A 144,179-nucleotide genomic window follows, 5' to 3' on the forward strand; every position below is an offset into this window, starting at 1 on the left:
TCAAGGCCAATACGGTTCAGTAGAAAACTCAAATATTTAGTAGGGAAAAAAAACTTTTTTGTGATTTATTATAACCTGGTGCTGTAAAAAGCCAGAATCCAAAAATCCATCTCAGACCTGTCGAGGTCCAGTATAAGTCAGTGGGAGAGGCACCTATACCAAATTGAAGTTATCGCGGTCTTCTTCGGTTTAGACCGAAAATCCAACCTTTTCAGGGTGTTCGGGCAAAAAGCCAGAAAAATTAGAGCAATTTGGATTTTCACTCGATTTTATTGAGTTTTTCCGCGATACGATTAATTCAGGTATTTTATTAATAAATAAGGTCAAATCAAACTCCCAAAGCATGGGAGTTTGGTTGTGTTTTTATTAATAAAAAATGAGAGAAATTTAGTTTTTTAGTAAATAACCCCCTTTGTGTGTTATAGAATAGGCAATTTCACACAGCCACCTTCTGGGTCTTCGGTAAACTGAGTGGGAGACCGGCGAAGCGGCGAATGTGCAGTTGGAGCTTGGAGTTTGCCGAATTGCGACAACTGCGCATGTGCCGAAACTCACAAAAATTACTGAATCACCGGAAGACACGAAGACCCAGAAGATGACTGCGTGGAACTCCAATGCCTGAATCTGCGCTGAGGGGTAAGTATAATATATGGGGCATTTCTCTGGGGGGCAGCTATGCTGGGGGAGGAGGCAGGGGGGTCTAAGTGGGGTGGGGGGTAGGGTTTTTTTTTTTTTAAAACTGTTGAATTCTCCTTTAAGTTGCACAACCAATAAACATAATGAATTAAACAAACTTCTGTCTCAAAACAGACAAGTGGTGAATAGTGATGGGCGAATCTTTCCGAAACGCATTGAAGTCATATGGAGTATATTCTTGCAGAACAATTATTATTTTGGAATGTTTGTAAGCACTGTCTACCTACAGTTATCTGCAAAGAGCACCTTGCCCTAGTTCCCCACTGACTTTAATATGACTTTGCAGGTCAGTTCTGCAGTCAGTTTCCAGTTCAAGGCTGATGGTTGCAGTTTAAATCAGTCCGATATTTGCATGATGTTATGGTGAAACGTTGAGTGAGAAGTGTAAAAACGAAGGCATTGCAAATATGTGTTTAAAAAGTAATTGAATGTATAATGCAAAAAGAATGTATTTGAGAAGCAACTGCATAACACAATAACTACAAGCAGAACAGTGTTTGGTGACATATCACAAGAACCATAAATCGAAGGATTTACCGCAAATACTTTGATCGAACAATAAAATCGTTCAAATTGAACGATTTTAAGTGATCGATCTAAGGATTTTTATTCGACCCCACAAAAAACTTTGAAAAGTGCTGGGGAAGGTCCCCATAGGCTAACATTGAACCTCGGTAGGTTTAAAGTGGTGAAGTATGTAGTCAACGTATTTTTTAAAGAGACAGTACTTCGACTATCGAATGGTCGAATAGTCGAACGATTTTTACTTCGAATCGTTCGAATCATTCAATTTGATCGAATTCGATCGAACATGACCCATTCGATGGTCGAAGTACCCAAAAAAATACTTCGAAATTCTAATTTTTTATCATTCTAATCCTTCACTCCAGCTTAGTAAATCTGCCCCTATATGTATTATTTAAAATTTGTTACCTTCGGTCTTGGAATTACACAATCACAGCAAACAGGCAGTTGCCATTTTGTGGAAGCTGTTATTAAGACAAGTTGTGTATCACCCCAAAATCGTGTGCATGTACCAGAATGAGGGACCTAATGCCCATGCTCAGTGCCCTACACAATTATAGAGCATTAGTAGGAAGGGGGAATGTGGGGAGTGCAGTGACATCTAGGAAGGGCTGAATGGAAAGTGAAAGTCATTGACTGCCCCACCTCTATGCCTCAGGCATAAAGGCTAGGCAGGCAATATACTGTATGATTGACAGCTCAGATATTTAAACACCTTTAAATTATTTAAACAGGTATAAAGAAAATGAAAAAATGAATGTGAACAAACTTCTTTTATTATACAGCTTTTTATGTGTAGGTGACAGGTCTGCTTTAAGGTATGAAGATCCAAATTACAGAAAGATCCCTTATCCGGAAAACCCCATGTCCAAAGCATTCTGGATAACTGGTCCCATACCTGTACAGACCACCCACAAAGCAACTTGGCTAAAGATTATGTACTCCTTTAAAGGAGAAGGAAAGCTCCAAAACAGTTTATTGCCAACAGATTAGCCACAATATTGCAAGCTAGAATGCTATATTTATTCTGCAAAATACTTTACCATACCTGAGTAAACAGCTCTACACACTGTCTCTGTTTGTTTAGGATAGAAGCGACCATATAAGCTTGGTGTGACATCACTTCTTGCCTGAGTCTCTCGCTGCTCACTTACAGCTCTGAGCTCAGGTTGCAGCAGGGATGGGAGGAGGGAGAGGAGCAAACTGAGCATGCTCAAGCCCTGCCCTGGAGATTTCTGCCGAAAACAGGAAGTCTGATACAGAAGCCCATGTGTACACAATAAAAGGAAAGAAATGCTCTGTTTCTTTTGACAGAAGACTCAGAGAAGCATTTCTTTGAGGGTTTACTTGTGTATTTATATAGACCTTTCTGATAATTTACCTTTCCTTATTAATTAATTAATTAGAATATAAGCACGGTCAATGTAGCAACTGGACTTAGCAAAGCTATTCTGGTTTTTAAAGGGAAACTGTCATGGGGAAAAAAAATTGTTTCAAAATGAATCAGTTAATAGTGCTGCTCCTGCAGAATTCTGCACTGAAATCCATTTGTCAAAAGAGCAAACAGATTTTTTATATTGAATTTTGAAATCTGACATGGGGCTAGACATTTTATCAGTTTCCCAGCTGCCCCAGTCATGTGACTTGTGCTCTGATAAACTTCAGTCACTCTTTACTGCTGTACTGCAAGTTGGAGTGATATCACCCCCCCCCCAGCAGCCAAACAAAAGTACAATGGGAAGGTAACCAGATAGCAGCTCCCTAACACAAGATAACAGCTGCCTGGTAGATCTAAGAACAGCACTCAATAGTAAAAACCCATGTCTCACTGAGACACAATCAGTTACATTGAGAACGAAAAACAGCAGCCTACCAGAAAGCATTTCTCTCCTAAAGTGCAGACACAAGTCACATGACCAGGGGCAGCTGGGAAATAGACAATATGTCTAGCCCCATGTCAGATTTCAAAATTGAATATAAAAAATCTGTTTGCTCTTTTGAGAAATGGATTTCAGTGCAGAATTCTGCTGGAGCAGCACTTTTAACTGATTCATTTTTGAAAAAAACATTTTTTTCCCATGACAGTATCCCTTTAAGCTAACATATTAAGCAAAACAGTACCCTGGCACAGAACTCTCATTAGACTGGATGTGATTTTCTAAAACTAATTATCAAATGAATCACACAGCATTGTGGAAAGTATTTTTAAAGAATTGGCCATGCTGTTACCTTTTAACTGTAAAAACAATGCAAAGGTACAAAGGTAAAAAACTGTGTGCTTTGTTTGGGAATAGAATCATATGTTCAGAATTCAAACAGAAGTTCTTTAGTCTGCTGAGATTCTCCTCTTCATCTAATTACATAGAGAGTAACACAAATAATTCATAATGCCTCTGGGCCTGATGAATGGCAAGAATAATACTTTGCTAAAGCGGCACCAGAGAGACTCAAGAACAAAAAGGTGAATATCCTAAAATGGACCAGACACAGCTCTGATCTCAATCTAACTGGGAATCTGTGGCACTAATGGAAAATTGAGATGCACAAGCGTCATCCAACCAACCTGAACAGCCTCTTGCAAATCTGCCTCGAAGAATGGGCCAAGATTGCTCCCGAACAATTTACAAAGCCAGTACATATTGTACTTACTCCAAAAGACTTAAAGCTGTTATTTCTGCAAAAGGTGGCACTATATAAACTTAAATTGTGTAAACTGAATACTATTACACACAGCATGAATCACTTGTTTTAACTTTACTAAAGGGATTCTATTATGGGACAACATGTTTTTTTTTCAAATAGTGCTACATTTTTCTAAAGAGCATTTTTTTTTATATTTTATTTTGAAATCTGACATGGGGCTAGACATGTTGTTAGTTTCCCAGTGCCCTCATGTCATGTGATTTAAAGGGCATGTAAGGTCTAAAATAGAATAAGGCTAGAAATGCTGTATTTTGTATAATAAATATACACATGAACTTACTGCACCACAAGCCTAATCAAACAAATCATTTATGCTTTCAAAGTAGGCTACAGGGGGTCACCATCTTGTAACTTTGTTAAACCTCTTTGCAAGACCAAGACTGTGCACATGCTCAGTGTGGTCTGGGCTGCTTAGAGATCGTCATAAACATAGCTGCTTGAGTTCTGCATGGCTGGTAAGTAAGGCGGGGGCTCCCCCTGCTGTTCATAAGTATGATTGTTTCCCTGCTCAGCAGTTAGGGACCATCTGACAATTCCTATCCACAGCTGTACATGAAGGGAGAATTTCACTGCATACAGTCAGGTTTCTTATAAAAACGGTACACATTTTTTAATTAAAGTATAATGGAGATAGGTTTCTTTTTCATTAAAGAAAGTAAAAATGGGATTTTATTTTTTTGCCTTTACATGCCTTTTAATAATATATGCTGCCTTAATATTATATGCTCTTTTACATTTAGAATTTATGACTTTAACTACAACCATCTGCTTACGTGTCCACAGTGACTTTTTAATTAATTGTAATATACATATTTTATTGGTGTGGTTATACAAGCTGTAGACCTGTAGGGGGAGCTTAGGCTTCTGATGTTATGTTCAGTCATGAAACGTGTAAAGCTGGTTCTCCTGCCCACTTGTACTTTTGTGTTTTAAACATGGATCAATAAAGATTTACCCATTTTATCCAAGCTCGGTTTCCCTCGAGCTTGGATATCACCCTCACTTTCCCCCCCAGAAGCTCATCAGCACAACAACGAGAAGGTAACTAAATAACAGCTCCCTGACACAAGATAACAACTTCCTGGTTGAAATGAGCATAGCACACAATAATAAAAATTCAAGTCTCCTTGTGACTCCTTCCGTTATGTTGACTAGGGGAAACAATAGCTTATCTGAAAGCAGTTCCATTATGAAGTGCTGTCTCTTTCTGAAAGCAGAGGTTCAGGCACGATGACATGAAGTGGCTGCCTACACACCAATATTCCATCTAAAGAAAATATTCCTTTGTTGGTTGAGGAATAAAATGTTAAATGCTAGCGTTAATCATTTGTAATGTAAACAGTGTAATTTACAAATAAAAACAACACCATAATCATGACAGAACCCCTTTACAATTTTCTTTATAACATTTAAAATAACATTTCAGTTCTTTGAAAACAGAGAAAACTATTTTGCTGTATAATTTCCTACTCAATAAAATGAGAGAATGGGTCAAGAATCTAAATGCAGGATGAGGATACCACACATTACAGCCAAGTGATACTACATGGCATATTTATCAAACAATAACATAAAGAGATTGCCACAGCCGGTTAGAGGGAAATTCTGCTGCTTTCTATTTAATTGCCTGGAGCTTTTATAATAGCAAATCCCAGTGCTCTTAGCTGCAAGAGAGCAACAAAAGTATATAGTGCAGTATTTAGGGGGTTATTTACTAAACTCTGGTCTGATTTTTTGGTGCAAAACTCAAATTTTTCAGGGGTTTTTAAAACTCAAAATTTTCAGGTTTTATTAAAGTCTGATGCTGCAAAAAGTCTGAATCCGAAAATTCTCCTTCTCAGACCTGCTGAGGTTGTATATAAGTCAATAGGAGAGGTCCCTATCCTCTTTGGAAGTTTCTGTAATCTGCACTGGAAATAGCCCAAAAAATCAAGAGATTCGGGAAAAAAAACAGAAAAAATTGTACCATTCGAGTTTTAATTCGATTGTATTGAGTTTTTCCCCCCGATCTGATTAAATCAAGCTTTTTAATTACCGTAATAAATAAGGTCAAATCGTGTATTCTAGTTTGGTCAGACTTTTTTTTTTATTAAATAATCTGAAAAATTTGGATTTTGATAAATAACCCCCTTAGTGTCACTTATACACCATATAAATACACCATAAATACTGCACTGTATACTTTTGTTGCTCTCTTGCAGCTAAGAGCACTGGGATTTTCTATCCTTGGTGTAACTTTGAGGATATTGGGAGATCCACATATTCCCAGAAAAGATACAAAAGGCATCATTTATTTTTTATTCTGAACTATATGCTTTTGGACTTTTTATGGAAATATTTATCATAAGGTGACCTCTTTCATGCTAAAATAACATATTCCACTAAAATTCCCATAGAAATGAGCAGAGGGTGGCAATATTTTCCTTCATATGATTAATATACCACCGTGCCTCCAAGGTTTCAAATGCCCTGCTGCTCATTTGGTGAAACAATTAGCAGTACAAGTAAATTCCCATCAAAAATACACATTTGTACCCTTCCCCCGTACCGTAGGCAGTTTTATCTGCAAATGCTATATTTTGCTAAAAAGGCCATTATTCTCGCGTGGAAAGATACTGCTCCCCCTACTTTAGCCAGATGGAAATCTTTGATTAATGATGTTCTGCCGCTGCAAAAAACAGTGTATCTAGCTAGGGGTTGCCCTGGTAAGTTTCGGGCAATATGGGGTGACTGGATTGACTTGCCGGATACTGTAGTTCCACGAGTGTAACTGTGGGTGATGCCTGATTCTCCCTCTCTGCAGCTATGAAATATTTGTAGTAACTATTTGTCTAGAATTGTGTGCTTACGGACCCAATGTGATTGTACTGATGTGAGACATTGCAAATGTTTGTCTTGTTAAACAGAAAATTGTTAAATAAAATCTTTTAAAAAAAAAAATACACATTTGTAACTTCTGATGGCATGGATGTTTGTGAAGCCCAGTAGCATTGCATACAAGTCAGCACAGCAGCTATATAAACTGTCAACAGGTGGAAAGACAGCTCAGTTCTGAACAAAGTCCATCAAGGCTTCAACTGTTTCCATATGCTAAATATGTAACTTGCAAGCTGTTTAAATCAAGTGTTGTCTATAGAGAAAATAATGCAGTAATGTAGCAAATTTGACCTGAATGCCATAACCAAAGGAACCAATGAATAGTTCGTTTTGGCCACTTAGAATAATGAGAGCTAATTGGATACTAATTGGTGACTTTTGTCAGAGGCTTCCTAGCCTCGCCTTCCTAACAATATTATAATACATTAAACATTGTTCTATAGTTTCAGGAATATCCAAGGGAACAAAAATGTCTTCTATACATTCCATGAAGTCGCAGGGTAGCACTAAATGACCTTCAGGCTGGACCAGGCAATTCAAGGCTATGGGACACCTTATGTGGGAAAGCCTGATAGAAAGTGAACTTTTATTTAAAGGGACATTATATGTTAATAGTTTGTTTCTGAATTGTTCATGCCACTGACATGCATGCCTCTTCCTTTATACAGTCGTATGAGTGTCACTTAAATCACACATGAACTACAGAGGAATGTGACAATAAATCACTGATAAGAATCCTGGTGACATTTGTAAAAGGGATGGGATGTTTTGCCTTTAATTATTGTTTGTTTAGTTGTTCAACCTACAACCTGCCTGCATTCCAGTGGCTACAGCCCCTGCAACCATTAACACATATATGACAATTATATAAACTTTTATTTAATTGATTTCCATATCAAGGGGAAAGACCAACATCAGCACAAATTGCTATTAGCTTGTTGTTGGTCATGTTTTTTGTTAGAATACTGATGTTGTGTTCCAATTGATTGGATGTAGTGTGGTGTAAGCAGATGGAAAAAGGACATGCCCTGTGCCCCCCTTCTCCTTTGCACCCTAGGCTCTTGCCTGTCCTGCCTACCCCTTGTTCCAGCCCTGATACAGAATAAGTGGGAATTAAACTAGTTTACCCAACTGGCTTCCTTCCAAACAGAATAGGATGTGTAAATATGTACCTTGGATTGTTCTTGCAATAAGTCCTATAATATTAAAAAAAAATATAAGTAATGTTGTTTGCTCTCTATGTACATAGAACAGCCCTTCTCTGTACAGATGTATTTATATAACATTGGGAGATGCTGCCAAAAGACATTTGAGGTGCCTGGGGATAACTGTAACAATGCTTTGCCTTTGACAATGTGTAACCCCTGATTATAGGTTCATCTCTTGGAGGAAAAAAAAACTTGTGAAAATTCAATTAAAGTAAGCTAAAAAAAAAGAAAAGACATTTAACAGTGCAGTTAAAGCAGTAAAAAAAAAGCTAAATTGTCACCCATATTGCATATAAAGTTTGGCGTTTCCTTATTGCACCACAATTGTTGCTCTCAGTAACATAACAAAACCAGCTGTAAGAAAGTTTAATTTTAGAAATCGCTCCCTGTCTGGTCCTGTCATTAGCAGAAGTGCAGCTGTCTTTGTGGCTGGGCCAGACGCTGAGACCCAGACAAGGCAGTCACTATCATTTCCACTGGTTTTAAACATCATGATACACATTGTTCAAAAGGTTTAGTGTAAATAACAATTGTGGCGCCTGTGTTCAGTTTCCCTCTTTGTCGAAGGAAATGTATACCCTTGTAATGTAATGTATCATTGCCCGGAGTTCTCCTCCTGCAATTTACATTATTTTGTTTCTATTTTCAAGATATTAGCATTTTAATGGCAACAAATCTGACGGAATGTTCGCTAAACCCATTTAGTCAACTACAAGTCTCCACTAGTTAATAATGACTAACTACTGCTGACTCATTAAGTGGAATGAATGTTACAATGTGTTATCAAAACATATGGCACTGCTAAACATTCACTATTGGGGATAATTCCCTGCTGTATATTTGTACTCGAGTAAGAATGCAACAACAATATGCTGATTATAATCAACATCATGAAATTTGCTGTGCTGAATGACATGGTATTGTAAACTCAAAACTTTACAAATAAAAATGTTTAAAAAAAAAAAAATTCTAACTACTAACTGTAGTCAGAACTGAACAGTAGGTGGCATCATTATTTCAAATTCATTATATTAGCATTGCACAAACTGCCGATATCTTGAAAAGTAGAAATAAATAATTGCAAAAGTGCAAAGAAAATCAGTCTGAACATTTTTACATTGATTTGTTTCAAAAGGTTTACATTCCTAAAAGTAAAAACAAGTATAACCTATTGCAGCTGCTTGCTGCACCAAAACATGCATTAATGGCAGATACAGGTTCTACCCAGGGTAGGACTGGGGCACCGGACACCAAAGAAAGTCGAGGTGGGCTCCAGCCCTTATGTGCCCCAATGACCCAGACCCCTGGGGGCGGATGATGGAAGGGGGGCCCCTGAGGCCACCAGGAGGGCCCTTACTATTGCACCCTGGTCCAATCCTGGTTCTGCCTGCAAAACACATCATTTTAGTATGTTAAGCCTTTAATCTATTGTTGATTAAGTAGAACTCCTAAAAACTAGAATGGAGTAAAATAGAGTTAAGGTAGAATAACAGCTGGACAATATTAATTTGGACGTCACACTTGACTGTGGAGCTGATTATACTATTGCTGCTATTTCCTGGCTTGTTTAATTAGTGCTGCAATACACATAGTAAAGTTGCGATGTACCGCTAAGCTCCAATGGGGATTCCTACAGATTCTACACTTTAATGTTAATACAGCTGAGCTGAGAGATTACAGAATCCCATTTACAAAGGGATCAGCAGGCCTTGCTCAGAAATGCTCAGACTCACGGTCTTGAAAAAGTGGGGCTGAGTGAGCTACAAAAGGTGTAATTGTCATATGATATAAGCTCAATGAGCCATAACACAGGTAGAACAAAGACTTTGCTGATGTCAGTGCTTGCTCAGTGCTGCAATGTGTTCCAGCCAAACATCATGTTGGTTGTCGAGTTGTGATGAGTGAATGAGATTCTGTGAGCTCCAACCCGTCAATAGGCCTCATTACCCATTAAATTTTGCATTGTGCTACTCTCTGTTAGTTGCTTCTGGGGCTTTATTCACCAGTCCTGGCATGAGACAAACCACTTACAGAACAATTGCTTTGCTGAGCAGTGTTGAAGATTTAATGGAATGTATATAGTATATGTCAAAGGCTGTTTTTGGATGTTTGGGGCCTGGGGGTTTCATAATTTGATCACTTTATCTTATATCTCCAACAGAACATATTAAAGGAGAAGGAAATGCAGAATTAAAGGGGATACCTATTCATTAAGCACCCCCCAATGATTATAATATTTTACCTATGACATGAGGGGGCACATTTACTTAGCTCTAGTGAAGGAATAGAATAAAAAATACTTCGAATTTCGAAGTATTTTTTTGGATACTTCAACCATCGAATTGGCTTCTCCGACCTTCGACTATGACTTTGACTTCGAATTGAACAATTCGAACTAAAAATCATTCGACTATTCGACCATTCGATAGGCAAAGTACTGTCTCTTTAAAAAAAACTTTGACCACCTACTTTGCCAACTAAAACCTACCGAGCATCAATGTTAGCCTATGGGGAAGGTCCCATAGGCTTTCTAGCCAAGTTCTGATCGAAGGAAAATCGCTCGATCGATGGATTAAAATCCTTCGAATCGTTCGATTTGAAGGACTTAATCGTTCGATCGAACTATTATTCCTTCAAACATTCGATCGAACGAATAGCGCTAAATCCTTCAACTTCGATATTCAAAGGATTTAACTTTGAGGGTCGAATATCAAGGGTTAATTAACCCTCGATATTCGACCATTAGTAAATGTGCCCCGAGGTGATGTAAAGAGCCCTTAAGTTAGTGAATAATAATGTATTAACAATAATACATGCAAATGATTTTGTATTAGAATTCTCTCCTGGAAGATATCGATTCGGCTTGTGTGTGGGGGCTTCCGATGGGTCTCCCCGATCGATATCAGGCCACAAATCGGTCAGATATCGACTGGGCAGGTTTGATTTTTCCTGCGATCGAGGACCACATTGGCTAATTGATGCGGTTCTATGACCCATCCCATTTCCTTTGTATAATCCAATTGTTTGGCCCTAGGGCCGAACGTTCAGATTAACCTAATATTGACCTGATTTTGGTGGGCATATCGGGGGAAAGATATGCTCGTTTGGCAACCTCAGAAGGTGAAAGGAGTGCTGGACATTGTTCAACAAAACACAGCATGCAAAGGACCACATCGCCATAGACTCACAGTACAATGGGTAAAATATGTGTATAAGCTTTGACAGGAGTCACTAGGGGTCATTTACTAGCACAAGTGAATTAGGTACATGCACACAATGCTTTCTCCTGTTCTGAATTAAGGCCAAGTGCATCTGTTGATATAGTTGAACCCTTAAAGTTACCTCAACCTCTGGACATTGCGGAAGTAGCACTAGGGTTTCCAGTGTGGGCTGCATCAATAGATGCCTAAAGAATCAACCAGACATGTAATTTTGATGACTGGAAGTGACACCAACTATTGTCAGTGCAATTGTGTCTATCCTCGGGCAAACCTCTGTCACTAGAAATATTGGGGAAAACCACTGCATTATGGGTAAAGAAACATGGCAATTGCATCTGATATTGCACTTTGCTCCCTGCACTTGTATTCGGACAACTTTCTTGATTTTCAGATCTGGTTCAGCCTGACTGTAGTTAGCTAATCCTTTGTCCCCACCTTCCACAGTAAGGATTACAGGGGCAGCACTGTAAAGTCTACAGGTAGGATCACAGACATGAGCTGAGGCTACTGAAAAGAACTGCTGTATGCCAGATCCAGTTAGCAATGACCTTGCCAGCGGGAGCGGATGCTTAGCTTTCTTAATGTGTTGGTGGTGTGGAACTGTGCCATTGGTAGGTTCGGTTTCTTTGCTGTGTAATGGTCACATCAGCTCCCGTATACATTATTCAGTTTACTCCAAGCTCAACTCCTATTAATTCCTGGCCATGTTCTGTCAGATCACAGTATTGGATTGATTAGTGTGGCAAGTCAGTTTACACTGTTTAACCCATTCTTGGGCACTGTCTGGAAAGCTCTCCGGCCTCCTGCCCCTATATACCTTGCAAATACACTCACACAACCAGAACATTTCATGTCAGTGAATTCTAATGAAGCAAATGCCTCATCAACTTGTACTTAAACCTGACTGCGCATATTTGCTGAATTCATTAGCAATTTCTCTTATACCATCAAGGTGCAAAAAACAATGGCACACAACCTAAACTGAGCAAAAGAAAAGCAACGACAAAAGTTAAAATTCATCCTAGATAAAATTAAATATTACTTATAATTAAATAAAAAAACATGAATCATATGCCCCCTTTTAAACTTTTTTATAACCTTTTTCTGTTTTCAGCTCCCAGAGTCAGTTATGGCACACATCTTCCTGGCCCCTGGCATTTGTCCCTCTCTCTCAGTATCTATTTGCTTTTCCCACTAGGAGATCAACTCACTGGGCCAAACCATCTTCAGACATATATATTTTAAGAATATGGATTTGAAGTCTTTGAGAGGGACAACAGATGAACAGGAAAGCAGACAAGCAGATCCCCCCAATGACATTGTGTCCCATAGGCATGTGAATAAACAGAACCACTCCCAACAGACCTGTTGTTCATAATTGTCCTGACGGGGCAGTAGGCAATGTAAGAGTAAACAGTTGGCAATGATCTTGACAACAGGAGACAATGCTCAACTTTCTTATTGTGCTGGTGTTGTGTGGAACTTTATATGTAGAGAAAAGCTGGCACAACAGGGTATCTGCAAACAGAGGCAAACCCCTGTGTGTTTAATAAATGTTCTGCAACAATTTTGGGGTGCCGACCCTCCAGACTGATCTCTGGGTCACTGGATAGAAGAGGCAAGGGTGTTCTGGTGATACTCTTGTGCCACAATTTGGTGAACTGTGCCACTTACAGGTTAAAACCACATACAAGCCTCCATATCCATTTTACTGACCAATGGGGCCACTAATAGGCATCTTTTAGTTATCAGACCTGGAGAAAAAAAACATCTTATAATATTACTTATTTAGGGATTTGTACATTCTCTTCTCTGAATGAAGACCAGCTTCTGTCAGCTTCTCGTAAAGGCATTATACCCCAATAGAAGCAGTAGTGGCACTTCTGGGGGGCTTAGGGGCCTACCCCACTTGGTACCTGGGGACTGCAGGTTGCTGCTGTGCATGGTCTTCATCATTATTGATAAAGAGGATGGATGGTGGTATTAGGGGTGGGGGCCTTTGTACCTAGGTCGTAAGGCTGCAGTTACATTACTGAATAGGAGGGATAAGGGAGGTGTTAAGGAAGGTAGGTATACTGGTCAGTAAATTGGAGATAATTAAATTGTAGGCATAGCTAAGGAATATACATACAAATTACTATTGCTGCTTTTGCTGGCCAAGTTCCATCTAAATGTTTTCTGAGACTAGAATAATCCTCATGCCAGATACAAGTAGTGGTTACGGATCACCTGTGACAAAAGCCTAAAGCAACAGAGGGTGAGTAACCTCACCTGTCTCCAATGTACATGGATGAATACATTTCAGTACTGAAGTAGAGACTGAAACTTTAGATACTGTAGGTTTTATGTGGAACATTGGGGCTGGTTTCCAGTCAGGCCTCAAGAAAGTGAGTGAGTGAGTTCCAGAGGCGAGACAAGATCTCAATCTGGCCACCCCCCCCAAGTGCTGGTGTGAATGTGCGTGTGCATGCGCAGTGATGTTGTCGGGTTGGGGGGTGCATGGTGAGAAGCAGGGACAAGCGGCAGTGGGGCAAGAGAGTCTGGAAAACTATTGAAGAGGTACCTGTCCAGGGTCCCCTGTTGTGCCCTATGCAGATGCCTATTCTGCCAAACCCTAGTTTTTGCCCTGGGCAACCTCTCAGAATTAAGGTGGCCAACCACAGGCCAACCTGTACAGTAGGTGGTCTAAACATGTATGGGCACTTTTCAATTGCTCTGATTGGAGCAGCAGTTTCCTCTACACTTTTCCTCTACATGAGTCAGCCAATGGCAATTTTCCATCAGTACAGATAATTTTTGATCCACCGACAATTCACCAAGTTGCTATACATACCTAATTGGTTAGACAGTGCGGGCAAAATCAGCCAAATGGTCCTACCAAACCTGGGCAGGTATTGCTTTAATGTATCGGGCAAATGCAAAGGAAAAGTTTTAAATATTAATTTAAAAATGACCCAGTAAATATGTTAAAGGGCTGTTAGACTGAAGAACAGGGCCACCATTGGGGGCTTGAGTTGTAGTGGGGGTTTTGACGAGAGAAGGAACTTTCTATGAAAAGGCAAGGGGTTTGGGTAGCCTGCAGGTGGAATTTTGTAGAAATTTGGACAGGGGTTAGGGTGGATCAGTGGTATGAGGGCACGAGAAGTTGCTCTATTTCTTATGAAAGCCCTCATTATGAACTTCTTTGTTAGGAAGCAATGATAATTGTTGCTGACCTCCATAACCAGGGAGTCCAATAAAGTTAGACTGAAAAAAAGACCAAAGTTCAACCCTTCCTTATGAAACTCAGCACCCATACATATACACACTCATACTAACCCCTCCATCCACTCACATAAACTATACATACCAATATCTATACTAATTGTAGATGTTAGTATCACAGCAGCCTTGGCAATTATGTCTGAAAACGAAAAAATAAGGAAAGCACACTCTGTAAATAAATAAAAACAAATTTTATTCCATGCTAGTTAACCCACATGGCAACAGCATGTCGCCCTACGTGTTTCGACCTACAGAGGTCTTCATCAGGGGCACAAAAATAAAAAAAAAGACCTCTGTAGGTCGAAACGCGTAGGGCGACATGCTGTTGCCATGTGGGTTAACTAGCATGGAATAAAATTCGTTTTTATTTATTTACAGAGTGTGCTTTCCTTATTTTTTCGTTTTCATGCATGATTTTTTGGAAACTACAGATGGGTAGCCTCCTATAGGATTAGCACCTCGCATATACTTACTTTTTGTAGTTTTGATTTTTTATTAGGGAGTGTGCGCCTTCTACTTTTGATGTTTGGCAATTATGTCTGTCCAAGAAATTATCCAAACCACTCTTAAAGGCATTAACAGAATCAGCCATCACTGGTGATTGGCGAAACTGTCCCGCTTCGCTTTGCCGAAAAATTAGCGAAACGGCGAAAGAATTTGCGAAATGTTGAAAAATTCTCTAAACGCATAGAAGTCAATGTGCGTCAAAATAGTTCTGACTCGCACCAATTTTGTCGCGAGCTACAATTTTTATACGTCTAACTATTTTGTCCAAATGCATTAAAGTCAATGGGTGTCTGAATAATTTTGACGTGCGACAATTTCTTTTTTCGTGGGGGATTTTCACTGCAGTTTTGCAAAAACATTTGCGGACGATGAAACGTGGAAATTCATCACAAATCAATGCCTGACCCGTCACTAGCCATCACAACAACAACGGCATCCACAACCTCACTGTCCTCACTGTGAAGAACCCCCTACGTTGCTTTAAATTAAAGTTCTTTTCTTCTAGTCTGAAGGGGAGGCTTCTGGTACGGTGATCTACTTTATGGGTAAAAAGGTCTCTTGCTATTTGTCTATAATGTCCTCTAATGTACTTGTAAAGTGTAATCATGTCTACTTGCAAGTGTCTTTTTTCCAGAGAAAACAACCTCAGCCTTCACAGTCTACCCATTCATTTAATCAGTTTAGTTGCACGTCTCTGCATTCTGTACTCTGCTGAATTGTCATCACTTGTATAATAACTGAGGCAGAGGAGGCTGGAGAGTATATATTGTAGCCCTGCAGGCAGATTAAGGGGCCCATAAAAAATAGATCTGTTATGCTCTGTCTGATTCATGTTATATTTAAATCACATTGTACACTGACTCACCAACAATGATTGAAGTCTCCACAGTTTGCCAAAATCTATGAGATATATATAATGAAAGCCTTGGGGATAGAAGCGCCTGATTCAAACAATAGTTGGAGTGCAGAATACTTTGTCTCCCTCTAGTGGAATCTACATTAGTACAAGATTTGTTTGTAAAATTTAACAGCTTATTGAACTGACATCGCCAAACGAGCGGATCTATCCGTGTATGGCCACCTTAAGGGCCGGTCTTTTGTGAAGGATAATCAACAACCCAAATATAAAACAAATAAATATAATGTGCCACAACCACATTTTTTATGAATCATAACTTGTGGAGCTGATGTGTCTGGTTGGCTTATAAGGAATGCCCTTGCTGGAGTTGCTGGGATAAAAGCATACATACAGAGGTATCTCTGTTATATATAAGTGGGCTTGTGTGGTTATTGTGCAATAGGATGAGGAGAATAATGCTTTAGAGAATCTCACTGCCTTCTACTTAACTATATAATAAAGGGAAAATGTCCTTTATACATCTTTGCTGTATTTCCAAATAGAACTTTGCTTTGCAGTCATATTTTCCAGTGGCAGATAAAGTCGGCATATTGCTTGCCTCCCATGAGTCATTATAGCATAGCTACTGTTGCTACCCTGTGTAACACTATTTAGCAGATAGGTGGTCACACTCTATATTACCTCCAGATGGATTACCTTAGAGTCCCTGGTGCCAGAAGATGCTCTCAGTGATGTTTTACTCCAGAAATCTTCTATTCCTGAGCATAACCAGTAGTGTCCCTATACTGGTGTTTGACACCACAGGGTACTAACCCTTCTGGTCTTGTTGTTGGAGCCTCTGGCTGCTCTAATAACTACCCAGATACTATCAGCGTTTGGATTTTTTTAAATCTAACATTCAGTCCAGAGCACAGCATGCAGAGCGGCTGCAATATTCTTCCCAAATAAGTACTAAGCGGTGTGCCCCTGGGATCATAAATTACCCCTTTTGACCTGTAAAGGATATATCTCCCCATCCCAATTGCAAAAAAGGACCAGCCCCTAGCTGTCTTACCCTTAAGGGGACTGCTTGAAGAAAATGTGTGCAAAAAATTTACCCTCCTTCAGCTTTATGGCATAATATTCCATTAAAGGACAACTAAAGTCCCACAATTATACTTCACATGACAGATCTTTTTCATAGTGCTATTTCACCAAGATAGGGCAATGATGAAAATCTAACTCTAACAGTGATGCACAAAACTACCTGATTAACATTCCCAGTATCTCATTAAGTCCTCTCTCATCCAATCACTGGCTTAATATGAATTTAATCTCTTTGGACCTTTTATTGGTAATCTGTGTTTTAACAGATTTTTTATATATATTAGTCTTTATATTTTAAAGGAGAAGGAAAGCTATTGAAGCAGTAGCTAAATTGCCAATAGATTAGCCACAATAATGCAAGCTATAAGACTATATTTATTCTGCAGAATGCTTTACCATACCTGAGTAAACAGCTCTAGAAACTCTCTCCGTTTATTTAGGATAGCAGCTGCCATATTGGCTTGATGTGACATCACTTCCTGCCTGAGTCTCTCCCTGCTCACTCATAGCTTTGGGCTCAGATTGCAGAAGCGGAGGGAGAGAGAGGAGCAAACTGAGCATGCTCAAACCCTAGCCCTGGAGGTTGAAGCTGAAAACAGGAAGTCTGATACAGAAGAACATTTGTACACAATAGAAGGAAAGAAAAGCAGTGTTTCTTTTAACAGAATTATCAGAGCAGAATTATTTTGAGTGTTTACTGTTGTATTTATATAGACCTTTCAGATAAAGCTTACTTAATTTTAACCTTTATTTCTCCTTTAAGCAAATGTAATACTGTAAAAAACCCACTGAATTTTACCAATAAAATGCAAAGTTTGCACATTCTGTCAGAAGCCAGTAGATTCACGTACTGTTACTGTACATGCAGGAGATGCTCAATTTCCCTTTAAATGTGTGCACTGCTGCTTGTATAAGAGTCTGCAATTGTGACATGATGGTGTGCTGCCATCTGATTTCACAGTGAGCTTGCCATGTCCTTCATTTATTCTATCATTAGGCGCCTACAACAGTGGCCTGTGCTGCATATGAATTAATTAGAATAAACAAGATATTGTGGTGCATCACTGTTGTGCAACTCTGGGGTCCTAAACTTGAATCTAGCCAGAGCACAGTGCCCAAATAATATTAGCCCCTGCCCTGACATATAACTAAATAGGAAGGCTAGGGAAGATGGTGCAGAATGCTGTGGCTAGCATAAGAAACAGTTAATTGTAGCTTTTAGTATCACAATAGCCTTGGATATTATGCTTGTCTGAGAAAACATCCAAGCCATTAACAGAATCAGCCATCACAACAACATCAGCCAGAGCATTTCCCAACTTCACTGTGAAGAACCACCTACACTGCTTTTAATTAAAGTTCTTTTCTTCTAGTCTAAAGGGGTGTCCTCGGGTGCGGTGATCCTCTTTATGTGTAAAAAGGTCCCCTGCGATTTGTCTATAATGTCCTCTAATGTACTTGTAGAGAGTAATCTCCAACCTTGAAAGTCTACCCTCATAATTTAAATCTTCCATCCCTCTAACCAGTTTAGTTGCACTTAGTCTCTGTACTCTCTTAAAGGGCATGTAAAGTCTAAAATAAAATAAGGCTAGAAATGCTGTATTTTGTATACTAAATATAAACATGATATTACTGCACCACAAGCCTAATCAAACAAATAATTTATGCTTTCAAAGTTGGCTACAGGGGGTCACCATCTTGTAACTTTGTAACATCTTTGCAAGACTAAGAGTTGTAAAAACAAAGGACCAAGTACAGAGCACTACGGTACTCCACTAACAACACTGCTCCAATTAGAAAATGTTCCATTTACCACCACAATTTGTAATCTATCTTTTAGCCAGTACTTACCCGTAGGGGCTTCAGAGGCAGGAGTTATTGTGGATGTTGCCTTCTCTATACAAATAATAGCGCCTGCAAAGCCCCTTTTGCCCCAGCACAAGAAAAGACGACTTTACTTTTGTGTCTGTGCAATGCCAATTTCCATAAGTTTCTAGCAAGAAAGAAAACGGAACTGAATGAAAAATCAAGTGTTCTTGCAGCAAATACAGGGACACAATTAGACACAGCAAGTGTATTTCTGTCTCCAGACATTGTTATCTATGCTTCTGAGCCAATGGGCTGATTGCCTAAGAAACATATCACCATCACTCTTATTATTTATTATTATACATCGAATGGAAGGAGATTGAATGTGATTATCTGTCAGGGTGCCATTCCCTGTCCGCAAGAATTGCAACTCTTTGAAACTCTGGAAATGGCAGATCAGCACCTTAATGACTTGTATGGGTCAAATAGTGAAATATGTTGAGGCTTTATATGTATTTTTTCATACAATATGTGTAGTACCATAGGTGTAACTAGGGCATCACAATACCTTATAATACCCAGAGGGCTATACTATTAAACTGTGAGGCTCATGACAGATATTGGTTGGGCAGGTTGTACATTTGATGCCATACATGAGCCAATAAAGGACTGAGTCAGCAGCTTATGTAGAGCCCTGTATATCCAGCTTTGGAAATGTCTGAGTATTAACTGCAGGAAGGATGGGGCCCCCAACTAAGTGGGCTATTGCAAAAATCCAGAATGTTGAAACTGTGACTACCAGCATCACACAGACAGCAGACTGATAATTAAAATATCTAAGAACCAGTGCTCAATATATTCTGCCCTTTGTTCTTTTGTCTACTTTTTCCATTACTAAAGGCCTGGGGCTGATAGAGCCCAGAGAAAAACTGCCTTAACATAAAACCCACCCTTAGTACAATGGCAGCTCTGCTGATGTTTAATTTTTAGTATAAGGCAGACAATGGAATTCTAAGATGATTTACAGTTGGTCTTCATGTGATTTTTGAAGCATTTAAGCTTTTCCTCTGGAGTGCTCCATTTTGGAATGATTTGATTCCTTGGCGGTTGCACATAGTAGGCAATTTTTTCAATTGGAAGATGTATAAGAGCATGTTACAGGTCTGTCATTTCCAATACCATAAGTTCTGGAAAAAATATTTTTGATTCAATCGTCTAATATTATGGTAATGGTAATGGGGTAATATATAATGAATTGGTATAAGTGCCAGCCCTATACAAACTCTATATATATATATATATATATATATATTACAATTATTTCGAACCTGCACCCGCAAACACACTGGAAATCCAGATCAGAGTGTGGCTGCCTGAGAGTTTCTATATATATATATATAAATATATATATATATATAAATATATATATATATATATACACATTAGGAATTGTGTGTTTTATAGATGAATTGGGAGACTTCAAGTTAATAAAAACGAACTGATTGGGAACAAGTCTACCGAGTGTGGTTTGTGAGATATTTCTATATCTTTAAAGGGCATGTAAAGGTAAAAAAATAAAATCACATTTTTACTTTCTTTAATGAAAAAGAAACCTTTAATTAAAAAATGTGTACCGTGTTTATAAGAAACCTGACTGTATGCAGTGAAAGTCTCCCTTCATTTACTGCTGTGGATAGGAATTGTCAGGTCCCTAACTGCTGAGCAGGGAAACAATCATACTTATGAACAGCAGGGGGAGCCCCCATCTTACTTCCCAGCCATGCAGAACTCAAGCAGCTTTGTTTATGACGATCCCTAAGCAGCCCAGACCACACTGAGCATGTGCACAGTCTTAGGCTTGCAAAGATGTTTAACAAAGTTACAAGATGGTGACCCCCTGTAGCCAACTTTGAAAGCATACATTTTTTTGTCTCACGCACCACTTTAAATTTAAAGTTGGATAGATCCCAATAAAAGCAAGTGAGTGCACTAGCCTTTGTATTAAAATAAGTATTTTCTCTTCCCACTGTACCTGAGTGTGGCAGGTGTCATAGTTGAAGGCTTTGGCTGCATTTCTTGCATAGAAGAATGGCTTTTGGGCTCCTTTTGCCCTGCCTTACTGTATGCTCCCTTACTGTAACTCTCTGTTTTTTTTTTAATTTCTTTCCATTTCCTGTACAGATAAAATCCAACAATATGCAAAGAGTGTCTGTAAATCTGCAATTTTGGCTGAATATTTTAAGGGATCATTTACAACTGCACGTGCAGTGAGCAAGTCTAGTTGGCATCATTTCCAGCATGATGCATGTGAGTGACGTGTGCCCCATTCTTTTGGAGAAAACTCGCTGCCACGATAGAGACAGGGCACTGTGGGTAATCTTAAACTGTAGGAAATCCTGAATTTACTGCCTGGTTTAGAGGTGGTACCTCCAGAGTTCCCCTATGTAAGTAGGTGCAACAGGAGGCAGGAAGAAATGAGCAGCACAAAGTACAACTACAGTAGAACCCCACTTTTATGTTTCCCAAGGAGCCGAGCAAAACAAAATTTGTGAAACAGTAAAATCTAGGAAATTCAAGCGATGAAAAATCTGTGTTAAACTGTATACAGAAATGCTACTACCACCCTTTGACACATGTACCCTTAACAAATGGGATTTTTTGCCAGCAATTTGCTCAACTACAATTACAGGGCATGTAAAGTCATATTTCCATATTTCCTATATATAACCAGTCCTCCTGCAAGTAAGTTCCGTGCATGTGCTACTCTTCCAGTATGAAATTTCCTTTATGTCTGACTTTAGGTATTATGACAGATACAGTACTTGCATTCAAAACTGCAGAGAGTCCGTTTGGGGCTTTATTGTAAATTGTTTTTCGTGTGTAAAAGCAAGTACAGGTCAATGGAAACTATTTATCTAATTAAAGCTGAGTAAATATCTGTAAGGGTCTAGATTATGATGAGACTCTGCTCTGAGTCACCAATAATCTCCCACTAAACCAAGTCCCTGTACTATTCTATTTTCACAAATGAGCTGCAACCTGCTATTTGTACACTAGATGGTGCTGATGGCATTAAATTTGAAAGCAAAGAAAAGAGGTTTGGATTTGTTCTGCAACAGGGAACTGTTACTTTTTTATCCATTGAAACAATGTAACCGGCACTTTCCCTTGAGCTCCATAATGTGCTTTATTGTACAGTAATGCTGTGCTGCCTGTGCTCTTTTTGCTGCTGAGCCAATACATGAGTACTAAGAAGTGAGCTAATGATAATGATAGGGACTCCAGTAAGGCAGGAGAGAGTAAGAGAGGAGGGTTCTACTGAAGATGAGGAGGATGATCACAATTGGGAGGGACTCAAGACAACTGGCTGTGGATTAGCAAATATTACATTGCTGCTGAGACTGAGCCTTTCCAGTTTTGCCGTGCCTCATCCAGGAGCACAAATCACATTCCAGGCAGCAGAAGCCACATTCCAGGACACAGGCAAGAAGCTCTGATAGAGCAGCCAGCCATGGATGGTCAGGAGATGCCTTCACCTTCCCGGACCGACTCCTCCGAGGAGATCAGCTCATCCCTGCACCTAACTAAGGGCATGTCCATCTTCCTGGATGTAAGTGGCTTCTCCTCATTGTTTCTCTTATTCTGCTGCTTCTGTTATTCTGTTACACCAGCCCCAGAGGGAGAGGCAGCCCACACCGATCCAGATAAATCAAACTTTATAAGCAAGGCAACGTAGCTACTGTAAGATTCCAGGCAACCTCTAGGAACTCAGCACATGCAATGGCTGATTCTTTATAAATGTAATATATGAGTGAATTTTCCCCAGGGGATGCAATTAGATGTATGCAGTAGTTTCCTGACACCAGCTTTCTATATACACAGTAGAACCCTGATTTTACATCCCCTGATTTTAGGTTTGTGCTATAGGGGAACAAGAAGGATAATCTGCATGCGTTTGTGCTATGTTATATAATACTGTATATCCATGAATGGGAGTTATACAACACTCTATTATAATAACCATCACACAATGAATTGGTGGGAAAAGTCTACTATTTACTTAGTTAATTGCCTATTGTGGCTTATTATAACCCTATTTGGACTGAATGGAACAATACAATCTAATATCTTTACCTTAACCTGTGCAGCTGGTGCTTCATGGAGTCTTTGACAGTTCTGCAATTCCTTTACATCCCCCCACACACAGACGCACATTTTGCTTGTTGGAATGAATTCGGCATTACAATAGTTATGTAACAGTTACATTTAAAGATGAACGATTCCCATCTTAAGAAAGATTCCAGGGTCAGCCCAGTGGAACTAATGAAAATGAATAATTGCTAAATCAACTATTAGAAGGACAGATTTTAGAATGCTCTATTTGCTATTAGCCTAGTATTTGCCAGACTTTAAAATGGAATTTGCATCACAATTAGTAATTTCATATAAACGGAACTGGGTAAAAAAAATAGTGATAATTAGAGTGACAAAAAGTGTAATCCCAGAAAATCATGAATTCCTGAGCTAAAAATGATGTTATATTATTGTATATTTTTTAAGTTGGTATATACATTTGACAGATTGCAGTTTTGCCTGAAGAGCTGACTGTTTTATGTCAGCAGGGCTGGTTTTATGGTGGGGGCAGAGATGGGGCAAACTCATTACCAAAGAGCGGTAAAGCGGTGCCTCATTTGAAGGATACCACCCTATAAAATATATGTCACCTAAAGTAAGGAAGAAGTACAATGACAAGTTATTGGTAGTGATGGGCGATCTGTTTCAATTCGCCGAAAAATTCATGATACAGCGAAAAAAATTGCAAAACTGCGAAAAATTTGTGAAACGCATTGAAGTCAATGGGCGTCAAAATAATTTTGACGAGCAACATCTTGAATAAGTATCATGTAGAATAAGTAGAATAAGTAGCATGGCAATAGAGCTTCTTGTCTACAGTGAAGGAGTAAAGGCACAAAAATGCAAAACATTCTGTAATGCAATGTACTTTAGTTCTGTTCAGAAAGAGTAGGATGCAATTTAGTGGACAGTAGCATCAACTCCAACTAATCTTATTATACAATATGTGGGGAACCGTCAGAGAATGTAGAGATGTCATGGATTCTTGTAGCATTGGAAAATGTAATCATCTTTTCCCCATCCAAAATAGTTTCAAGGGAGAAAATAATGTTTCCCACATCACTCTCATGCCCACAAGACTTTGTCAGTAAGAACACTGCCATGGGCAAAATCCAGGTTTCTCTGCAAATATATTTACAAGAAAATAAACAGGCCCTGTATTCTATAATGTATTGGTGTATTTATGGTTATCATTGTTTATATCATTTTATGCGTCACTTCAGCTGTTAAACTCCAGTTGCCTTGTTCTGTTGGAAGGATGCTGGCAGTTGTGGGCTAAGATTGCTGGCTATAAACGGGCAGAATGCCATTCCAGATATCACATGCATGTTGCTATTTGCAGCCCATTCACCCATGTAACTGTTCTTCTGTCCATAAATGATAAAGTAGTAATGCATATAGGTACGGTATGTTTCTATTTCTGGTGTTAGTGGAAGGCTAATAGAGATGGGCGAATTTGACCCATTTTGTTTTGCCAAAAATTCGCCGCTGGTGAAATGTTGTCGACGGCCATTAAAGTCTTTTTTTTTTGATGCACAACACCATACAAGTCTATGAGCGTCATTTTCGCGGCGAAACAAGGCGAAAAAATTCGCCCATCCCTAAAGGCTACACATTTCTAAGTTATAAGCTGTATCAGCAAGTGTTCACCTGCCCATAATTGGGCTGATTCTAATTGCAATTAAAGGGCATGTAAAGTCTATAATAGAATAAGGCTAGACATGCTGTATTTTGTGTCCCCCTGCTGTTCATAAGAATGATTGTTTCCCTGCTCAGCAGTTAGGGACCATCTGACAATTCCTATCCACAGCAGTAAATCAAGGGAGAATTTCACTGCATACAGTCAGGTTTCTTATAAAAACGATACACATTTTTTACTTAAAGTATATTGGAGATATATTTTGATTAAAGAAAGTATTTTTTTGCCTTTACATGCCCTTTAAGTAGAATCAGATCATAATTCTAAGGGAAAGTAATAATCAAACTCATGGGTAGATGCCACCAAGCTTAGATGAAAACTGGACAACTCAATCTGCTGGTGATGATCCAGTCACTAGTTTAGTCCGGAAAACCTTTTCCATGGACCTTGATCTCATTCATGAATTTGCATTATTACTAATGGGTTAATGCTGGTGCCAGACCTACAAGGAGATGGGTAGAGAACACTCTGTGAATTATACATAGTAGCTCATTATTATTGTACTCCACGTTCCATAATCATATACAGTACAAAAAGCACAGATTAAGGTATGAATCAGTAATATCACTCACCATAAATAATCCTTTCCCCTCCTCTGCTAAATGCATCATGGTGTCTTTTCCCTTTACCTATTCCATACCATCTCGTCAGCCATCATTCTATTACATACATTAATACGTAAGACTGAGCAGCTGCAGGCTTTACAGATGATATCCTGGTACATGGCAGTGTTCTCTCCAATCAGTGGTTTATGTACTGTATCTAATTGATTATGACAAAATAGGCAATGAGAGGTTGTTCAGTTATTCACTCATGTTCCTGTGCCGTGGAGCTTACAATCTAAACACTCTATCGCACATATACACAATAGTATCAATTTAGTAAGAAGCCAGTGAACCTATGAATATGTTTTTTTGACGGTGGGTGGCACAAATTCTTAGCTTTTGAATGTGCAGTTTATTTATGCATTGATATTAATGAGTGTTCATATTTCTCCCTACAGATTCTGAGAAGAGCCGATAAAAATGGTGAGTCTCCTGTTTTACTGTAGATGAAGTAGAACCGGTAACCTCTGCATCCTCATATTTTCTTCTTTTCGCTCGCCCGTAGTGTTGTCACTTTTGACATAATCTTACAGGTTGCCACGGCAATGCTGCATGGTGTGCACCGATCTTTGCAGAATTTTTTAAAGGTTCTGACACCAGAAGACCTGCAGTAATATGATATAAAGAGAGAGAATCGGTGAATAATCAGAATCTTGCATTGCTGTCACACTATTTCAGGATCCCAACGTATTGCCTAGTATTCAGCAAGGGAAAATATTTGTTTCTATATGTTTAAAATTGAGGTTCTAAAAGGTAATGCGCACTTTGTGCTAAGCCCTACTAATGTGGTAGGACATTACAAATTAAATATTTTACCAAAATATTAACACAAATGATTCCCTAACCTAACCTCAGGTTGATTGCTAATACTTACATAATTACATCGCTAAGTTGGTTTGAAAAAAGTCCACCAAGTTCAATCCAGTGCACACAGCTCTGAATGACAGCAAGTTTGTCTCCCAAAAACTTCATTTAATCAAATGATTCAAATTTCTTAAAGTTATTTCTCTTTTCTCTGTAATAAAAATACAGTGCCTTGTACTTGATTCCAACTAAGATATAATCAATCTTTATTGGTGACAAAACAATCCTATTGGGTTTATATAATATTTAAATGATCTTTTAGTAAACTTAAAGTAGGGTGATATAAATAACAGAAAGATCCCTTATCTATCTATCTATCTATTATCTATCTATCTATTATCTATCTATCTATCTATCTATCTATCTACGGTATCTATCTATTGTCTATCTACAGTATCTATCTATCAATCATCTATCTATCATCTATCTATCCATCTATCTATCTATCAATCATCTATCTATCTATCATCCATCCATCTATCTATCTATCTATCTATCTATCTATCTATCTATCTATCTATCTATCTATCTATCTATCTATCTATCTATCTATCTATCTATCTATCTATCTATCTATGGTATCTATCTATTGTCTAGCTACAGTATCTATCTATCATCTATCTATCTATCTATCTATCTATCTATCTATCTATCTATCTATCTATTGTCTGTCTGTCTGTCTGTCTATCTTGTATCTATCTAAATATATATATTAACTGTAGATCTTGAGACCACAATAGCCTTGTTCAAGAAATTATTCCTGCCCCATTTAATGTCATTAATAGAATCTGTCATCACAGCATCACTTATCAGGGAAATCCCCAACCTCACTGAGTTCACCATGAAAAATCACCTACGCGGGGCACTTGGTTCTCCACTTTAACACTGGGGGGTTATTTACTAAACTCCAAATGCAAAAATCATGAAAAATCCATGATTTTTTTAAATAAAATCGGAATTTTAAGAAATCATGAATTTTTTGGAACTTATTAAACCCCGAGGATGGAAAAGTCAAAATAAGAAAATCTGGCATCTCAGACCTGTCGAGGTTGCATACAAGTCAATGGAAGAAATCGCAATGATTTTTTGATGTGCGCTGGGTTTCGTGCAATACCCCAAAGTTTTTCGTTGTTTTCGGGTGAAAAATCTAAAAAAAATGGTGAAAATAAGATGAAAATTTGAAAAAAATCATTAGAATCGGATGAAAAATACGAAAAAAAAAATCTTGAATATATGATTTTTTCCACAAAGAAAATTTTTGGGAAAATGTAATATTAAATAAGCGTAAAAAAACCTGAGCGGATTTGATCGGAGTTTGTAGCAGAAAATATTGAGATAAATTAGGACTTTGATAATTAACCCCCTGTGTGTCTCTTCCTTTGACAATCTCTGCATAGTCGCTTAACCAGTGGATCCTTTAAGCCCATAGTTTTCTTATTAATATCAATTAAAGTAACAATCTGTGTTCATATTTTATACAAGGGAAATGTTTATTTTGCAAACTCCATATTGGTAGGACCTTGTATTATTTATTATTAACATGTATTTATATAGTGCCAACATATTGCGTAGCACTGTATTAAAAATGGATACTCCTTGAGGGATTTTTGGTTTGGATTATTTTGTTTGGGAAAAGTTTGAGAGTATAGGAAATCACTGTGACATTCCTCCCAAACCTCACGCTTACTATCCAATCCACTGCATTGGGTGCCCCTGTTGTATGACTGTGAAGACAGTATATATTGGGTGCTTATAGTGATTTCTTTGTCAGTCAATAACCTCCAGGTTAAACCTCAGAACAACAGTTTTATTTGGTTTGCAATTCAGCTTGTTCAAGCCAATGGCATGACATGGAAGTGACAAATCAGAATTGATTGGTTTTATGGTTCTATTTTCAATGAATTTTCAGTGAATCTGGGTGGTTTGTACAGAATGAGAATGATATTTTCTATGTTTCCATCATCTCTTATCAGATAATTATGGATCCTGAGTGACTAGAAAATACTACCAGAACTGGTTTTAGGGATAGGGTAAGAAACAGAGGCAGAGGAGAAATACAAGGAGGAAGTGTTAGAAGAGTTACTAGCTCCAATATAGGAAAACAAATGCTTTTATAGGCTACACATTTATTGTTATTGCTACTTTTTATTACCCAACTTTCTATTCAGGCCTCCCCTATTCATATTCCAGTCTCTTGTTCAAATGCCTGGTTGCTAGGGTAATTTGGACCCTAGAAATCAGATAACAGAAACTGCAAACTGGAGAGCTGCTGAATAAAAAGCTAAATAACTCAAAAACCGCAAATAATAAAAAAAGAAAACCAATTGCAAAATGTCTCAGAATATCACTCTATATCCTACTATATCATACTAAAAGTTAACTCAAAGGTGAGTTGCTCCTTTAAGTCTAGTAAGGATTCTAAAGATCTAGGCAGGTGAAGCAGTCATTTGCACGGATGTACTTGCAAACTATGGAAAAACACACACTACCAAAGATTAATTTAGGACACAATGGAAATACAAGTGCTTTGTAAAGATTTTGTTTTAATTCATTTTCCAAAGAAAACTTCAGAAAACGAATCACGCCCAGCACGATTTCCATTTTAGCTGGCGGGAAGGCAGGGGAGGCAGTTCGGGGAGATTAGTCGTCCGAAGAAGAGGAGATTTGTCGCCGGGCGACTAATCTCCCTGAATCTGCCTTAACCTGTTGCCGATTAAATAGAGTGGGAAACACAAGGCTCTTTTTGCTCTTTCCTCCCTCTGCTAGAAAATATTTTTATGGGCTGCAATTGAAAATAAAGGGATACATTTATGGGCACACTCGAACAACTCATAAGAAGTTCCTCACATGTTTCTTGGTGGGAGCTTATTCTTTTTTTTGTCTCTTTAAATGTTTTTATTGTTTTCATATTAAACAAGCAGGATTTCAAACAAAGATCAAAAGCTATCCAATGAGGCACACCTATACGACTTGTTGTGGCCAAATGCACAGAAAGAAAAATAAAATATAGTTTTTAATTGGTGATGCTAAACACTTTACTAGATTACAAACAAGTAAATTACACCAAAACCAACAACCTAATTACGCTCAGTGAATTTATGTAAGATTCTTAACTGTTACAATCATACAAGGAATGAAATGAACACATCAGATTAACCACTATAAAAAAATGATAACTGTAACAAGTCCAGAATACGTGGTTTAAAGCTAGAATCAATTTGGTCCCAGAATATTGACCAAGTTTCAGTAAATCTTTTTAGATGGGGTTCTGCTGATTTAATCCTTATCGCTTCTTGCCAGCAGAGTTGATTTAAAAGGGACTGTATGTCTGGTAAAGAAGGAGTGGATTCAGACAGCCAATTTAAGAACAACAATAATATCTTAGTAGCGGCTGTAAACAACAATATTTGGTTGAGCAATGAATCACTTAGGGGTTTGGGTCGCTCCTTCGGAAGGAGTCCTGGAGAATCCAGATGTAGTAGTGCAAATTTTGGGTTTAATTTAATATGGAGCTTCAATTTGAGATTCAAAAACTTCTCCAAGGTTAACCATACCCTGTTTACATTAGGACAACTCCAAAAGTAGTGAAATGAGTCTACTTTTTGTTGTTTACATTTCAGACAGCAGGGCTGGGAGCGGAGCTTATTCTTGTGATATCCTCATTAAATTAGTCATATTGTCCTCTACTACTACTTATTGCTTCATGGGCTGCATTGGTTAATCAATATCCAGTTTTTGTTGGGCTGAATTCATTAGTGGCTTTTAGGTCCCTATTGATTGATGGCACTAAGCCACAGTTCTTAAAGTTTTTGATCCTGAGTTTTTCTGGATACAATACTTAGGCTAAGGCCACACTAGGCGATAGCGCCGCGATTTGACTCGCGGCGACTTTTCGCCGCGACTTTTAATCCGCAATCGCTGGGGAAACTATTGCGCTGGCGTCTATGGGGAATCGCGACAAATCGCCAGCGTAAAAACACACGCGGCGATCTTTTTTCTATTGTCGCTCGAAAGATCATGCTCATTTACAGAGAAAAGAGCAGTGCTGTTTACTTGCTTTGACTTCGAGAGATTAACACTTTCCTGTAGGATTTGATATTTCATGAATCAGACTAAACATAACGTTCAAACCTCCTCAAATCTTGGTGATTATCAGAAGGATTTGTCTGTATACAATTTGCTCATATGGCCCTTTGGATGCCTCCATACTATAAATACATTTTGTGTGTTTGGATTATGGAATATATGAAGACCTGGAAATACAAACCTGGTGAGAGCAAAGAAGTTACAGCCCCCAATATCAGAGGGTTCCCTTGGGGGTAAAAAGATAAATAACATTTCTAAACATAGAAATAGTTTTGTGTATATACTGTGTATATATATATATATATATATATATCTCTATCTATCTATCTATCTATCTATCTATCTATCTATCTATCTATCTATCTATCTATCTATCTATCTATCTATATATATATTAGGGAAAAGCCTATCCAATTGTTCTAGCTATAAATTTCCCACAGGCTAAAGGTCAAGAAGAGAATACCAAATTCACTGTTTTTTAATTCTCATTAAAAAGGACCACTGTCAATGAAAATAAATCAATTATATATGCTTTTGGTTGGCCTAGTTTTCCATTTTCTTGTATGTGATCACTTTATCTTGCATAGTGAAAACATTTTCATGACTTTCCTCCTACAGTAGGTCAGTAGAATTAAGAGCAGCTTTTGGCCCTCCTTTCTCCCTCTTCTAAATTTACCTGTGCAGTACTCTGGCAAGGTCCTAGTGCTGCTGTGACAAACAGAACTTAAAATACATTATCAGCCAATGTCAAATGTGCCTCAAGAGGTAACTAATTCCTTCCTGACCCCAGTGTCGGACTGGCCTGGAAAAAACCCGGTGGGCCCCGACCCTCGTGGGCCCCCGCCAGGCCAGACCCCTCTACCAATATAAAAATTTTGAAAAAAAAAGTTTTCGGCGATGCGTATTGCCCCTCGTGCAAGCGCACCGAGAAGCGCCGCTCGCGCATTTGCATGGGAGCGTTCGAGCGGCGCATATGCACAGTCATGCCGAGTTCTGCGCATCGCTGTAGGGGGGCGGGGGCCCTGGACCAGCAGTCCCGGTGGGCTCCGGGCCCCCCAGTCCGACCCTGCCTGACCCCCAACATTTCCTGGATTAAGCATTCGGAATTAACATGAATTAATACAATATTTACTCTCATGTTTATACTGTATAACCGTACCAAAACCACAATATAACAGTTCATACAGGAAAACATCCACATTCAGATATTAATAGATAATATTTGAACATAAAGAAGAAAAAACTCCTGATATTTCACAAAATATGCTAAAGGAAGGGGGTATGTTTCTACCTACTCAGAATAAAAGGAAGTGAACTTCCCCTGACATCACATCACTTCCCTCTATCTGCCCCCAGTGCAGATTTCCCCTGCCTTAACACATTCCTTCTCGCCAAATCACAGCTGCATCTGATTCTAACAGTCTTTAAAGGGGAACTATTGCATAAATGAAAATGTAATAGTGTATAAGCTTCAGCATACTGAAATAAGAAACTTTCTAGTTCCCCTTGAAACATAAACCAGTGTAATGTGGCTGCTGAATATCTGGATCCTTTGTCATGTAGCCCCTGCGCCTATAGTTCCAGGGCTTTCCTTATATAGTTACCAGTATGATTTGGTTTCCGAGGGAGGAGTAAATAGTCTTTTAATAGCATAGGCAGAGAAATTAGTTTATTAGGATGATAGTAAGCTCCACTGGGGCAGTGAATGATGTAGAATCTCTACAAAGTGTGTCTGCTCTATATACATATTGATCATTACATCTTTCAATGCATTTTAAAATCATGACTTTAGCTTTACTATACATGAACAGACATGTGGAACTTTCTATAGTGAATTCCAAGCCCCAATCTGTTTTTGTCCTTAATTTCCCTTGGCCCAGTGTATAGGAGAATATCACTTATTAGCATGACTTTATGTTGGTGTGTCTAGTCAAGCATATGTGGGAGAAAACTGCCGAGGATATCTGATGAACATCTACAGAGAGACAGATGGAAATTAGGTTCCCAGGAGTTCTTACATAGGCCTACATACTTCACCAAAGGTTTATTTTAGATTATTACATTAAATAAAAACCATCTGTCACCCAGGAAATATACAGAATGTCAAGGGAAACATGAAACACAATATCGTTTAGCAAGGATGGTTGTTTTATACCATATTATACCCTCAATGCGTCTGATCTTTGCACTTTGCCCACCTTGTCATATCCATGCTGTATGGAGTGCGGTTCTAATGCCTAACGCATAGCCTTTTAGTAGAAAGGGAATATTTTTAGTAGTGTCTTCCATGGGCAAGCATATGAAAAATCCTGAATATCTAATTAATATTATGGTCCTGCAAAATAATAGGCTGTTTTTGCTTCCAATAAGGAATGATTATATCTTAGTTTGGATCCAGTACAAGGTTCTGTTTTATTATTAAAGAGAAAAGGGAAATATTTTTTTCATATTTATAAAAATGATTGTTTGGATAGAATGGAGTTTACGGGAGGCAACCTTTCCATAAGCTTTCTGGATAATGGGTTTCCAAATAACAGATCCCATACCTGTATAAATCTATTGATCCTGCAAACCCTTAAATTAACCCTGATACTATATCAATACCCTAATTTGAACCAATGCAATGGAAAAACGAATTGTTTGGCCTCAATTCTATTACAAGCCTATATTATTTATTCATCAAACATTCAAGCCTTTTGTGGTTTCAATCTACCCAATATGTGTTCCATCACCAGGCCTCTCTTACGTCTTGAAAGATATAAAAAAACATTGGCATAATACTCAACCTGCTGTGGTCCTCAAATCTCGACCCTATGCTCAACCTCGTTTCACTTCTTGATTGACTATGGGGGGCGGCTATATGTTGTAGAATCACTGGCTCACCCTTCCTTCCTACCGTATATTTATGAGCCTCACATAGGGGCAAATTTACTTATGGTCGAATATTGAGGGTTAATTAACCCTCGATATTCGACTGCCGAATGGAAATCCTTCGTCTTCGAATATCGAAGTCGAAGGATTTACCGCAATTCGTTCGTTCGAACGATTAAATCCTTCGAATCGTTCGATTCGAAGGATTTTAATCCATCGATGGAACGATTTTTCTTCGACCCAAAAAAGCTTAAAAAGCCTATGGGGACCTTCCCATAGGCTAACATTGACTTCGGTAGGTTTTAGGTTGCGATCTAGGGGGTCAAAGTTTTTTTTAAAGAGACAGTACTTAGACTATCGAATGGTCGAATTGTCTAACAATTTTTAGTTTGAATCGTTCTATTTGAAGTCGAAGTCGTAGTCGAAGGTCGAAGAAGCCCATTCAATGGTCGAAGTAGCCAAAAAAAACATTCGAAATTCGAAGTTTTTTTTATTCTATTCCTTCACTCGAACTAAGTAAATGGGCCCCATAGTGTCTGAATGCTACCTCGAAGGTAATAAAGTCTCTTATTTTATCTCATAATTCAGATATATTTTATTATTTGTATGAGGAATCCCCAATTCCTCGTATATTTCCTAAATGAATCATATTCCTGTTCATGCTTTCTCACCCTTAATAACTGAAGCAAAGCACTCAAGGTGCTGCTAATGGGATTTGCTGGTTGCGGCAATGCATCAGTAAGTAGAAGGGGTTGCAGAATACGCTGCTCTTTATGTAATTTACTCAGGCAAACCTAATTGAGAGAACATTCCTCCTACAAATAATTAGAGCAGTGCCTTTGGGGATAAGCCCTACAGTGTATCAACGCATCAAGTTAAAGTGATGTTTTTGCTGTTGAACATTTATGTTGTGACTGGCTTCTGTTTTTGTTCCCTGGGATCAAATAAGAACTGAATATATAATATGTTATCTGTGTGGAGAATTAACACATGAGGCATTTTATAAATTAAAAGACAATATTTACATTTGCCAGTGTCATTTTGCTTGCTAGACAATTTTATATTGAAAACTCCAATTTGTTTTGTTTGTGTGTTACATCATTTAGTGATATAATATGGAACATTTATAGGTAATTAATCAGCCAATAAAAATTATATTATAAAGTAAGTCACATCGTCTTGAGCCAGCTCATCCTATTGACTGTATATAAAATATATATATTTGTGTGAGAGATGTTTCCTGTTCATGTTTGGCTTTGAAGCAGAGCAGGTGGCGACAGAAGCTAAACCATCTTATCAGCCTTCATTAAAGAAGAATGACAAGGAGACAAGCTTCCTCAACTTTTAGGACAGACACACACGCCTAGATTTGGGTAGATTTGGTCGCCCGGCGATAAATCACCTCTTCTTCGGGATGACTAATTTCTCTGAACTGCCTCCCGCCAGCTAGAATCCGAATCACCTGCGGGATGGCACTCGGATTGCTTCATTTTTCAAAGTCGCCCGAAGCTTCCTCGTGAGGCAACTCCAGGCGACTCTGGAAAATGAAGCACACCAATTGCCATCCTGCCAGCATTTTAGATTCTACCCGGCAGGAGGCAGTTCGGGGACTTTAGTCGACCCGAAGAAGAGGAGATTTGTCGCTGGGCAACTAATCTCCCCGAATCTGAGCGTGTGTCTCTGCTCCTAGGAAAATTGTAGTAATCTGGGGTTCTGTCAAGATATGGAACCCCTTAGACATGCCCTTTGTATACTCAAGAAATTATGTTTCAGTAATACAGTTTCTTTAGCTCTCATCTCCCTTTGCACTTTCATCTTCAAATTCCTACCTTGCCTATTACAGGCAGTGATGTAACTAGAGTGAGCCAGGCCCCCCTGCAAAAAAATCCTCAGAGGGCCCAGTGCACTCCAATCCCCATCCTCCCATCCACTTTCCATCCCGCCTCTGCCCCACCCACACCCCACCTCTGTCCTACTCATGTCCCACCTCCACCCTGCCCACATCCCACCCCAACTCCTCCCACTCCTGCACGACTTGCTTCCCCCTTCCTCTCTGGTAAGAGAGAGTGGCTGGGGAGGAGGGTTTTTTTTATTAGCTATAGAGGGAGCAGACCCCACAGCCCCCCACCCTGCGACCCCTGCAAGGTCTGTGTCCTCTATAGATATGCGCTGATTACAGGGTGTATAAAAGATGCAGTAGTGAACATTGATATTGAGTTTAAATGTGTCTACATTTATGCAGAGCTTTCTATACCTCTGAAACCAACAAAAAGTTTGATGAAGGGAATGAAAAATTAAATACAGAACCACAATATAGTTGCATTTAACTGCAGACTGATTATATTTAGGATAGGGATTTTACATATTCGCATTGTTTTATGTTATTTTTCTTTAAAGCCTAATACAAAGTAGCCCTGTATGGCCAGCCATGTTCCCAGTGATCCCTGACCATTTCCATTCAGTCACTCACACACCCCTAGGTATATTTTAAGCTAAATATGATTGAAGATATTAATATGGGTTTATTTGTGACAACACACATGCAATCAATATCTGTCAACTAGTCAATACTTGTGTATTATTCCTACGCTTGACTTTTTCGCTTAATGAAAATATATCAAATACAGGTCAGTAGATATTGACTCAATAAAAAAAAATGTCATCTAGCAATCTAGGCTGTCATCGCACAACAATAGTTAATGAAACGCAAGCTTATTGGAAGAAAATCAGATGGCAGGGATTTCGATTTTATTTGTATTTTTTTAAACATTCTGGAGAATACAGCCATTATAAATGTCAAGTATAGGCATTTAAGGTCCTAATCTTGCCCTGATTATGATTCATGACTGCAGTTGTGTATCCCTACCACAACAACAACTTGCTTTGTTTGGTTTCCAGTTGAGTGACACTCAATAATCCCATTTCACTGTAGCACAAATGTTTCGGTGAGATAATCAGTTTTGCTATAATAGAGATATTTCCTAGAAGACAGGTTGAATTATTGAAAAACTCACACGTTTTGTTCTGTGAAAAAAAAATATTTTTCCCACTTATTACTTATAGGTCAGCCACCATTTGGGAAATGCCACATGAAAAACTGCAGATCAGGAAGATCTGCCAATTATATTTCGTAGAAAATAGATGGGAATTGATGGGAAGGCAGAATAAACACAACCATCTTAATGTCTCCATTGATTTTGTTGCGCTTTCATGTCCATATTGCCTTTATTAAGGCATTTGATAAGACTACATTCAATTCAATGACATTTTAGAATTTAAAGAGATAATACTGTATGTGTGTAAGAAAATGACCATGCTCCCTGTGGGGACGCCCCAGCAGCCTCCACTTCCTGTTCTAAATCTGTTTCTTGTCAGATGTTCGGTTTAGATCCTTACCTGTCCCTGACCTTGTCTAGTTTGCTGCCTGTCCTGACTCTTGCCTGGTTTTTGATGTCTCTCTTGGATCACAATTCTGTACTTCGCTTCTGGTGTGTTGACCCCGCCTGTGACCCCGCCTACTCTCTTGCTTCCTGTTTTCGTACTGCTCTGCCTGACTGGTGTTCCACGACCACATTCCCAGTTCCCCGTTCTTGTAAACGTTTGGTTTCCTTGCCTGCCCAGAACTTTCCCCTGATCCTTTCACTTGAAGTTCATTCGAGTAGTGGAGGGTAGGGATGTAGCGAACAGTTCGCCTGCGAACTTGTTCGCGCGAACTTCGACCGTTCGCGTCCGCCTAATGTTCGCGAACGTTTGGGAACGCAATTTGAGTTCGCGACCATTCGACCGCTAAAATCGAACGATTTCCATTCGTTCGAACGATTAAAATCCCTCGACCGTTCGATTCGAATGAAAATCCTTCGATCGAACGATGAAAATCCTTCAAACGTTCGAATGGAACGAAAAATCCTTCGAACGTTCGAATCGAATGATTTTGCGGGTGTTCGAAGCTCGCGAACGGTTCGCTAACATAAAAAACCCTTTGCACCTTACTCGACAGTTGGATAGCGATTGTGAATTGTATCATTCACGCAGTGTTTGTAATAAAACTTCTTAATAAGAAAAAAATCTCCAAAATTTGACACCACCTTCAAGCAGGTGTTAAAGGCTCGCAATGAGCAATTCAGATTCACAATGCAATAAAAGCTTAATGAAGAATATTACATTGTGACATGCAAATTTTTATTCCAAAATTGGTTCTCTTTGTGAATGTTATTACATTTCACCCATTGTGTCTTAAAGGAAATAAAACTAAAATATTGGGCTAATATTGCTGTATTTTATATACAGGTATGGGATCTGTTATCCAGAATGCTCGGACCTAGGGGTTTCTGGAAAATGGATCTTTCCTTATTTGGATCTTCATACAAAGTCTACTAGAAAATCATGTAAACATTAAATAAACCCCATCGGCTGGTTTTGCTTCCAAAAAGGATTAATTATATCTTAGTTTGGATCAAGTACAAGGTACTGTTTTATTATTACAGAGAAAAAGGAAATCATTTTTAAAAATTTTAATTATTTGGATAAAATGGAGTCTATGGGAGACGGCCATTCAACAATTCTGAACGTTCTGGATAACGGGTTTCCAGATAAAGGATCCCTTAGTAAACTTGCTGTATGAGCCTAGAGGCTTATAACAGTAATGCTTTTAATTTTGTCTACAGGAGCTCCCCATCTTTGATCTTGTTAGGCCATTTTGGTTTGTCAGTGACAGTATTACAGTATATTGTGAGTCAAGGAACTTGGGGAGCTACTGGGTGGCATCTTCTGAAGCACAGATACTCTAAAAGGTCTGCTAGTGACCTTGGGCTACTACAGAAGCCTATATGAGGGGTTAATTACTATGTGAAAGACAGGGTGCAAAGTGCAATAATGGGCTATGTTTTAACACTTTGCACCCTGCCTTCTACCTTCCTGGAGATCTCTGTGCCATCTATGTGCCACCAATAGTGATGGGCGAATTTGCGCCGTTTCGCTTCGCCGGAAAATTCGCAAATTTTGCGAGAAATTCGCGAAACAGCGAAAATTTCACAAAACGGCGCCGGCATCTCGTTTTTGACGCCGGTGTCCGTTTTTTGACGCCGGCGGCTGTTTTTGACGCCGGTGTCCGTTTTTTGACGCCGGCGGCCGTTTTTGATGCCGGTGAATTGTATCGGGCAAATTTTCACGGGCGTTTAGCGAATTTATTCGCGCCTGGCTAATAAATTCGCCATCACTAGCCACCAACATAAATACAGCAGAGCCAGATTTCAGCAGCATGGTATTCATGGTGAGGGGCAGGTAGATGTAATCCTTTTTTTGCCCCTACCTGTGCACTAACTTGTGCTTCTGTTGCACTTTCATTCATTTCTGTCACTCTGAGGTCTCTCCAAATGACCCCTATGGATTAAAATGTCCAGAATTCTTTGTTTAGCTATAGTTCTTCTGGCATGTAAAGTCTAAAATAGAATAAGGCTAGAAATGCTGTATTTTGTATACTAAATATAAACATGAACTTACTGCACCACAAGCCTAATCAAACAAATAATTTATGCTTTCAAAGTTGGCTACAGGGGGTCACCATCTTGTACCTTTGTTAAACATCTTTGCAAGACTAAGACTGTGCACATGCTCAGTGTGGTCTGGGCTGCTTAGGGATCGTCATAAACAAAGCTGCTTGAGTTCTGCATGGCTGGGAAGTAAGGCGGGGGCTCCCCCTGCTGTTCATAAGTATGATTGTTTCCCTGCTCAGCAGTTAGGGACCGTCTGACAATTCCTATCCACAGCAGTAAATGAAGGGAGAATTTCTTCATACAGTCAGATTTCTTATAAAAACAGTACACATTTTTTAATTAAAGTATATTGGAGATAGGTTTTATTTTTTTGCATTTACATGCCCTTTAATAACTCTCTTATAATTTAGCCATTGGCCTTGTCCAGCTGTCAGTGTTCTTCTTAACAGAATGGAAACATCTACAAATGTTTGCAGTTAATTTGTACATAGCTCTGCTTGGTGTGACTGTGCTGCATATACCGTTATTCCAAAATGGCAATTTCCTTTTGCATTTATAAAACCATAACAGCTTTACATGCAGAGGAGGTGATCAGTGTTCATACCCTGGCCATGTAATCCTGAGATTACTACTCTCCAGGAACAACCCTTCATCAAAAGGGAGATTTATTTCCACTAAGGATGTGGGAAACATTTCTGATTTATTTGTAATCTATACAAATCATAGTGATTCACAAAACTATCAGAAGGATAACCAGAACCCTTTGAACAACACCTTGGAATTTACCACTTATTCATTCACTTATTCATTAAAGAGATGTATTCGAGATCAGAAAATATTTAGTATGTACGAAAGTATTGTGATAAATGTATGGGATCCATTATCTGGAAACCCTTTATCCAAAAAGCTCTAAATTGTGTAAAGGCCATCTCCCACAGACTACATTTTATCCAAACTCAGATATAATTAATCCTTATTGGAAGCAGAATCAGCCTAGTGGGTTTGTTTGTTTATATGATTTTCTAGTAGACTTAAGGTATGAATATTCAAATTATGGAAATATCTGTTATCCATAAAATCCCTGGTCCTGAGCATTCTAGATAACAGGTCCCACACATGTACAGTAAAGATGCTCAATGCACAGGAATCTTTGCTCTAACTTGATAGGTAGCTTTAGCTGTTTATACAGTAGTTTCTGACCAATGTGCATTTTGGGAGGCTAATTAAAGGGAAAGCTCTCCAGTAGCATTTCATTATAAGTCAATAGATGATAGATGAGATGGCATTCCACAGCCTACATAATAGCTTACCTATGACTAATACTTATGCCATAGGTTATGAAGAGCTTATTAGTGTGTTACAAGCTGATTTTATTAGACAAACCATCAGACAATCAGCTGTAGAGCCAACAGGTTGCCATTCATAAACTCTCAATTACCAGATGTTCCACACCTAGGCTTGACCGTGTAAATCTTTGTTGAAAGTTCAGAATGCTACCATATAACACAAGATCATTGATTTAATTACTACCGAGCCACAATTTTAAATCATAATTTTAAATCTCAGACCTGCTGAGGTTGTGTAGAAGTCAATGGGAGAAGTCAAAAAGATATCCTCATCTGCACTAGGTTTTGTGCAATAATACAAAGAATTTGTGGCTTCTAGGGCAGAAAATCCCAAAAATTTTAGCTTTTTCATGTATTGAGAAATAAGGGGAAATAACCCGTGCGGATTTGGTCAGAGTATATTTCAGAAAATAATGAGATACATTCGTATTTTGATAAATAAACACCTAAATGTATGCATTGTTAGTTATGTTTTAGCAGCTAAAACTGTGGATCTCTGATTAGCACAGTCCTCCAAATAAATGAGGATGTTCAAAATATTTCCTCTGTTCTGATTGCCTGGCCTAGTTTCCTAAAAAGATGATCTAATTGCTGGCTACTTACTGGTTTAAGCCTTTAATTAGTTTCGAAGCAAACACAAAACATTTAAATTTGGCATTTATGTGGAAAACATTTGTATGAGCATTGGAAACGAATAAATAACCTGTACAGGTATATGAATTTTGATATTACGTCTGAAAAATAAATTATTGGGTAGCATGGAGGAGAATAATAGCTGTGATGGCCAGTTTGATATAATGCTAGTGATGGGCGAATTTGCGCCGTTTTTCGCGAAACGGCGCCGGCGTCTAGCTTCTGATGCCGGCGCCCGTTTTTGACGCCGGCGGCAAAATTTTTTGACGCTGGCGAATTTTTGCAGGCGTTTTGCGAATTTATTTGCAGGCGGCGAATTGCGCGAATTCGCCGCAAATTCGTGCCTGGCGAATAAATTCGCCCATCACTATATATTGCCTATATTTTTAAAATGATATCAGTTTAAAAATTTTATGGAAAAATATAGCAAGAATCCTTTCTGACTATTTCTAAGTCTCTAGAAATCCTAGAAAAATTCTCAAGCAGCCCAGGTTGACAGGAACAATGAAAACACTTTGATTGCTTCATTGATTGCCTTACTCTCTTTTGAATGGATCAGGTGAAGATAATCTCACAATTGAGCAGGAACGTGTCTATTTGATGAGTGTTTTCACACTTTATTCATCCACTGTGCAAGGTATTGAGGTTGCATAGAAAGAATAGATGATAGATAGATAGATGATAGATAGATAGATGATAGATAGAGGATAGATAGATAGCTAGATAGCTAGATAGCTAGATAGATAGATAGATAGATAGATGATAGATGATAGATAGATAGCTAGATAGCTAGATAGCTAGATAGATAGATAGATAGATAGATAGATGATAGATGATAGATAGATAGATAGATAGATAGAGCTCCCTGCCTCCCTTCCTTTTTAACCTCCAAATACTTCTGATTAGTTTAAATTTTATGTTTCTAAATACTAGATGAATGTTTTTTATTTGTGCTCACACAATTACCACTTTCTGTTCTCATTTAATCTCCACCACCACCACGGGGCCCCTGAATCATTATTTTTAACGACTGTTTGCAAAAACACTATTTACCCAAAAAGGCTAATATTTATTAATGGTTGTAGTAGGGGATTTGTAATTAGTGCTGCTAATTGAATCTTCCAGTGATTGATGAAGTTGTGTTGTCAATCAATGTCTTGTGATTCAAGTGTCTTTTGTCGCAATTGGATTATATTTTGGGTTTTCACAAATAACTTTCCAGAATATTTTGAATAAATTTGATAAGACATCAATGTTATCATATATTGAACTAGAGGTTCTGTTATCTCTTTAGTTCAGATCTACTGAGATACCCTAAAAATAGAAGCAGAATTGCATTTGCTTCCTGACTTCTCAAATGGATGGAGACTCCATGGAATGCAGGGAAATATCACACAATGGACAAACCTAAAATACTCACAATCGGTCAATGCAGCATTCATATACTGTATAGTTGCTTTGATTACCTAACCAAGGAAATTCTAGATTAGTATTTTGATAGACCTCTGAGACATTATTGGAGGAAATTGCAACACATTTTTTCAAATAAACGTGCCCCTTATTGGGTTGGGGGTTATCATCTGACTTAGATGTACATAAGGCTGCACTAGTTTGTTTAGTTCAGAACTTACTTACAAGATCATTGCAAAGAACTGAGCCTTCAGCCAATAAAATCTCTTGAGGTCTGTACCTAACTTGGTCTCCTGGCTCCACTATATGTATACATTTATATTTTTGCCCTTACAAACAGCATGCTGTTAGTTTTAGTAGTGCAGATAGTGCTGAATTTTATACTGCCTCTATTTTCCTTGATTTTGGTGGTGTTTACATGGATCATTGCACTTCCCAGCAGGCAAGCTAATGTCAAACCTACAATAGAAATCTGCCAGTTCTTTATTCTGTTTCAGTTTTGCAATAGACTTAAGTGATATCTTCTTTCACTGAACACACTGTATGGATAATGATGAGCGAATCTGCCCCGTTTCACGTTGTCAAACATTTGCGAAACTGCTAAAAACTTTGAGAAATAGCAAAAAATTTGGAAAACAAATTAAAGTCAAGGCAACAATTTTTTACGTGCTTAACTTTTTTTTCTCACTCAAAATGCATGGGTGTTTTTTCTTATGCTGACTTCTTTATCCCAGTGAAATTCTCGTCTTCGCAACTTTTTTGTCGCAGCAAATTTCTTGCCGCAGTTTCGCTGAAAAATTTGCAGATGGCAGAAAACGGAATTTCACAGGGACTCACATGGCGAATTACTTCGCAGCAAATTTTTCCTGCAGCTTCGTGAAAAAATGTGCACATGGCAAAATATAGAATTTTACAGCCAATCCAAACCTGGCGAAAAAATGTGGTCATCATTAAATATGGATGAATATCCTGCACCTGCACTGACAATTGATTATACAAATGGAACTGGCATATTACTGCATCTATGTACAGCAGTGGTCCCCAACCAGTAGCTCGTGAGCAACATGTTGCTCTCCAACCCCTTGGATCTTGCTCCCAGTGGCCTTAAAGCAGGTTTTTTCATATTCCAGGCTTGGTGACCTGGAGGAGAAGTTTTGGCTGCATAAATACCAGGTGCACTGCCAAACAGAGCCTCAATGTAGGTTGACAATCCACATAGGGGCTACCAAATGGCCAATCACAGCCCTTATTTGGCACCCCAAGAACATTTTTCATGCTAGTGTTGCTCCCCAACTCACGGGTTCAAAAGGTTGTGGATCCCTGATGTACAGTATTTAAAAAAAACATGAATTCTAAAGGGTCTTTCTGCAAACAGTATAAATCTCACTGTATTATATTGTATGGCTTTAAGTTCCTGACTCCAGCCAAGGACATTGTGTGAGTTACTACATTGAAGAAGAAAAAAATACATACAGCTTTTCCTAATTACATGTCTTTTTGTTCTGATTACAGATGATGGGAAGCTATCCTTTGAAGAATTCAAGGCTTACTTTTCTGATGGTATTCTCAGTGCTGATGAATTAAGTGAGCTTTTTCACAAGATTGATACCCACAAAACTGAGTAAGAAATACCTTGATCTTTAAAGTATTGTGTTATTTTATTCTCATTAGAAAGAACAAAGAACACTTTGTGTGCAGCCATTTTCCTTTCCTTTGATATACACATGAATAAATAATATAAACCTTAATATAAAACAGGTATTATCTGGAATGCTTCCAATCTGTGTTTTCCTAAATACGGGAGCTGATTTACTGTATGACTGTAAGTACAGTTACCGGTAACAACCAATTATTAAAGTGCTTATAAAGTGAAGACATAGCTGTACAACAATTGGTTCACACATGAGGAAATTCAAAAGATAAGCAAAGGTCCGGGGCCAGATGGTATTCATCCCAGGGTACTTAGCGAGCCTAGCTCTGTGATTGCCAAATGTCTGTACTTAATTTTTCAGGATTTATTGAGGTCTGGCATGGTGCAGATAGACTGGCAAATTGCTAATGTGGTGCCACTTTTCAAACAGGGATCCCATTCTCAGCCTCAAAACTATAGGCCAGTTTGTCTGATGTCAGTGGTAGGAAAGCTTTTACAAAAGGGTTGATAAAGGATAAGATACTGGACATAATAGCAAATCACAATACTATGAGTTTGGGCCAGCATGGTTTAATGCATAATAGATCCGGACTAACTTAATTTCTTTTTATGAGAAGGTAAGTAGAGACCTCGATTATGGGATGGCAGTGGATGTGATTTACTTAGACTTTGCTAAAGCAGGACATTATAGACAAATAGCAAGGGATCTTTTTACCCATAAAGGTAAAAGAAGAAAATAATTTTCATTTGAAGCAAAGTAGGTGGTTCTTCACAGTCAGGACAGTGAGGTTGTGGAATGCACTGCCGGGTGATGTTGTGATGCTGATTCAGTTAATGACTATAAGAATGGCTTGGATGGTTTCTAGGACAGACATATTATCAAAGGCTATTGTGATACTAAACTCTATAGTTAGTATAGATATGGGTGTGTATAATTTATGTGAAAGTATGGAGGGGTGGATGCTGGGTTTTATTTGGAGGGGCTGAACTTGATGGACTTTGTCTTTTTTCAATTTAACTATGTAACTATGTAAGTGAGAAAGTTAAAACAAAGAACATATGGTTGCTATTGCATATTAAGGTGGCCATACACGGAGAGATCCGCTCATTTGGCGATGTCACCAAACGAGCGGATCTCTCCCCGATATGCCCACCTTGAGGTGGCCAATATCGGGCTGATCCGATTGTGGGCCCTAGGGCCCAATGATCGGATCCTAACGGTGGCTTTACGGGCTTTACGAGTGGTCGGATTGAGGGACCGCAACAACGAACATATGTGGCCGTGATCCGACGGGATTTTTAGTCCCATCCGATCGAGATCTGGCTGACGTTCAGGCAGATCTCGATCGGGGGGGCCCCATACACGGCCAACTCGGTCTGTCGGCAGCTTTTACCGGCCCGTGTTGTGTATGGCCACCTTTAGAGTTTGTGTTATTTGGGGCACCATCACTAAAACTATTCCCTCAAATTTGTTTGTATTGTATTTTCAGTAGTATCATCTATTATATACATAGCGTGTGTAAAACAAAATTCACTGGAAAAAGTGTGAGAATGCCATATTTTCTGCCGTTATTTTAAACTGCTGCAAACTTTTGTAAGTAAGTTTCAGTGGAAGTTGCTCAAAGAAAAAGCAGGTAAGAAAAAACTACGCCGTTTTTTGTGCGGCAAATTTTTCTGCCATTTTTTACACCACATAAAGAATCTGGCCCTTACTTTTCATCATTCCCATCAGTCCCTATCCAAGTGGAGCTTACAATCCAGAAGCCATTTATACTGAGGTCAATTGTATCAGAAGCCATTTAAACTGCCTGTTTGTTTTTTGATTATTCAGAAGCCAATCCACACAGACATGGGGATAAAAAACACCTAGGCTAGCAGATAGTGCCAAGGCCAGAATCAAACTCAGGAGCTAATGCTGCAGGGCAGAAGTACTACCCACTGAGCCACTGTTCCACAGTGTATGGGTGGATGTTGTTCAGGCAAGGCTTTAGGAAGAGGGAACTGTTCCCATGCATAAAATAATCACATAAGATGCACTCACCTTTGTGTAGGAGCAGATGGAAGAAAAGATGTGAGATCTCATGCTAAACCCCATTCTTGCTTGTGCAGTTACTGTGTATTTGCTTTATAAAGAAAAGTAAACACATTCTGTACATCATTTACTGTAGATCAGGGGATACAGAAGAAGGCAACACTTGATATGGGCAGAAGATACTATAGTTTTTTAAATTTCCCATGAGCCAATCCCCAGTTCTCCGGACTTGATGACAATTTGAGCATGTGCACAAATGAAAGCGTGGGGACGAGGGCGACAAATGGCAATGGGCATAAGGGGGCCCGACATGTAAATCCGGCCCTGATTGTACTTCCTAAATAAACCACTTTTTAAACTCAAGTAAGATGTCATTTAATTTTACTTTATTGTCATGTTGGAGGGGGGGTAGGTTGCATTTGAAACATTTACCATCTTACATACTTCACTTATTGTAGGGATAATTGTAGGCTGTGCATAGTTTTATATGGGCTTTGTGGCATTGTAATGTAATGCAGGTGCAGAGTGCGGAATAAACTGTTATCTAGCTGGTTGTGGGGATTTGGGAGTGCATGATGTTTGGGGGACCCATGGTCAAATGCTTCACAAGATTCCACAGAATTGCTAATTCTTTTTTTCACTATGAATATGTGAAGCATGGATGTACAATTTAGTATTCCAAAGCAATCTGGAGATTTTAAAGAAGTCGGAAGTGCTCATGAACACAAATTTGAACCAGTGCAGGAAACCATTGCAGTCAATAAGCAATTAGCTTGAGTTACTGAAGGACAAATAAATGAACGCAAGTATAAGGGCTCTTACTCACTGGCGTTCTGACCTGCGCTCCCCTGCGTTCCGTTTTTTGGCGTTCAGCCGCAGGGGAGCGCAGGAATAGACGCATGTCATTATTTCAAATGGGGCTGTACTCACTCAGGCGCGTGTAGGCGCCGAACGCAGGAAAAATGCAGCATGTTGCGTCTCAACCTGCGTTCGGCGCCTACACGCGCCTGAGTGAGTACAGCCCCATTTGAAATAATGACATGCGTCTATTCCTGCGCACCCCTGCGGCTGAACGCCAAAAAATGGAACGCAGGGGAGCGCAGGTCAGAACGCCAGTGAGTAAGAGCCCTAAAGGATACTGCCCCAGACCAAGATAATCCCTGCTGTGAATATTTTGTATTAAAATGTGATTATACACTATGCGGGTTATTTATTTAAGTCCGAATTTATCTCAATATTTTCTGAAAAAAACTCAGACCAAATCTGCACAGGTTTTTTAGGCTTATTTATTAATACACTTTCCCGAAGAAATCGTGAAAAATTTGATTTTCATGATTCTTTTCATATTTTTTATCTGATTTTAACAATTTCTTCGGATTTTTCACGAAAAAATTCAGAATTTTGCCAGAAAACTCTGAAAACCTTAGGGTATTGCTAAAAACCCAGTACACATCAAAAAATCATTGGGACTTCTCCCATTGCTTGTATACAACCTCAACAGGTCTGAGATGCCAGATTTTCAGAGTTGGACTTTCCCCATCCTCGGGGTTTAATAAATTCAGAAAAATTAGTGATTAGTGAATATATTTTGCATTCGGAGTTTAGTAAATCTTCTTCCTGCATTGACCGGCGCATGCGCAGTAGGAGCATTTCGCTGGTACGATCTACTGCGCATGCGCCAAAAGTCACGAAGTGAAATTGGAAAACTTCTTGACTTTTGGCGCATGCGCAGTAGATCCATACCGGCGAAATTCTCCTACTGCGCATGCGCCAAAACACTGGTCAAAGCAGGAAGAAGATCGCGTGGAAGAAGATGGTGCCTGTGAACTCCGTGGACTGGACCTGCACAGAAGGGTAAGTAACAAGTTAGGGGCATTTGCCCAGCGGGACAGGTAGGCCAGGGGGGAGGAGGGAGGGTGGGCAACACACGGGAGGGGGGGAGGGTTTTTGCGCCAACTGGGTTTCCTTCTCCTTTAAGAAAGAGGAAAATAAAAGTCCAGTCTTAATATAGCAGATTGCCAACCTTGTAACAGTGGGGCGCTGTAAAAGAAAGTAAACAAAAAACTGCTCAAACCATCAGGATTGCTTAGAAATTGTAACAGAACTGCCCAGTTGTAGGTCCTTGGCATGCACTAGACTTGCTGGGCAGTGAATTAGCTGAATTTCACCTTTCAGACTTTAAACAGACAAAATCACAATTTTATCCTTCACACATAGCAGCCCCTGTTATTTGTAGCATAATTACCATCCTGATGTATTATGTTTACTTGCTACAGAACAACCTAGACAAGAAGAAGATGATATCACCCCAGGCAGTGATGTGCATACTGTGTGGCTGGTGGATTTAGGAGACCAGATTGAGGAAAATACTAGTTTTCAGATTGAATGGCAGCTAGGATTAGATTTGCTGTCCCAGTTTTCTTATAACTATGGCTTTGTATCTGTAAGTAACATTTTTGAAATCTAAGGGAAGCTCTGACAACATGCTGGACCTCAGAAAAGTATTACTTCTAGGGTACACTTAACATTAGCAGGTATTTCTATTATTTATATTAGCGATAAGTGAATCTGTCCCATTTCTCTTTGCCAAAAAAATTGCAAAACTGAAAGATGCATTGAAGTCAATAGGCGTTCCAATTGTTTTACGAACGACAATTACTTCTCACTCCACATGCACTAAAGTCAGTGGGTGTTTTTCTTTGGCGACTTTTTAGTCTCAGAGAGTTTTTTGTCCAGATGCATGAAAGTTAGTAATAGGCGTTTTTCTTATGGTGACTTTTTTTAGTCTTGGCAGCTTTTTTTGCTGCTGCAAAATTTTTCGTGGACAATTCTTGTTGCAGTTTAGCGAATTCATGTCTGCCAAAAAAATGTGCTCGTTACTAAATCGTATTGTTTATTTAACTTTACCTTTGATTGGATTTAAGTTCATTTTGATCATGGATTGATAAGCATCTAGAGTGCTATCCCTTGTGCAAAAATCTTTGTTGTGCCCACCAAGATGTTCCTGCTAAAACTTTTGTGTTGTGTGTACTCCTAGCATGTATCTAAAAAGATACTTAAAATATCACCAGGTCAGGTTATGATAACCATTTCACCAGCATTTTAAAGTCTTTAGTAAGATCTTATCATTGCCCTGGGAATCAAATAACGAGATCAGTCTGATTTGGCCCTACAGTCTGATTTGGCCATAATGGGGAAAAATAACCTGATTTGGTGACCTCACCTAACAATTGGATTTTAACCCCCTTTACAAAATCCACTTGAAGGGATAAAATAGTTCATCCTGTGTTCTGAAAGGATTAGAAGAATACGCTATTTTCTCTAATGCTCCTTTTAATCATTACAGGCATCTCTATGGTTCCAATCAACTAGATAACTGCATTTTTGTCCTTCCGTTCCCTATCCCAAGTCTTGGTCTTCCATAGAGATTGAATATGCCTGTGTAGTCACAACATAGAATTGACAATCTGTAGAGAGTTGTACAACTTTGAAAGGGGTAGAACTGTGAGCTGTACAATGAAAGGCCACACCAAATTCTGGAGCAAATAAAGCCAACAGATTTAGCAATTCCACTTGCACTCACACACAGTATAATTTGCCATGGTCAATCTTGTTTCCAATATCATTTACTTAACCTTGAGGTGCTTCTGCAATGCCCTTTGTATTTTCTCTTCTTCTCAGAATTAGCACATTTATTTATGCTGATCATTTCCATCTCCATGCATAGGCTTATTTTGCATTATCTAACTGCATTTCTATTCTTATTTCTATTTGATACTATGTGATTAGGGTTCATTAGGCTAACAAAAAGTTAAGTGTGAAATGTATTGCTTTTTCATTGACTATTCATCTCATCCTAAAGGCAGTATCTGAGCATCTAGCAACAAGGAGTGTCCCCACCTAGTTCTCTTTTGTCATATAACAATCTTTAATAATAATTACATTACACTGTTTGCACATGATAGCCCTATTAATGCCATAGCCTCTTTCACATTCTGTTCCAGGGTCTCTAAATTTCAAAAGGTATTCTAATACCAGAGTCAAGCAATATATATGTTAATGGAAATGACACTGCTAATGCCATACAAATACAGCCCAATTAGTAATAAAATGAATTGGTAAATGTATTAGAGGTACTGCAGATGATTCTGCAGTGTCTCCTGAAATGAGCAGAAGGGGGGTAGAGATAAGGAGGGGGTGAGATTGAAGAAGGCCAGGAGAGGATGAAAGGTAGAAGAGGCTGAAGATAAGAAGAATAATGTTAATGAAGAAAAAAAAGAAAAAGTAAATGTACTTGGAACAGCTAATTAGACATATAAATATGTCTTATTAGCTGTTCCTATGATCTTCCTTGATTTTTCTCAAGGGGTAAATTTACGAAAGGGTGAAGTGACTAACGCTGGCAACAGTTCGCCAGCGTTACCGCTTTCAGTCACTCAGCCGATTTACTAACAGGTGCAGGCATAACTTTGCTAAAGAGACAGACCCTAGCGCTCATTCACACTCTAAAGCAAGGCAAATTTTCGCTGTGGCGAATGGATGTTACTCTGCAAATTCACTAAGGATTTTACTGAACGTTACCTCTTTCGCCAGACTTGACTTCACCAGCACATAGTGCATAGATCTTTGATTCTGTTCTGAAATGGAACCCTAAACCTGATGGATGTTAAGCACAGGGTAACTACAAAAATTATGACCATGGCAAGTGCAAGATGCCCCCCCCCATATGAGTAAATCCCACAACCAATAAAAAAATCAATGGAAATGACTGGACCCAGTACTCGTGCTTTTGATCTAATCCATGGATGTTTCAAACCTTTTACCATAATCTTATTCCTTTCATTAAATAAAATGAACAGTCTAGTCTTATATCCAGTAGTGTAATCCCATGCAGAAGCTAATTACATGGCTGTAATTTAGTATGAGGCAATTAGATTAATAAAAAACCAGGCAAATTCTGTAAACAGCTACAGTATATCATTTCCATTCTTCAAATGTTTCTTTTAATATGCAAAATAAGATTATTTATTGCGTCGGATCTTAAACAACAAACCAAATTAAATGAATGCCATTCTTGGGGCACTGACAACGGTGGAGAATGCACATTAAGTTGAAATCTTACCATTTTCTATTTATGATCTATTTATATAGAATATGGAACTGCTTACCACTGCTATGTTTTAAATGATGCCTACTGAGATATTTCTATGCTGTTGCTGTTATAGTCATAGGCGAGATAATGTGATGTTGTTTGCCTAGTGCATAGTCATCCAGCTGTAATACTGGTGTTTTATAACAGTTTTATCTTCATGCAAAATGGCTATAAGCAGGGGGCACATTACATTACACAGCAGAGTCTAATGATGGTTTTGTTAAAATAGTATGGCATATGCATTTAGTCACATCTAGCATGAAATAGGAAAACTATGCATTCATATATTTTCCTAACTGGCATAGCTGTTTGTCACAGTTTCCCCCACTGCCAAAAATGTTATTTAGGAAAAGATTTTGAAAAATAACATCGAAATACAAACACAAGGGCACACAAGTCTGTGGCAAGGTGAATGGCATTTTTAAAAATTAATATTAAATAGGTATTGAAAAAGGAACTTACTATTAAACATTACCAGTTAAAAGCTTTTGAAGAAAGTGTTTTTTTTAGTCATTTTTGGTAGAATTTACTGACAGTACAGGTATGGGACCTGTTATCCAGAATGCTCGGGACCTGGGGTTTTCCGGATAATGGATCTTTCCGTAATTTGGGTCTTCATGCCTTAAGTCTACTAGAAATTCATTTAAACATTAAATAAACCCAATAGGCTGGTTTTGCTTCCAATAAGGATTTATTATATCTTAATTGGGATCAAGTACAAGGTACTGTTTTATTATTACAGAGAAAAAGGAAATCATTTTTAAAAATTTGGATTATTTGGATAAAATGGAGTCTATGGGAGACAGCCATACCGTAATTCGGAGCTTTCTGGATATCGGGTTTCCGGATAAGGGATCCTATACCTGTACCAGATATCAAGGCATAGCAGAATGAGTGCAAACATAGGAAAGTGTCCAGTTCAACAGGGCAGAGAAGACTTTGGGAATCAGGGCTGAAGGGTCACGTAGCAGCTCAGATATATTGGTTAAAGCAACAGAAGACGGTAAAGAGACTTTCTTGGGCTTAGACACACAAGAAATGGATTCTAGCTAAAAGGAAAAAGGGTTTGTAGAATGATGAATCTAAGTTTGAGATTTTTGGGTCATCATCATCAAGATGAATTCCCAGAGGCAACAGTGTGTTATGGTTTGGGGTGTTTTGATGATTCTATAATTGGGGACCTGGATAGATTGAATGGAATTCTGAATTGAATTCATTGGTAACATGTCCTACCCTTGTACGGTATGAGACTTATATAAAAAGCCCTTTGTGATGCAACAGGGTAATGCCCTAAGCATACTTTCAAGCTGTCACAAGCTGGCCCTACTTAGTGCTGAGCAATCTTTTTTTTGCCAAATTGCCAGACATGGATTTTGCAATGAAAGAATTTGCCATGACAAAAAAAATCGCCAAGAAAAAAAATGTCGCAGAGACAAAAAAGTTACCATGAAAAATTGACTTTAATACATTTGGACAAAAAGTCGCTGAGACAAAAAATTTGCCACAAGAAAAGATGGCCATTGACTTTAATGCATTTGGAGTGAGAAAAATAAGTTGGACAATAAGAAGGTCAGGTTACTTTGCCCACTCAACTGAAACAGGGCAAACGAAGCACCACATCTGGTCCACCTCACATTCACTCTGTTCAGTTAGTTATGCCACGTGGCAAAGTGCCACCTTCAGTGTAAATAAAAAGAAATCTAATTTCTGAGGTTACTCACTTTCCAACTCATCATTGCTGTAATACAACTTGGCAAAACAGTAACACAAGAATGGGGATAGATGGGCAGTGTGAAAATTCAGCCTCAAAAGGCTTCTTATATTATAACTCTTTTAAAGGAGAAGGAAAGGCTAAAATTATAGAGGTCTATAATAAACTGGTCTATATAAATACACCAGTAAACCCTGCAAATTAATGTTGCCTTCTGTCAAAAGAAACACAGCATTTCTTTCCTCCTATTGTGTATACATGGGCTTCTGTATCAGGCTTCCTGTTTTCAGTTTAAACCTCCAGGGCAGGGCTTGAGCATGCTCAGTTTGCTCCTCTCCCCTTCCCTCCTCCCCTCCCGGCTGTAATCTAAGCCCAGAGCTATGAGTGAGCAGGGAGAGACTCAAGCAGGAAGTGATGTCACAGCATGCTAATATGGCACCTGCTATCCTAAACAAACAGAGAGAGCTTCTAGTGCTGTTTACTCATATATGGTAAATAGTTCTACAGAAAAAATATAGTGTTATGTCTTGCACTATTGGCAATGTACTGCTTCATTAGCTTTCCTTCCCCTTTAACATAACAATTAACTATCTTTTAACTTTAACATAAACATGTATAACATGTTGCCAACATGAGCACTGGGCCAAAAATTATTTGCACATAAAAAGTTGTTCTAATAAGACTCCTGATTGAATTGATAGAAAGCTCAAGGCTAAACAGCCAACTAGTGCAAATCCTTTGTGGGCACTTCTGTGGGGGCAAATTCACTAAGATCCGAAGTTGCGCCAGCGGCAGCTTCGCCGCACTTTGCCAGGCATGGTTTCGCCAGCACTACGCTAACTAAAATGCGAAATTGCGCTCAGGGAGGCGAACGGTAGCGAAGTTGCACTACCGTTACTTTGTCAGGCAAAGCGAAGTTACTCTAGCGTTGCCTAATTTGCGCAAAGTTAAAATATAATGGACGTATATCCTGCAGCAAATACAATACACTACAGAAGCCCAGGAATCCTTTAAAAAATAAAATAAAGGTGTTCTATTGCCCTTCACATGTGCCCACTGTATCGTTGAGTTGCCATATGTTAGGAAATGTAGGGGGAAAGGAGGGTACCCCCCAAAAAAATTTTGATCTTTTTCAGCCCATCACCCTTAAAAAAGGAAAAGACGCCGGTTAGTGAATTAGTGTAGTTACGTCCCTTCGCCATATCGCAACTTCGCCTGGCGTAAGGCTACGAGTAGCGCTAGAGTAGGTCCACTTCGCTAGCGAATTTACGTCAGCGCCCGTTAGTAAATCGACGAAGTAACGATAGCATTAGGCGCTTCGCGCTTTAGTGAATTTGCCCCTTGGATTGTACTTTTAGTCAAATACCTTGAGCCTTTACTCGATAGAATGTTTTCTCTGCTGTGATTACTGCAAACAAACAATATTTATATGTTTACTTTCTGTATGTTGCACTGATAAGTACTTAATAAAAACTGTAATAAAACATATGAAACTACAAGGGCTGAAAAACATTTCACTGGCAGTTTATATCCAGCTGGGTTTGATAAGCACCCTGATGCTTTAATTGGTGCCCAGTCAAAACCCACTGCCAGGAGTAAAACACTATTAAAAATAGGATAATGTAATGTAATGTTTCACAATGTAATACAATGTTTACCTTTCACAAACATAACAAAATTGTAGAGAGAGATACTGTATATATATATGTAGGGACCCCTACTGGGTAATCTGCCCTGCAGCTTTAAGGCCCCCACCTTTTTTCTTAGAGTGATCTGCCAGGAGAGAATGACACTCCCCTGCTACACTGCTATATAGTGTGTGTAGGGAGTGGCCACTTCCTCTTTGGCCTGTGGATGGTGATCCAGCTGGGTGTGCTCAGGAGAGCCTGGGCACAGCTAGGCCCAGAAAGGCCCATGTGCTTTGGAGAAGAAGTCGGGGACCAGGTAACCCCGTGAATGAGGAATAGTTACACTAGGGCAGACTTGTCATAGTCTCTCTAGGAGAGAAAGGCCGAGAGGTGAGAGAGAAAGAGCAGCTGAAGCTCCAACAAGGATTTGCAGTAAGGGAGTAGCTTCCCAGAGGCTCTGTGTGTTGCCTCCAGTCAGGGACCTCAGTGAAGAGGGACTGTAGGGTAGAAGCTGCTTTCCTGACAACTTCCAGGAGGGAATGTGTGTGAATACTGCAAATGCCTAATGGAGACCTTTCCTCTGTGAGAAATGCCTAATGCCTGCAGCTCTGTGTGAGAAATGTGCTATTGCCTCAGCTCCTGTGTGACTACTAAACCTGTGGCCACTTGCCTCGTGCATAGTTAAATAAACCGTTTTCTGTTTTACTGCAAGAACCTCCTGGCGCCCATCTTTTGTTGTATGCACAGTAGCCTGGGGGATGTAGTTGCACTACACCATAGAGGGAACACTTCCACATGGCGAAGGCCCTGACCCTGTTGTGTGAAGTCGCGTGTAACCCATGCTTCTACTGCTAGCTGGACAGTTTAACTATTTGTGTGCTATGCAGCCCAAATAGGTGTTACATTTGGCGCCCAACGTGGGGCTCGATTCCCTAAAACCAGGCTGTGCATTGTTTTGTTCGAATCGTACGAATGGATGTACGAATTTGTCGGAGTGTACGAATGGATCGTACGAATTTTTCGAAGTGGATAAACGGAACGTACGAATTCTTCGAATCGTATGGATTTCCTTCGAAGTATTTGGCCGTGGGTTCGGGCTTGGAGGTTCGCCCCGAATTTCACGAAGGCCTGCGGATGTCAGTTGGATGGGAGGAAGATGGATGTCCCGGATGGAGCCATTTCCTGCTCATGTGTGAGCCCGGATCATGGATCTGGAAGAGGAGAACCTGGAGGATGGATTCTTCTGTGTTTGCTACAGCTCTTCTATGGACTCCTGCAGAGTGAGATGCCTAGAGTGCTGCTTGCTTGTTTTTTGTGGCTGGAAGGACTGCTGGACTAAGTGGGTTCTAATTCAGGACTATTGATCCCCACCACCATTTCTTCTGCCTTCACCTACTCGCTGAGTAGTGTTTCTGCACCCAAGGACTGGCCTGTGTGGACCCTTGGGAGGGGGAGAAGTATTTTTGCTGATGTGTAATAAAGTTGACCAACTGCAATGTTTATTATGCAATTGAAAATGTTTGATACAGTATTGTGCATGCTGTGTTTCCTTTACAGTGACCATTGTTACCAGGTATGCCTTAGGAGAGGATACCAGAAGTGGATGTGATGGTACTATAAGTTGATATATGTTGGGGATGTTTAAACCATTGTCGGGACGAAATGGGTTTTTCCCCCGGGTGTATGTAGGGACCCCTACTGGGTAATCTGCCCTGCAGCTTTAAGGCCCCCACCTTTTTTCTTAGAGTGATCTGCCAGGAGAGAATGACACTCCCCTGCTACACTGCTATATAGTGTGTGTAGGGAGTGGCCACTTCCTCTTTGGCCTGTGGATGGTGATCCAGCTGGGTGTGCTCAGGAGAGCCTGGGCACAGCTAGGCCCAGAAAGGCCCATGTGCTTTGGAGAAGAAGTCGGGGACCAGGTAACCCCGTGAATGAGGAATAGTTACACTAGGGCAGACTTGTCATAGTCTCTCTAGGAGAGAAAGGCCGAGAGGTGAGAGAGAAAGAGCAGCTGAAGCTCCAACAAGGATTTGCAGTAAGGGAGTAGCTTCCCAGAGGCTCTGTGTGTTGCCTCCAGTCAGGGACCTCAGTGAAGAGGGACTGTAGGGTAGAAGCTGCTTTCCTGACAACTTCCAGGAGGGAATGTGTGTGAATACTGCAAATGCCTAATGGAGACCTTTCCTCTGTGAGAAATGCCTAATGCCTGCAGCTCTGTGTGAGAAATGTGCTATTGCCTCAGCTCCTGTGTGACTACTAAACCTGTGGCCACTTGCCTCGTGCATAGTTAAATAAACCGTTTTCTGTTTTACTGCAAGAACCTCCTGGCGCCCATCTTTTGTTGTATGCACAGTAGCCTGGGGGATGTAGTTGCACTACACCATAGAGGGAACACTTCCACATGGCGAAGGCCCTGACCCTGTTGTGTGAAGTCGCGTGTAACCCATGCTTCTACTGCTAGCTGGACAGTTTAACTATTTGTGTGCTATGCAGCCCAAATAGGTGTTACATATATATATATATATATATATATATATATATATATATATATATATATATATATATATATATATATATATATATATATATATATATATATATATATATATATATAGAGCAGCATTTGGTGGAATGCACAACCATAGGTCCAGGGAAGCTTTTTGTGTGTGTGTGTGTATGTTGTATGATCTACTGTATAAACACAAATATATAACAGATTATAATTGGAATCAATGAATAAAGTTCTAAGTATATAAACTTCATGAATACTTGCCGGGAGATACCTACCGCTCAGAATAGCACAGTTGTAGTTTGAAAATATTTAGCCTTCTCTTGTTAGACCTACAATTTTAAAATTGCCACATTCTCTCCATAAAAAGACTGTAGATTTTCTGTTGCTTGTATCATATTTATTTTTACATTTCTAGCGGCACAGACTATCCTCCAGTGTACTGAAAAAACCGAGACTCCCCCAGACTTTCTTTTTAACCTATTTTAAATTCACTAATGGGAAGCAAGGAATATGGCACACCATGGCTTACATCATATAACTATTAAGTTATGGAAAAAAATCTGACAGCATTAATATATTTATCCTGTGAATGAGACACACAAAAATATCTGGCTTTTACAAAAGCCAGATGCTCAAAGGTCTTTTAAGTACATAACATTTTGAATTATGGAATGTGCTGATATCTCAAGTCTCAGATGACCACATGCACTCAAGAAAAACTAGCACTTTAGGGAACGAGTGCTGGTATGTGAGCATTAGTGGGTCTGTGCTAGAAAAAAATGCAGGCTGCAAATTCCATATAAACTGTATATTGAATCATTTATACTTTCAGTCCATTGCTGTTGGTCAGCAACTATAATTATGTTCTTCTATTCTGTATTCTTTGGGAAGTGACAAGGATCGACCCAGACAAACCGAAGATAACTTTCTTTTTTTTTAAGTAAAACCGAAACAAATGTATAAAAACACCCTTTAAATGTTGCATTTTTTGCAGTTATTATTTGTTTTCCCTCTATTGTCTCTACTGTACCTATTTAATGTTGGCTTTCTTGATTTAATGCTTTTTGTTCTGTAAGAGGTCATTAGATACAACATTTGCTTAGAGCCCTTTAGTCACTGCTGGGTGAACATTACAAAACAGGCTTTTTGTTAGGAATTCAGGCACAGGAGTCTATAAACCATCTGAAATGAATAAGACCTAGATCTGTAGGTCTACACAAACACAAAAATGCCCCCAATTCAGTATCTCAACGTTAAATGAGGCTTGAGTTTAAGCAATCACAATAGACCAGTAAGATAATGTATTTACTACATGATCAAAGTATAAATTGTTAGGCCAGATGGGAATCATTTATACCACGATAGACCATATTTATTTGTGGTTAGTGTCAGGGCCGGAACTAGGGGTAGGCAGGTACGCTAAAATTAAGTAAGTTTTATCAGAAAGGTCTATATAAATACACCAGTAAACCCTCAAAGTAATGCTGCTCTGAGCCCTCTGTCAAAAGAAACACAGCATTTCTTTCCTTCTATTGTGTACACATGGGCTTCTGTATCAGACTTCCTGTTTTCAGCTTAAACCTCCAGGGCTAGGGCTTGAGCATGCTCAGTTTGCTTCTCTCAACCCTCCTTCCTCCCCTCCCTGCTGTAATCTTAGCCCAGAGCTATGAGTGAGCAGAGAGAGATTCAAGCAGGAAGTGATGTCACAGCATGCTAATATGGCACCTGCTATCCTAAACAAACAGAGAGAGCTTCTAGTGCTGTTTGCTCATATATGGTAAAGCATTCTGCACAAAAAATATTAGGGATGCACCGAATCCACTTTTTTGGATTCGGCCGAACCCCCGAATCCTTCATGAAGGATTCGGCCGAATACCAAACCGAATACGAACCCTAATTTGCATATGCAAATTAGGGGTGGGAAGGGGAAAACATTTTTCACTTCCTTGTTTTCTGACAAAAAGTCACGCAATTTCCCTCCCTGCCCCTAATTTGCATATGCAAATTAGGATTCGGATTCGGTTCGGCCGGGCAGAAGGATTCGGCCGAATCCGAATCCTGCTGAAAAAGGCCGAATCCTGGCCGAATCCCGAACCGAATCCTGGATTCGGTGCATCCCTAAAAAATATAGAGTTATGTCTTGCACTATTGTGGCTAATCTATTGGCAATGTACTGCTTCAGTAGCTTTCCTTCCCCTTTAACATAACAATTTACTATCTTTTAACTTTAACATAAATGTTGCCTAATAGGCCAACATGTGCAATGGGCCAAAAATTATTTGCACATAAAAAGTTGTTCTAATAAGACTCCTGATTTCTCCTACTTTCTCAATACCATTCTATTCTTTCTTTCTGGGTGCCCATTCATCATCTGAAACGTAACCTCTCTTGAACACCCTTTGTTTACAGCCCATTGCAAGTCACACTCTTCAGTTGCTTATATCTATACATGTATGTGATTGTATTGCCTAACGTTTATACACTTTAGTATTGGTCTTCATAGGAAAGGAGCTATGAACTCAATATCCTTCAATTCAGCTCCTTACATGTATAATCCCAGGCGCTCAGCCTCCAGAGTCCCACCTGTACCAATACACCTTTCAAACACGAAATAAGCAGCACTCTGGATAAATAAATAATTTATTGCAGCGGCCTGCTAACTAGACATGCCTGACGCATTTCGGAAATAACTCCCATGTCATAGCCTATGACTAAGGGAGTTATTCCTGAAATCTGTCAGGCGTGTCTAGTTAGCAGGCCGCTGCAATAAATTATTTATTTATCCAGAGTGCTGCCTATTTTGTGTTTGAAAGGTGTATGAACCAAAAAGTTATGAAATGTAATTTTGTTTCGCAAATGGTTATATTGCCCATGTTTTTTCCTGATTGCTAATATATTGCACTGCTCTGCACGTCTTTCCAGTTTTTGCGAATTCGCATTGTGAATAAATTTTTCGCAAATGAGTGCGCCCACTGTGCGAGGTTGTTGTGCATGAAAATAGCGTTGACAGAGTAACTTAAATTTGCGAAACTGTTTTGCGAATATTTTTTCCGCCACCAAAGTTGTAGTGTAATTCAAATGCAGAGTGTGCAGATAAATATTCGCAATTTGCGATTTTAGACATATTTAAAAAGCTCTTATAGACATTTGCATTGTGAAAAAAGATTCTGTTTGCACACTCTTATTCAGCTTTATAAATGTAACCATGCGCAGGGCAAATATATTCACTGCATGAACCAATCTGCCCTGTGCGAAGTTTATAAACGAGCCCCAGTATATGCTCATTTTAATCTTAATTTAATGCTGGTAACACATTTACCAAAAAACTGGAGGGGGGCAAAAAAGACTGTAAAAGTTGTCCAATACTTAAAGGGCATGTAAAGGCAAAAAAATAAAATCCCATTTTTACTTTCTTTAATGAAAAAGAAACCTATCTCCAATATACTTTAATTAAAAAATGTGTACCTTTTTAATAAGAAACCTGACAGTATGCAGTGAAATTCCCACTTCATTTACTGCTGTGGATAGGAATTGTCAGATGGTCCCTAACTGCTGAGCAGGGAAACAATCATACTTATGAACAGCAGGGGGAGCCTTACTTCCCAGTAGGGATGTAGCGAACTGTTCGCCGGCGAACTAGTTCGCGCGAACTTCGACTGTTCGCGTCCGCCGCAAGTTCGCGAACGTCGCGCGACGTTCGCCAATAGGCGTTCGCGTCAAAATCGTTCGACCATTCGACCATTCGATCGCTAAAATCGAACTCGATTCGAACGAAAATCGTTCGACCGAACGATTAAAATCCTTCGATCGTTCGAATCGAACGATTTTCGGATGTTCGAAGTTCGCGAACAGTTCGCGAACTGTTCGCATTTTTTGCCGGTGTTCGCGAACGGCGTTCGCGAACACATACTCGGCGGTTCGCTACATCCCTACTTCCCAGCCATGCAGAACTTAAGCAGCTTTGTTTATGACGATCCCTAAGCAGCCCAGACCACACTGAGCATGTGCACAGTCTTGGTCTTGCAAAGATGTTTAACAAAGTTACAAGATGGTGACCCCCTGTAGCCAACTTTGAAAGCATAAATTATTTGTTTGATTAGGCTTGTGGTGCAGTAAATTCATGTTTATATTTAGTATAGAAAATACAGCATTTCTAGCCTTATTCTATTTTATACTTTACATGCCCTTTAAAGATTTGGACTTGGATAAAATGAAGTTTATGGGAGATGACCTTTCCGTAATTTTGAGCTTTCTGGATAACAGGTTTCCAGATAACAGATCCCATACCGGTACAAGTCATAATAGTAACAAAACATAATAACAACAATTTATTGTTCTCACAGACCATAGTAAAATTAGGGATGCACCGAATCCACTTTTTTGGATTCGGCCGAACCCCCGAATCCTTCACGAAGGATTCGGCCGAATACCGAACCGAATCCGAACCCTAATTTGCATATGCAAATTAGGGATGGGAAGGGGAAAACATTTTTACTTCCTTGTTTTCTGACAAAAAGTCACGCAATTTCCCTCCCTGCCCCTAATTTGCATATGCAAATTAGGATTCGGATTCGGTTCGGCCAGGCAGAAGGATTCGGCCGAATCCGAATCCTGCTGAAAAAGGCCGAATCCTGGCCGAATCCCGAACCGAATCCTGGATTCGGTGCATCCCTAAGTAAAATCCTAAATGGCAAACCTCCTTCTGACTAATACATTGTGCACTGTGATTGGCAGACCACCATTTATATGACAAATTATATGATAACTTTTTCTATATAGTCTGCTGGGTTTTAAAATAGAGGTTGATTGAGTTTCTTTGTTTCCTTTCTAGCAACCTGGACACAGAAGAACTATATGGTAAGGTTTTTCCTTTAATACTGAAAACTCCAAAGCTTGTATAACTCACTTGCATAATTTGCCCTTCGAGAAAAGCTCAACTTGATAAAAAAAAGGAGGAAGCTGGAAATGTGGCTTTTGGATATTTATTGTCATATTTATATGAGCTATAAATGATGATACTCGGTATATATATAATACAGGATTTGATTACTACTTAATATTCTATAAGGCTGGTGACATGTGGATGTTTTCTGGGGACATGTTGCCCTTTGGCTTTGTTTTAATTGAGTAATGCTTGGTAACACATAAGCCAGAGAATTCTGTATGTCAGTGTGCTGTTTGGTTGTGTCATGTGATGATTTATAAATATTTTGTGTCTGTGAATGATAGAGAAAATGCAGAAAATATTCACAATATCAAGTATCATTAGGACCCAGGAAGAAGGCATCCAGCTGTGTTTATTAAAGTGATTAAAGTGGCGGTTCACCTTTAAGTTAACATTTAGGGGTATAATTCTCAAAATCCGAAAATCTGAGTATTTTAATGAAAAAGTCAGATCAAACTAGAATCCATGATTGGAGCTTATTTATTATTAAAAAAAAATCACGATTTAATTGAATTGAGGACAAACCTGGAAAAATCGAGCAAAAATCGAAATCATACAATTTTTTTCCCAAATCGCTAAATTTTTTCGGACTTTTTCCCAAAAAAATTGTTAATTATTCATATTCCACCATAGGTCCATATGGTACCCTTTACTATCTACTATAGTTGCACAGGACAACCTCAAACTCATGTGACCAAACGTTTTACCCCGGGTCTGGGGTCAGAGGGTCAAAGCCTAGTAGCGAGCCTTATCCTCCCATCTGTCTACTGCATAAAAAAAGAAATCAATAGCAGGTGCTAATATGCTTCACCTAAATATAGTAGCACCTTTGCCCTTAAAGTGGACCTGTCACCCAGACACAAAAAGCTGTATAATAAAAGTCCTTTTCAAATTAAACATGAAATCCAATTTCTATTTTTTTAGTAAAGCATTCATAGCTGTAGTAAGCTCATTGAAAAATCTCAACTGTCAATCAAACATTGTCTGCCCCTCCTCTATGCCTTAGGCATAGAGGCAGGGCAGACAATTACTTTCACTTTCCATTCAGCACTTCCTAGATGTCACTGCTCTCCCCACATTCCCCTGTTCTCTTAACCGTTTAATTGTGTAGCCAGGGCATGGGGATGGACATTGGGTCACCCACTCTGGTGCACAAACAAGATTCTGAGATGATACAAGACTTGTCTTAATAACAGTGTCGACAAAATGGTTCCTGCCTGCTTGCTATAATTATGAATTCCCAGACTGAAGGAAACAAGATTAAAATAATTTATATTGTGTAATTAAAGTTCATTTTGCTTGACTAATGTGATAAAATGGGATTTTGAATAATTTTTTTGGGTGACAGGTCCCCTTTAATCCATCAATTTGTTTACTAGCTGTTGCTAAACAGTGCCCGTACTGTCCAATAGTTTCATTCTATTCTCATTCCTACAGGACTTTATTTAGTTTCACTCTCCATTGCAGTTCATTTGTCTGTATAATGATGGCTTCCGTTATTAATCATTCTTGTTCACAACTGAAATTCTAGCTAAAAATCTACTTGTGCATTTTGTCCTAATGAGATATCGCTTGCTAAGAAGTGGATATATATTCACGGAACCTAACCAAAGCATTTTGTTCCTGCAGATTATTTTTCACAGCACCTGGGAGAATATGAAAGTGTCCTTGCAGCCCTGGAAGACCTAAATCTCTCAATCCTGAAGGCAATGGATAAAACAAAAAATGTATGAAAAATATATATATTTTTTATAAAAAACCTTTCATTGTGTTACATTATATTGGTTTAAGTGGATTATGAATACAGATTTGTATTTCATTTGCTGAGAAATCCATTTTAACCATAGAGGTATGGGACTTGTTATCCAGAATGCTCAGGACCTGGGGTTTTCCAGATAAGAGATCTTTCTGTAATTTGGATCTACATTCAAGTCTGCCAAACCAAACCAGATTTTTTTTCTCTAAAAAAAGTTTTAATAACATGTTAATTACATACAGTACAAAGTACTGTTTTATTATTACGAAAAATGTTTTCAAAATTTGAATTATTTGATTAAAATGGAATCTATGGGAGATGGCCTTACTGTAATGCAGAGCATTCTGGATACTGGGTTTCTGTATAATGGATCCAACAAGGGATTAGGTGGTGCCTCTAACGATATAATTCAGTTATCTGAGGACCTGTGATGCTAGTACTGCCAGGGCGGGATTTTAATCCGAAGCGCCCCTAGGATTCTTGCACCCAGGCCCGGATTTGTGGCGAGGCCACAAGGGCGGCAAAACTTTAGAGGCGGCATGCCACCCAGCCTCTTCTCTAAGGAGCACTGGGGACTCAAAACTCACCAGTGCTCAGATGCTTGAGAGCGCGCTAAGATGGGCGATGCTGGCGCTTGGACGATGCGGTGCCTGAGCTAGGAGCTTGCAGGCCGGCCCTAGGACCATGTGGCAGAAGCGGGCGGGTGCACAAGAAGCGGCCGGCACTGTGGCCTTGGGGCGCCACCTCCCAAAATACTACCCTGCTTGCACCCCCCGCTACTTGCACCCACTGCACGCACAATAACCCTTAAACCCCAAAACCCATTTCCCCCTGCAACTATATTGCTTCACCTGTTCTCAGCTGTGCTGATTGCTGGGACAGCTGCTTCTGGTTCCAATTGCCGCCACTAGGGACCCAGTTCACATGTAACCAGTGGGCAACATGCCACCCCCCAGATTTTGAGTGCCCTAGGCCCAGGCCTATGTGTCCTGCCAACAAATCCAGGCCTGTCTACTACATGGAGTATTTGGTCAGCCTGACAGCAGCAGTAGTAGTAGTAAGTGCCCACCTCCTATTTGCCTCAATTTGAGTCTGGTTATGCCGGCTGAATTACTAAATCAAAAATCTGGATATTTATACCTTTCCCAGATTGCATATATTGTATAATATATTGATATTATGTTACCCTTTAAACGAACAGTTCAGTGTAAAAATAAAAAACTGGGTAAATAGATAGGCTGTGCAAAATAAAAAATGTTAAAAAAAAAAATGTTACAAAAATGTAATGTATAAAGGCTGGAGTGACTGGATGTGTAACATAATAGCCAGAACACTACTTCCTGCTTTTCAGCTCTCTAACTCTGAGTTAGTCAGCTGAAGAACCCATGTTGTGCTCAGCTCAATGGTACACTTGAAATGTGTTCTGTCTAGGTTTCCTAGACAGAACAGGTAACAAATGCAAAAATTCGCCAGCGTTATGTCATTTCGGAACTTTGCTGATTTACTAACGGTCACCTAGCGAAGCAGATAGACTCTAGCAATACTTGGCTCCCTAACGCCAGGCGAAAATTCCGCTCTGGCAAATGGACGTAACTACGCAAATTCACAAAGATGCGGATTTTAATTAACGTTACCTCAGACTTGAAGTTGCGCCAGACTTGCCTTCGCCACCACAGACCAGGTGAAGTGCATTAGAGTAGATAGGACTTCCTAAAAAAATAGTTGAACATTTTTCTAAGTCCCAAAAAACAATAGCGTCTTTTCCTTTTTTCAGGGTGCTAGGCTGAAAAAAAGCGTAAATTTACTTTGGGGTAACCGGCTTCCCCCCTACATTTCCTAACAAATGGCACATAAACATACACTGGGCTCATGTGTAGGGCAATATAACAATTTTATTTTATTTTATTAAGGTTTCCCGGGCTTATGTAGTACAATGTATTTCCTGCAACATATACGTCCATTCAACTTTAACTTCCCACTGTATGCAAATTAGGCAATGCTAGCGCAACTTTGCTTCACTTAGCGCAGTAACACTAGCGCAACTTCACTAGTGTTCGGCACCCTCGATGTAACTTCGGCTTTTAGTGAATTATCGTTGTCCTGGCGAATCTACACCTGGCGAAGTGTTGCGATGTGAGCGAATTTTCGGAGGTTAGTGAATTCCCCCCATAGTATCTAACCCAGTGCACCAAAAGGCACCATGTGTAGTATGCAGCTATTATATGACCACCTTCTGTAGTCCAATTTCTGCACTTACAGTATCTGGAGTAGATGCATACTGCACAAAATCAACACAAATTAAAACGTGGTATATCCCATTAAAGACAAAGGAAAGGTATAATCATGGGGGAGGGGCCTGACAAAATGTTAGGTACCCCCCCCCAGTGGTTATAGTCACTTACCTGAGTCCCCGGACCAATGGTACTGTTTCCTTGGGCCAAGTTACTTCTGTACTTCTTTTGTATTTCTGTAGTTTTGTTTCTTCTTCTCTTCGATCCTGGTCAGATGATTATGCCCAGTAGACTTAAAAAAAGTGTTTCTCACTCTATGGTGCACTGGCTCAGGGCTGCAGAGAAGAAAGAAGAAGCATAAGAAGATGTGGTGCTCCTACAGATGTACCCCGGGCCAATAAAGTTTTCATGCAAACAGGAGCACCGGCCTGTGATATTTGGTAAATGATTATAATCACTGGGAGGTGCCATACATTTGTCTCCCCTGGTGATTATCCCTTGTCTTCTTCTCCTTTAATGTTCAAGAATAGCATACGCTGCTAGCATATCCTGATACGTGTTCTATTATTCTCAGGTTTATAGAACAATGGTTACCTGTGCTGCCTAGTGTGGGTGTCCTAGATTTGATTCCAGGTTCTATCAAAAGTTGTCCTCTGTAATGCTTCAAGTATGTGTAGTTCAGCTCCTCAAAAAGTGCAGTAGGTTTGCCACTTCTACAAAAGGTTATCATATAATAATGAAAGGTTCACTTGAAAGCAAAGTAGTGAAATTCGTTTTTTTTTTGTTTATTAGCGATGCATGGCACTACATGTTTCGGACCACATTGGTCCTTCCTCTGGTGTAATGTCAGATTTCACCAGAGGAAGGACCCATGTGGTCCAAAACATGTAGTGCCTTGCATCTCTAATAAATAAAAAATTTAATTTAACTACTTTGCTCTCCGGTAAACCTTTCATGTTCCATGTACCATCTCCATGTTCTCCTGTACCCCAAAACATACAGAATAAGTTATTTGATTCCTGTTTATACTAACTTCAATGCATGAACGTGATAAGCTCCACTGAATTGGGGGGTGGACAGCAAAATATCGTAGGCTGGTTCATTTTTTACAAAAGAGGCACACAGGACAAGTTCTTTTGGTCACTAACAAACTGCCCCTGCCAGTATTTTTAACAAATATTAATATTTTTTACGATATACAGTATTTCGGCTGGGATATGTAGGTAGATGCCTTTACACTTCTGAGTTACAATTCCAAACATGGAACAGATCTCTTGGAATGGTAGTTATTAGGATTGATATTGTGGTTTAACAACAGTTTGGGCACTTTAAATGAAAGTTCAATGACTTGTATGTCATATGTTATATATATATGGTCGCATCTTTCCAGGTCGCACCTTTCCAGGGCACCTGTAGCTATTGCTGCAGCTTTTGATTTCTATTTAGTTTGTATTTATCTGTACAATGCATCCTGACAGGCATTTGGATGCTTTCAATTTCAGGCACAAGCTTAAAATAAATCAAACAATGGGCTTTGTGTTTGGAAAAGTCGCAGACGAGTTGCCATCTTATAATTACTTGCACTCAGTGGAATACAGATCTACAGAGAAGTTAATTACAGAGAAGGAATCTCTACAGAGCACTGCTAAACTGATTGAGTGTATCACGCTATCTCAAAGTGAGATGACAAGAATACTGGCAAATTAAAAAAAAAAATGTTTCTTCTTATTGAAAAAGATCTGGATATTCAACTCATATACATACGGTTTGAAAGACTAACTAACTATAATGTTTATGAATTTGTTTTTTTCTGACTAAAGAGATCTGAAACTGAATGTCCTTATTACATGAACACAGTCAGATCAAATCAGCAGTGTATTGAGATAATGTCTAATGTTCCTTATCTGAAAGCCTAACAAAGGCTGCAGCTAGGGGAAGTGAGGTGTTTGTTTAAACAGAGGGCTTCTCTGCTGAATGATAATTTGCTATAATTATGTCTGGATCAACAGGTATGTGATTTTAATATTTTGTGCGTTGCTGTGCAGTTAATAATTAAAAACATTGATATTTCAGAATTAAAACAAAAGGCAATTTAGCAGGATGACAATACTACTTGGTCTGGCTCTTGTGTCCTTTTACTGTAAGCGTCCACTACTGAACCGCACTAAAAACACTTATTTTTTCAGGCCCTACTTCAATAAGCCCCTAATTCTTCTAAAATGTTAAACACGCTATAACAACAGACCTTAGACTGACCGATAAACACGCTGAAATATATTTTTTTTGGGTTAGTAACAAAAACGTACCAATTCCTTGATTCTTATAAAGTGGATTCAGTGAATATAACTGTTACAAAAGATAATATCACAGTTTAAAACGAATGTCTTTATCATACTTCATTCTTTTCAAGAAGGGGCTCCAAACATTAGAATGGATACAGTTTGTCCTGAGAAGAAAATCAATTCCCCGTCTCTGATAAAGTATTCTCAGGAATAAAAGAATCTTCCCGCTGACGTTTACAAAGAGGAGATAGAAAAAAGAGATCATAGAAACGACGAGCCAGGAATTATTAGAACCAAGACAATGTTTAAGAGCCCGATCAATTCTTAATAGGAGCGTGTCTTTTGTTTGAAGGGAAGGAAGTAGCAATACTTTAGAAAGTTTTTCTTCTACATTGGAACAATGGCCCCTCTTTGGAGACCAGCATTTAGTAGTTAGTTTGAGTTGACATTACTTATGAGAGACATATCAACATATCCAAATATGTATCAGATTTTAACAGTTCACGACTTGACTGCTAATGAGAAACTTGGGAGTGGTTCAAAAAAATTGTTGTAAAACTTAACTTTATGCCATTTTTATTTGAGTGTCTTTGGGTCTACAGTTTGCTTTTGAAGGGTGCAGCAATATTTTGAAGGACACCATAAAAAAGCAACACTGGAAATTAAGGCTGCTGAACAACGTAGACCCCAAAAATTGTCTTATACCAAATAAAACAACATTTTATGAGTTTCCTTCATATTTTTATCTTTTTGCACTTACGTTTTAAAATACAATCTTCACGTGGGCTGATTTGCACAAATATGCACTAAATCACCCTATAAAACTAATTAGATCTCTATTTTTATTTTCAAACCTGCTGTAGACTGTCCAAAGATAATTCCTGATTGGTTGCTATTAGTGATGAGCGAATTTTTTCGCCTTGTTTCGCCGAAAAAATGACGGCCATAGACTTGTATGGCGGCATGCGTCAAAAAAAAAAAAGACGCGCGTCAAAATGAATTTGCTGCGCAGCAATTTTTTTGACGCCCATACACTTTAATGGCCGTCTGCGACATTTCGCCGGCTGCAATTTTTTTGCGAAACTAAACGGGTCAAATTCGCCCATCTCTAGTTGCTATTGGCTTCTGCACTTGTTCAGTTGTAATTCTTGTACTGGCCCATAAAAACTGTTAGGTTTCTCAGTTGGCTCTTAGAAATAGCATCCAGTTGAATTACTGGCACAAACCAATCTGCCTGATGGACTTAATTGGTAGTTATGTTGGACATAGGCTGGGGAAGTCTCCATTGCGTTATTATTGAACACTAATATGAACAGGTATGGGATCCGTTATCTGGAAACCCGTTATCCAGAAAGCTCTGGATTACTGGAAAGCCATCTCACATTTTATCCAAATAAGCCAAATTTAAAGAAAAAAAATCCTACTTCTCTGTATTAATAAAACAGCATCTTGTACTTGGTTCGTCCTTATTGGGGGCAAAACAAGTCTATTGGCTATTTATTTAATGTTAGACTTAAAGGAGAACTATATCTTAACTAAAGAAGTAGTAGGCTAGATATTATGTATTGGGCTTCTGTGCCAGCCCAAGGCAACCACAGCCATTTATCAGTAAAGATCTGTGACTCCAAAGATGCCCCAGTAGCTCCCCATCTTCTTTTCTGCTGATTCACTGCACATGCTCTGTGCTGCTGTCACTTACTGAGCTTAACTCAACAGCTGCTCAGAGCCCACTGAGCATGTGAGTGTCACAGAAACTTTTGGTGGCCCCCTGTGACATGTTTGAAGTCCTGGATCATTGCTGCTGGATCACTGGTGCAAGAAGTTCAGTATATAAAATATTGCATTTTAAGCCATATTCATTTTTCGCGTTTAGTTCTACTTTAAGGTATGAAGATCTAAATGACAGAATGATCTGTTATTCAGAAAACCCAGGTCCCAAGCATTCTGGATAACTGGATAACAGGTCCCATATCTGTACATTTAGTTCTCACACTAGCAGAGATGTCCCACTGGTAAAGTTCAAACTTTTCCTTTACTTGCATGGCTTCCCTCACGGAAATGTTGCGACCGCTTCCAGTGAAACGAGATAAAACACAAAAAAGTGTCATCCAACACTGTGGGGCATATTTATCAAGGGTTGAATTTTGAATTGAACTTTGAAATTTGAATTCAAAAAGACCAACCGAAATTAAGTTGAATTTTTTTTTGGTCGAATAGGTCTGTTTTTGATCAAGTATTCGGGCAAATTCGAATTGTACAAATCAAAGGAATAGCGCTTTCGATTGAATTCAATTCGAAGTTTTACCCAAAAAAAAAACTTAGATTTTTCAAGGTCCACCAATTGACTCCAAATAGGTCATAGGAGGTCCCCCATACGCTAAAACAGCAATTCGGTTTTAGATGGCGAATGGTCGAAGTAGAATTTTTAAAATACATGATAAAATTAGATATTCTAATTTTTTTCAAATTCAAATCAAATTTGGACTATTCCCTAGTTGAAGTACACAAAAAATAGCTCGAAATTAGATTTTTTTTTCATTCGAAAATTTGCCTCGACCTTTGATAAACCTGCCCCTGTGTGTTGTTCAGAAACATACCATATCATAGCATGTAATTTCTAGGAAATCAATCACTTTGGATTAATGTCTCTTGCGCTAGAGGCAGAAAATTGGGTTTGCAGTTGCCATGGCGACTAAGGATGTCAACTAAAATATTTTTTTCGAATCAACACTGTCAAGCAAATGTGAACAAATCAGAGCTATTACTTAATGCAACCCTTGCCAGACACTCATAAATGCTATTTATTAATACGCAAGTGCCATAAAAGATTTGCTTCAAGCATCAGAAAATGTGTTCCTCTGTATGATGCAGTATACGTTTGCTTCAAGGAGCTGAGCTGGGAGAGATAAATGTAATATGAGCAACTGAAGCATAGAAATAAAACTAGCCAAACATGCAGCACCAGTTGGGCTACTCTATTACTGGTGAGCCATGTGTCATATTTAGCTTATTAAATGCAGTGTGCACCAGAAACTAGGCATGCTACTACACTGGGATCAAGGTAAATTGTGGAAATGGAGTGGAATATGGGGGGCACTTTGGTTTTCCAGTGGATCAAGGCACCATGTGGTTAGCTTTTATCGCAAGAACAAATGCGGGAATATGAGGGAGCCAGAAATGATATATATGAGCCATGGGTGTTGTTAGATGTTGCAAGGCACATTGGTAGGCGCATGGTGCCATTGTATTCTCTTGGTGCTTAGCTAGGGAAGCTCCTGCAATGTGCCTGAGCTCTGCATACTGGAAACTACACTCTGTGCAAATAAAATCGGAAGAATTCCTAAACACAAAAGAGGACAAAAGATTGGCATAAAACAGTAAAAGCTCCTCAAGTGTAACGTGGGGATCATCAAGGTGCTGGTGTCTCATAACCCAGACTATGAGCATGCACTAAAAGAAACCCATGAGCAGGTATCCATTATCTGGAAATCATTATCCAGAAAGCTCAGAATTACAGAAAGGCTGTCTCCCATAGGGACAAATTTACTTACCTCCGAAATTGCGCCAGCGACGGCTTCGCTGATATCGCAACACTTCGCCAGCCGTAGATTCGCCAGGACAGCACTAATTCGCTAAAATCTGAAGTTGCGTCCAGGGCAACGAACTATGGCGAAGTTGCAAAAGAGTTACTGCGGCAAGCAAGGCGAAGTTGTGCTAGCGTTGCCTAATTTGCATACGACGGGAAGTTAAAGTTGAATGGACGAATATGTTGCAGCAAATACATTACACTACACAAGCCCAGGGAACCTTAATAAAATAGACTAGAGTTGTAATATTGCCCAGTGTATAGTTTATGTGCCATATGTTAGGAAATGTAGTGAGGAAGCAGGGTAACCCCAGAACAAAATTACGCTCTTTTGCAGCCTATCGCCTTGAAAAAAGGAAAAGATGCCAGCTTTTTTTTAAAATTTTCAACTATTTTTTGACCAAGTCCTATCTACTCTATTGCACTTTGCCTGGTCTGGTGCAAGAGGTAACGTTCAGTTAAATCTCAATCTTAGTGAATTTGCATAGTTACATTTGTTCGCCAGACCGCAACTTTGCCTGGCGTTAGGGTGCGAAGTACCGTTAGAGTCTACCTCCTTCGCTAGCAAAGTTACACCAGTGCCCGTTAGTAAATCAGCGAAGTCCCGAAATGATGTCACACTGGCGAATTTTCGACAGCGTTAGTCACTTCGTCCTTTAGTAAATTTGCCCCATAGACTCCATGAAAATAAAATAATCCAAATTTCAAAAAATTATTTTCCTTTTCTCTGTAATTATAAAACAGTACCTTGTACTTGATTCAAACTAATATAGAATTAATAAGCAAAACCAGATTATTGGGTTCATTCAATGTGTAGCGCTACAGTAATTTGAGTGCACCTTACTCTACTATAAGCTTCACTCCCAGTACATATGCTCCGGATGAGACCTTAAAACCTTAGGGAGTGAGCCTTCGCAGCGAGGTGGAAGCAGGGTGTAGTGCAACTGTAACTGTATTCGAGGTGCAAAGAATTGGGCGCCAGTGGTTCTTATAACTTAACCATAGAACAGATTTATTAAGCACAATATTCAATCCTCAGTGGAGTGTACATAAATCAGAATATTGCAGGTTCATACAGTACATTGAATAAGCAGTACTCACAACACCTTTGGTCAGTATGATTCTCCTCAGAGATAGGAACAATACATGCAGCTTTGAGGAGGTACACCCAGCTTTCAGCCTTTTCCCTAAGAGGAACCTGAGGGGAATCTATCTACCCTAGGTCTGTACACTTAGTCCCTACTTCTGGGCAATGAGTACCCTGGGATCTTACTCCCACTACAATCCTCGTAGGAGCCTCAAGCTGCTCAGCTAAATAATCTGACTGTCTGTCACTCCTAGAGCGACCTATTAAAGGTGAGTAGCCTATTCTTACTAGACCTGACCTGTCTAGGTTCCACTCGAGCTCTGCCTCCTGCACAGGCTAGAGCCAGCACAAGATGGACCCTGAAAGCATGGCTTCAGAGCCTTTTATACTGTAGCACAATGCCATCTGCTGGTCACTGTGAGAAACAGCAAGGGGTATAGCTTAAAGCAGGAAGAGCAAACAGTACCCCTCCTAACTGTATTTTTAGGACCCAGTTAGGTGTCTATAACATGGAGGGACTGCCTGCACATAATACTAGGGGTGACTATTTTACACATCCCTACAAATGTTTAAATGATTTTCTAGTAGACTTGAGGTATGAAGATCCAAATTATGGTAAGATCCATTATCCAGAAGACACCAGGTCCCAAACATTCTGTAGAACAGGTCCCATACATGTAAATGAAAAGGAGACTTTATTACAGGAAGATATAAGGACACAGACCTACTGCAGCTTGTGGGTCTCTGTAAATGCCTGCTCATACTGTGGGTTACTGTGGGTTAGGGAAGAATTCCTGCCATCTTCACAGCTGGCATATATGTCAATATAAACGCATGACAAAATCTATTGGTTATGATGCATCTAGTAGCCCATTGCATCAGGTCACATCACAGTGTTTTAGGAACATTATCCAAAGCGACTATTGTTCCTTTGTATAACAGGATTGTGTCTGAAGGGTTATTTACTAAAGTCTGAATGCTAAAAACTAAAAAAAAATCCAAATTTATAGTGGAAAACAAAAATGATTTTTTTGTGATTTATTATACCCTGAGGCTACAAAAAGTCATAATCCGAAAATCCGCCATCTAAGACCTTCTGAGGTTGTATATAAGTCAATGGGAGAGAACCCTATCTTATTTGGAAGTTTCTGTGGTCTGTTCTGGAATTTGCCCGAAAATCTGACCAAATCGGGCTTTTCGGGCAAAAATTCTAAAAATTCTGGCTTTTTGGGAAAAAGCCCAAGAACATTGAGCAATTCAGGAAAATAATTTGAAAAAAAATAGTACTATTTGGGTTTTGCTTGATTTTGAGTTTTCCCCCCGATCCGATTAAATCAAGCTTTTTAAAAAAAATAAATAAGGTCAAATCGTGGATTCTAGTTTGGTCAGACTTTTTTAAATTAAATAATCAGAAAAATTCGGTTTTTGATAAATAACCCCCTTAATATGTTATTATAGAATGGCTTATTCTAAGTAACTTTTCAATAGGTCTTCCTAATTTTTTTTATATTCAATTAAAATAATAATTACAGTGCTTAATCAAAAAATTTGTGAAATGTCGTTTGGATTGGATTCAATGCATCTGTGAAAGTGTGTGATACATTGCCTTGCCCTCCTCTTATTTTATTGTAAGCTTTGAATGTCAAAAAATCATCTTTTGAGCCCAATTCCCCAAAGTGTATGCACTTTGGGGAATGTAATATCAATATGTAATATAGTACATACTTATTCTGAATGGGTACAAAGTGAAGAGAGAGTTATTTACTTATTTGGCACTGCTCCATTGCATTGTCTGACAGCAGAAGAAAACTTGAATCTTCCCAGTGGAGTTCAGCTGACAAGCTGCAAGAAAACCAATGAACTGGAGCAGAAACAGGAACTTTCTTAATAAGGGGGCAAAAGGAAAAATAATCGCAATTCGAAAAGTTTTTCCTTTGCGCATATTTAATATAGCATTTGCGAACCTGGAAACTGTTTAGCGACTTCTTGCCGAAAGTTTGCAAATTTTATAGTTTGCCTCAGTGGGCAGTGTAATGTAATTAAAAAGATTATCACACCTTCAAGCACTTCTTAAAAGTGCACAATTATAATTCACATTGCAATAACAGTTTAAGCAAGAATATTACATTTTGAAATGCAAATTTTTATTCTTATTTGGGCAAATTGTTTTTCTCGTGAATTTTATTACCTTTCCCCCTATTGATATGTTAAATCATAAACAGAAAAGGATCCGCACTGCACATCAGTAAACCCTCCATATATCCAGGGTTGGACTGGGCCAGCCCAGACCTGCTCCCTGCACTTGCTGCTGTGATCTCTGTCTCCGGTTGCGGCCAAACGAGGAATGTGTGCACACGCATACACATACGCACGCAGGAGTGGGCATGCCGAAGGTGGCGGCAGCCGGGGCCCAGAAGGGGATTTGTGGCAGGGTCAGGGCTTGGGGGGCCCTGAGACATCAGCCCCGGTTGGCCCTGGGCCCCCCAGTCTGACCCTGCATATATCTATCCAATAATATAAATTATATGGCCAAAAGTATCTGGACGCAATGCCAAGAGTATCAGCTGGAGTGGAGTAAAGGTCACCGGCACTGAACAATACCTGCCTGAAGGCCTGAAGGCAAAATGCTGACAACAAAGATTGGTTACGGAAATATAGAGAGACATTGGAGAAAAATGTGTTCTACCCCTTTATTTTGGCTGCAAAGTGCCAAAGCAGGATTAATTTGGTGAAGGAGGAGTAATAGTCTGGGGCTGTTTCCCATGGTTTGGGCTAGGGTCCCAGGTTCCATTAAAAGCAAACATTAAGGCTAAACTGTATAATTCAATGATTTCTGATGGCAGCCCTGGTGCTGTTTTTCCTTCCCAGAATTCTTTGTTTAATTTCCTCTTATCTTGTTCAGCTAGATTTGTACATCCCATACATCAACTAGGCAGCATAACTAATGAATTGTGATTGCAAGAGACCTGCCTGGCATTTACGCTGGGTTTTTATTGTTTCAGACTGTGTTGAAACAGAAAATGGAGATGGGGAAAATGTAAAGATGCACCTGGTGTTCATGGCGCTTCCCAATCTCTATGGGAAAACACTATGCTCAGAATACCAGAATGAACCAATTCATTACTTTAGGAAAAATCTAATTTAACTGGTCCTGAAAAATAAATGGCATCAGCAGTGTGGTGATATCATTTGGGGATCAACTTTACTCGGAACAATTACCAATTCAAACTTGCAATGTTACAAACAGGGAGTGAGTGAATAGAAGTGAGCTCCAATTAAGACTCAGGAATGTCTGTTATAAACATTGGAGCAAACTTAACTTTTTCATTAAGAAAATTTACAATCGCTGTGTGAGGGGCAAAATGTTTGCAAAAGCAAATTCGTTTGCAATTTTGTTTATTCGCATTTCCAATGAATTTCAGATGATTTTTAGCAATAAAAAAAATTAATAGTTAAAAAAAGGTCCAATAGGATCAGACCTTGACTACTTTTACTTGGAGACTTTTTATAGTAGGGGGTTATTTACTAAACTCCGAATGCAAAAATCACAATTTTTTTCATAAAATCGGACTTTTAAAAAAATCAGAAATTTTTTGGAATCTATGAAACCCTGAGGATGGAAAAGTCAGAATCAGAAAATCCTGCATCTCAGACCTGTTGAGGTTCCATATAAGTCAACGAAAGAAGTCCGAATGATTTTTTGATGTGGGCTGGGTTTCGTGCAATAATCAAGCAAAATCAAAAATTTGCTTTGCAGGGCAAAATCTGATTTTCACGTTGTTTTCAGATTTTTCATCCGATTTTCAAGATTTTTCCGGATTTTTTTCACCCAAAAACTCAGATTTTTGCCCGAAGCACAGTGCACATCAAAAAAATCATTGGGACTTCTCCCATTGACTGATATGCAACTTCGACAGGTCTGAGATGCCAGATTTTGTGATTTTTATAAAAAATCACAATTTTTTTGTGATTTTTGCATCCAGAGTTTAGTAAATAACCCTCTTAATACATCTAGATTTTTTAGTATTTTAGAGAAATAAAAAACACAAAGTGGGGTATTTACTAAAACTACTTTTTCTCACTATAATTGGTGCAGGGAAAAGTTGTGCCAAAATCATGCATCAATGTGAATTGTGCAGCTTTTTTGAATTGTCGCCCCGAAACTTGATTTTATCAAATTGCTGCCTCGACAACTCAAATTTATAAGATTATTTAATAAAAAACAGCGCAATCAGCCCAAAACTATAGAGAATCCTGATGGTAAAAAACATGTTCCAGTTGTTAAGGGGACCATCTGCCATTGACTTCTACATGATTTTTGCATGTTTTTAGCTTGAGTATTTTTGGATTTGGATTTTAAACAGCTTCATAGCATAATACATCTTGAAAAATTTGAGGGCTTTTTCCCCTTTAAAAATTTGACCAGAAAAATTTAGATTTAATAAATAGGCCCCACATTTTTATAGAAAAAAATACATAAAAATTTGTAAAAAAAAAAATGGAAATCCAAATTTTAGTAAATTTGCCCCTAAGGGGCTGGATTTTGCTCCCATAAGTGTCTAGGACATATGAGGCTCTGTGGATCTGAATTTATTTCTATTCTGCATATATGGGGAAACAAGTTTACTAACATTTGAATTCTTGAAATTATATCTATGGAAGCTCCCCCGCTTTTAGCTGCTGTTTTTTAAATTTGGGGTTTCAATGATTTTTTAATTGATTAGACTTGAAAATTCTGAGTTCACATGGAGGCCCTGTGAATCTGTGTAGCCATGGGGGCAGCCATTTAAAGCTGATAAAGGAGAAAAGGCACAGGATACACAGCAGATAACAGACACGCTCTGTAGTATACAATGGGATTCTCCAGAATCTGTTATCTACTGTGTATCCTGTGCTTGAATGGCTGCCCCCATGTCTACGCAGCAGCTTATTTATATAAACTATAGTAGTGTTCCTGAAGTACACACACCGGTTTTGTATGTTATACAAAAATTATTCCTTTAAAACACTTTTATTTTTTGGTGTTACTGTTCCCTTGAAGGGCAGTGGTTTTGTTTGCTTAAAACCCTCTATATCACTGACTCGTTTACATTTCCAGCTCTCTTATCATTTTAAAATCATTTTTGATTCATGGAACGGCTCATTTGTTCACAATGGCGTCAGTTAGATAATATCAGCATTGCTGCTCTCAATCAGCAGGTTCTAATTCTAATTTCCGAAAGCTGGCTCTTAGTACTCTGCAGAATTTCCAGCAGGGAATATGAAGGGATTCGGCTTGTGTAGGAATTACTTTGATAGCTTTCAGCAGCACAAGTGGCAATGAATTTATCAACAGAGCAGAATAATCTCCCAAATAATATTGTGCCATGTTATTACATCGCTTCAGATACCAATTACAGTATCAGGCATACGGGTAATATGAAGAAACAATATAATGAAGATTGTCGTAAAGTGCTTGTCTTTAATGGCTTGTGTTGCAATTGAATGATATGGAGTCAAGTGATAGGACATTCTACAATCTGTTCTTTACATTATTACCATCAAGTTGTATGGTCTGGGACAAGCTGATCAGTTTGATTATTCAATAATGTCAACATTTTGATTTTGTATGGCTCAAGGATTATACATTTGTAATCATTCAAGTGTTTAATTTAAATTTTGCATAGAATTGAAATTCACCGCGTGAAATGAGAGTTGCAGGGGTTATTTAATAAAGGTAAGTTAAGCTCAATAACTCATAAAAAATATCATTTATTAAAGGAACTTGTGTCAGCATGGGCTCCTTAGTAGTGATGGGCGAATTTCTCCCGAAACGGCGAAAAATTTGTGAAAAAAACGTGAATCTCGAAAATTGACTCCCGCGCCTCAAAATTGGACGCGGTGTCAATTTTTGAGTTTCATGAGTTTTTCGCATCTGAAAAGTCGCTCGCATCAATTTTGACGCTGGCGTTAAAGTCAATGGGCGTCGGAGTAGTGTTGACGCGCATCGATTTTGACGCAAGCGACTTTCGGATGTGCATCCAACATTTTTTGAAGCCGGCTAATTTTCGTCTGCGAATTTTTGAGGGAGATTCTCGAATTTATTCGCTGGCGGCGAAATGCAGAAGTTTGCGCTAGCCGAATCTATTCATCCATCACTACTCCTTAGACTTCCTAAATTTTGGTTTGTTGCTGCTGCCTTACTCCTGACCTCTGCTCTCAGTTGAACGTTCTTGTGTCAGTTGACGCAGAAGATTTAGGCACACCAGGGATTATGCCACCTGATGGTAACCATAATTATGCTGAAAACATGGGTAAAAAAATCTGCATTGTGGGAGAATTAGAGCAGTTGTTATGATACTGCACGTTGCCAACCTAAGCTGCTTTGACAGATGTAACTTAACTTTCTGCTAATGTTTTTGATGATCTAAGATTAGCATCTCTTAGCCCAGAGCAAACGGAGCATGTACAGTGCCACTGGCACACTAAAGATGGCCTAACAAGTGCAAAGACCTATACTGAGGGTATTAACCCTTCCCAAAATACTTTACCTCTTACCTGTTGTGGAACTACTGTATAATACACAAAAGCCATGAATATCTTGTAAATGATATCCTTATAAACGGTGAGTTCTGATGTCATCAGTTATAAACGGTGAGTTCTGATGTCATTTCTGTCACATGACTCACTGAAATTTGTGTATTATAATAAATAAAGTACCCCCAGTTGTAAAATATGAGGATATTAGAAGTTACCTCGGAGTTCCATGACCTGTATAAAAACACTCGGCCTTCGGCCTCGTGTTTTTATATGGTCATGAAACTCTCGGTAACTTATAATATCCTTATATTTTACAAGAGGGGGTACTTTATTCACTATATATAGGCCCTAGACCCGAACGTTGAGTGGGGTCTACTTCCCCTATAGCTTTAAAGAATGCCCCCTCCCTGGCCATTCTCCAACCTCAGGGCAAGTGTTGGGGAGCGGGGGGAAGGGAGCAGGTTAGTGGTGGGGCAGGCTGGTAGGGGTTGCAGTGCACGGCAAGATTTTTATGCAGAGGAAGCCTGTAGTTACGCCAATGCTGTTCCATTGGACTTAAGATAGCAAATTAGTTAAAACCCCAATATTACCAGAACAAATTTACCCTATCTCCTCCTGTTCTAGATCATTTATATCTCTAAACAAACATAAAGATTACAACATGTGTCCTTTATGGATGTTCATTATGAGTTATAACAGTATTTCCCAAACCCTAAAAACAAAAAAGTAGCAGGTAAGAGGGACTCTTCCACAAAGTTCAATATTAGCCATTCCCAGAGGGGAATTTTGTGTAGCCACACAGTTGAGCAATAATTTCATTTAAATTTTTATGTTGATTTAAAATACATTATCATGTGGTTATATCCTTTATCTGAAGGTAGCGTAGTTAGGCACTTCAGCTCCAGGGGTCAGTCCAATTCAATCAGAAAGCAGCTTTGGTTAATTGATTGAACTGGACTTACCCCATGCGCTACAATAACAGCCCAGTCAAGCTACACTCATAGCTACCTTCATATAGGGGATATAAAGTGTCTTAAGGGTACATCACAATTTAAATACAATTATTTGTAACTACATGAGATCCCATTTGCCTCTACTACTTTTTTTTTTCTAGGGTTTGGGAACTACTTTTGTAACTTATTGTTTTCCCATCTAGAGTGCAGGCGTCGTTAGTTCACACATCCAGGGGCACAGTTACTAAGCTTGAGTGAAGGATGAAAAAAACTTCTAATTTCAAAGGTTTTTTTGGGGCACTTCGACCATCGAATAGGCTTCTTCAACCTTCGACTACGACTTTGACTTCGAATAGAACGATTCGAACTAAAAATCGTTCGACTATTCGATAGTCGAAGTACTGTCTCTTCAAAAAAAACTTTGACTACCTACTTCGCCACTTAAAACCTACCGAGCACCAATGTTAGCCTATGGGGACCTTCCCTATAAGCTTTCTAAGCAATTTCTGATCGAAGGAAAATCGTTCGATCGATGGATTAAAATCCTTTGAATCGTTCGCATTCGATTGAATTAAATGCGGTAAATTCGAAGTTGAAGGATTTAACTTCGATGGCCTTGATGGAATGTTTTTTCCAGGGTTTTGAATCCATGCATACAATTGACATGGCCCCAATAAATTGGATCTCAGCACACATCCCCATACTGAAAATAACACAATTCACATCCACAACGATTCAGAGGAGACACAAATTTTGCTCAATGCCCTTCCGGTTGGCCATCCTGCGTCATCACTAGATATCAATTTGCTCTGAAGTTGGGGACACAAAATAGTCATTAAAGCAAAATAGAAATAATGATCTGCAGACTGAAACTGGTTGTGCATAACTTACCTGTTCCCGAGGGAAAAAGAAAAGGTTAGATGAGCAGCACATAAGACGCACTCAGAATGAATTCATAGGGAAAACGTAGCACTTGATATTTGATTACATCTCATTGGGGATTAGTAACGGTGACTCATTACAACAGCTTCAGCAAAGATCTGAGAAGGATTATCCAAGTAACAGCTCTCAGAAGACACAATTATTTCACCTGCAGAAAATACCATTTTCTTTTTCTTCTTAAACTTAGTAAGTGATGGAATTATTTATAACTCAATGGCCATTTCAGGCTCACGTTGTTCTCCTGTGTACCTAGGGATTTCTTTCTGTCCGAAAATGTTGCAAATTCTGTATTTGTTATAGACAGGGTGCCAGATAGATGAGTAGGTGGGTATGACCAGGATTGGACCTACAGTATCACTCTCTGCCGTAGGAAGACATTTCACTTTCACCATAAATATTATTGGGGGGGGGGGGTCTTAAATGGGTTGTTCACCATCCAAAACTTTTTACAGTTCCGTTGGTTTCAGATTGTTCACTAGAAATAAAGACTATTTTCAATTACTTTCCATTGTTTATTTTTTTTACTGTTTTTCCAAAATCTAAGTTTAAAGTTGAATATTCCTGTCTCTGGTGTTTGAGTCTGTCGGCTCAGTAATTCAAGTGCAGACTCTAAACTGTTACAATTTTGCAACAATTAGAGGCAAATTTATCAAGGGTCGAATTTCGAATTTGAAAAATGTTGAAATTCGAATTCAAAAAGACCAACCCAAATTTATTTAAAAAAAATAATTTGCCTCTACTACTTTTTGTTTCTAGGGTTTGGGAACTACTTTTGTAACTTATTGTTTCCCCATCTAGAGTGCAGGCATCGTTAGTTCACACATCCAGGGGCACATTTACTAAGCTCGAGTGAAGGATTAGAATGAAAAAAAAATTAGAATTTCGTTCAACTATTCTACCATTCGATAGTCGAAGTACTGTCTCTTTAAAAAAAAAACTTAGATTACCTACTTCGCCATTTAAAACCTACCGAGCACCAACATTAGCCTATCGGGACCTTCCCCATAAGCTTTCTAAGCAATTTCTGATCGAAGGAAAATCGTTCAATCGATGGATTAAAATCCTTTGAATTGTTCGCATTCGATCGAAGTAAATGCGGTAAATTCGAAGTCGAAGGATTTTACTTCGATGGTCGAATATCGAGGGTTAAAAATAGAAAGTCATTGTAAAAAGTCGTTATGTCTGGTGATCTATCAGAAAACAACTAGTTGTTTGAAGGTGAACAACCTCTTAAACTGGGGATGCAACAAATCCACTATTTAGGGATTCGTCCAAATCCTGAATTTTTCAATTTGCAAATTAGCGTAAGGAAGGGGGAAAAAAAGAACCACAAGCTGCATGTGCAGGAATAAAAATCACTATTTCCCGGTTTGCTTGACTAAAAGTTTTCTTGATTAAGGATTTGGTTCCAAATCTAATTCCTGCTGAATAATACGGAATCCCAGCCAAATACTAAACCAAATACTTGGGGTCAACCTTCACCCTGATACAGGCACCTGTTCTTCTTCTCCATCTCTTTATGGTATGTGTGAGCCACTTAGTAGCACATAGCTCCTGTTTCCCACAGCTGTTACCCTATATGGCAGCATGTCCACTTGGGTCACTACCCTGCTACACTCATTGCACTGCCAACTGTGCCAACAGTCTACACCCAATGGAAATTGGCATTTTGGCCTACTGGTGTCTCCAATCTGAGTTGCAATGCTAAAAGTTGGAAACTATTTCACTTAGATTAATAAAGCCCCAAGTCAAAAATTTCAATCCAGTATGCTGCCTTTACAGCGCCACTTAGTACTATAGGTTTGCACTTTAATAGTAAACACTGTTTTTATAAAGCTGATCCCCTTCAGGTTTCACAGGACATAAGGACCCTCTGGGTGCTCTATAGAATATTCCATATTTAATTAATTGATTCAAGAGAGTGTTATTTCAGGCCTTAGAGGCGCATTTATCAAGGGTCGAATTTCTAATTCATGTTAGTTATTTTAAAACTCGCTTAAATTCGAATATACTCGAAATTCGACTGGGGGTTATTTAAGAAAAAAAATGAATATATATAAATTTCGGACTACTTTTACCGACTCGAAAACTCGAATCGAAATTAGAATCAAATTCGACCAAACCGGATTCAAGTTTATTCTCAGAAAAAAACTCGAATGTCAGGAAGGCTACAAACCACTCCAAACTGGTCGCTGCACCTCTCCCATTGACTTATACAGTAATTCAGCAGGTTTTATGTGGTGAATAGTCAAATCCAATTTTTAAAGGGCCAGAGTATGAAAAATCTAGAAAATCTAATTCGAATGTTTTAAAAAACTCGAATCCAGTTTGGATAATTCCCTAGTCAAATTTACAGTTTTGACCATAAAAATTTGCATTCGAATTTTCAGTTCAACCCCCTAAACATGGCATCATCTTCAGCATGAAGAAACCTCTGTCCATTCTTTATATACGTTTATCAGTTTGGTCTATAATGGTCCACACTCAGGTTATTAATAATGTTTAGGCAAAATAAGAAACCTTAACTATGCTGTTTACACTAGTATTCCATCCCCCCACTTGATTACATTGTAGAGCCAATTGCAGGAATAACAGCCTTTAGATTTTCCATTCAGTATGTAGCTGTATTGCACATTGCTCTGGAGAGATTTTGGCCCAGATTAGCTTCAGGCTTTTCAGGGTAGTTGGATAAATCTTGTCCACCTCAGTGTTCAAATATTGCAAGAGATTTGCATGCTCTGATTGGGCCATTGTAGGACATAACTTCAACATTAACTTTTACCCAAGCTTCAGTTCTTAGTAGGGATCCACTATTTTGGATTCAGCCGAACCCCTGAATCCTTCGCGAAAGATTTTGCCAAATACCGAATCCAAATCCTAATTTTCATATGCAAATTAGCCACAGATTTGGTTCGGGATTCGGCCTTTTTCAGCAGGATTCGGATTCGGCCAAATCCTTCTGCCCGGCCGAACCGTATCCGAATCCTGCTGAAAAAGGCAGAATCCTGGCCGAATCCCGAACCGAGTCCTGGATTTGGTGCATCTCTGGTTCTTAGCATAATAGAAGAGGTTATTTTGCAGTATTACCCTGTATTTTGTACCTAGTCTATCTGCAGTTTTCTATCCCACTTTCAAAGAAAATTAGAACATGTTGAACAGATGCTTTGGCAATGCATTTATATATAATTCACATCTATCTATTTCACATACACTATTAACAGTATAACTGATGAACTGGCTTCACGTGTTGCCATCGTAATGTCCTCAGTGGTGGCCGAGCCAAGGAAAAATAGTCTCCATGGGGCCAAATTACTTATAATATATTCTGCAGCACTCCAGCTGTTATTGAAGTCCAAACTCTTGGCAAAGGCTGTCGGAGGACACTGGAGGCTGCATGATGGACGTTCCTGATAAATTGTTACTGACACCATTTTGATTTACTATACAGATTATCCCACAGCGGGGCACCCCTTCCCCAACACGGGATACATCTCTACAGACAATAACATTCTAATAATTTGTCGCTGAATGCAGTTTCCGCTCCTCTGGTGCCACAAATAATGGTGCGTGGGGTTGTTGCACCATTAGCTATTAGCCCACTAAAGACAAGTCTGTTTTTCATAGAGCAAATCTGATTTTTAATAACAAGCCAAAAACGAATGCTAAAGTTCGTTCCGGCTAACATGCCGTGCGATTCTGTTTTAGTTTTACATCCCATCAAGTTGTTTTTAGTTCTGCTAGATGATCATTTCTAGTTGTTAATCGGTAGGATGAGATCCTTGCAGAACACAGTTTAGGCTTAAATCCTCCTGACATTTAGGGGCCGATTCACTAACTTCGAGTGAAGGATTCGAAGTAAAAAAACGTTGAATTTCAAAGTTTTTTTTTTGGCTACTTCGACCATCGAATGGGCTACTTCGACCTTCGACTACGACTACGACTTCGAATCAAAGAATTCGAAGTAAAAATCATTCGACTATTCCACGATTCGATAGTCGAAGTACTGTCTCTTTAAGAAAAACTTCGACCCCCTAGTTCGGCATCTAAAAGCTACCGAAGTCAATGTTAGCCTATGGGGAAGGTCCCCATAGGCTTGCCTTTTTTTGATCGAAGGATATTCCTTCGATCGTTGGATTTAAATCCTTCGAATCGTTCGATTCGAAGGATTTAATAGTTCGATCGAAGGAATAATCCTTCGATCCTTCGATCGTACTACTGTATCTGCGCTAAATCCTTCGACTTCGATATTCGATTCGGATTTTAGTTTCTAGTCGAATATCGAGGGTTAATTAACCCTCGATATTCGACCCTTAGTGAATCGGCCCCTTACTGTTCAAAGAATTACAACATATTAACATTATGCAGAAGTCTTGCATGTCATGTCTACATCTAGTAATAACCAGCTGTACCAGTGCAGGGCAACATTTACATTATATTGTCATTCCTTTCAAACACTTTCATTTTTGCTATTACTGTTCCTTTAATTACATACTGAGCTTTATAATCAAACATTTATGTTTTGATTTAACTACATGCGCTAGAATGTAATAATGGCTTGTGCTTGCTGGTGGCAAATATCTGTACTTAAAATTTTCCCCATGAGAAAAGCAAAGGAGCCCACCATGGAGCAGGGCTGGATAGTTAGAGCACAGATGCGAAAACATAAAACGATGCTTTAAATATTCATGTAGCCACTTTGTGCCAGTGCCTTATTGCTCTCACACAATAAATATCATAGAGAGAATCATTCCCAGGCAGCGTATGTTTAAATGTTAAAGCCGGTTATGTTTTAGAGCTTGTTGTATTATTTATGAAAGTTAACAGAACATTTTGTTTTTATTACTGAGAATATGACGTTTTCTTTGTGCCCACAATGGTTACTAAAACCCCCACAGAGCACTTAAAATGTTAATGCCAGAAAGAGAGCATCAGGATGGAAACTGCACAATATTTCTTAAGCTTGGAAAACATCTGCATACCTCCAACATTTTGGAAAGAGGGACAAAAAGATGAGCGTGGCGAAACCTTTTGACCACACCTATTTTTGTGGCCACACCCCATAATTACCATGTCCATTTTACAAAATTTAGCAGGTTATGAAAGTTTTTAACACATTTCTGTTATATTGTTACAATTGCTTCTTTACTTATCTTAAACTGTTACAAAAGTATCTAAGTATCTATTCTGGGCTCTCTGCCAAAAGACAATTAAGTTAGAAACGTTGTATCTTTTTTCTGGCTGTTCAGTGCAGGTGAACAAAGAGAAAGTTGGGACATTTAGTAACGAATCCGGGACTGCGGGCTGAGCTATCAAAATCGGAATTGTCCCGGGGAATCGGAATTGTCCCGCGTAATTGTCCCGCGGGAGGTATGCATCTGAGGAAATAATAATATTTAGTAAACGGCTTAAAATCATTTTGTGTGATTTTTCAACAAATTCAGCATGAGCTGTCCTCATAAAACGACTGTTTTTCACTCTCTCGTTACAGTGCTTATGTACTTACTCTCACAGCAGTGATGGCGGAATTTATTCGCCAGGCATGAATTTGTGCCAAATTTCTGTATTTCGCGACAGCGAATGTTTTCGTTAAACTGCAGTGAAAATTTGCTGTAATAAAAATTGCTGCGACAAAAAAAAATGTTGCTCGTCAATAATAATAATAATTTTGACGCCAATTGACTTGAATGTGCTTTGCGGATTTTTCGCAGTTTCACAAATTTTTTCAGATTTTCTCGAATTTCTCTGCAAAGCGAAACGGGACAGATTCGCCCATCACTATCTCACAGATGCTCTCTCATTATATTTAACCCTTTCCAACCTCTTCTGTCCTGGGTCCTGTTCCAAGTTATCCCCGGGTATTACAGGAAAAAAGCAAAATAACAAAAACAGCTAGACCTAAATTGAAATGTTGTCTCGTGCAAATGGTAAAAACATTAGTTCTGCCCCTTAGGAATCTACTTCCATGGCCCAAAACAAGCTATTGGAAAAATTTGTTATATTTGAGTGACATTTTCTATAAGTTCCAGTAAGTATGGTGTCCGTATCTAAGGTTTCTCTGTCTTACCGATCACTAATGGGATATGTATAAAAACCAAATGAAAAGGCAGTTAAACCCAGTGGCGTAACTACTCGCCGGCAGGCCCTGGTACAGGATGGGCACCGGGGCCCTCCTGTCTGGCTGTCCTCTAAAAATTATTACGGCTCTGTGGACCCCAACAGGGTGTGGACCCGGGTGCAATCGCACCTCCTGCACCCATGGTAGTTACACCACTAGTTAAACCTTTTATTTTTGACCCTCTTCGTATTGGCGTAATATACATATTTATTACTTTCAACTTGCTTTGTTTTCTCATGTTTATTATGAAGTAGGTCCTCTAAAAATTTACGCAATAGAAGCATTTTGGTTCTAATTAATCCAAACGCTTACATATGCAATGCATACATGATAAATGATGCACAAGTGCACTAACTGATGGTGGAAATCTTGGACCTACCACCATCCTGGACCTGATGGCAGCTCTAGGTTCCCACAGCAGGTTGCCTCAATGGGCACATCAGACTTGAGCCAAGAGAATGACATACAAATCCTGTTTTGAAAATGCAATGCACTCTGGAAGTCACACAATCCCCATTCTGAAAATGCTAGGAGCAACTGGAATCTGATTTGAATCAAAACAAAAGCAAATTTGGGGGAAGAAGCAATGCAACATGGCTATAATTACACTGGAATTGGGTGGAAATGCTGTTTTATGGATCAACACCATTGTGCCTAGAAGTAGGAACCCTACAAGAATAATGGTTATCATTGGTTCTTTACCTCTTGGTTCATGGGATTATTTCTGATCACTGCTCTATCTTTATGTAGTGTATTTTCTTCCCATGTTTCCTCGGGTTTTGCTAGATGCTTTGGGTTTCTTCCACACACTAAAACATAATTATCAGACTGAACTTAATATATATTTGTATGTGTGTTTGATAAGGAAATTACATTTTATATTTTACTATATCAAGGCTGATGTGAGTGATTAAGCTGTGTTGCAAGACAGGCATATTATACTGTATATTTAAATAAATATATAACGGCCCACAAGGGGAGGCACATTAATAAAGGTTGAATTTCAAATTCATGTGAGTTTTTTAAAACTTTATTGTCCAAATTGGTCCCTGGAAGTCTCCCATTGACTTATACGTGAACTCAGCAGGTTTTAGGTGGCGAATAGTCAAATTCAAATTCTTAAAGGCCCAGAGTATGATAAATCTCGAAATTTAAAACTTGAATCAAGTTTGGATAATTCACAATTTGATTTTGAGAGTTTTGACCATAAAATCTGCCCCAGACTCATGTTATACTAAGGGGCACATTTACTATGGGTCGAATATCAAGGGTTAATTAACCCTTAATATTCGACCATCGAAGTTAAATATTGCGACTTCGAATATCGAAGTCGGAGGATTTACTGCAATTCGATCAAAAATTGCTAGGAAAGCCTATGGGGACCTTCCCGATAGGCTAACATTGTTGCTCGGTAGGTTTTAGGTGGCGAAGTAGGTGGTCGAAGTTTTTTTTAAAGAGACAGTACTTCGACTATCGAATGGTCGAATAGTCGAACGATTTTTAGTTCGAATCGTTCGATTCTAAGGTCGAAGTAGCCAATTCGATGGTCGAAGTAGCCAAAAAAATACTGCGAAATTCGAAGTATTTTTCATTCTAATCCTTCACTCGAGCTAAGTAAATGTGCCCCTTAGTGTGTTCAGAATTTTACTAAATCAGGATATTTCCATTCTTGTCATGTCATTTCAGCTCACTACAATTTCTAAATAAAATCTTAATAGTGTACATGCATGGCAAATGCTAAATAATGTACCATATCTAAACAGTGTTTGCAGTGAGTTACAATAAATAACAAAATAAACGAGTGTTGTACAGGCAATACAAGCTACAAGGTAACCTTAATAGCAGATGGTTTTCACTAAGAATTTGACCTTTTCAAAATGCCTTACTCTTTCTGCGTGTTGTGGCTGAAGCTATTGTATTCTTTAATTCACAGACATAGTACAAAGCCAAGAGCACCGTGCCTGGGCAATAAAGCAATGAAAACAGGAAATAGAAACAAGATATAAAGGCAATGCTGAAGTACATATTAAATAAAGACTCTTGTTTACAGTTGTCCCTTATAGGAACAGTAACACAATTATTTGGCATTAAAATATATCTTCTCAACACTGTCCTTAACATATATAGAAATGTCAATATGGTAAGTGATTTCTGAATAAATAATATTACTATGGTTGGTTATGGTCAGGTTTCTACTGTTGTCCTGGTCTGTGTATCTGTTTGGCTAAACGGTGCACTGTGCAAAATAGTGCAGGTAATGCAAAATGACAGTGGCAAAGAACAGCTGTCTTGGAGGTTACATTTGTAAGGGATTGTCTCACAGGTTATGTCATTATGGGTGTGAGTGCCACCATTTGTCTTTGTACATGCAAAGTAACAAGTGCCTTTATTATCCCCATCAGTGCTTGGCAGTTGTGAAATAGTGTGCATATAAATTGGAGGGCACACCCCTGGATTTATAAAAATGCTTGGTTCTAGGCCTAGTTATCCTGCCTGGTGCTTCTCATTTATGTTGGTGCTGAGGTACTTTCGATTGACCTGTCCCTTGAATTCATCTTGCCTGCTTCCATTGTTTGGATAATAACCAAGCTATAGGGAATCTAAAGGAAGAGTAATTTTCTTGGGAAATGTCATGTTCTTGCACTATGCACCCTGCCTTTCAGTCTAGATGATGTTTATGCACCTCTTGCACTCTAGCGCTTCTGTCTGGGGACATAGTATATAACCCCTACTTGCCTTCCTACAGGTGGCCTTGTGCCCAGCAGCACTGCTTGAATGGTGTTCTGTAAATAGGCCATAAGGGGCACAATTTATTTTTCTCATTATAATCCTGAATGCAGAGCCAAATGGTGTAGTTCATATATAAGCAAACATAACATTACTTCATAACTGTGAAGATTCAGCTCCGACTGCTTCGGTCCTTATACATATGCTCTTACCCGACAAGGTTCAGGATGGGTCACCTTTCAGTTACCTTCTGGTATGTTATAGAAAGGTCATTTTCTAAGCAACTCTTTTTTTTTTTAATAGTTCTATAATAATTTGCCTTTTTCTTCTGACTCTTTCCATCAAATAACAGGTAAAGGCACAAAGTCTGCTCTATCAGTTCATTCAGTTTTGCTACTACTTCGTATTGTCCCATTAACAGACGTAACATATCTGGCCAGTACAGTACCACACGTACATTCAATGCTCTAACTAAATGTAATGCTACATTAGTACAGTAGGCCGTGATATTGTGTTCAGTTTCACAGTAAGTTATCCCAGACAGCCCTTATATCCCAATAATAAGCTTACTTCTAAAGTGCAGTGAGCAACTTCTTTCTTGACCGAGGGCTGCAAACTCCTATGTTAATTACTGCTGAGCGAGGTTCAATAATATCCCCTCTCAAATCGATACACTTTACCAAGCAAGATTTGTTGAAATCTCTGCAGGCCAATATCACTTGTATTCCCTCCAACATTGCAGTTTAATAAGGGAGTCTGATGTAGCACAGCAAAAGTAGGGCTACAGAGATACTAAATCCCCTCCCTTGCAAAGCATTTTGCACAAGGAAACAGATTTAAAGGGGAAATGTGTATAGAAGCAGTGCATAGAATGACAGCAAGCTCCTAGAAACTGAAACTGGGTAGAATGTCAATGGTATGCTTCATCCACGCCCAGACCATGTCCATTACATCTTATGACTTTTGGGTTTTAGGTTTGATTATCTGAATACCAAATTGTAGATTTAATTTATCCCTAATAGTTTTACAGCAGAGAGCTTGTTGAAAATGTAAGTCTTTGCTCAAAGCTCCATTAAGTCATTAATTCTATGTACCAATGTTTTTTTATAATCCAAAACAACTGTGTCCTTCCATTACAGAGGCTCAGTGCCACCTGTATCAGTTCTATTTTTTTCTTATTTGCAACTAAATATCTTTATTTCCTTTAAACCATCCAGTTGAGTTACCATGGATATTCTCTATAGGATGGGGCTGGAAACTCTGCACATGTGGTGGTCCTGGTTAGCAGTAAAGTCACATAAAAGTGCCCTGTTGGGGCTTTCTGAGGCTCCATAATGAGGATTATAAATTATTTATCTAAGCAGGGGACAAAAGCATTTGTACCTGAGTGAAAATAATTTGAATCAAGCCCATTCCAAACAGAAAATTGGTAAAAATGGTCCTAGGTTCTATCTCAGGCCCATTTTGTATAATATTAAGCTTAGTAAGCAATTCTATATACACCTACCCTGGTCCATTTGATTGGTAAAATCTTCCCTACAATTAACAGCCTGCCTGCCTCTGTTAAAGGGATCCTGTCATCAGAAAACATGTTTTTTTTTAAAAAAAAATGCATCAGTTAATAGTGCTGCTCCAGCAGAATTCTGCACTGAAATCCATTTCTCAAAAGAGCAAACAGATTTTTTTTATATTCATTTTTGAAATCTGACATGGGGCTAGACATTTTGTCAATTTCCCAGCTGCCCCTGTTCATGTGACTTGTGCCTGCACTTTAGGAGAGAAATGCTTTCTGGCAGGCTGCTGTTTTTCCTTCTCAATGTAACTGAATGTGTCTCAGTGGGTCATGGGTTTTTACTATTGAGTGATCTTCTTAGATCTACCAGGCAGCTGTTATCTTGTGTTAGGGAGCTGCTATCTGGTTACCTTCCCATTGTTCTGTTGTTTGGCTGCTGGGGGGGGAAGGGAGGGTGGTGATATCACTCCAACTTGCTGTACAGCAGTAAAGAGTGATTGAAGTTTATCAGAGCACAAGTCACATGACTTGGGGCAGCTGGGAAATTGACAAAATGTCTAGCCCCATGTCAGATTTCAAAATTGAATATAAAAAAATGTTTGCTCTTTTGAGAAATGGATTTCAGTGCAGAATTCTGCTGAAGCAGCACTATTAACTGATTCATTTTGAAAAATGTTTTTTCCCATGAAATTCTCCATTTAAAGAGGTTCCCAGAGTTTCTGATAAAACCCCATTGTGGTATGTTATATTATCTTGAATCTATCATATTTGCTTGTTGTTTAATATTTTCAGTATAAATTTCCATCAACCCATTGTCCCCCGGGTTATCCGTACAAGATTTCTACTTTATACAACCAGAAGGTTGATCATTTTTCTTGTATTGGAGAATGGAAAGGGTTACTTTTGCTGGACTAGTTTATGTTTATTTTTATTATGCAGCCTAATATTTCTTCCAGAATAGATTTTTCTTTTTCTCAATGACAAGTGCACTCTTAGACAAGACATTTCTGGCAAACATTAAGAAATTGCCTTTTTTTCTACAAACCTAGAATTCAGGTGAAAAATCCAATGCATTTAAAAACAAAAATCACATGGCATTTGAGTGTGTCATAGGGAAACAGCAGTGTCAGCCATTAAATTAGAGGCGACATATGTGCCAGCAGTTCACTACTCACTCTAAGGGGGGTCACGTCTTCTCTTCAAGTCGGAACGTAACATGCAGTGACATTAGCTCAGTTCTCTCTGCTTTTGATAGAGGTAATGTTATTAAATGATAAACAATGAACGCCTGTGGATAGCATTAGTAAAATAATATACAATCATTTAATATTACTTAATATCACTTTATTTTATATTTTAGTTAAAGCCGAGGACAACCAGCTTGTGATGGGCTTGTAGCTGCAATTGCTGCTTTGTGCAAAAAGGCCAAGTTAAGGTGGTGACATATTTTTATAAAGAAATCCGAAAGGTGTATCAAATAGTCCCAAATGTGTAGTATTAGGGATGCAATGAATCTCAGCACTTGCACGCTATTCAACTGGATCACCTCCCACTGATGTGTTTGGTGGCACAGGAGGGAGCATTGGATGCAAACACACATATAACTGCCTCTTATGAAAAATGGACCAGGTCACACTCATTTAGGCAATGGATTCATATGAATATTTATGGATCTGGCTGATACAAACTAAGCAGCCCCGTGGTGTAAATGAAGATTTTAGCTTGTCATTTTATTTATAGTTTGAAATCTTTGATTGCTGCAGAGAAAACAGAGATAAAAATAGGTTTTCAGAGAGACCTGATAATTGTAAAAAATATAATTTTATCATTCAAGTAAGTAGGACAGATCTTCAACTATGTTGAAACACACCATAATCCTATGACATTTCAAAATAGAAGTTATTGAGTCCCTCAGTGGACTAAGATGCATACAGAATAACGACAAAAGTATGTGGACACCTGCTTGTCCAACATATCATTCCAAAACCAAGAGTATGAATATATTGTGCCTCTACCCTTTACTCTCTATATAAGGATTTCCACTAGATGTTGGAACATTGGTGGTGGGATTTGCTTCCATTTGTACATAAGAGATTGGGCACTGATGATGGGGATCATGCCTGACTTGCACTCCAATTCATCCCATGGGTGTTCAGTTGGATTGAGCGCAGGGCTTCATGCAGGCCAGTCGATTTCTTCGACTCCCATCTCAGCAAACTCCTTCTGCATGGACCTTACATGATCCTGCTGATACACGAAAGGACCTTCCACAACTTACAAGAATCTAATTGTATCATGTGGTTGCACCTGTGCTGACAATGATGGATGTGGCTCAAATAGCCACTTACAGTATTTATAAGAGTTATCTACATACATTTGCCTATATAATGTAGACATATCATGACAAAAATATATCTTTGCCTATAGAATGCTAGCAATGTGTCTGCATGCAGTTTTATTTCTAGGACATGCATTTCTGTAGTCCCAATTTCTTTCAAAGGCTACAGCACATGTACAATGCAGGAATACACACTGTTAATTTATGTTACCTTACTCAACATTATGGTGCAGATTTATTAAGGGTCGAATTGAAAATTTAAATTCGAATTTTAGAATTTTTTTTATTCTCAAAACTCTCAAATTTGAATTGTGAATTATCCTCGATTTGAAATTGAATTCAAATTCGAATTTTGAGATTTATTATACTCTGCCCCTTTAAGAAATCAAATTTGACTATTTACCACCTTAAACCTGCCAAGTTCATGTATAAGCCAATGGGAGAGGTCGCAAGACCAATTTGGACATGTTAGTAGCCTTCCCGACATTCAAGTTTTTTTCCCGAGAAAAATCTGAATCGAGTATAGTCGAATTTCAATTAGTTGGTAAATTAGTCTTAGATATGCAATTATTTTTTTTTATAAATAACCTCCCAGTCGAATTTTAAGTATATCTGAATTTAATAGAGTTTAAATAAACTCCCATGAATTTAAAATTCGACCTTTAATAAATGTGCCTCTAAGGGGCAGATTTATTAAGAGTCGAATTTCGAAGTTAAAAATACTTTGAAATTCGACCATCGAATTGAAATTCTTCGACTTCGAATTTTGAAGTCAGAGTTTTTTTCATCGATTTTGAGGTTCCTGCGGTCGAAGTAAAATCATTCCATCAAACGATTGAATCCTTTGAATCGAACAATTCGAAGGATTTCAGCGATCGATCTAATGATTTTACTTTGACTTCCAAAAACTTAGAAGAAAGTCCCCATAGGCTAACATAGCACTTCGGCAGCTATAATTTGGCGAAGTATTGAAACCGAAGTTTTTTTAAAGAGACAGTACTTCGATTATCGAATGGCCGAATATTCGAACTAATTTACTTTAAATCGAAGTCGAAGTCGTAGTATCCTGTTCGACGGTTGAAGTATCCAAAAAAATTACTTTGAATTTCGAATTTTTTTACTTCGAAAATTCCCTCGAATTCACTTCGACCCTTGATAAATTTGCCCCTAAGTGTTTTTTTGGGTTTTGATACTGTTGAGCAAGCACTCTATTCCATCTATTGAATGTATTTCCCAGTAAAAAAATGTTTTTATTCAATTTCAGCAATATCAAAACGCCTCAAAGCTGGAACAGTTTGTGACACGTTTTTTGTTGAAGGAGACACTGAACCAGCTGCAGTCTCTTCAGAATTCCTTGGAATGTGCCATGGAAACTACAGAGGAGCAAACACGATTAGAAAGGTACGTACTTGTGAGTGATGCCTCAAAGCACATTAGGATAGTAGAGGCTCATGGGAAACGTAGTTTTTGATACCCAGTTTATCAAGGGACTAGAGAGCGTGTTCAGGAACTACAGTATTTGCAAAAGCAGCAGGAGACATACATATATTATACATATAGTATATATAGTGAATAAAGTACCCCCTTTTGTAAAATATAAGGATATTATAAGTTACCGAGGAGTTTCATGACCATATAAAAACACGAGGCCGAAGGCCGAGTGTTTTTATACAGGTCAGGAAACTCCGAGGTAACTTCTAATATCCTCATATTTTGCAACTGGGGGTACTTTATTTATTATAATACACAAGTTTCGGTGAGTCATGTGACAGAAATGACATCAGAACTCACCGTTTATAACTGATGACATCAGAACTCACCGTTTATAAGGATATAATTTACAGGATATTCATGGCTTTTGTGTATTATATAGTGAATAATGTACCCCCTCTTGTAAAATATAAGGATATTATAAGTTACCGAGGAGTTTCATGACCATATAAAAACACGAGGCCGAAGGCCGAGTGTTTTTATACAGGTCATGGAACTCCGAGGTAACTTATAATATCCTCATATTTTACAACTGGGGGTACTTTATTAATTATAATACACAAATTTTAGTGAGTCATGTGACAGAAATTACATCAGAACTCACCGTTTATAACTGATGACATCACTACTCACCGTTTATAAGGATATAATTTACAAGATATTCACGGCTTTTGTGTATTATATACATATATTCCGCACATTAAAGCCTTGGAGGTACTTTAAGTACACCACCCGCATTGGCATCGCGTCTTCATTATTTTTGTTCTACTATTACATACATAATAAAGCAGAGCATCTGGAGGGATGGAAATGTTATTTTCTTACTGCTTTTGTTTTGTTTAACTGCTAAATGTGCCTAAATTTGATAAATATTTGGAAACAATAGAATAAAAGAGCTATTGTGGGAATGTAAGATCGGCCACTAACGCAGAACTCATTCGCAATTTGTTCCCAATGCGAATAAATGTTTGTAAAGTGAGCGATTTTGCTTTTGTGAACAGTTTGTCCCACGACAGTAGGGATTTTATAGTTTGCGACAGTGCATGTAATAAAACTTCATAAAAAAGTTGTTACGTTTGCTCCAAAAGTTTACACCACCTTCAAGCAGGTGTTAAAGGTTCGCAATTTATTCACAATGCAATGAAAAGTATAATGAAGATTATTGCGACATGCAAATTTTTATTCTTTTTTTGTCCACAAATTTGTTCTCTGCTAATTTTTTTACATTCCCCCCCTATATGTATACGATTCTCTCCATCAAAAAAAAAAAATCAGTAATTATATATAATTATATATAAACTAATTATATCAAATACTGCATAGTGCTATAAATAATAATACAAACAGAAGTGCTGTTTGCTTCTCTTTTAAAGACAAACTCCAGCAAAGCCAAAAATGCTAGCAATTCCATGGGGAGGAAAACGATCCAATCGGAGGCTACAGAGGAACAACAGCTTTTCTCCAAATAGCCCCCAGTTTAGCATGGGTATGTATTTCTTACATGAAAAGAATAATAGATCTTATATAGATATATAATTCAGCATAGACAGCCGCACTCTGGTCCGGATCTGTTTGATGGTAGGTGCTGGATCAAAATTTGTTATCATAGAATTCCACAAAGAACCGCACTGTATATATAACAAAAACAGAAACCGCTCTCACATGACTTTGAGTGTGGTTTCTTTTTTGTCATATGTATCATTTGTTATAACCAGCACCCAGGCATTTTTGTGTAGTCATTGGTGCACCAGCTCTGGACTTAACTAACGAGGCATATTTATCAGGCAAGAAAACTTAGAGGTCAGGGATAGGATTATCTTGTAATTTTATTCAGCAATTAGCGCAAGATATTGGTGCCATTTAAGACATATGTTCATAACAGTTACCCCAGCAACTGGAAGGAATTACCAACAATGTCCCACAGATAGTCCATGAGTTGCCAAGCCACACACAGGTTGGTAAACTGCAGTCTTTGATGCTCTTGTTCTTCCAGGGGTTGATGGTTACATACAGTAAATGGGAGGAATGTTGGTCTTTGGGCTTTCGTTCAGTAGTGAAATTGAGTTCCTCTCCTTAGGGTTGTTTAGAATTCCAATAATGTGTCTAGAACCGACTGACCCAGTTTTAGCTCTCTGTCTCCTCACAAAAAATCACCTCCCTACCGTATCCATGGTAATTGCACATTCTTCCCCTCAAAAATAGGATTATTTTTCATCCTTTTGTTCTAATCCCCATTCTGGACTGCTTGTGTGAAGCCATGGGTAAGATAATGCTAAAAGAAGGTGAAGGAGCTTCCATACTGAAAGGTAACAGGAATGGGATGTGTTTCAAATGTTAACCCGTTATTCAGAAAGCTCCAATTTACCTAAAGGCCATCACCGATAGACCCCATTTCAAACAAATAATTCACATTTTTAAAAATGATTTCCTTTTTCTAAGCAACAATAAAACAGTAGGGATGTAGCGAACCGCCGTTTTGGTGTTCGAGAACGCCGTTCGCGAACACCGGCAAAAAATGCGAACGGTTCGCGAACCGTTCGCGAGCTTCGAACACCCGCAAAATCGTTCGATTCGAACGTTCGAAGGATTTTTCGTTCGATTCGAACGTTTGAAGGATTTTCATCGTTCGATCGAAGGATTTTCATTCGAATCGAACGGTCGAGGGATTTTAATCGTTCGAACGAATGGAAATCGTTCGAACGAATGGAAATCGTTCGATTTTAGCGGTCGAATGGTCGCGAACTCAAATTGCGAACGTTCCCAAATGTTCGCGAACATTAGGCGGACGCGAACGGTCGAAGTTCGCGCGAACAAGTTCGCAGGCGAACTGTTCGCTACATCCCTATAAAACAGTAACTTGTGCTTGATCCCAGCTAAGATAGAATTTACCCGTATTGGAAGCAAAACAATCCTATTGGATTTAACATTTAAATGATTTTTTTTAGTGGGTTTAATGCAATGGCATGACCAGATGTTACTGGGCCTCACAGCAAATTATATTTATGGCAAATTAAATATTTGGAAAGTTGACCTATTCTACCAAAGATACATTAAAACTGCTCATTAATTAGGGCTTTACTGGGCCCCCCTGCAACACCCCTTTTTCCTCTGCAGTTTTGTCCCTGGCTTATGTAGTTTATTTAGGTATGGAGATTCAAATTACAGAAAGACGTCTTATCTGGAAAACCCAAGGTCCAAAGAATTCTAGAGAACTGGTTCCATGCATCAGTTCCTATAAGGGCTGTAGCAAAATGACTAGCCTAGTTACAGAATCATTTAACTCTATTTTCTGTAAAACATGGGACTGAATCATCGACTTTATATGAATGTATAAGTGCCAGATAAATAATTATCGGTCTCTATTGCATATCCAGCCCTGCTTCCCCCTTTTACCTTTTTATGTAGATACCGGGTTTCCAATCTGTCAAAAAGGCTTTATAAGTCTATTACAGTCAGCACGCAGGCCTTGCCCATGTGAAACATCAGTCTCAATATTAAAACTAAGGCTACATGTAGTATGAATGTTAATACTGGCGCATATCAGAAACATACCAAACCCAGACCAACTGGAGATAAATATTCTACATATAAATACAAAAGCAGATCGTTGGCCTCGGCATTATGAGCCAGGAGTCATTTCGGTCCCTCAGAATAACTCAATGAAATAGCAAAGAGACCAATGTGTTCACTCAGGCCAGAACTGAGATCCTCATGGTTGAAGTATTTTATTAGTATTTCTATTCTGAGACATAAAAATGAACTGAGTCGGCAGCTGCAGTTATTACATTTATCTGTATGCTGGGAAATTGTTCTGTCACCCATCGTGGATACTAAACCTTTAGCCAACTGAAAGCTCTTACCTGTCCTCACATATCTGATCTCATATCAGTTCTAAATTCTCCCTTATTTCTGTTCTTTATGGACCCAGATAAATGCATATTTTAAAAGTAGCCTGGCATGGATGTTGCTTACATAAACGTATACTTCTGGCTGCCAGTTGTAATCATAATTTCGATTTATGTCATGCGCCTTCTCATTATTGAAAAGAGAGAATATTGAAACGCACTGTATAATTTTCCATAAATAATTGTATTCAAGAAAATCAAACAGCTGCCATGTCTGGTGAAAAAAAAAACAAAGTTTACTATTAAAGTGCTAGGACTGAAAACAAGATGGAAACTTTAGGCTATTTAAATATGAAGTAGTTAAAGAAAGCTATAAGGGAGATGAAGCATCGCAGCTGCCTTTTACCCATCTCCAGACAAATTCAGCCATATTTTCTGTTCTATTATTTATCTTTGCTGAAGGCTTGTTAGAAGACGATAACCAGTGGATGACCCAGATAAACAGACTCCAGAAACTGATTGACAGACTGGAGAGAAAGGTATTGTATTTCTCTACTTGTATTTACTCTACATATATTCCTAGGACCAACACACATTACAGAATACACAGGTACATGATGAGAGGGAAAAGGGCTCTCCATTGTTATTATCTCTTACAGGGATCTCTTCCTTCCCTTTACATGTAATATATTGAGAGCTAAGCCTGTGTAAACAAAGATAGCAACTTCATCATCTACCAGACTGTAAGCTGAGCTTCTTTAATAGTTATCCACATATAATAAAGCAATCAGTTAATCAAGGAAGAGCTTTAAATTATCCAAAAGAAGGAACTGTCAGAAGAGTTATTAGTAGGGATGGGCAAATTTTTTCGCCTTGTTTCGCCACGTAAATGACGCCCATAGACTTGTATGGCGCCGTGCGTCCAAAAAAAAAAAAAAGACGCGCGTCAAAACATTTTTTCCCACTCAACCAAATTTTTTTGATGCCCATAGACTTTAATGGGCGTTGGCGACATTTCGTTGGCAGCAAATTTTTGGCGGAACGAAACGCCCATCCCTATAATAATAACTATTCTGATAGTAGATAGTTCCTTCTTTTGGAAAAATGTTAAGTTTTTAATAATGGAGTTCAGCACATCCAATTCCTCTAACTCATTGTTGGTAATGATGATCTATTAGAAGGTGCGGAAAATATAGACTAATCAAGGAAGAGACTTCATTTCGAAACTTGCTGTACAGGTATAGGGAAATATATGGCCACACGGACATCTGAAAGTGCAGTTGAAGTCCCGTCACTTTTCCTGAAATCAGTTGTGCATAGAACCATGTTCTTTTAATGTACTTGTGTTAAAATGTACTAAAATGTACTGCAGTTGAGTTGTGCCAAAAGAATAGGGCAGTGCCCATGTCACTCATATACCAAACACTGGAAATGACTCCAGGCAGACCATGAAAATATTCAGCATACCATGCCCCATTTGTGATGAAGCACTTACACATTGCGTTCATTTTGCCAAATCAGACTAAGGTAGTCATAATTGCATCAACAATGTCACTCCTTTGCAATGACTCAGGAATTCTGGGGTAAAAATGTTGCATTTTCAGAAAAAAACATGGCGATTGTGCTTGAAATCACACTTATCTCACTGTACAAGTGCCCTATAATGTACACATTGTTTATTAGCCATTTACAACCAGTTTGAATTTATTGGTTTGTAGTTAAAAAGGCAAAGGTCTAAGTATCTAACCTGATTACTAAGTCTGGGACGAACTGTAAACCTGATATTATATTCCCTCGTCGGGGGAAAAAGTAATATGGAGATTTACAAATGGAAGTATGAAAATATGAAATATCAGGCAATATTCAGTCTTCTTATTTCCCGTCATTAAGGTGCCTGTCTTTTAGTCATGTGATTTTAGCTCGGTCTCACCAGAAAATGAGTCCATTGTCTGAAACAGTTATAGTAACAAGACATCATAGGGGAAGAACATAAAATATAGTAATATTTGTGGTACATTTCTGAAAACTACTCGTACTTTTACATGTTATTAAAAAAAAATCCAGAAAGGCACCAAAAAATCAGCCACCCTCAAAACTAGGGATGCACTGAATCCACTATTTTAAAAGCTTCGGCCTAATACCAAACCAAATCCTAATTTGCATATGCAAATTAGGGGTGGGAAGGGGAAAACGTTTTTTTACTTCCTTGTTTTATGACAAAAAGTCACGCAATATCCCTCCCCACCCCTAATTTGCATATGCAAATGAAGATTTGGATTCGGTTCGGCAGGCCAGAAGGAATTGGCCGAATCCAAATCCTACTGGACTAAGGCTGAATCCTGGCCGAATACCAAACCAAATCCTGGATTCGGTGCATCCCTACTCAAAACAAAGGAGACACTATGAATATTTGAAACATGTATTTCTGTGTGCTTTTTCCAAGGAACTTAAGATGGAGCCTCTAGAAGAAGAGGTAATAGAGGGAAACACATCGGTAAGTCATCAGTTCTCATTATATACACTATACACTAAAATCAATTCACCCAAATTTATCCAAATAATCTAAATTTTTTTTAAATGATTTCCTTTTTCTCTGTAATAATAAAACAGTACCTTGTACTTGATCCAAACTAAGATATAAATAATCCTTATGGGAAGCAGAACCAACTTATTGGGTTTAATTAACGTTTTCAAGATTTTCTAGTAGACATCAGGTATGAAGATCTAAATTAATGTTATCGGAAAAAACTCAGGGTCCGAGCGTGCTGAATAATAGATCCCATACCTGTACTGTATTTTGTTTTGCTGTTGTTGTTTTTTAATCAAAAGCTTGTTATTAAAGTGACAATAGTGGACAACACAAAACTTATAGTTTCCCTTGTCTACTGCAATCAATGCCCAGCAGGAATGTTATGTTTAAAAAATGCAAAAACAGTTAGTCTGACCTTAAACTGCCACAGGTTTGCATTGCACATAGGTGTGTTGTATGGCCAAGGGTTAAATTATCACAGTTATCTTTTCAAACCTATAGGAAACATTTTAGCAGTCAGGATAGTGTTACATGTGGCAATATGCTGTATAGGTCTGCAATACATGCACTGAGTAGTATCCACAATGCTCGGGACCTGGGAATTTCCGGATAAAGGATATTTCCATAATTTGGATCTTCATACCTTAAGTCTACTAGAAAATTATGTAAACATTAAATAAACACAATAATCTGGTTCTGCTTTCAATAAGGATCAATTATATATTACAGATAATTTTATTATTACAGAGAAAAAGGAAATCATTTTTAAAAACTTGGATTATTTGGATAAAATGAGAGACTGCCTTTCTGTAATTCGAAGCTTTCCGGATAACAGATGCCATACCTGGAACTGTATTTGGTGCGCTCTACATTTTGAGAGTTGTATATCCTAACGCAAATGGCTCCATCTACTGAGCATCGATTCATCAGGCCTGAATGTAGGAAGGCTGTGCTACTATAAACAAACACTGAGCCAAGGATTAATGTCATTTGAGCAAATTTTGTCCTGGTAATTAAAGCCAAGGTGTACCAGGGAAGGACAGCAAGAAAATGGAAAATCACTGTTCCAATATAATCATTATGACTAGTGATGAACGAATCTGTCCCGTTTCGGTTTTCCGAAAAACTTGCGAAACTCCGATATAAATCACGAAATGGCCAAACATTTGCGAAACGTATTGAAATCTAGGGGTGTCAACCTTTTTTTTTACGTGCAACAATTTTTTCACACTCCAAATGCATTTAAGTCAATGGGCATCAAATAAGAATTCTCAGCGACAATTTTGTCTTGCCGACTTTTTTTGTCCAAATGCATTAAAGTTAATAGGCTTGATAAAGGCCCAGTGTGGGCCGAAACGTTGCTTTTTTGTCTCTTTGTGAGGCAATAAAATTACCATGACACAAAGCTGATTCATCTACACAGTGTGCTGCAGTTTCTTAGACTTCAATTTGTTGTGGCGAATTTTTCCGCTGCAAATTTTTCACAAGTGGCAAAGTACGGAAGTTTGTCACGAATCCATAGATACATAGATATAAATAGATACAAAACCAAAATATTATGTATGAAGACTGCCTTTCTGCTTCATTGTTTTAATGAATAGAATCTAAGCAAAGCATTAGAGGAAAAATGTAATCAGTGCGGTTTACAGTTGTCCTGCTGAGGCCGTTATACAGTATGAAGAGCCAAAAGCATAAAGACCTTGGGGTTGAACAGCAGTAACAAGTACAAAATCTTTTCAAACAATGAGGTCTGGTCAGTTTCTTGATCTCCATCTTTAATATTTAGTTCTTAAAGTTCCTCAAAACTCATTCACTTTAATTTTAAAACCTTGAGATGTTCACAGTTTGTACATAGAAGCATCTCTGTTGGAAAATGCTGACAGATTTTTACCCTACGGTTTATCTAAAGTTTTACGTCATTAACTCATTAAAGTTTTCCTTTTTTCTAGTGAAAAGTTAACATGGTTTTTTTTTTTGGGGGGGGGGTATTACAGACTTGTGGGGTTTCTGAACCAATGTTGCTAGATACCTAGAATGATGAGTATATTTGAACTGTTTGCAGAAAATGTATTGAAGGTTTGAAGCTGTTTAATCAAACAGTCAAAACACATGGATATCTAAATGTGACTCCTCTGTTTTTAGCCACATATACCATAGCAAATGAAGAAAACACTTTAGCTGAGAAAATGTAACAAGGAGACTGCTTAGATTTTATTAACATGGCGTTATGCAGGTTAGATAGCATTCAAGTACAAGGGACTGCCTGATTATTACTGAGAATTCATGACTTCTTTTTATTTTTGTTATTGGATTTATGCTTTTTTACGTACATCTCAATATTTATGCTATACTATGGGGCCAAATTACAATCATAAATATATATTACATAGTTCATTTAGTTTGAAAAAAAGATAATTTCCATTAAGCTGAAACATATAGACGCAAATACACATACAAAGCCATTAATACATTCTATATATATATATAGAATGCAAGGTGAGGCCTTACCAGGGATCTATAAAGAGGCATAATTAAGTTTTTCATGAAACTCAGCCTAGAGTTGCACAGTCTGTTGTCCACAAAAATCCCCAAACTATTGTCAGTGCTTACAGATGATCCCAGGGTAAAGGCAAACAAAGTAAATGCTGCTTGTTTTCTTATAGCCCATGAGCCAGCAATCCAAAACCCATATTGGTTTCCTGTATGAGGGTTGTCATAATAAGAAGGTGATAAAGGGGGGAGTGTTATGAATAAGGAGACCATGCTAGTTAAGTGGGATGTAGTATATGGAAGCAGATGAATAAACACAAAAAAGGTAGGAATGTTTAAGAAGGTTTTACATTTTACAGAGTTTTACAGATATAGATTGTTAATATGTAATATGATATATTGTCCCTTAAAAAGGTTTTTGGCTGACAATGTTCTTCACAAAGATTTTGAGCCCTTTGGAGGCAATTTGTCATGGATTATTCAAAAAAACAAGTTAGACTAAATAGAAATTAAATACCATAGGGCTGCTTAACCTTGTTCAACCACTATAGCCCTAGCGAGAAGATTAGAAGATTAGCTCTAGTCTAATCCTTTTTTAGGCTTCAGATTTTCTTTATTGTCAAGTTATTTTCCCTATAGATACTGCAGTATATTAGTATTAATGAGTACTGATAATAAAAATATTATACAGTCATGAATAGTATATGGGCTGCACTATTCACCTATCCACCCACACAATTTATCCTTTTGATAAAGAATTATACGTTGTACTTATCATGCCATTCACTGAAATTTTCTGTTTACCATATATACTCGAGTATAAACCGAGTTTTTCAGCCCCCAAAATATGCTGAAAAACTCGACCTCGGCTTATACTCGGGTCAAGCGCAAAACCGGTTGCCGACGTCTAAGAATAGTCTCCGGCGCCTAAGAATAGTCGTTGGCGTCCAAGAATAGCCGCCGGCGTCCAAGAATAGTCTCTAAGAATATTCTCCGGCGTCCAAGAATGGTTACCGGCATCCAAAAATGAGACGCCGGCGAGAAGATTAGAAGATTAGCTCTAGTCTAATCCTTTCTTAGGCTTCAGATTCTCTTTATTGTCAAATTATTTTCCCTATAGATACTGCAGTATATTAATATTAATGAGTACTGATAATAAAAATATTATACAGTCATGAATAGTATATGGGCTGCACTATTCATCTATCCACCCACACAATTTATCCTTTTGATAAAGAATTATACGTTGTACTTATCATGCCATTCACTGAAATTTTCTGTTTACCGGTATTTTTTTTTCTCCCAGTTATTACTATGCATAACATAGAGTTCTTACATCAACTAAACCATACAAATGACGATAGCTAGCACTACTGTGCTTTATTTACTGAGCTTACTGTAATAACCCAGTGGATCAGCAGCCCTTTAACAGTATGATCCAGGCCTTCAGAATTTCTCACAGCAGATCCCCAGCTTGGATCTTGTTAAACTGTGTCAATGTGACAATGCACATGCTCAGTGTACTTTGCTTATAGAATTTAAATTTGTGCACAATTTTTATCTTTGCACTTTTGCTTCTGTTTATAGCCCCTCTTAGTACATTGACTTAAGTTTTATAGTCCCTTATTTACTGTACAGAACCATGTAACAAGCACAAGTGCAACACAGAAGGAGAAGCTTGAACTTGAATGTCGCTGTAAAAATTCATATTTTATTCATTCTTTAACATAGGCACCCCATCACATAAAGGAACCATAGCTTAACGTGTTTCGTGGCTATCCAGCCACTTTTTCAAAAGCACACTGGTTCACACACACATCAGAGGTCGAGTGTATCGGTGTGTTTCCAGGTAATCTCCTTTTCCACTAATTGCCTTAGTTACTATAAGCTAAAATTGTATCTCCTCTGTTGCTACAATTCACTCAATTAGCTTTAGTGATGCTGATTCTATAGATTTCCAAACATTTGCCGAGCCAAATATATACCAGATCTTCCTGGGCTCTATTTTCTCTTTCTCCTTTATTCTATGCATACATTAATAGGTCTTTCATTGCCTGTCACATCATGTCAATCTGTTTGAATTCCTCAGCATATCATGATTGTTCAGCGCCAATTATCTGTGCTAGTGGAGGAAGGGGAAGAATTCCGCCTGGCACTCAAACAGTATGTGGAGTCCGTTTCGTCTCAGACGGGATGTTTACAGTAAGTATTCTGGGCTATTATATTTCTTTCCCATTGTTTCCTTAAGGTTTGCTGTTGATGTTAGTGTTGCTATATTTGGACATAATATTATTTAATTAATTAACCATTAAACTTGGAGGGGAACAGACAGGACTGGAACTAGGTGTGGGCCTACCTCTAGTCCAGTCCCCTCTCTCTCCGTCCATTTGTGCTTGCGTTGATTTGTGCATGCATGCCAGCATCAATTTGTGCATGCGAGCGACAATTTGTGCACATGCGCACTTCCAGGTTGCCTAGGCGCCTGCCCGGCCTGGCCCGGCTCTGGGAACAGAGTGTCTTTCAATTCAGCCTTAGCCTTTAATAAATATTCAATATGTTGTCCACAAGGACATCTAATAAGAAATAGGGACTTACTATAGGACTGGTTGTTAATGTTCAATGATGCTATTCCATACTATCTTATTTGCCTGTTATGAAGATTTCCATTTGATGTTAGGCTGTGCCTCCTTTTATAGCACAGGGGGAGGGCTATAGTGGAGGCAGTAGTGATGAACGAATCTGTCCCGTTCCACTTCACTGAAAAATTCAGGAAACTGCTAAAAAAAAAATTAGCAAAACAGCAAAAATTTGCTAAACATATTTCAGTCAATAGACAACATTTTTATTTGCATGACAATTTTTTACACGCACAACTTTTTTTTCTCAGTCCAAATGCATTAGGGTAAGGCCAGATGAGGAGATTTGGGGAGATTTTGTCGCCTAGCGATTTATCGCCACGTCTTTTGCGCGACTATCTCCCCGAACTGCCTCAGCGTTTTTTCCCCATAGGCTAGAATGAAAAGTCGCCTGCGCTAATGCACACGCGGCGATGCGTTTTCAATAGTCGCCCAAAGTTGCCTCAATGAGGCAACTTTGTGCAACTATTGAAAACGCATCGCCACGTGTGCATTAGCACAGGCGATTTTGCGCTGTAGCCTATGGGGAAAAGACGATGAGGCAGTTCGGGGAGGTAGTCGCGCAAAAGACGTGGCGATATGTCGCCTTACTCTTAAAGTCAATGGGTCTTTTTTCTTTTGGCAACTTTTTTGTCTTGGCGACTTTTTTGTTTTGTCCAAAAAAAGTTGGATAGTTTTGGATAGAAAAATTTTAAATGAGTGAAAAATTTTCATAAAGGTGAGAAAACTGACTTGTGGTTAAAATGGCAATGTTTAACAGGGAAACTATTTCAATCATAAAAATAATCTGCCCCTATGTTACATCTCACTAATAGGACAATATAGTAGGGCTTACCTTTATTTTTTATAGACTATTGCTATTATTATTATTATTATTATTATGTAGCACCTATTTGGCTGTATTTAGTCAAATACCCACTAGCAGGGTAGAGCATTGGCTACATGCGACTACACAACAGGGTCAGGACCTTCGCCAAGATGAAGCTATCCCTTTAAGGTGTAGTATAACTACAACACACAGGCTACTGCATAAAAAAAATAGATTGATTGGACGCCAGGAGGTTCTTTGGTGCAAATAACAGATGGAATTTATTAGGAAATGCAAAGTGCAAGTGACCACAGGTTTACTCACGCAGGAGTTATTGCAGATGTAGCATATCACAGAGGAGGAAGGATAGCAGAATGATGATGCAGCATGATAGAGACTGTCACTCCCATAGTGAAATAGTCAAGAAGAATACCTCTGTCCCAAAGACCGATATACCAGTGAGGGGATCAGGATCAATCAGGTAGGGTACAGGCAGTCCTCTGCTAACCTAGATTCCCTATCACTGAGTTCCCTGCTCTAAAGGCAAACAAGAAGCCTTTGGGAAGCTACTCCCTGCTATTATCCTTGATGGAGCACACAACTGCTCATACTACATATAGCTGTCTCTCTCTCTCTCTCTCTCTCTCTCTCTCTCTCTCTCTCTCTCTCTCTCTCTCTCTCTCTCTCTCTCTCCTAGAGAGACTATTACAGGTCTGCCCTAATGATAGCTAACCTCGTTCACGGGATTGCCTCTGGATATGTTAAATTAATTTGCTGTGGGGCCCAGTAACATCTAGTTATGCCACTGGTTACACTTACATGTCATAAAGGCTTGTGCCCAATAACAAAAGCTAAAGAACAAAGAAAGGTAGGGGATTAACTCTATAGGGAATAGCAAAACCTATATGTCCTTACAATTATTAACTTGTATTTTTATAGCGCCAACATATCGCACAGCGCTGCAAAATAAATGTGCTTATGTAAGAAATCACATGAATTACATGTATAGAACATACAGCATTACATACATAACAATGACGGTCGGTACAAAAGGTGAAGAAGGCCCTGTGCAAAAGAGCTTACAATCTAAAGGGGAAGGGAATGAGACACAAGGTGCGGGAGTGGGCAAGAACAGAAATAAGCAGGTGAGAGATGTAGCATATGGTATTGCATTTGGAAACTAAACAGAGTGAAGCTAGGCTGCTTTAAATAAGTGTGTTTTAAGAGATCTTTTGAAAGTATAAAAGTTGGGAGAAAGTCGGAAAGTTGCCCAGGAATCCATATTCACTCTCTTGTTTTTGTCTGGGAGCAACCATGCTCATATTAACCCATAGTCAGATATGATAGTATGATTATTTAACTCATAAAGTCAAATTAATTTTTTTTTGTTATTTACAAACTTCACAAAGCACCAGTATAATGTCACTATCATATCATTTATTCTGAGAGGCTAAAAAAATCAAGGAGGTTCCAAAGTACAGTCAATATTCCAGATAAGTCCATATATAGAACAATGAACTGAACCATTGTGCAACTACAAATTGTTTTATAGCTAAACAGTACCCTCTACTGGACATTACATGGTATTGGTCCTGAACCCAGGATCCCAGGAAAGCATGATAATAGATATTTAATTATTGGCTGCAAAATGACAAGAAACGTCCAAGTGACTGTTGAGCATTCCTTGACAGTAGAAACTACACAAACAAACAAGCACAGTGCTACAAATAATAAATGAAACAAAATGTATGTTTGCAAAAGACGACAGAGGAAATGGAATGACATTGAAACACAAATTGTAGTAATTCATGATGCATTGGATCTGTTATCTGGAATCCTGGTATCCAGGCTCTGAATTACGGAAAGGCTGTCTCCCACAGACTCCATTTTATCCAAATAATCCAAAATTTAAAAAATGATTTCCTTTTTCCCTGTAATAATAAAACAGTACCTTGTACTTGATCTAAACTAAGATATAATCAATCCTTATTGGAAGCAAAATTAGCCTGTGGGTTTATTTAATGTTTACATAATTTTCTAGTAGATTTATGCTATCCAAATTATGGAAAGATCTATCATCTGGAAAACCCCAGGTCCCGGGCATTTTGGGTAACAGGTCCCATACCTGTATAGATTTAGACATTCTATAACACACAAAAGTTAACTTAAAGGTGAACTACCCTTTTAATGAACAGTATTATATACTGCATTCTATAAACAATGCACAATTCTGAAAAGTTCAATATACAGATATTTAACACATTGAAGTTCACATTGAAAATGTCTATCTTTTCCCCAAGGGACCTGTTATCTTATATTATATTATATTACAATTACTTATTTCTTTATCTAGAAATTGTTACAAAAGTATCTTATAAGCAGCTGTGGCTGTGGAGCTCTGCCAAAAGCCAATTAAGTTGGAAACATTGTTTATTTTTCTGGCTGTTCAGTGCAGAGAAAAACTGTACTTTCCAGTACAAATGAGGGACTGCAGGTTGAGCTGTCAAAAGAGGGACTGTCCCTCTAAAAACGGGACAATTGGGAGGTATGAGAGAAGTTATACTGCTACTAATAGGCTATGGCCTTGTTAGCCCTTTAGTTTAGCCCATGCCTTGTCCTTGGAAGCTGCTCATTCCAAATTCAGATTCAGCTCTTTTACACCCTTTTCGCATTAGCCCTGGCTTACCTCATTATCCCCAAATATAATAAAATGCACCACGTTTCCCCAGGAGCAGTATCCCATAGCAACCAATAAAATGCCTATTTTTAAACAGGTGACCATTAATATAATCTGCTCAGAGTCGCTTGCACAGCTTGAATGAAGATATATAATATTATACATTGAACTCATGGCTTTCTGCCCGGCATAACAAATGATTTCTCTGGGGGAAACAAAGATGTAGCGATTGGGAAAGAAGTCGTGAGATAGATCTTCATGAAACTTGCACTTGCCACAGAGCCCAAAATAATAAGCATCAATTACTGATATCTCCGCTGACCATGGACTTGTAGAACAAGTAATTTATTTGTTTAGACAGATCGGCACAATAATCCATAACACACAGTAGGGTGCGACAGGTACGTAACACTCAGGGGGTTATTTATCAAAATATCAAATTTTTATGATGTTTTAAATAAAAGAGTCTGACCAAACTAGAATCCATGATTTGCCCTTATTTATCAGATAAGATCAGATTAGGAAAAACAGTTACTTTTTCAGATTGTCACACGCAAACTGCAACTTTTCTGAATTGCCGCACAAAAAAATTAAATTTTTGGGATTTGACATCTGAAAAGTCTGAAATCCGCAGAAAAGCCAGAAATATTCAGATTATCATATAAAACACAGCGCAGACCACAATATCTTTAAATTGCAAATAGGACCTCTGCCATTTACTTCTACAGGACCTCAACAGGTTGAAGATGGAGTATTTTTGCATTTTGACTGTTTGGTGCCTCCGGGTATAATAAATCTGGAAAAACTCAAGGTTTTTTTTCCAACTAAAAATTCAGATTTTATAGTAAAAGCTAACAGTGTTCTAACAAGAAAAAAATGGTGTGGATGGGAAATATAGCAATGAGGGGATATAGTCTCTAATCAATGCAAATGCTTTATTGTTCCCCATAGTGTTGCAGTGCAGAAGTTGTCGAATGAGTCGCGCTTCATCATTTACGAGTTTTGGGAAAACAGTAACATTTGGAAGAAGTAAGTAGAATTTGGATGTCCTGAAGGTTTCCCAGCAGTCCTCCACATTTATAAAGAACAGGGCTGAGCTCTAACACCTTCTGAAATGTCCCTAAAATATGTAAGTCGAAGGATTTAGCGCTATTCCTACGATCGAACGATCAAAGGAATAATAGTTCGATCGAACGATTAAATCCTTTGAACCAAACGATTCGAAGGATTTTAATCCATCGATCGTAGGATATTCCTTCAATCAGAAAATTGTTAGGAAGCCTATGGGGACCTTCCCCATAGGCTAACATTGGCCTTGGTAGGTTTTAGGTGGCGAACTAGAGGGGTCGAAGAATTTTTTAAAGAAACAGTACTTCGACTATCAAATGGTCGAATAGTCAAACGATTTTTACTTCGAACCGTTCGATTCGAAGTCGTAGTAGTAGTCGAAGGTCGAAGTAGCCAATTCGATGGTCGAAGTAACCATATTCGACATTTCGAAATTAAATGGGCCCCTAGATATTTACAAAGTGACTTATTTCATTCTGAAGAATCTTATATTTTCAGGGTTGTCAAACTGAAACTGCTGGAAATATAGTTATGGGACCTGTTATCCATAGTGATGGGTGAATTTGCACAGTTTTGCTTAGCCAAATTTTTGGCGAAAATGCGACGGCGTAAAAAAATGGACGCCGGCGTCCATTTTTTTAGACGCCAGCAAATTTTTCGCCAGCGAATCCCGCAAATTTGCCGTGAATTTGCGCCTGGCGAATAAATTCGCTCATCACTAGTTATCCAGAATATTTAAACTATTACAAAAACATATTTATCAAGGGTCAAATTTCGAATTGAAAAAACTTTGAAATTCAAATTCAAAAAGACAAACCGAAATTAATTCAAAGTTTTTTTTGGTCGAATAGATCCGTTTTCGATCGAATAATTGCTTATTGGGCCGAATTCGAATTGTACGAATTGAAGGAATAGCGCATTCGATCGAAAAAAAACGTTTGATTTTTCAAAGTCCACCAATTGACTCCAAATAGGTTCTAGGAGGTACCCCATAGGCTAAAACAGCAATTTGGCAGGTTTTAGATGGTGAATTTTTAAAGAGACAGTACATAATAAATTTCAATATTCGAATTTTTTATTTTTTTTCAAATTCAAATTGAATTTGGACTATTCACTAGTCGAAGTACACAAAGAATAGAGAAATTTGGATTGATTAAAATCCTGTCCATGAAGTGGCATAACTAGATATTACTGGGCCCCATAGCAAAGTATTTTTCAGGCCCTAAAATGTCTAGAAATTGACCTGTATTAATTGAAAATGTATAGGAGATGCCCATCTGTAATTCTGAGCTTTCTGGATAATGGATCACATACCTGTACTTCAGTAGCAATCTGTGGTTGAATCATGTGGCAAGGTAAGGTCAACGGTATATGGGCTTGGATTACAGCATCACTGTTTCTATCTGCATGGATCTCTCAATGCGTTCTTGATCCAGTACTGTAAAATAACACCAGCACAGTTTCTCGTGTGGCTTACAGTCGGTAACGCTAAATCCCCCACACGTAGCACTAATTAAACCAATGATAGGGTACCTGTGGGACCGTTAACTCCCCCTGGCTGCCTTCCTAGGCTGTTTAGAAGAACTGGCAGAACTTTTTGCATTATAGGAGCAGCCATCAAGTGGACCTGACAGGGAACTGACGTAAAGCTTTCCTTGCTTGAGGGCAGAGCTGTGATTGGTTTGTCATATCCTCCTGTACTTCTGGGGTATGGCTATTAGGAAACACCGACCAAGATCTAGGGAAGGTGTAATTTTTAAAAGTTGTGATTTTTCCCCCATCCCTAAATTTAGGTCAGGCACCATATATTATTTATATTATTAGATACTTATATTATTATCCTATAATACACAAAAGTCATGAATAACCTGTAAATGATATCCTTATAAAGTCTCTTAGTGATGTCATCAGTTATAAACGGAGCTTAGTGATGTCATTTTTTGTCACATGACTCACTAAAACTTGTGTATTATAATAAAGCACCCCTTGTTGGAAAATATGAGGACATTAGAAGTAACCTCGGAGATTCGTGACCTTTCGCCTTGTGCTTTTATATGTCCATGGAATGCCTCAGTGACTTAATAATACTATTTTTACATTAAGTTGTACTTTATTCACTTAGGGGCAGATTTATCAAGGGTCAAAGTGAATTTGAGGGTATTTTCGAAGTAAAAAAATTCGAAATTCAAAGTAATTTTTTGGATACTTCGACCATCAAATAGGATACTACAACTTTGAATTTACTTCAACTTCGATTTAAAGTAAAAATCATTTGACTATTCGACCATTCGATAATCGAAGTACTGTCTCTTTAAAAAAAACTTCGACTTCAATACTTCGCCAAATTAAACCTGCCGAAGTGCTATGTTAGCCCATGGGGACCTTCTAGAGCAGTTTTTTAAGTTTTTTGAAGTCGAATCGATGGATGAAATCCTTCGAAACCTTCGATTCGAAGGATTTAATCGTTCGATCGAACGATTTTACTTGGACTGCAAAACGGTCAAATTCGGTGAAAAGCCATTCGATGGTCGAATTTGAAAGTATTTATCACTTCGAAATTCGACCCTTGATAAATCTGCCCCCTAATCCCTACATTATTACATTATTTTTCTAGTTTTCATATTACGAGTTGAATAACAAGTTTGAATCAACAGCGCCACCTGCTGTTTATCTTGGCTGTTGGCTACAGCTGGCTAAAACTTAATGAAAAAAAAAGAAAGTCTAGTGATGTCAGAAAATAAAGTTAGTGAGAAGAGTCATCTGATGTTTCTCGGGTCAGTTCTAAGCAGAGCAATATCACATAATGTTACTCTCCTCAAAAGACTAATTTCAGATGAAAAATAACACAATGAATGAACGAATTTTGCTAACTCTACGGGGCATATTTATCAAGGGTTGAATTTATAAAAACTCCCATAAACTCGAAATTCTAAAAAAAAAAAAATATTTAAAATTTTTTTTTTTAAATTCAGGTGAATAGGATCGACCCGCAAACTCAAATCGAATTCGATCGAATTTGGTTCGAGTTTTTTTTTTTAAATAATTTGATTTTCAAATATCCACCAAACGACTATAAATTGATTGTAGGAGGTCCCCTATAGGCTAAAACACCAATTTGGCAGGTTTTAGATTGCAAATAGTCTAATTCAAATTCTTAAAGGGACAGTACATTTTTTTTAAGTCTATTCCCTAGTCGAATTACACTAAAATAAATTTTAAATTCAAATTTTAAAATTCAAATTTTAAATTCGACCCTTGATAAATCTGCCTCTACATGTCTGTAAAGAATATATCTGGATTAACAAAAATCACTTTTTTCACAGTCACCTTCAGACTAATTACAGTAAGACTTTTCAAAGGAGTAACGTTGACTTTCTGGAAACTCCAGAAATCATGACAACGATGCTGATACCCGGTAAGTTACATATATATATATATATATACACACAGAGCTAAAATGTTTTTAACCTATTGCCTCACCTACATGCAAGTTCATTATTGAATAGAAACTTTTTCTTTATATCTGTAGATCCTATAGGTGGTACATCCTTTGTGGTTGAAACATAGAATTATGATAATTATCCTTTCCAACTTACAGTTCTTTTATAGTGATCACAAATGCTATAGTCGTGACTTTCAACCTTTTTTTTACATTTAAATAGGAAACTAATTATGTATGCAGATTTTTAAGTCAAAAAGGCTATTTTTAACATCCCCATTCCTCAAGTATGAACATTGAGATCGACTGGATGAATACTAATATGGTGTCACTACCATGTCCCTGTGTAGTTCTATGAGGCCAGTTACCAAAACAAGCAAAGGAAAGCAATTTCTTGGGCACTTAAAGGCCAACTAACAAGGATAAGAATGGCCATGAAACACGTGAAAAAGAATAGTATTTTGTCACTTTAAAGGACCATGCTTGCAAGAAAAAAACTGAACTACAACTAAAACTCACTGGATACAGAAGTTATATAAGACTGAAGTGAGGAAAGATTCACTCATTGTCCTAAAAATCTTCCACTTTCACCTGCCTGATGATTGAGCCCATATAATAGCTCTATAAATGGGAAGCAGAGCTCCAATGGAAGCTTTTCCCAGCTGATTAACTCACAGAGCTGCTATAGAGAATTCTCCACCTATGGAAACACTTAGGGGCACATTTACTTAGGGTCGAATATCAAGGGTTAATTAACCCTCGATATTCGACCGTCAAAGTAAAATCCTTCGACTTCAAATATCGAAGTCAAAGGATTTACCGCATTTCCTACGATCGAAAGATCGAAGGAAAAATCGTTCGATCGAACGATTAAATCCTTCGAATCGAACGATTTTCCATCAATCAGAAAATTGTTAGGAAGCCTATAGGGACCTTCCCCATAGGCTAACATTGCACCTCGGTAGGTTTTAGGTGGCGAAGTAGGGGGTCGATGTTTTTTTTAAAGAGACAGTACTTCGACTATTGAATGGTCGAATAGTCGAACGATTTTTACTTCGAATCATTCGATTCGAAGGTCGAAGTAGCCAATTCGACGGTCGAAGTAGCCAAAAAAATACTTCGAAATTCAAAGTATATTTTATTCTATTCATTCACTCGAGCTAAGTAAATGTGCCCCTTATAGTATGATTTCCCCCTACCATCACCCCAGTCTATATAATATGTCCTAACTTGGTGTGTATATGGGTGTATACCAGTAGGGTTAAGCACTCCAAAATCTACAAATACTGTTAATGTAAACAAGACCTTAAGGTTCACGTTCCGGTACTTCTCCATTCAACAGTGTTTCCTTCTCTTTCAGCTTCGTGGTGGGTACTCAACAACAATTAAGACCTCCAGCCCTTCGGTGATGGTGGTAGCAAATATCCGATTCATTCTTCAGAGACCAGTACAGCTATATATGTACCCTTGTATGTCTGGTGAACATAAAGTATGTTCTGCACTCTGTACTAGTGTAATATCATATATGATTGAGGTAAAGCAATCTATAACAGATCAAGGACCTCATTAGGTGCAGGACACCTGCATTGCACAAGATAAATTTGCTCTAGAGACAGCAGCACACAAACATGGCTTCCCTGTTGGGCCACTTCTCCACAGGTTGCCCTTCTTCCTAATGTACATGATTTTGTAATGTTTCTCCATTGAGTTTGTTTTGTATAAATGAGGGGTTTTTTTTTACTTGCATTTTCTTTTGACGTTTTAATGGTCGACTCCCCAGCCATATAAATGTAAGGTCTGCAAGTGCAATAAATTGGATGTTAGAATCGCCCCTCAGCCAACATTATGAAAAGGGTGTTGAGTATGCATCCAAACATGCGTTCTTCCTTAGGGAGACAGAGTAAGTTATTTACAATCACCGTGTTTATTGCTTTGTAGGTTTGCACAGTAGCTTTATGGTAACCTCTCCCCATTGTCAAAATGTTGCAACATGATGTTCCACAAGACATCTTATTTATGCCTTTTTTTCAGGAAGGATGGTGTTAATGTACTTGACTACTTATGCTTGTCCCCCACCAAAGTCACAAGGGTAGATGGCCGCCAGAGTTGGTTAACACATTGGAACTCCAGTTGTATCACATAGTTCCTTGTGCCTCACCACTAAACAGAATTTCCAATAAAAGCATTCTTCCACCAGGCAGATAAGATGAAATAGAAAAAGTTTATTATGTCCACATATACAGCCTTATGCGTTTCATGTTACAAACACTTAGTCATTGGCTATGCCTTTATTTTGAGTTCCCGCTCCACAAGTTTATTGGTTTATCCACTTCATTTGCTGAGGGCTCAGGTGGTGCACCTGGGCCTCTTCCTCAATGTGACGAGTTATTTGTTTCTTGAGACCCTAGATCTACAGTATTTATCCAGAATTTCCAATACGACCACTACAAGGTTGTGGTATTGGGGAACAACCTGAGCTTCTGGACTTTGTTAATAATATAGCAACTGCAGCTAAAGCAGATTATCTCCTTGTTACAAGGGAAGCTAGAGTCAGAGGAGTCCCCCAAAATGTGTTGGTCTGGCCAAAACCAGCACCATCACCAGAGCCAAGGAATAGATTGTACCTGCTGCAACCACAATTGTATGAGTTTTACACAGAAACTAGGGCAGGAGGACAATCAGCACATGTTCCCAGCCTGCATAGAAACCTAGGACTTTTCTATTATCTGATGTTTGTATTGGTCATTGCAGACACCATGTTCATCTACACCCTTGGTTTTATTAATTTTAAAGGAAAAACTATATCCCCCAACAATGTAGGTATTGTATCTATAGAAATATATTGCATAAAACAGCTGATATGTAAAACCCTGCTTCATGTAAATAAACCGTTTTTATAATAATATACTTTTTTCTAGTATGTGCCATTGGGTAATCCTAAATAGAAAATTGTCATTTTAAAAAATAAGGTCCGCCCCCTGGGATCCTAAGATTCACGGTGCACACAAACAAACCATAAACGTTAGGTAACATGAGCCAGACAGAATTCTGTCTTTTGCTTCCCCACTTCTTCCTGTTACAGTTAGAGAGTTGTAGTATTTCTGGTCAGGTGATCTCTGAGGCAGCACAGAGACCATCACAAAATGGTGGTTTAAGGCAAGAGATGTAAAAGGACAATATGTACTTAAAGGGCATGTAAAGGCAAAAAAATAAAATCCCATTTTTACTATCTTTAATGAAAAAGAAATCTATCTCCAATATACTTTAATTAAAAAATGTGTACCGTTTTTATAAGAAACCTGACTGTATGCAGTGAAATTCTCCCTTCATTTACTGCTGTGGATAGGAATTGTCAGATGGTCCCTAACTGCTGAGCAGGGAAACAATCATACTTATGAACAGCAGGGGGAGCCCCTGCCTTACTTTCCAGCCACGAAGAACTCAAGCAGCTTTGTTTATGACGATCCCTAAGCAGCCCAGACCACACTGAGCATGTGCACAGTCTTAGTCTTGCAAAGATGTTTAACAAAGTTACAACATGGTGACCCCCTGTAGCCAACTTTGAAAGCATAAATTATTTGTTTGATTAAGCTTGTGGTGCAGTAAGTTCATGTTTATATTTAGTATACAAAATACAGCATTTCTATCCTTATTCTATTTTAGACTTTACATGCCCTTTAAATATATATTCCAGTTTGGTAAGATTCTTTAATATGCCACTTAATATAATATAATACACAGGTAAACTATCTTAAGTATTCATTTTGGGGGTATAGGTTTCCATTAAGCAATATTATATTCAGTTTTACCTTTCAAAGCATGCCTAGGCAGTCCCTTGAAAATTCTTGAAAAGTAACCAGTCTTCTGAATGACATTTCCAGAAAACTTTACAGTAAGTGAACTTTTTTTGAGGCAAAAAATGGAAAAAAAAAATCTCTTGTAGTGTTAGATTTGTTCTATATTTTACCTAACAATTTTAGCAACCGGTTTTGTATCAAATGATATCTCCTGTATTAGTGGTAAGGTAATATTACTGTGGGTTACTTAAAAGATTTCTGTGCATTTATCTGTATTTTTATATGCGTAACTCGTGAATACTTTGTGTATACGTGTATCTGTGGCACAGAATTGCCTGTTAAATGATTATTTGAAATATATATATATTCAAGTTATTGAGAAGTCACAGGACCAAGACTTTTTCTCATGAACTAGAAATATGTGGCAATTACCATTTACTGAATTAAAGAAATACAGTATCTAATACTCGTGTCAAACCATTTGGTCGTCATTTGCTTTTAAACTACCGTGGGTGCATTACTAATTGAAATTTATAACATTTATCTAAAGTTCTATAGAAACAAAAGTAGACCTTTGGTTTAGGCAAGTCTGCAGTCAAACATATCATTTTATTACAAACCTCAGTAAAGTTGTGTACAGTGTATGGGAAGATTCACACTAGTCCTCTTTCCCCATCCTCTCCTTTAGCTTAAGCCCGGTGCTGGTTAGAGAGGTCGGCGCCTCTCCTACTTTAAGATCCGTGAAAGATACCAGACACACGTCAGATGTAACGTTTCGGGGGTGTGCCCCTTCGTCAGACATGCAGAACAACTCAGTGTATAGGAAGCTCATTACTGTATGACATTTCCTGCATTAAATCCCATTTTCTTGGTTTTTACAGAGAGAAACTCATTTGAGCAAATCTTGAATCTAAGTTGTTGTCCATATTACTTAATTATCTCTCTGTGTGTAGGCGCCGAACGCAGGTTGAGACGCAACATGCTGCATTTTTCCTGCGTTCGGCGCCTACACGCGCCTGTGTGAGTACAGCCCCATTGGAAAAAATGCTCCCCTGCGGCTAAACGCAGAAAAACGGAACACAGGGGGGCGCAGGTAAAAACGCTCGTCAGTAAGAGCCCTTAGGGAATACTTCTCCTCTTTATCTACTGATGACAGAGGACGAGACTGGAGAATAACAAGGTATCAGTTGTTAAAGCAACAGTTACACCAAAAAGTGAAAGTGTTTTAAAGTAATGAAAATATCATGTAGTGTTGCCCTGTACTGGTAAAACGGATGTGTTTGCTTCAGAAACACTACTATAGTTCATATAAACAAGCTGCTGAGTAGCAATGGCAGAAATTGAAAAAAGGCTATATGGCACAGGTTAAATAGTGGATAAAAGATAATACCATTATGTTCTACAGAGCTTATCTGCTGTGTAACCTGATTCTTTTCTCCTTTGAATAGCTGCCCTCATGGCTACACAGCAGCTTATTTATATAAACAATAGTAGTGTTTCTGAAGCAAACACATCAGTTTTACCAGTTACACTGTATTATATTTGTATTACTTTAAAACAATTACATTTTTGATGCTACTGGTCCTTTAAGGAATTGAGCCCAATATTTGTAATTACAGATCTAGAAAAAAAAAATATATATATTTTATTCGAGAATATAACAAAGTTGATCCCACACTGGGCTGTTTAGAGCATTTTCAAAATAAGTCCTAGTGGAAAACAAATTAAGAAATTATAATAGACTTAACACATATTCATAAGCTCCCAGCTCCTTTGCTTGTGTTCATTCTACTTTCTACATGCCACCATACAGATATGTGTGCACACAATCTTCCACTAAGCACAAATCATTTTTTTTTGTTTTTAAGAAGTTATTATCTTACAGAACTAAACCCTTACACTAGGGATGTCGCGGACTGTTCGCCCGCGAACTAGTTCGCGCGAACATCGGGTGTTCGCGTCCGCCGAATGTTCGCGAACGTCGCACGACGTTCGCCAATTTGGGTTCGCCTTAGCTGGCGCTTATTTTTGCCCTCTCACCCCAGACCAGCAGATACATGGCAGCCAATCAGGAAGCTCTCCCTCCTGGACCACCCCCACACCCCCTGGACCACTCCCCTTCCATATATAAACTGAAGCCCTGCAGCGTTTTTTCATTCTGCCTGTGTGTGCTTGGAAGAGCTAGTGTAGGGAGAGAGCTGTTAGTGATTTGAGGGACAGTTGATAGTAACTTTGCTGGCTAGTAATCTACTTGATACTGCTCTGTATTGTAGGGACAGAACTCTGCAGGGATTTGAGGGACATTTTAGGTTAGGTAGCTTTGCTGGCTAGTAATCTACCTTCTACTGCAGTGCTCTGTATGTAGCTGCTGTGGGCACTGCTGCTGATCTCTCATCTGCTGACTGCTGCCTGTAACCCAATAGTCCTTGTAAGGACTGCTTTTATTTTCTTTTTTGTTTTTTTACTTTGCTACTAGGGATGTAGCGAACGGCGGAAAAAATGTTCGCGAACATATTCGCGAACTTGCGTCAAAAATGCGAACGGTTCGCGAACGTCGCGAACCCCATAGACTTCAATTGGAAGGCGAATTTTAAAAGCTAGAAAAGACATTTCTGGCCAGAAAAATGATTTTAAAGTTGTTTAAAGGGTGCAACGACCTGGACAGTGGCATGCCAGAGGGGGATCAAGGGCAAAAATGTATCTGAAAAATACATTGTTGACACAGCGCTGCGTTTTGTGCTGTAAAGGGCAGAAATCACACTACGTCACTCAGGTGATGTTTCTGGACACGGAATGTGAAAAAGCTCACACAGCGAGGTGGCACTTGGTTAAAGACTGGGCAAACAATGCCTGCAAGGGCAACGTATACAGTAGTGGATACGGATATTATATATTACAATATATTATTGCTGCTGTATCACTCAGGTGATGTTTACGGACACAGAATTATTATTGTTATTTAGACAGAATGTGAAAAAGCTCACACAGCTAGGTGGCACTTGCATACCTCCCAACTGTCCCTCTTTTGACCACTCAACCCCCTGTCCCTCTTTTGTACTGGAAAGTCCCTCTTTTCTCTGAACTGAACAGCTAACTTAATTAGCTTTTGGCAAAGAGCTCAGAACAGCTAACAGGTGCAAATAAGATACTTTGTAACAATTTTGACTCTGGTTGGTGCTGGTAGTGGTGAACTACTAGGAGGAGCAGCACACCAGTCCCACTCCCCAACACAGCTAGACTAATAGCACTGGGCTCTTATAGTAGCAAAGTAAAAAAACAAAAAAGAAAATAAAAGCAGTCCTTACAAGGACTATTGGGTTACAGGCAGCAGTCAGCAGATGAGAGATCAGCAGCAGGACAGCTGCCCACAGCAGCTACATACAGAGCACTGCAGTAGAAGGTAGATTACTAGCCAGCAAAGCTACCTAACCTAAAATGTCCCTCAAATCCCTGCAGAGTTCTGTCCCTACAATACAGAGCAGTTATCAAGTAGATTACTAGCCAGCAAAGTTACTATCAACTGTTCCTCAAATCACTAACCAGCTCTCTCCCTACACTAGCTCTTCCAAGCACACACAGGCAGAATGAAAAAACGCTGCAGGAAGGAGAGTGGTCCAGGGGGTGTAGGGGTGGTCCAGGAGGGAGAGCTTCCTGATTGGCTGCCATGTATCTGCTGGTCTGGGGTGAGAGGTCAAAAATAAGCGCCAGCTAAGGCGAACCCAAATTGGCGAACGTCGCGCGTCGTTCGCGAACATTCGGCGGACGCGAACAGTCGATGTTCGCGCGAATTAGTTCGCAGGCGAACAGTCCGCGACATCCCTATTTGCTACTATAAGAGCCCAGTGCTATTAGTCTAGCTGTGTTGGTGGAGTGGGACTGGTGTGCTGCTCCTAGTAGTTCAGCACCAACCAGAGTAATTTTTTTTTTTTAATATATATATATTTTTTTATTTTACTTATCTCACTGTTCTTTAACGTGTCCAGTGCTGTTTGCTGTTCTTCATAGTAGTGCACCAATAGTAGTGCACTTGCAGGCATTATTTGCCCAGTGTGTTCTTCAAACAACTGCCAGCTAGCTGTGTGAGCTTGTTCACATTCTGTCTAAATATCAATAATATTACCGTCTCCAGAAACACCACCTGAGTGACGTTTTTCAAGCAGCAATAATATATTCCGTATCCACTGCTGTAGTGTATACGTTGACCTTGCAGGCATTGTTTCAATTTGTTTGCCCAGTGTGTTCTTCATTTTCAAACAACTGCCAGCTAGCTGTGTGAGCTTGTTCACATTCTGTCTAAATATCAATAATAATACCGTCTCCAGAAACACCACCTGAGTGACGTTTTTCAAGCAGCAATAATATATTCCGTATCCACTGCTGTAGTGTATACGTTGACCTTGCAGGCATTGTTTCAATTTGTTTGCCCAGTGTGTTCTTCATTTTCAAACAACTGCCAGCTAGCTGTGTGAGCTTGTTCACATTCTGTCTAAATATCAATAATAATACCGTCTCCAGAAACACCACCTGAGTTGTTGTTGTTGTTTTAAAAAAAATGCCAGGCAAAGGCAGGCCGCCACGCAGAGGCACTAAGGGCCGTGCTGCTATGCTATCCTGTGGCCCTAGGAAATTGCCCAGTTTTACAAAGGCATTTACCCTGAACTCCCAAAATGCTGAAGAGGTAGTTGACTGGCTTACATAGCACACCCCATCCTCTACCGTTTCTAACTTTGCCACAACATCCTCATCCTCCTCTGCTATGGGCACCCCACGTAATACTTCCTCCACCACCGGCGCCCCTTCTTCACTGGAGTCAGAGGAGTTATTTACACATGAGTTTTTTGAACTGAGTGATGCGCAACCATTATTGGCAGAAGAAGATGAAGGAGATGAGGACGTTACACCAGATATAATTCTGGCAGACAACACAACAGAGATGGACATAATGAGTGATGAGGAGGTCCCCGCTGCTGCTTCCTTCTGTGAGCTGTTAGAAGAAATTGATGCATCTGAGGAGAATGATGATGAGGAGATTGATGTTTTGTGGGTGCCCAGTAGAAGAGAGCAAGAGGAGGATAGTTCAGATGGAGAGACGGAGAGTCAGAGAGGCAGGAGGAGAATAAGACTTAGAAGAAGCAGGGAGGACAACTCGCAGGGAACAGTAGGGCAACAACATGTATCGCCACCTGTGGTCAGCCGGCCAACGCACCCGCCATTGCCGCCAACTTCTACTGTTACCGCCAGATTGCCAGCTTCAAATAGGTCAGCAGTGTGGGATTTTTTTAATGTGTGTGCCTCTGACAAAAGCGTTGTAATTTGCAATGAGTGCAGTCAGAAACTGAGTCTTGGGAATCCCAACACCCACATAGGTACAACTTCTATGCGAAGGCACATGAACGGCAAGCACAAAGCACTATGGGAGCAACACCTCAAAGGCAGCAGACAAACTAAAAGCCACCCTCCTTCTGGTCCAGCATCTTACTGCTCTACCTCTGCTGTCCTTGACCCGTCTGAACCACCCTCCACTCCGCCTTCCACCTTGACCACCAGTTCCCAGTCATCTGCCCCCAGCCAAGTTTCTGTGAGGGCCATGTTTGAGCGTAAGAAGCTAATGTCTGCGAGTCACCCCCTTGCCCGGCCGTCTGACAGCTGGCTTGTCTGCACTCTTAGCCCGCCAGCTTTTACCATACCAGCTGGTGGACTCTGAGGCCTTCCGCAAATTTGTAGCAATTGGGGACACCGCAGTGGAAGGTACCCAGCCGCAATTTTTTTTCAAAGAAGGGAATACCACACCTGTACCACCATGTGCAGAGCCAAGTCACCGCATCTCTGTCACTTAGTGTTGGGGCAAAGGTCCATATGACTACTGACGCATGGTCCTCCAAGCATGGTCAGGGCAGGTATGTCACCTACACTGCCCACTGGGTGAATTTGGTTATGGCTGGGAAGCAGGGAATGCGTGGCTCAACAACAACAGTGGAGTTGGTGTCACCGCCACGGATTGCGTTTAATTTGCGACAGCCAGACTCGCTGGAATTCAACGCTCCTCATGTTTGAACGTCTGCTGCAACAACAAAGAGCCGTCAATGAATACCTGTTTGAACTGGGTGGTAGGACTGGATCTGCAGAGCTGGGGATTTTTTTCCCCTGTTACTGGGTGCTTATGCGCGATGCCTGCAGGCTCATGCGCCCTTTTGAAGAGGTTACAAACATGGTCAGTCGCACCGAAGGCACCATCAGCGACCTAATACCCTTTGCTTTCTTCCTGGAGCGTGCCGTGCGACGAGTGACAGATGAGGCTGTAGACCAGCGTGACGAGGAGCAGGAAGCGCACGATTTCTGGTCGGAATCACCAGAACGAGCCCAGGCACCTGCTGCAACGCAGGGAGAGGTGTCAGAAGTGGAGTCAGAGGAGGAAGGTGGCTTTGTGGAGGAGGAGGACCAACAGGAACAGGCTTCCCAGGGGGCTTGTGGTGACCGTTTGGGGACCCCTGGTCTTGTACGTGGCTGGGGGGAGGAGACCGTGGATGATGTAGTCCTTGATAACGAGGAAGCGGAGATGGATACCTCTGCATCCAACCTTGTGAGAATGGGGTCTTTCATGCTGTCATGCCTGTTGAAGGACCCCCGTATCAAGAGGCTTAAGGAGAAGGACCTGTACTGGGTCGCAACGCTACTAGACCCTCGGTACAAGCATAAAGTGGCAGAAATGTTACCAACGTACCACAAGTCCGAAAGGATGCTGCATTTACAAACCAGCCTGCAAAACATGTTGTACAATGCTTTTAAGGGTGATGTCACTTCAGGAACTCATCAACATTCCAGGGGCAGAGGTGCCAGTAATCCTGCCACGAGCACACCTGCAAGGACAATGCACTTTGGCCACTCTGTAACGTCAGACATGCAAATGTTTTTCAGTCCAAGGCAGCGCCAGAACCCTTCGGGATCCACCCTCAAAGAACGCCTCGACCGGCAGGTAGCGGACTACCTGGCATTAACTGCAGATATCGACACTCTGAGGAGCGATGAACCCCTGGACTACTGGGTGCGCAGGCTTGATCTGTGGCCAGAGCTGTCACAATTTGCCATGAACCTCTTGTCTTGCCCCGCCTCAAGTGTCCTCTCAGAAAGGACCTTCAGTGCAGCAGGAGGGATTGTAACTGACAAGAGAACTCGCCTAGGTCACAAAAGTGTGGATTACCTGACCTTTATTAAAATGAACGAGGCATGGATCTCGGAGGGTTACTGCACGCCGGAAGACTTGTTCTGACTCCCCATGCAGCTGTCCTTCTCTGCACGCCGCATGACTCCACACACAGATGTCCTTTAGCGTCCTCCTCCCTCCGCCACCGTTACAAACTAGGGTGCAAACCCTACTGGTTTGGTTTCATTTGAATCAAAACTTTTTGGACAGGTAAATCCTGAGTTTTTCTGGCCTCTGTGCTTCAGTGGCTGCAACCAAAAAAATGACTATTTTCAGCATTTATATGGCATATTTTTTCTGGCCTCTGTGCTTCAGTGGCTGCGACAAAAAAATGACTATTTTTAGCATTTATATGGCATATTGTTTCTGGCCTCTGTGCTTCAGTGGCTGCGACAAAAAAAATGACTATTTTTAGCATTTATATGGCATATTTTTTCTGGCCTCTGTGCTTCAGTGGCTGCGACAAAAAAAAAAGACTATTTTCAGCATTTATATGGCATATTTTTTCTGGCCTCTGTGCTTCAGTGGCTGCGACAAAAAAAATGACTATTTTCAGCATTTATATGGCATATTTTTTCTGGCCTCTGTGCTTCAGTGGCTGCGACAAAAAAAAATTAATATTTTCAGCATTTATATGGCATATTTTTTCTGGCCTCTGTGCTTCAGTGGCTGCGACAAAAAAAACATAATTTTTCAGGAAAGTACACATGCCTAATTTTTCAGGGTTCTGCAACAGTGGCAAAATCGCATCTTTTATGGTCACCGCAGGTGATCAATAAAGTAGACCAAAACTGGGCCCACACTGCAGAATCAGTGTTTTTTGGTTCACTTCACTGTACATTGAATTACCTCTGCCTGACCGTGCACGTGCGCACAAGCACAGTGACTGCTAAACACACCACTACAGAAATATTGCCACCAACAGGACGAACATCCTGGAGGTGACAAGCAACTAGTAATTAAAAACTATTATTTGCTCACTTGATGGTATCATTCATAAAAATTGTTACAAAGTATCTTATTTGCACCTGTTAGCTGTTCTGAGCTCTCTGCCAAAAGCTAATTAAGTTAGAAACTGTTTTTTTTCTGGCTGTTCAGTGCAGAGAAAAGAGGGACTTTCCAGTACAAAAGAGGGACAGGGGGTTGAGTGGTCAAAAGATGGACAGTTGGGAGGTATGCAAGTGCCACCTAGCTGTGTGAGCTTTTTCACATTCTGTCTAAATAATAACAATAATAATTCCGTGTCCGTAAACATCACCTGAGTGATGTTTTTACAGCAGCAATAATATATTCCGTATCCACTACTGTATACGTTGCCCTTGCAGGCATTGTTTGCCCAGTCTTTAACCAAGTGCCACCTAGCTGTGTGAGCTTTTTCACATTCCGTGTCCAGAAACATCACCTGAGTGACGTAGTGTGATTTCTGCCCTTTACAGCACAAAACGCAGCGCTGTGTCAACAATGTATTTTTCAGAAACATTTTTGCCCTTGATCCCCCTCTGGCATGCCACTGTCCAGGTCGTTGCACCCTTTAAACAACTTTAAAATCATTTTTCTGGCCAGAAATGTCTTTTCTAGCTTTTAAAATTCGCCTTCCCATTGAAGTCTATGGGGTTCGCGACGTTCGCGAACCGTTCGCATTTTTGTCCGGAAGTTCGCGAACATGTTCGCGAACATTTTTTCCGACGTTCGCTACATCCCTACCTTACACTCCTTCTCTGACCCTCTCCAAGCTCCCTCCCCTCAGCATATATTGTTTTCATAAGTCTCCCAGTCTGCTGACCTGCTATAAATTTTCATAGTTTCACAGGGGAGTTCAAAGGCGCCATCTTTAGTCTGTCGTCTGAGCCTCTTCTGCAAAATCTTGGAGGAATATGAGCAGTTGAATCTATGTCCCCAATCAGATTCCACTGCAAATACTTCCACAAATTGCCCATTTTAAAACAGCTCAAACCTTATTTGCCCTTGATGCTGCTGACTGCCATTGCTTGCTACAGCCAATCTTATTATATACAGGACTCCAAGGTCCTTTTCCATTATGGATTTGCCTAGTTCAGTCCCATTAAGGGTATAACCATTAAGGGTATAACTGGAAATTTTTACATCCCAGGTGCATGACTTTACATTTATCAACATTGAATCTCATTTGCCACTTAGCTACCCAGATTGCCAGTTTGTCAAGATCCTGTTGCAAGTGCCACATCCTGGATGGAATTAATTGGGCTGGATAGTTTTGTGTCATCTGCAAACACTGATACATTACTTACAAAATCATTAATGAACAAGTTAAATAAAAATGGACCAATACCGAGCCCTGAGGGACCCCACTAAGAACCTTACTCCAAGTAGAGAATGTCCCATTAACAACCACCCTCTGTACCTGATCCTGTAGCCAGTTTCCTATCCATGTGCAAATGACTATAATAAGCCCAACAGACCTTAGTTTAGAAAGCAGTCATTTGTGGGGCACGGTATCAAACTCTTTGGCAAAATCCAAATAGATCACATCTACTGCCCCCCCACTGTCCAGCATCTTACTTACCTCATCATAAAAAGCAATCCGATTTGTCTGACATGACCTATCCTTCATAAAGCCATGCTGTTGCTGCTCATAATGCCATTCACTAGGACAAAATTTTGAATGTGATCCCTTAACCAGCCTTCAAATAATTTGCCAACACAGATGTCAAATTTACTGGACTTTAATTGCAAGACAGAGATCTTAATCCATTTTTAAATATTGGAATGACATCAGCTTTCTTCCAATCCATAGGCACCATACCAGATGAAAGGCAATCAGAAATAGAGTACTGAAACAGGATAGAGCGTTCGCACACCCACGGCAGTCCTTGGCGATTGTAGCTTGGTGCTCAGTATGAGAGGACACGGCAGCCTCCCAGGCAATTCAGGAAAAGGAAGATACTGGCACACAAAGCATTTGCAGCAGGTAAACCTTGCTTTAATTCAAAAAGTGCGGAATGTGCAACGTTTCGGGGTCATGCTTGAGAAAGGGGCGTGACCCCGAAACGTTGCACATTCCGCACTTTTTGAATTAAAGCAAGGTTTACCTGCTGCAAATGCTTTGTGTGCCAGTATCTTCCTTTTCCTGAATCAGAAATAGAGGCCAGTCTAAAACATAACTAAGCTCTCTTAGAACTCTGGTATATGCCATCTGGCCCTGGTGCCTTGTTCACATTTATTTTTTACTAAAGCTTTATGAACCATATCCTGAGTCATCCACTGACTAGAATGAGCTAAGCCAACAGTGCAGCTATGAAGTGAGCCTGGGAACTCTGGCTCCTCTATTGTATACACTGAAGAAAATAACTGATTTAGCACATTTGCCTTTTCTGTACCTGTTACAACCATTCTGGTACCATTATTTAAAAAAGCAACTGTAAGGGAGAATTACCTCCTGCCTCCACGCCGACGCTGCCCTGCTGTCCAAGATGGCGGCGCCCAGTCCTTCCACGAGGTTCTTCCCAGGCGCGGCACTGTGACGCCAGCGTGTTTTTGCCAGCGTCAGAATGGACGCCGGCGCCTGGATGGACGCCAGCGTCGGAACGCCTGCGCAATTACGCCAGCGCAGTGACGTCATCACGTCCATCTTTTGGCGCCAAGGAGGCCTATTTAAGGAGCCTAAAGGTCTGCAAACATTGCCCAATTATAGGTTCTACTTCGTGTGTTCCTGGGTGTGCTAGTGTATATTGATTCCTGATCTTGACCCATTGCCTGTTTATCGTTATTGAACTCTTGCCACCTGAACTGACCTATTTGCCTGGACTTTGACCATTCTTTTGCCTAATCCTATTGTACCGCGAACTGTGCTGAACTTAAGCTTCCTCTTTGGTCCGCTACTCCAGTTTGAGCCTTCGGGCCCTTACAGCAACACTCACTTCTTTTCTATTAATATACTGAAAAAAAAGTTTTCGGGTTAGTCTTAGCCTCTGCCACAATGCGCTCCTCATTTGCTATCTTTGCTTTCTGGATTGCGGTTTTACAACATTAATTATATAAACTGAGATCAGAATTTTTTTCTAAATTGAATTGCATCTCAAATGTAATCTTGTCCATCGGTTTTCACATGATAAACCATTTCTCATTGAATTGAATCTGGCCGAATCTATCAAAGTACCTTCCTAACAAGACAAGCAAATGCTTTCACCCTTGTATAGATTCAAAATGCTCTGTTATCTTTTCCCAAAAAATAATGGCCCTGTCTTGCATGACATCATCATAAAGTTTAAAGTAAAGTGTTTGCTAAGTTAAAATGTTCATTACCTAATAATGCACTTCTAATAATTAAACCCATCACAAACATTTGTGTTTTACACCAACTTTCAAGATACTAACTGAGAAATGTAATAAACGTTTGCTATTGGTCTAGCAGCCTATCAGTGGGTAGCAGTTACTGGACTGAAAATAAACTATGATTTAATAAATCTGGGCAGATCCACTTGGGCAGAGATCCACTTGAGATGTTGTATAGTCTGTAAAAAGCTGCAGAATATTATGGTGTTATACAGTATAAGAATAATATATAACATCAGATTTTTTTTCTGTGCTGCATGGGCGCCAAATAATTCTCACCTACGTTATATTCGCCATGGAAACATTATATGTTTAGCTTCTACCATACATAACCACCTGATTTTTTGGCACGACCAACAAACCACACTAAGGGGCAGATTTATCAAAGGTCAAGATGAATTTTCGAATAAAAAAAAAAATTAGAATTTCAAACTATTTTTTGTGTACGTCGGCTAGGGAATAGTCCAAATTCGATTTGAATTTGAAAAAAATGAGAAAATTCGAATATCGAAATTTATCATGTACTGTCTCTTTAAAAATTTTACTTCGACCATTCCTCATCTAAAACCTTCCGAATTGCTGTTTTAGCCTATGGGGGACCTCCTAGAACCTACATGGAGTCAATTGGTGGACTCTGAAAAATAAAAAATAAGTTTTTTTTAGGGAAAAACTTTGAATCAAATTCGATTGAATGCGCTATTCCTTCGATTCAGACCTATTCAACCGAAAACTGACCCATTCGCCCCATAAAAAAACCTAGACTTCATTTTGGTTGGTCTTTTTCAATTCTAAATTCAACCCTTGATAAATTGTATTGACAATATAAAAAATATATATAAAGCTACATAAGGAGTACAAGTGCTTGTCAAAGAAGAAGGCATCAGTTTTGTATAATAATCTTTATTAGTATTTTTTTTTTATTTAAAAGAGACAATAGAATCCTGAACAAGCTACAAGTAATGTACATTTATGATAGAAACAGATCATTTAACTTAGTAAATGCAATTATTGTGCTCTGGCATACAGAAGGCAACGGAAAAATAGAAAGAGACACCTAATACCTCATCTATGGCTATGTTACTTTTTTGGACCAAAGACACTGACTATGCAGGACTTTCATTAAAAGGGAAAATATTCCAAAAGCAGAGATTTTTGTCCGTATAGGCTTTAGGTGTACACAAAACCTTCTTTCTAGGTTAGTTTTCATTAACAGATATGAATAGAAGCAGCCAATGCTAAGGCATTTTCCATCCTCATCAATTGGAGTGGAATCTGCCATACTGCTTGCCTGTGCAGAGGTATTGTCACCACCAACAACGTAACTGTAAAATTAACATTTGTACATGAGATAATACAGTTCAGGTCTTTGGAGACCAGGACCCATCTCCATTCCACATATTTATTTACAGTGCATACAAAGATTTTTTTGTGCAAAATCTGCTTTACTTTGTAAGTAATGGAACAATATTAGTATATAAATGAGCACTTTAATGGGAACGATCATGTCCATAAATGGAAGTTAATGTTCTAAGGCTCAAACTTAGTGATGGCAAATTTCTCCCGTTTCGCTTCACAGAAAAATTTGCCAAATTCATGAAATGGCGAAAAATTCTCAAAAAAATCGTTAAAATCGAAAATTGATGCCCGTCTCAATTTTGGACGAAAAAGTCGCTCACGTCAATTTTGACGCCCACCTTGGGCGTCCAAATAATATCGACATGCATCAATTTTGAAGCAAGCTACTTTTCCGACGCTCGTCCAAAATTTTTTGAAGCAAGGCAAATATTCGAGAATTTATTAGACAGCGGCGAAATGCGGAAATTCGCGCCAGGCGAATTTATTCGCCCATCACTACTCATTCTGTGTGACCTGGCCATGCTGCATGTCATTGACTCAAATACACATTTTTTTTGTCCGAAATCCATCTGTATCCTGGTTGTCAGGCCACTTTCCGTTATAGTATATGACCAGAGATGTTCATGCCATGAGGAAAGGTGAAAACTTTACCTCTGACAGCATTTTGCCAGGAGCAGTAAGAAAGTCAGTTTTGGTAACTTTAAGGGGCATATTTATCAAGGCTCAAATTTAGAGTTTATGGGAGTTTATAAAAACTTCTATAAACTCGAAAATTCGAAAATTCGAAAAAAAAAACGACCAACCAAAATTAATTAAAAAATTTTGATTTTTTAAATTCAGGTAAATAGGATCGACCTGCAAACTCGAATCTAATTTATTTTTTAATTTTTTTTTTAAAATTTAACAAAATTGCTTGTAGGAGGCCCCCCATAGACTGAAACACCAATTTGGCAGGTTTTAGATGGCGAATAGTCGAGTATAAATAGTTAAGTACCCTTAAGAGCCAGATTTACCTTTTGTAATGAAATGTCATCTCTTTTAGTGTGGATCCATTCAACCTGCACAGATGTGAAAGAGGTAAGTGCAGGGGAGTGAGGTGGCAGCAGCCCTAGGCACTGTAAATAATAGACAGCATGGCTGGGTCTTGGTGATTCTTCATTGGCAAAAACAGAAGAACACACCTAGTATGCCAGAAACAAGTACAGGTAAGGGATCCGTTATCCGGAAACCCGTTATCCAGAAAGTTCTGAATTACGGAAAGGCCGTCTCCCATAGATTCCATTATAATCAAATAATCCAAAATGATTTCCTTTTTCTCTGTAATAATAAAACATTACCTTGTACTTGATCCAAACTAAGATATAATTAATCCTTATTGGAGGTAAACCCAGCATATTGGGTTTATTTAATGTTTATATGATTTTCTAGTAGACTTAGTAGGGATACACCGAATCCACTATTTTGGATTCGGCCGAATCCCGGAATCCTTTGCGAATCATTCTGTCAAATACCGAACCGAATCTGAATCCCAATTTGCATATGCAAATTAGGGGTGGGAAGGGGAAAATAGTTTTTACTTCCTTGTTTTGTGGCAAAAAGTCACGCAATTTCCCCGCCCCTAATTTTCATATACAAATTAGGATTTGATTTCAGTTCGGCCTGACAAAAGGATTCAGCTGAATCTGAATCCTGCTGAAAAAGGCCGAATCCTGGATTCGGTGCATCCCTATTATGAAGATCCAAATTATGGAAAAATTGGTTATCTGGAAAACCCCAGGTCCCGAGCATTCTGGATAACAGGTCCCATACCTGTACACTGAATAATTGTATGCATAAATACTAAATAGCCTTTTTTGGTTCAGTTGTCAGAATAAATGGAGCAGAAAATATATAAAATGTCACAGGTACAGTAGGGGTCAAGCTGAACCTTTCCTTGCATGACAATATGCTGCACCAAAGGAATACTTCTAAAACAGCAGCGAAATCTCCAGCACTTCTGAATTGTCCCATGGTACAAAGAAGTTGAAGTTTCCTTGCATATACGAGGACCGGCAGCAGTTACAAAGGCCTGTGCAACTAAAACTGCAATTTCTCCCATAATGATTAACATGTGAGCCCCATTAAGCCATAGATCTCTTTTTCTAGCAGCAAAAAACTAGTTTTCCTTTAACTGATTAGGGTCAATATCGATTTTATCATTTTAAGTTTCATAGCCTTAACCAATTACCTCAACCTTTCCTATCCCAGTGATGCCTAGAGTCAAGGCCAGGAGTCGATATAAAGACATTGGTTAAAAAAATGAAGATCCTTGAGTACCGGTACATCTATCAAAACAGATTCCTCTTACAGGAGTGGTTGAAAAAAGGGGGACAGTGATTCTTTACTAAGAGAAGGCAATTAGAATGGGGGTATTTTTCCCTGAACATGTCGCTTTTGTTTAGTGATTTTCAGAGAAGAAACCAGACCAGACCTCAAGGGCTGTAGCTAGTTAGGAATTCAAACACCCAGCTTGATACAAAAAGACCCCCACTATTTCTAGATTGTAGGTCAAGCAAATGTTACTTTAAAACAGGAATCCCACTTACAAATTAAGGCGCTAGGAGTTGTGGTTTAACATCATTTTGAAAGACTGTCAGCCCCTGCTTTAAAAGGGCCATACCTCCCTACATTTTGGAAATAAAAAGCGGGACAAAAAAGTAGGTGTGCATCATGGCAAAATTTTGTAGACCACGCCTGTTTTGTGGCCACACCCCCTAATTACCATGTTCATTTTACAAAATTTGTCAGGATAGGAAAGTTTGAACATATTTCTGTGTTTTTTTCCAGTTATTTCAGTTTTGCTAATGAAGGTGAATTGCCCTTTAAGCTGTGAGTCTAACTTCTCCCAAGGGACCTGTTGTCTTATACTGTTACAATTACTTATTTGCTTATCTCAAAATTGTTACAAAAGTATCTTATCTGAAGCTGTGGCTGTTCTGGGCTCTCTGCCAAAAGCCAATTAAGTTAGAAACATGGTTTCTTCTTCTGCCTGTTCAGTACAGAGAAAAACGGGGCTTTCCAGTACAAACGAGGGACTGTGGGTTGAGCCGTCAAAAGAGGGACTGTCCCTATAAAAACAGGACAGTTGGGAGGTATTCCTTTGACATACAACAGAACCAATGAATCAGGTACATGGCCGTATGGAACGCATTTTAGGACATCCTGCAGCGAAATACCTGTCCTTCATGCGATGTCCTATGCCTTCGGAATGGCGCATCGTTTTCTTTTACCGTCACTCATCGTCCAAATCTGCAGTCACACCTCCGTCCTCTACCCTCCCTTCTCAGCTGTCAGTCATATGAACTCAGCCCTCAGCCTTCTGCCCTCCATCCTTCACCCTCAGTCCTCTTCCTTCCACTTTAGAAAATTCAGAACCATTGTGTTGGCTCCGGTGAAAACACACTTGGCAGATTTTGGAGCAAAATGCAAAAGTCTCACGTTTTTTTGGCGAAATCTGTCAAGTGTTTTTTCCAGCAGGAACCGACACAATGGTTAAACATGAACAGAAGAGGAAGGCTACGGACAGCAGTAGGGGCTGAAATCAGCCTGCATTTTTCAGCAGTCTGATTTTGGGCCCATGTAGCCCTAGCCTTAAAGTATCAAGGTGGCCATAGACAGGCTTAGAATAGCTAGTCTGACCTTATATGCAAACTAACGGCCAGCCAAACCAATATCTGGTCAGGATAACCTTGTGCATCTTTAAACTCCTATTAGGTGAGGTCCCCAGTGACCTGTTGATGCAGTCCACTTCCTACCTATTGACCCCATTATGCAGGCCTGGGGACAGACACTTGGATTAGCCCATTTTGGCCCAAAGCATGGGGTGAGAGGTGGTACATCAGGCAAAGGTTTGCTTGTTTGCCAACCTTGAGGTCATATTCATCTATATCCAGCTTTATATGCTCACTCCATCTTGAAATTTAGTTTTGTATAAGTTATGTATCAGCCTTGTAAGGGGTTGTTTGAAATTGGAAAGTTTCAAAGTGTAGCACAAGCACCTTTTGTGAATTGGAGTTTAAATTGACATGCCAGAAAGTCAAACACATATGAATACAATCCTAGAAGAAGGATTATTCCAAATTTAAGACAATTAATGTCTGGCTTTAAAAGGATAGTCCTTAAAGGGCATGTAAAGGCAAAAAAAAAATAAAATCAGATTTTTACTTTCTTTAATGAAAAAGAAACCTATCTCCAATGTACTTTAACTAAAAAACGTGTACCGTTTTTATAGGAAACCCGACTGTATGCAGTGAAATTCCCCCTTCATTTACTGCTGAGGATAGGAATTGTTAGATGGTCCCTAACTGCTGGGCAGGGAAACAATCATACTTATGAACAGCAGGGGGAGCCCACGCCTTACTTCCCAGCCATGCAGAACTCAAGCAGCTTTGTTTATGATGATCCCTAAGCAGCCCAGACCACACTGAGCATGTGCACAGTCTTAGTCTTGCAAAGATGTTTAACAAAGTTACAAGATGGTGACCCCCTGTAGCCAACTTTGAAAGCACAAATCATTTGTTTGATTAGGCTTGTGGTGCAGTTAGTTCATGTTTCTATTTAGTATACAAAATACAGCATTTCTAGTCTTATTCTATTTTAGACTTTACATGCCCTTTAAAGGAAAACTAAAGCCTAAAACAGATTAAGGCTTGAAGTGCTACCTTTTACTGATTTAATGTTCCAGCCCAGAAGATCAGCAGTCTTATAATCGCTCATACCTTCAAAGTTGTCCAAACCAGCTCTCCATCTTCTGATCTTGCTAGTCCACCTTTTTAGTGTCAGCGGCATGCCCGACATGCTCTGGGCTGCTGTTGAAAAGCTTACAAGTTGTTGAATAGAATCTGATGCTACAGGGCTGATTATGATTTGTTTTTGATGCAGTACTGTATTTTGTGAGTCAGTCCCTAAACTAAGGCAAACAACAGCAGCCCAGAGCATGTGTGTGAATTGGAATGAGGGGCTACTATGGGCATCTTTGGAGGCACATAGCTTCCCTGCTAAAGGTAAGTGGTTTCTTTGGGCTGGTATAGAAGCCCAAAACATATAATGTAACAAATCTAGACTTATTCTTTGTTGAGCTTTATTTCTCCTTTAATTCCTAATAGGATTTATATTTTCCTTTGATTGCTGGGAACAACGATGAAAAGTGATAAATTCGGTTGAAGTTCACATAGGACATCTCTAAGGGCAGAGACAAATGCTGCGATTTGGGGAGATTAATTGCCTGGCGACAAATCTCCTTTTCTTCGGGGCGACTAATCTCCCCGAACTGCCTCCCCTGCATTCCCGCCTGCTAGAATGTAAATCGCCGACGGTATGGCACTCGGAGCACTTCTTTTTCCGAAGTCGCCCAAAGTTTCCCCGAGAGGCAACTTCGGAAAAGGAAGCGCTCAGAGTGTCATCCTGCCAACGATTTTCATTGTAGCCAAAGGGGAAGGTGGTTCAGGGGTCACCCCAAAGAAGAGGAGATTTGTCGTTGGGCGACTAATCTCCCAGATTCGCAGCGTGTCTCTGCCCTAAAAGGTAGTAACAATGAAACTTTAAAATCAGGTTGCTGCTATACACAGTAAAATGTAAATATAAAGCCACTGTACAAACCCTTGTAGTGAAACCAACTTGTTTTAAACAGTTACGAGTCCCACGGAATGATACAAAAAGGAAAAATTAAATTGTAACAAAAACGGAAATTGAACGTAACACAATGGCATTATGTAACGATGCACACACATCTGTACATATAAACACGGCTTAGGTATTCAGAGCCTGGAAGTCTAGCAGCAAAACAAAACTATTTGCATACAATATAGTGCAATGGATATTTTCTCAAACAGTTTCTTCGTTCCTCAGCCTACTAGAAATGGGTTAAGAATGTCTAGATAAAGATGTTGAGACATTTCAAGGCTGGGGAGAACGGCAGGGCAGGGTCTTGTATCTCTGCAGCCAAGTTTTAAAAATGAGATCCAGAATAGCTTTTGCATTCTTCTAAGCAAAGCTATGTTCTGGATAACTGAATTTTATGGCTCCCCAATAGCAAGCACGAACAAAACATACTAAGCCTACAAGATAAGCAACAGCCCAGGAGACGTATGTGGCATGGAAGCGCCGAGCAAAATCTTGCGTGCCGACCTGAGAGGAAACATAACACAGTGTTGTTACATACTGGCTTCAGTCTCTCATGTAGGATCGGTATTAAAGGAGAAGGAAAGGTTAAAACTTAGTAAGCTTTATCAGAAAGGTCTATATAAATACACAATACTGCTGCTCTGAGTCCTCTCACTTCTTTCCTTCTATTGTGTACACATGGACTTTTGTATCAGACTTCCTGTTTTCTGCTTAAACCTCCAGGGCTAGGGCTTGAGCATGCTCAGTTTGCTCCTTTCTCCCTCCCTCCTCCCCTCCCTGCTGTTATCTGAGCTCAGAGCTATGAGTGAGCAGGGAGAGACTCAGGCAGGAAGTGATGTCACATCTAGCTAATATGGTAGCTGCTATCTTAAACAAACAGGGAGAGCTTCTAGAGCTGTTTACTCAGGTATGGTAAAGAATTCTGCAGAATAAATATAGTCTTATAACTTGCACTATTGCGGCTAATCTATCAGCTGCTTTGGTAGCTTTCCTTCTCCTTTAATCTTATTCACTGTTCTACATACACTGAACCCTGTTATCCAGAAAGCTTCCAATTACTGGAATGCCATCTAATTAATTCTTAATGGAAGCAAAACAATCCTATTTGGGTTTAGTTAACGTTTAAATGATTTTAAGAGACTTAAGGTATGGTGATCTGAATTACAGACCCCTTATCCAGAAAACCCCAGGTCGAGTATTCTGGATAGGAAGTCCCATACCTGTACATGTAAATATGGCTCAGACTTATACATTTATGTAATCTCAGTATTAGCTATGGGGGTCCCTGTCCAAAGAGTAAGCTTAAAAAAAGTCTGGCAACCACTGGTGTAAGGTGCAAGGACGGTGGCACCTACATCTTGCTGTACTTTAGGGAGAAAGCAAGTGCAAAATTAAACATACTAACACAATTTATAAAGGGTACTTTCCCAATGCATGCTCCTGTTACCTTCTGGCTACTTGCAGTGAGCAAAACTGACTTGGACGTAAAATTGGGTGCTAATTTGACTCCTTTAGCATCCAAATAATACAGGGGAAATAGGGTGCAATGCAACTTTTTCCAATGTAACGAACATGGGCTACGTTGCATCTGTATTAGATTGTTTTACACAGTGCCCATTAACCTGGCAGGTGCTCACAAGGATACTGGCATTCTTGGAAAAGACTGCATCATGGGTAAAAAAAATATGATTTCAGAAATTAAGATTTTCACTCTTTTAAACTGCCACATGATGTTGCCTTTTGCAGCCAAACTGATACACCGCTACTCACCGTTAAACCAACGCCAATAAAGATGCAGATCATTCCCATTGTGATATATGTACAACAGCGTCTACGCGGGAGTGCGCTACCAACAGATGATCTGAAAAAGAAGCAAGTACAAATAAACATCTAAGTGTTTTTTACCATCTCAACTTTTGTGCCATACTGAGTGTATATTATCAGTCCAAAGGATATGTTAACTTTTTATCAGGGTGATGTGTGTGTTTTCTGTTATCATTATGATTACTAAATAACACACAATGCCGTGATGTCAAATAGTTTCACCTGAGTAATGTTCCAAAATAAAAGAATGGTGTTTTGCAAGATTACTCATATTTTACCAAAAATGGTCCACATCCAGTGTCAGACTGGCCCACTGGGATACGAGGAAAACTCCCGTGGGCCCTCTTGCTTCTTGGCCTATTTCATGGTCATTCCCTATATCTTTATGGGGAAAATGAGGCTTCATAATGAAAAAATAGAGTAAGTAGATATAAAAGACTAGGAGAATAAAGAGGTTGAGTGAGGAGAGGAGGAATAATAGTTATAATAGTTTGGAAAGTGGGCCCATGGTCTGAGGTTTTCTGGTGGGCCCCTGGCATCCCAGTTCAACACTGTCCACATCTTACAAATTCTGCCAAGTGAATGTCAGCTCCTGAGCCCAGCTGTATAGATATTCTAATATGCCACCCTACAAATGGTGCTCATTTTTCAAATGGAAACATTTGATTTATCAAGGGTCGAAGTGAGAACTAGAATTTGAATTTCAAATTTTCAATTTTTTTTATGTTCAAATTCAATTTGTTTTTTTTTTTAATTCGAATTAGATTTTTGAGATGTATCATACACTGACCCTTTAAGAACTCAAATTCAACAATTTTTTACTTCGTACTTGGTAATCCCAAATCATCCACCCAAGAGAGTGAAAGGCAGCCAGAAAGTGATTTGGCCTGTTCAAGTGTGGCCTTAAAGGAAAACTATACCCCTGAACAATGTAGGTCTCTATAAAAATATATTGCAAAAAAAAGCTCATTTGTAAAACCCTGCTTCATGTAAATAAACCATTTTCACAATAATATACTTTTCTAGTAGTATGTGCCATTGGGTAATCATAAAACTGCCATTTTAAACAATAAGGGCCACCCCCTGGGTTCCTATGATTCACTGTGCACACAAACAAACCATACATGTTAGGTCACATGAGCCAATTAACGGACAAAGTTTCTTGCTTGTCTCTTGCTTCCCACACTTCTTCCTGTTACAGTTAGGGGCACATTTACCCTAGGGTCGAATATCGAGGGTTAATTAACCCTCGATATTCGACCGTCGAAGTAAAATCCTTCGACTTCAAATATTGAAGTTGAAGGATTTACCGCTATTCCTACGATCGAACGATCGAGGGATTGTAATCTATCGATCGAAGGATATTCCTTCGATCAGAAAATTGTTAGGAAGCCTATGGGGACCTTCCCCATAGGCTAACATTGGCCTCTGTAGGTTTTAGGTGGCGAACTAGGGGGTCGAAGAATTTTTTAAAGAGACAGTACTTCGACTATCGAATGGTCGAATAGTCGAACGATTTTTAGTTCGAATCGTTCGATTCCAAGTCGAAGGTCGTAGTAGAAGGTCGAAGTAGCCCATTTGATGGTTGAAGTAGCCATATTTGACCATACGAAATTCAAACTATATTTCTTCTATTCCTTCGCTCGAGCTAAGTAAATGGGCCCCATAGAGTTGCAGTATTTCTGGTCAGGTGATCTCTGAGGCAGCACACAGACCTTCACAAAATGGTGGGTCAAGGGAAAAGATGTAAAAGGGCAATATTTATTCAAATATATATACCAGTTTGGTAAGATTCTTTAAAATGCCACTTAATATGATGTAACCTATCTATATCTTTATCAGTGTCGGACTGGGACACCAGGTGCCCACCCAAAAACCTTAGACCAGGGGCCCAGTCTCAGTACTATTTTTCTTCATCTCCTCACTCAACCTCTATTCTCATAGTGTCTTTTCTTTACATACCATAATCTATTATTCCATCTATTTAGCCTCTTTGTTCTCATAGAAATAAGGAATGAACATGAAATAGAACAAAAGTTTAGCAGAATGAGGACCCACTGACACCTGGGCCCACCGGGAGTTTTCCTGGTATCCTGGTGGGCCAGTCCGACACTGATCTATATAGTTTTCCTTTAACGCAATTGACCTGAATTGGGGCCAAAATCTTAATTCTGAAGGACAACCTTTAGAAGTATTGGGGCTCCACTTGACCATGACCCTTAAAGTTGGCCTGTCCAAGCCAAACCATTTGTAAGAAACTCCCGACCCCCCATCTGAGAGCTGGGCTGACAGGGTGTCCTGCCTGAGCCCTCTGTGGTGGAGGCCCTACTGGAATCTAAAGCAAAAAGCATGTTATTTATACATCACACTGCCCGATCAGAGTCCTAAATTGTCAAACTTTCTTAGACCTTGTTGATACTGTTGGCTTAGGTGGCATGTAGTGATTAGCAATAGCATCAGTGGCCTATGCCTAGTTTCTAGTAGGATTGTCCACACTAGTAATACGATACAACTCTTTAGTAATCACCTCCGTAGCAATCAATAAACACTGAAAATAAATTATTCATAGCACAGCCTTGCTGCAAACAATTATATGCAATAAGTCACTGCAGTTCAGCCACACACGATATAATGGCTTCCTAATAGCATTAGCAATAAAAGAGACAATTGAGCTAGTTATCGTGCTGCGCAGGAGTATAGTAATATCCAGTTATGCCAATGTTGTTAATAATAATGCATGCTTAGAAAAGGAAGCCTCTTGGAAAGAGCTGTTTAGCAATTTATTTAATTTATTTATTTGGTTAATATATCATATACAGAACTGCTTTGGCTACTAAGGATGAACCAATATCCAGTGTAATTTCCAGACAAAAGACAAAGCCTCGCATGTCTTTTGTGTGACTGAGCTTCCCTCACTGCAAACAAACCGAAGCCCACTTTCCCTTGCACCAAGCAGAGTTTTAGCAGTGTCACCAAGTTAAATTACACATAGTAGGTTTCCAGCTATAAACTTTTTTTTTTTTGTGATTTCATTTATTCTACACTCACCATGAGCTAGGCCTGGTGGGTGTGGCCTGACAACTCAAGATATATATATATATATATATATACATAAGTCTAGATAGATAGAGATATATATATATATATATATATATATATATATATATATATATATATATATATATATATATATATATATATATATATATATATATATATATATATATATATATATATATATATATATATAAAGAGATTTTATATATATATATATATATATATATATATATATATCCCCGCCTAATGGTTTTAAAAAATAGTGGTGAGCACAACTTTCCCTTGTCTGAATTACGTAAAGGCCATCTCCCAAAGACTCTGTTTTATCTACATAATCAAAATTTTTTAAAAGTGATTTCCTTTTTCTCTGTAATAATAAAACAGTAGCTTGTACTTGATCCCAACTAAGATATAATTAATCCTTATTGGAAGCAAAACCAGCCTATTGAGTTTATTTAATGTTTACATGATTTTCTAGTACAGTATGATGACCCAAATTATGGAAAGATCCGTTATCCAGAAGACCCCAGGTCCCAAGCATTGCCTGTATAATACATATTAAGTTTATATACACCGTGGAGTATAGAAAAAAATAAACTAAATAAGAACAAATCCAAACAAATAGAAGGGAAACCTCCCTTTGTAAGAGAGTCAAAAGTTTGAACAGGTCTAGTAATCTAGACGCCAAAATATTCTGTACAAAATGTTAATCATATCCCAACAAAGAGGAGGTGTCATAACACTAACAAAACCAGGTAAAACTAGGGTTGCCACCTTTTCTGGGTCCGGAAAACGGGCAGGGCAGGTGACGTTGGGGGTGGAACTGATGAAGTGGCGACGAACAATTGGTTGATTGCCATGTCATTATTTTCAATATCATGTCTGGATTTCCTAATTTGGAAATCAGGACAGGAAGGATTCACCCGGATGGCCCTTCCAAATACTGGGCTGTCCGGGTAAAATCCAGACAGGTGGCAACACTCGGTAAAACATTGTTTAACTGGACTTTTTAGCAGTCAGATATTGTTTTGAATTTCAGGCTGGATATATACAGAATTTAATGGGCAACATTAAAAAAAAACTTTATAATACCAAACAAGAACGAAATAAACTGTCTCAGAATATTACTGTCTACATCATATAAAGTTAGCTGAACTAGTGATTGAAGTACTATTTCATCAGCAACATCAGCAAGAGTTCCCATGGCAAGGACATACCTGAAAGCTTTTCCTGGAGCTGATCCATTTTTCCTTTCAATTCTGGGGACTTGCCAGTTCCTAAGATATGTGTAAGGTTTTTTTTTTTATTGACTCAAAACCTTTCTATAGAGAAGCAGCTGAGCTTAACCTGGTGAGTGTGGTGAATAAAAATGCATTTGGGAGCAGAATCCAAGTTACTGCAATGTGACCGAGCATTTTATAAATGTGGCCCCGCAAGCTGGCCGGATACTGATGGTATGTTTGCGTTTACAGTATTTGGCTTGCTTAATCCCAGCCAGCAAAGCAGATGAAGTGATTGTTATTACTGCCCAACACTTGCATAACTGCAGGTTATCTCAGTCTTCTCTAGCCTTCCCCAGAGAACAATGATAACAACCCAATTCCTACCCAGTGTATTGGAAGAACTACTGTATAAAGAGACCAGTGCTGTTCCAACTGATGTGCAATGTCAGTTCATTTGCAAGAAACCATCATGCTCCCAAAGGTCTGAAGACTCAGAAGAGATTTTTCTGTTAAGCCCCTAATTTTTGAAATGTGCTACTTGGCATGAGTACATGTCATCACTTAAATAAATAGTCTTACCCACGGTCAGGAATGAAATGCATTTGGTATAACTGATGATGTAGATAATGTTAGTACAGGCAAATTCTATGACTTTAATAATTAATCTTATAAAATGCTCTGTCACATGGAAGCAACTTGCATGTGAGACATCCCTACCCTGACAACCCAAGAGGTGAAAGGTTTGTATCACCCAGTGACCGATCCACCGTCCTGCAATTCATTGTGTCCCAAAACACAAGGAGCCAAATATGAGAAATGACTTACATTTTTTTGCAGTGGGGGCACTTTGCCAGTGTGTTAAACCTCAGCTCCATCCACTGAAAAGAAAAACACACAAGAGTTGCCTTAAGATAATATTATGTTTTTGCTGACATCACATGGAGATCACAGAACAAAAACAAACACTGGTTCTGTTACTTCACTACCGTTCTCGCATGCCAACGGCTGCCCAGTTCATTGGGATTCCCAAGCCGCAGAGTTTCCCAGGGTTTAGGAAGGCGGAGATGTCACCAACTGATGCAACACAGACAACGTACTAAATGCAATGCAATTCCACCATCATCTGACATATATAACGTGCCAAGAAAAACTGTATATCCAGTGTATATAATATTCTCCATATCATGCAC

The 144,179-nt window shown here is 39.0% G+C and overlaps 2 protein-coding genes across 3 annotated transcripts in view; one reads left to right on the forward strand and one right to left on the reverse strand.

Moving 5' to 3' along the window:
- Positions 1 to 22,258: 22,258 nt before the first annotated feature.
- Positions 22,259 to 116,531, forward strand: necab1.S (N-terminal EF-hand calcium binding protein 1 S homeolog). The gene is made up of 13 exons (XM_018223812.2): positions 22,259 to 22,365; positions 25,592 to 25,616; positions 43,408 to 43,516; positions 61,413 to 61,438; positions 63,156 to 63,253; positions 94,840 to 94,976; positions 96,440 to 96,552; positions 99,374 to 99,450; positions 101,355 to 101,405; positions 106,021 to 106,133; positions 111,004 to 111,081; positions 114,444 to 114,535; positions 115,920 to 116,531. Exons 1-13 carry the CDS (start codon positions 22,267 to 22,269, stop codon positions 115,946 to 115,948), a joined length of 1,047 nt encoding a protein of 348 aa, XP_018079301.1. The 5' UTR covers positions 22,259 to 22,266; the 3' UTR covers positions 115,949 to 116,531.
- Positions 116,532 to 136,863: 20,332 nt separating this feature from the next.
- pip4p2.S (phosphatidylinositol-4,5-bisphosphate 4-phosphatase 2 S homeolog) overlaps positions 136,864 to 144,179 on the reverse strand; it is a 35,025-nt gene continuing 27,709 nt past the window's right edge. Inside the window, exons 5-8 of one of the 2 annotated variants that reach the window (XM_018223856.1) lie at positions 143,815 to 143,867; positions 142,984 to 143,043; positions 138,656 to 138,746; positions 136,864 to 137,389 (exon numbers count right to left, since the gene is read on the reverse strand). In XM_018223856.1, coding sequence (XP_018079345.1) covers positions 137,246 to 137,389; positions 138,656 to 138,746; positions 142,984 to 143,043; positions 143,815 to 143,867 — 348 coding nt within the window. In that variant the 3' untranslated portion in view covers positions 136,864 to 137,245. The remainder of the gene's footprint in view (positions 137,390 to 138,655; positions 138,747 to 142,983; positions 143,044 to 143,814; positions 143,868 to 144,179) is intronic. The other variant, XM_018223857.2, reaches the window with a different exon arrangement.

Source organism: Xenopus laevis, chromosome 6S (genome assembly GCF_017654675.1).
Source record: "Xenopus laevis strain J_2021 chromosome 6S, Xenopus_laevis_v10.1, whole genome shotgun sequence".
Lineage (NCBI taxonomy): Eukaryota > Metazoa > Chordata > Amphibia > Anura > Pipidae > Xenopus > Xenopus laevis.

What these genes read in the sequence shown, in the direction of transcription:
- necab1.S (XM_018223812.2), top strand. Translation starts at nt 22,267, where the DNA reads ATGGATGGTCAGGAGATGCCTTCACCTTCCCGGACCGACTCCTCCGAG. An exon ending in ATTGATACCCACAAAACTGA is followed by an intron (nt 43,517 to 61,412) that starts GTAAGAAATACC and finishes TTTCCTTTCTAG; the next exon opens with CAACCTGGACACAGAAGAAC. An exon ending in AACAGTAACATTTGGAAGAA is followed by an intron (nt 111,082 to 114,443) that starts GTAAGTAGAATT and finishes CTTTTTTCACAG; the next exon opens with TCACCTTCAGACTAATTACA.